General features: G+C 46.8%; 12 protein-coding genes, 2 long non-coding RNA genes and 1 pseudogene across 16 annotated transcripts; 5 read left to right on the top strand and 10 right to left on the bottom strand.

The window, feature by feature from the left end:
• Nucleotides 1-21,879: 21,879 nt before the first annotated feature.
• Nucleotides 21,880-23,110, bottom strand: LOC112271978. The gene is made up of 2 exons (XM_024462297.1): nucleotides 23,029-23,110; nucleotides 21,880-22,928 (listed from the first exon to the last, which is right to left on the bottom strand). Exons 1-2 carry the CDS (start codon nucleotides 23,045-23,047, stop codon nucleotides 22,357-22,359), a joined length of 591 nt encoding a protein of 196 aa, XP_024318065.1. The 5' UTR covers nucleotides 23,048-23,110; the 3' UTR covers nucleotides 21,880-22,356.
• A 7,301-nt stretch (nucleotides 23,111-30,411) lies between these two features.
• LOC100839106 (metacaspase-1) lies at nucleotides 30,412-33,630 on the bottom strand. The gene is made up of 5 exons (XM_010236704.3): nucleotides 33,190-33,630; nucleotides 31,888-32,218; nucleotides 31,313-31,433; nucleotides 30,889-31,110; nucleotides 30,412-30,728 (listed from the first exon to the last, which is right to left on the bottom strand). Exons 1-5 carry the CDS (start codon nucleotides 33,521-33,523, stop codon nucleotides 30,669-30,671), a joined length of 1,068 nt encoding a protein of 355 aa, XP_010235006.2. The 5' UTR covers nucleotides 33,524-33,630; the 3' UTR covers nucleotides 30,412-30,668.
• A 413-nt stretch (nucleotides 33,631-34,043) lies between these two features.
• On the bottom strand, nucleotides 34,044-38,134 carry LOC104583697 (phosphatidylinositol 4-phosphate 5-kinase 4). Its single transcript, XM_010236703.3, has 3 exons — nucleotides 36,977-38,134; nucleotides 34,870-35,128; nucleotides 34,044-34,758 (listed from the first exon to the last, which is right to left on the bottom strand). The coding sequence occupies exons 1-3, from the start codon at nucleotides 37,939-37,941 to the stop codon at nucleotides 34,585-34,587; spliced, it is 1,398 nt and encodes a 465-aa protein (XP_010235005.1). The 5' UTR covers nucleotides 37,942-38,134; the 3' UTR covers nucleotides 34,044-34,584.
• Nucleotides 35,411-36,955, bottom strand: LOC112271630. The gene is made up of 2 exons (XR_002964954.1): nucleotides 36,466-36,955; nucleotides 35,411-36,374 (listed from the first exon to the last, which is right to left on the bottom strand). It is a non-coding gene; the product is annotated as an uncharacterized LOC112271630 (long non-coding RNA).
• A 2,508-nt stretch (nucleotides 38,135-40,642) lies between the features above and the next one.
• On the bottom strand, nucleotides 40,643-46,366 carry LOC100827500 (casein kinase II subunit beta-1). The gene is made up of 5 exons (XM_003574304.4): nucleotides 45,991-46,366; nucleotides 42,588-42,806; nucleotides 42,089-42,198; nucleotides 41,833-41,998; nucleotides 40,643-41,048 (listed from the first exon to the last, which is right to left on the bottom strand). Exons 1-5 carry the CDS (start codon nucleotides 46,178-46,180, stop codon nucleotides 40,915-40,917), a joined length of 819 nt encoding a protein of 272 aa, XP_003574352.1. The 5' UTR covers nucleotides 46,181-46,366; the 3' UTR covers nucleotides 40,643-40,914.
• A 1,446-nt stretch (nucleotides 46,367-47,812) lies between these two features.
• Nucleotides 47,813-51,554, bottom strand: LOC100826886 (calcineurin B-like protein 1). 2 transcript variants are annotated; one of them, XR_002965083.1, is made up of 8 exons: nucleotides 51,170-51,554; nucleotides 50,776-50,858; nucleotides 50,310-50,369; nucleotides 50,093-50,201; nucleotides 49,944-49,996; nucleotides 49,195-49,275; nucleotides 48,984-49,086; nucleotides 47,813-48,172 (listed from the first exon to the last, which is right to left on the bottom strand). XR_002965083.1 is itself a non-coding variant. In XM_003574302.4 (8 exons), exons 1-8 carry the CDS (start codon nucleotides 51,249-51,251, stop codon nucleotides 48,109-48,111), a joined length of 645 nt encoding a protein of 214 aa, XP_003574350.1. In that variant the 5' UTR covers nucleotides 51,252-51,549; the 3' UTR covers nucleotides 47,813-48,108. The 2 variants fall into 2 exon arrangements, 1 of the variants encoding a protein (XP_003574350.1); XM_003574302.4 differs by having other exon boundaries at nucleotides 48,984-49,096; nucleotides 51,170-51,549.
• A 2,739-nt stretch (nucleotides 51,555-54,293) lies between these two features.
• LOC100826573 (serine/threonine-protein kinase SAPK3) lies at nucleotides 54,294-57,439 on the top strand. Of its 2 annotated transcripts, XM_003574301.4 has the most exons (9): nucleotides 54,298-54,636; nucleotides 54,841-54,915; nucleotides 55,325-55,426; nucleotides 55,529-55,582; nucleotides 55,663-55,755; nucleotides 55,834-55,926; nucleotides 56,463-56,567; nucleotides 56,662-56,760; nucleotides 56,945-57,439. In XM_003574301.4, the coding sequence occupies exons 1-9, from the start codon at nucleotides 54,514-54,516 to the stop codon at nucleotides 57,227-57,229; spliced, it is 1,029 nt and encodes a 342-aa protein (XP_003574349.1). In that variant the 5' UTR covers nucleotides 54,298-54,513; the 3' UTR covers nucleotides 57,230-57,439. The 2 variants fall into 2 exon arrangements, with proteins under 2 accessions (XP_024317501.1, XP_003574349.1); XM_024461733.1 differs by having other exon boundaries at nucleotides 54,294-54,636; nucleotides 55,663-55,926.
• A 1,249-nt stretch (nucleotides 57,440-58,688) lies between these two features.
• Nucleotides 58,689-60,014, bottom strand: LOC100838802 (annotated as a pseudogene).
• Nucleotides 60,015-60,938: 924 nt separating this feature from the next.
• On the top strand, nucleotides 60,939-61,739 carry LOC112271683 (NAC domain-containing protein 83-like). Its single transcript, XM_024461432.1, has one exon. The coding sequence runs from the start codon at nucleotides 60,939-60,941 to the stop codon at nucleotides 61,737-61,739; it is 801 nt and encodes a 266-aa protein (XP_024317200.1).
• Nucleotides 61,740-63,406: 1,667 nt separating this feature from the next.
• Nucleotides 63,407-63,775, bottom strand: LOC104584190 (ethylene-responsive transcription factor 9). Its single transcript, XM_010238361.1, has one exon. It carries the CDS (start codon nucleotides 63,773-63,775, stop codon nucleotides 63,407-63,409), a length of 369 nt encoding a protein of 122 aa, XP_010236663.1.
• A 1,366-nt stretch (nucleotides 63,776-65,141) lies between these two features.
• LOC104584189 lies at nucleotides 65,142-68,675 on the bottom strand. The gene is made up of 7 exons (XM_010238360.1): nucleotides 68,421-68,675; nucleotides 67,951-68,334; nucleotides 65,929-66,048; nucleotides 65,723-65,845; nucleotides 65,539-65,659; nucleotides 65,457-65,471; nucleotides 65,142-65,203 (listed from the first exon to the last, which is right to left on the bottom strand). Exons 1-7 carry the CDS (start codon nucleotides 68,673-68,675, stop codon nucleotides 65,142-65,144), a joined length of 1,080 nt encoding a protein of 359 aa, XP_010236662.1.
• Nucleotides 68,676-92,447: 23,772 nt separating this feature from the next.
• LOC112271814 lies at nucleotides 92,448-93,942 on the top strand. Its single transcript, XR_002965272.1, has 2 exons — nucleotides 92,448-92,757; nucleotides 92,906-93,942. It is a non-coding gene; the product is annotated as an uncharacterized LOC112271814 (long non-coding RNA).
• A 3,877-nt stretch (nucleotides 93,943-97,819) lies between these two features.
• Nucleotides 97,820-101,292, top strand: LOC100826259 (phospho-2-dehydro-3-deoxyheptonate aldolase 2, chloroplastic). The gene is made up of 5 exons (XM_003574300.4): nucleotides 97,820-98,444; nucleotides 99,311-99,588; nucleotides 99,905-100,181; nucleotides 100,398-100,643; nucleotides 100,818-101,292. Exons 1-5 carry the CDS (start codon nucleotides 97,980-97,982, stop codon nucleotides 101,085-101,087), a joined length of 1,536 nt encoding a protein of 511 aa, XP_003574348.1. The 5' UTR covers nucleotides 97,820-97,979; the 3' UTR covers nucleotides 101,088-101,292.
• Nucleotides 101,293-103,256: 1,964 nt separating this feature from the next.
• LOC100837892 (citrate-binding protein) lies at nucleotides 103,257-104,347 on the top strand. Its single transcript, XM_003572049.2, has 2 exons — nucleotides 103,257-103,670; nucleotides 103,811-104,347. The coding sequence occupies exons 1-2, from the start codon at nucleotides 103,362-103,364 to the stop codon at nucleotides 104,201-104,203; spliced, it is 702 nt and encodes a 233-aa protein (XP_003572097.2). The 5' UTR covers nucleotides 103,257-103,361; the 3' UTR covers nucleotides 104,204-104,347.
• Nucleotides 104,348-107,618: 3,271 nt separating this feature from the next.
• LOC100825946 (trihelix transcription factor ASIL2) lies at nucleotides 107,619-109,331 on the bottom strand. The gene has a single exon (XM_003574299.4). It carries the CDS (start codon nucleotides 108,916-108,918, stop codon nucleotides 107,944-107,946), a length of 975 nt encoding a protein of 324 aa, XP_003574347.1. The 5' UTR covers nucleotides 108,919-109,331; the 3' UTR covers nucleotides 107,619-107,943.
• Nucleotides 109,332-116,329: the final 6,998 nt, after the last annotated feature.

Here is a 116,329-nt window from a genome sequence, read left to right as displayed (position 1 = left end):
TCTGCATTTTGCATTGGCCGATCTGCTTGGAGATTCGACCCTCGGCTCGGCATACAGGTTCCAGAAGTCAGATACGTACGTACTTTCATGCTAATAATCCCAGGAGTGAAGCGATTGCCACCCCACGGAAGATAAAGATGTGTCTATCGCAACTCCCAACGCTCGTCCCTTGGCTTTGGAACCTAGGAGAAACGCTGATGTGGCACCACAGTTAATGACCAAAAAGTAAGAACCGGCACTCATTCCCTACTTTATTAGGGAAATTCCTTTTAGTCCCGTTCGTTTATGCCCCATCCCCACAAAATCAGATGGATTGGCAGGGATTGTAGTTCATTTTTCCTCTAATCCCTCCCAATCCTCCTCAATCCAAGGGGGAAATCATGCAAATGAACAAGCCTTTAAAAGGTAGAGAATAATAATCGATTACTAAAAAAGGATTCTGTGCAAACGATGACCCTTACCCCGTAATCCAAGGCAAACATTAATTCTACTAGATCATGTGCGGCCATTTTTCTCCTCAGACACAATTTGCCGCGGCTCGCCGCCGTTTCCTCTTGCCCAGCTCACTGCGTCCTGCCAAAGCTCGCCGCCTTCCTCTCGTGCCCCAGCCACTTCCTTGCCGCCCTCCTGCCCAATTCCTCGTGTGTCCCGTCACAGCTTGCCGCCAGTCTCCTTTGCATCCCCTCCCTGCTCACCAGAACCCCGCCCATTGCATCCCTCGACAGCGCCCCTTGCTCAGGTCATGCCGACGAGGAGCAAAGCCACAACTCGACCTGTGGAGTCAGTCGTCAAAATGGCGGGAGCCTAGCCGGGCAGGCCAAGTGGCCAACAAATCTTGAGGCAGGTTTCAGCACGAATACATGGATACAATGGCTGCTCCAATTTCTGCAATTCGTGTTTGGCCTCCTCCAATTTCTTCCTCTTTCAAAATTCGTGGTCTACAGAGTATCATCTTCAAATTGCTCTATTTCTCGTACTCCAAGCATCATCACGAATTCGCTTTTGCCTTTCCCGAGCTCTATAATTCCAATGGATGTTAGATAAGGGAAGAAGTTTTTGTTTCACATGTGAGAGAGGGAGGCACGGGAAGTGGGAGAGGGATATGGGTGGAAGCCCACCGGGAGAGATGCAGAAGATCCTAACAACAATTTATTACTTGGGTAGAGAAAGAAACATGCCTCCCATCCTGCTGACGTGGCGGCGGCGATGGGACAGGTCGCAAGGGAGGAGCGCTGTGAGTGGCCTAATTCGCCATGATCAGTAGAACGCGGCGAGCATATAGGCGTCATTAAGAAGCTTGCGAGATTTAGGTCTTCTTTGAAATGAGTAATATAGATTTTGTGGGTGGCTCGTTTTTTAGTTCATTGTTAAGCTATGGCAGACAATCCATCTTCTTCCCCGAAAGAAAAACAGATAAAAAACACTTCTCCTTTCTGAAAACAAAAAACAGAGAAACACTTTGCTTACCCATGATTTCAGAAAACAAAAGAAAAATGATGCTCTGGTCTCCTCAACCCTCATACACCTCAGAGAAGACTATCCACATGGGCAAATAAGATACATCTCCTAAGGCCGAGGAGTTATTCGGTCTCTCCGCGCTCCACGATAGCGTTTTATGCCTATTCGTTTTTGTTTGCAGCGATTTTGTCTTTTTTTTGTACTTTCTGTGCGTTTGGTGCTGTCCTTGGATGTGGGCCGTTTTTTCTTACGAGGTCCGTTGTCAGTTGGTTGATAGCTTGCGGGTATGGGAGGTTGTTCATCTGTGCTTTGCATGGTTTGCATGTGCTAGGTGTATTTACATGTGTGCTGGCGTGGGTTGCTCATTTTGGTGAGAGTCATCGCAGTTTTTCGTAAACGTATCGTCAAAACGTGATACGTGAGGTGTGTGCTGGCGGTGGAGAGTGTTCTGGAGATGCTTCGTTTGCTAGGTACGTGGTTCTTCTGGTTTATTCGTTCGTGCTCTATAAATAGGCTGCGTGGTCGCTCGTTTTGATTCAGCCGGTTCCGATTGACATGTCCTCTTGTTGGAGCAGGGTTGGTGCGTTCTCCTGCCTCTTAATCGTTGCATGTAGGTATGTGGTGTTGTTGTCGTCCTTGTGTGTGACTTCTTGGGGTTCATTCGTTTCGTAGTTTTTGATTTTGATTTGTGTTGTACTGTCCGTGCGTCGTCTGTGTTTTCTTTTCACGTTGTTGTTGCGTTGTTTTGTTGTCATGGATGGTTCTAGGCTGGGTTTGGCTAGGGCTCGGAAGCTTGCGGCTGTGCCTGCTCGTGGGCGTGGTCGTGGTGGTGGTCGTGGGCGTGGTCGTACATGTTTTGAGGTTCCGAGGCCTGTTGATGCGATTGAGGATGCTGGTGTCCGTGGTCGGGGCCGGGGTAGGGGCCGTGGCCGGGGAGTTGGGCAGGAAGGGCCTGCGGGGCCTGGAGGTTTGTCGACTGATGTTCGTGGAGGGCGTTCTGATGGTGTTCGTGTTCGTGGTCGAGGTTATGGGACTGGGTGGGCTGCGTATGTAGATGATGAGGATTTCACGGATGTTTCGCATGGCCGTGCTTCCGGACGTAGCCGTGGCCGTGGTCGTCGTGGTTCTGGCCATGCTGCTGGCCAGGTTTTGGTTGCGCCTGTTGATGTGTCTGAGGCTTCCGTGACTGTGGTGGCGGAGATTGTTCCTGCCAGAGGGCCTCCTGTTGTCCGTGGGCATTTAATTGGTAGTTGTCCATTTTTTCCTGAATTTTCGCTGCGTGTTGGTATATCTGCATAGTTATGTCTGATGTATGTTGTTTTTTTTAACAGGTAATCATATATTGCCTAACGCCGACGTTTGCTGCTTCGTCCTTATCTTTTTGGTGAGCATGGTGTTTTTTTGTGTGCAGGGATGTGTTTTATTGATAGGTTTTTATGCCTTGTGTTTTTAGGCTGGTCTTGTGATTTCATCTTGTAGATCAGCTGTCCTTTTGTGTGTTTGCTGGTAATCGAGTGGTTCTTTCAAAAGATTATGTTTCTTTTTTGAAAGGTACATCTTTCAGTCCCGTTCTTCGTACTGTCGTTGGGTTTTTAGTCTTGGATATTCTTTTCCTGATTTGTACTGATGGGTTGTCTGTTTTGACGTGCAGTTGGTTACGATGGGAGGTCGTATCATGGTGGACTCGATTATGTGTGTCTTAGTTGCAGGGCTCTTTTCTGGTTTTCTGAGCGAATTGTCACTGGTAGCGTCCACGGGAATGTGCTGTACAATCTTTGTTGCAGGCGTGGACGCGTGCGGTTGCCGGTGTATCGACAGTGGCCTTCTCCATTGCGTGAGCTGGCATCTTTTTCGGGTGGTCGGCAGTCAAGACATTTTATGCATTTGATCAGGTCGTATAATTCTCTGTTTGCATTTACTTCTTTGGGTGTTGACATCGATAAGAGCATCAATACTGGGAACGGGCCGTATGTTTTTCGTGCTTGTGGTAAAGTTCATCACCGTATTGGGTCTTTGGTTCCTGTTGATGGGAAAGCCCCTCAGTTTGCGCAGCTTTATGTGCATGATGTGGCGAATGAATTGTCGAATCGCCTTGGCGTGTTTGGGGGCGATGGTGATCCCAGTGGTTCTCCTGATCCTGATATTGTGGCTTCTCTGATTGCTACGTTGGATGAGCATAATTTGTTGGTTCATACTTTTCGGATGGCATCTAAGCGTTTACACTCCACTCAATGTCCTAATTTGGCAATTAGGATACTTGGGTCTGATTCTTCTGATCCAAGCGTTTATAGTCCTCCCACGGCTCCTGAATTGGCTACTCTGGTGGTTGGTGACTTCACGGCGGATCGATGCAAGTTTGGTATTGTTCTTGAGTGCAAGGATGGGCCTCTCCGGCGTGTTTAGCTTCATCCCGCTTTAATGGCGTTGCAGTATCCACTTTTGTTTCCTTATGGTGAGAAAGGTTTTTATCTTGGTATGAAGCTTGTTCGTTTGGACGAAGATGATGTTGGTGGTCGTCCTGATGTTACTATGCTTGAATATTACTGTTACCGATGTCATTATAGTCAGAATTGGCCAAATCCTTATTTGTGCTTTGGACGTTTGTCCGATCAGTCGAAAGTGGATGCCTTTTCTTGTGTCGAATGTGACAGACTGTCTTTTGTTTTGAGGAATCAGAGGAAGCTGAGAGGTGAGTCTTATCAAGGGCTCATTGACGCCATTGGCCAGGGTGTGTCCTGTGGTAGTAACGTTGGTGTGAAGATTTTGTTGCCTGCTAGCTTTGTCGGGTCACGGAGGTATATGGCACAGAATTACCAGGACGCTATGGCAATTTGTAGGGCTTTTGGGGCTCCCGACTTATTCGTGACATTCACGTGCAATCCTAAATGGGATGAGATATTTGCGTTTGGAGCCTGGACAGTCGTCTGCCGACCGGTCGGATATTGTCTCTCGTGTCTTCAAGATGAAGCTCGATGAGCTTTTTTGGGATATCAGGCATGGAGAAGCGTTCAGTTTAGTTCATGCTGGTAGGTGCCATTGTGTTTTATTTGGTATGGTGTTTTTTTTTTCTTGGGGGTTTCCGTGCTTATTTTTTTTAATTCATTGCAGCTCTTTATACTGTGAATTCCAGAAGAGGGGGTTGCCGCATGCCCATATGTTGGTTTGGCTCCACACGACTGAGCGGACGGCTACAGATGTTGGCACTGATTTGAATGTGTCTTTCGTTGATGGGTTAATATCAGCTGAGTTGCTGGATATTTCTGTTGATCCGTTAGGATATGCCTTGGTGGATGAATTTATGGTTCATGGTCCGTGTGGTAGAATGAATGAGGGTTGCTCTTGTATGAAAAAGGGGTCCTGTAGAGGTTTCCTAAGAAATTCAATGCCCATACATCTATTGACAGGGATGGTTTTGTTTCTTATAGGCGGCGTGATAATGGCATGTTTGTGCAGAAGGGTATACATGCGCTTGATAATCGATGGGTTGTTTCTTATAATCTTGCGTTGTTAAAGAAATTTCAGGGACATATTAATGTGGAGTGGTGCAATAAGACGCATTTGGTGAAATATATTTTCAAGTATCTTCTTAAAGGAAACGATCGTGCCAGGGTTAGGATTCATGATCCTACCATTCGCTTCGGAGATTCTTTGGCTGGTGATGTCGATAACTTGGAGGATGGTGTGGACGAGGTGGAGGAGTATGTCAATTGTCGTTACCTCTCATCTTGTGAGGCTATATGGCGGTTGTTTTCGTTTGATGTGCATGTTAGGAAGCCTTCTGTGGAGAGGCTTGAGATTCATCTTCCTGGGATGAATATGGTTACTTATTCAAAAGATGACAGCCTTGTTGATGTTGTTAGGCGAGAAAAGTCTCGGAAGAGTGCTTTGACGGAGTGGTTTGCTATGAATCAGAGGTATGTGCATTGTCATGATCTTACATATTGTGAGTTCACTTCTAGGTTTACTTGGTATGCCGAGCATAAGAGATGGACTCCGCGTGGCAGCGGGACTAAGATCGGGAGAATTTGGTATGTTCATCCCACAACTGGCGAGCTTTTTTATTTGAGGATGTTGCTTATGTCTGTACGTGGCGCACGTAGTTTTGAGGATCTGCGATTTTACCGTGGTCAACTCTATTCGACGTTTCGTGAGGTGTGTCGAGCACGTGGGTTGCTTGGTGATGACAGAGTGGGCACGTGTGTTTGACGAGACAGTCTTATGGGCTACACCTCGTCAGTTGCGTGATTTGTTTGTTACTATTTTGATGTTCTGCGATGTAGCTGACGCTGGGTCGTTGTTTACTGATTATTGGGAGTATATGTGTGAGGATATCAAGTATACAATGCACCAGGCTCTTCGTAATCAGTCTTATGTGATTCCGGATTCTCTGCTACGTGTGCATTTACTCCGGAAGCTATCTACTTTATTCTCTGACAATGGTGGTTCCATTTCTCATTATAATTTGCCGTCTGCTGTGACTCCGGCTGGTGGTGTGTCTGTTAATCGTTTGGTGCTCGAGGAGACATGCTATGATGCGCATGCTTTGGGATTGGAATGGGGGGTTTTGTATTCTAAGTTAAATGTCGATCAGCTTGCTGTGTATAATGATATTATGGATGCAATTGATCAGCGAAGGCCAGGCGCTTTTTTTGTATCTGGTTACGGTGGGATTGGTAAAACTTTTCTTTGGAGGACGATTTCTGCCAAACTGCGTTCTCAAGGGAAGATTGTATTGGTTGTTGCATCTTCGGGTGTGGCTGCTTTGTTGTTGCCGGGAGGGCGCACTGCTCATTCGCGGTTTCATATCCCTGTCGATGTTGATGACAAGTCATACTGTTCTTTTGGGCGTGGAACAATGTTGGCTGATTTGATCAGACAAGCTTCTCTCATTCTTTGGGATGAAGCTCCAATGTCTCATCGTAGGTGTTTTGAGTGTTTGGACAGGTCTTTAAAAGACATTTTATCCGAAGATCAGTCTGGTAATTCGAGTCTCATATTTGGTGGACTGCCTGTTGTGCTAGGTGGTGATTTTAGGCAGGTTTTGCCTGTGCTTCCTGATGCCTCGAAGCGAGAGGTGTTGGATGCTGCTCTTTGTAGGTCTGTCCTTTGGCGAGATGTTCGTGTGTTTAGTCTCACTGTCAATATGAGGTTGCAATCTGATGAAATGTCGTTGGTTGAGAGGGAGCAATTGTCTTGGTTTGCTAATTGGGTGCTTTCCATGGGAGATGGCGTTCTTCCCTGTGAGATGCGTGGTGACGATCCAGAACGTTGTTGGGTGCGTATTCCTGATAGGTTTTTGGTTGCTGTTGGTGACAATAAGGTTACTTCCATTGTTGCTGAGGTATATGATGGCTTTATGTCTTCTTACCGGAACATAGACTATCTTGCCGCTAGGGCTATTGTTTGTCCGACAAACGTAGTTGTCGATGAAATCAATCAATATATTATTTCTATGGCTCCCGGCGAGTCAAGAGAGTATCTTAGTGCAGATAGGGTGGCGCCGTCGTCTGAGAAGGTTCCAAATGTGGAGTTGTTATACCCTACAGAATTCCTGAATACTGTTGTTGTTCCCAATTATCCTCATCATCGGTTGGTTTTGAAGGTTGGTGTCCCTGTTATATTGTTGAGGAATATAAATCAGTCGCTTGGATTGTGCAACGGCACCAGACTTTTGGTCACTAAATTGTTTGACTTTGTCTTCGAAGGTGTTGTGCTCAGTGGTCTTGCTGTTGGGCAGCGTATATGTATACCAAGGATCGTTCTCAATGCATCTAATCCAAAGTGGCCTTTTATGTTGCAGCGACGGCAGTTTCCTGTTAGGGTTTGTTATGCTATGACCATCAATAAGAGTCAGGGTCAAACTCTTCAAAAAGTTGGGCTGTATCTTCGTAGCCCAGTGTTTACGCATGGGCAGCTATACGTTGCTGTTTCCCGTGTGACTTCCCCGTCTGGGCTTAGGGTTCTCATAGAAGAGGACGATGGTTCTTCCGGCCTCTTTACTAAAAATATTGTGTATACCGAAGTGCTTGATGCCTTGTGTTGTTAGGACAATTGTATTGGTGTGTTCATTGTGTTGTTGCTTTGTATTTGTCTGTCGGCTTTGTCTCCGTTATGAATAAAGTGTGTTTCTGCTGTTTCTTGGTTGTTGTTTATATTTATTTCTTTTCCTCTTCTTCTTCTTCTTCCTGTCGCCGAACTTTGTTTGTTTTCAGATGGTGGGCGGGGGGCGGGTGGGAGGTTGTGATTGTGTTAGGTGTTCGGATGGATTGGGTGTATTTTTGAATTTGATATTTTGTTGACCAGGCTGACATGTCGACGGTTCCTTACTCCTTAATTCGTGAACTCAACGATGATTCGCAAGATTGGCGTGTACGAGTGAGGGTTGCACGTCTCCGGGAACAACGTGATTTCACGAAGGATGATGAATTAATTCGTCTCCATTTCGTGGTGGTCGATGAGAAGGTATGCGTTGGGGTTTTTAGGGGTGTATTTGTAAATACGTGCATGTTTTCTTCCTATGTTTTTTTTTATTTGTCGTGTTAACCTGAGATTCTTTGTCATTTTGTGTAGGCGGGTGGTATGCATGGGTTTGTTCCAAAGGGTCAGATTGCTAAGTTTAAGGATGTTATCAAGGAGGGATCTGTTTATGACTTACAGAATTTCGAGGTGACATTGGCAAGAGATAATTATCGGGCAGTTGATCATAAGTACGAGATGAGATTTACTTATGGACAACTGTCAGTGTGATTGACCCTGTCCCTCCTGAATTTCCTTTGCATGTATACAGGCTACGTACTTTTCAGAATATAATGGAAAGTGTCACGGACAAGACATTTTACATTTTTGGCTGGTACGTTGTTCTCATGTCATTCTTGTTATTTTTCGACATTTAGCGGAATATGTGGTTTTTTATTTAGTTGCATTATTTGTTCCGTTGCTATGTAGATGTGCTGGGTATCGTTACTGGTGTGTCAGAGCTTTTATCTGCGGATGTGAAGGGCCGGGTTATATCCAGGAGAATTATTCGCTTGACGGATACACGGTGTGTTTGAACCTTTTATTGGGATGATTGGTCCTTTTTTTAATTATTGATTGCAGTCACTACATGTTTATGGATATGTGCACGTTATTTGTATTAAAACTGCTTTGTTTTTCTAAGGCATACTGCAATTGTTTCGTTATGGGGAATGAACGCGGAGAGGCTGGACGCTCGTGCATTCGTTCGACTCAGCGAGCGTGAGCCTGTAGTCGCGCTTATTATGGGTTGCACTTTTAGGATGCAGGACGGTGGGTCGTGGGTTTCATTTTGCGTTGTTTCGGGTTTTTATGGGTTCATTGAACACATTTTGTTGCTTCTTTCTTTCAACTCAGCGATGATAAGTTTATCGGCGAGTTTTGGTTCCAAGATATGTATCAATATCGCTAATCGAGACGTTGTAGCTCTGCGCAACAGGTGCGTTGTGGTTTTATGTATTTTTGTTGTGTATTGTTTTTGTGTATTTTTTGATTGTGGTTCTTTCTCTTGTGTTTCTTGCGTAGAGTTGTTGGCGTTCGTTACTCTGTTGAATGGATTGCCGAGCGTGGTCGTCGTTATAGTTCTATGGGTATAGAGAACACGAATGTTGTTGCTTTGGCCGCACTCATACCGCACAATGCTATGGTACATTTTGTTGTACCCCTTTTTTCTCCAATTACTCTTTGTGTAAGAGAGGCTCATTTTATCTGGTTTTCTTTATCGTAGAATAAAATGTTTAGGTGTAAAGTGCGCATTGATTCTGTGGCTGAACGGCAAACGTGGTGGTTTCTTTCATGTAATATTTGTACGTCCAGAGCCGTAGAGGAAGTAGATGGTTTCAGTTGTACAAACAGTAATTGTAGCAACCGTACGGCGAGCCCCAGGTATTATTACCGTATTTTCTTCGTGTTTAATGATGTTTTGTATTTTTCCAGTATAATTACTTACTAATGTTCGTGGTTCATTGCAGGTATAAACTGGCTCTTTGGTGTCGATGCTGGTGTTATAATCGAGATGGTTTTCTTTGGTCAGATTGCTGAGGAGTTACTCGGGAAACCTGCCGATATTTTGGTGGCGGATTCATATGCTCTCGAGTTCGGTGTCCCATCGGAGATTTCTTCGTTGGTAGGGAGGATTTATGTTGTCGATTTGGCTATTTCGCGGTATTCTTTTCGGAGGGACAACATATCATTCCAGGCCCTTAAGTTTTACCCAGAAGGCGGCATGGTGTTCGCTCAGTTCGTGTCGGGTGGGGCAGACATTGGTGAGATATCTGGTTCGGGGAGTGGGGTAATATCTGATACCGTGACCAATGAAGGTCAGTCCTTATTTGATTGTTTGTTATTCACTCATTTTGGCTATTATTGTAGGAGTGACTTGGTAATTGATCGTCGTTATGTATGGAATTTTATTTTGTGTACTCGTTCTGTGTCCTGTTTTTTGGTTCAGGTGTTATCCAGGAGTCGTCGTCTGGTGTTGTGCAGGACGATACGGGTATTGGACATACGGCAAACACGGCTACTGTCGTGTCACCTGTAGACATCAAGGTCCTTTTTGTGACGTTATTTGTTTTTCTGCGATATGCCATGTTTCTGTTCGGTTGTGTTGTCTTGCTTATCTTTCATTTGTTTTACCATGGTCCATCATGGATGCTTCACGTATGTATAGGGTTCTTCGATGGTTGTTCATGGTGATGCTAGCGTATGTGAGGAACCATATCTAGTTGTTACCACGCCTCCTGGGGTTGTTGAGGTATCGGCCATTTGCTGGGTCTTTTTTTCCGGTGTATCATTTGTGTGTGATGTGCTCGTTGTTATTGATATTTTTTTGTTTTTTGTGATTGTAGATTGGTGCTAGTGATGAAGACGATGCCGATAATACAGACGAGTTACACGATTCGAGTATTTCGAAGAACGTTGATAAAAATAAGAATAAGAGGTTTGTTTGTTTTTATTTACTTCTTTTGTGACGTGAAAGCCATCTTTTTTTTGTTTGTTGTTTTGTTGATTTGTTGCTACGAGTTGTTGTATTTAGGGGAAGAACTCGCCCTGTTGCGGGGAAACCAGAAGTCCAAAAGAGGCTTGTTGGCAAGTCTTCTGCTTCTTCGTCGCATAGGTGTTGTTACATTGTGTTCTCAACTTTGCTGTTGGTGTTGTATTTGTCATTATGGACTTCGGTTTAAATTTAATTTTGCCTTTTAGGTCACCAAGCAAATGATGGTTTGCCATGTTGTTCTGATGTCTGTGGTGATCTCTGGGTTCTTCAACTGTGAACGATGTAGATGTTGAAGGCACTCTGGTCATGTATAATCGCGTAGTTATTGTGTTGTGGTTCTTTTTTTTTATGGTACCTCGAGTGCATGTTGTAAGATGGACGTATCAATGTGATTGTGGTATTGTATCTTTGTAATCGTATCCTTGAATCGTGGTTGACTCTCATTGTGAGTTGGGAGATAGTTTTCGTACCTCTGTAACCAATGTATGGCTCCTCCCGGCATGGTGGCCAAGGCGTCGGGGAGGAGCCCACGGGGTGATAAGCCGGGGTGGAGGACAGAGGAGCATGTGCAACTCTCGCTCGGTGGACGTATCTTCGGCAAATGAAGATCATGTGGACTCACGCGAATTTGTCTCAATTGTTCCGTCGCTCCCACTTGTCCCGGTACCCGTGAACGCCCCGGTACCGTTGTCTGGCAAGTTGCGGGGGAGCGATCTGGTAGATTCCCGGGTTCACCCTTCCAGGGAAGCTGGCCTTGCGGGATTTCATTAGTTGCGACCCACGCGTTGCTGGTGCCTGCAGGTTTTATGGTCAGGATGGAATTGTTGTGGAATCACTGCGAGCACTAAAGTTTCTCCAGCAAATGAGGATCACGTGGACTCATGCGAATTTGTCTCCATTGTTCCGTCGCTCTCACCTGTCGGTACCCATGAACGCCATGGTACCGTTGCCCGGCAAGTTGCGAGGGAGCGATCTGGTAGCTTCCCGGGTTCGCCCTTTCCAGGAAGCTGGCCTTGCGGGATTTCATTAGTTGCGACCCACGCATGTTGTGCCAGTGGGGCCCGTTAGCCATTGGTAGGACAGTAGCTTCTGGGTGTGGGCCGGTAACCTTGAGCTACCGGGCAGTATTGTCCTCAGTCGGTTGCCGGGCGACGCCTTTCCGACGCGTGGGTCCCCAGACCAAGCTGGAAACCTGGACACGTAGGCCGTCGTTACGCATCCTCCCGTCGGACCGTGAGGGACAGATGCACGATCACTTGCTCCGGTATTCTTCTGCGAGCAGGGAGGCCGTCCAAATTAATGACGGTGCTAAATGGCAGTTCGGATCTTGTGGATCTGTAACTTATACATGTGTAGCTTGTGTGCGTGGTTGTAGTGGGTTTCCGATCTGTAGCACTAGAGGCGGGGATGATTGTTGGGCTTGTCGTGAGTGAGTTGGACATCATACTGCTCGTGTGGGCTTTCGGTCCATTATGAAAGTGACCTTTTGTTGTTTGATTTGTAGGTCGATTTTTTGCTTTTTTTTTATCGTGATTATTGGACATTTTACTTGCGGTTTATTTTTTCGAAAAGCACACGATGCCCAGGATCCATAATAATTTTCTTCGAGAAACTCATGAATATCAAGATCTTTGACATTTTTTATGTTGTGCGTGGACTGGGTGTCAATTGTTGCATTCATAGATGAAATCGTGTTGTCCCTTACCGATGAGCCTGAGTGCGTTGGTCCTGGAATATCTAATGAATGTTATGGGCTGTGACCCATTACTGGTAATTGGGCCAGTTAGATTGGACCATGGTGGGATCGATGCTATAAGTACTTTGTCGATTGTGCTACGCCTTCCTTCACCCTCTACCTGTTCATTTCAGTCCTCATAGCTTACTTGTTTTACCAAGTTTTTCACCTATGCCTACTGGTTCAGGCCTAGCCCATGTATCTAGGAAAGAGCAAGTGCGGGAGTATACATTGGCTTTGCATCCTATGGCTCCTACCTCTATTCAGGTGCCCTATTCACAGTCGCTGGTCGTAGTGAAGAGAGATGTGATGCCTGCGGTTTCCGGAGTGCATGTTGCCGCAGCTTCGCCGGCTCCGGTGCCTCCGACTCCTGTGGCCTCTGGGGTTTACATTTGCGGAAATGCGCCGGCTCCGGTGCCTTCAATGTTTCCACTGGCACAGCCTACTTCCGGGCCTTCTCAGCATATGGCTACTATGCTAAGGTACTATCGATCTGTGGAGGGAGCTAGGTACGTGGAGTCAATGCTTGAGATAGGAGGCGTGCATGCGAATGCGACGGTATTTTCTTCACGCACAAATTGTTCTTATTGCTTTTTTTCACTGGTTAGAATGTTGGATTTTATCTTTGTCATTGTTCTTTCGATTATAAGCTACATGCATGCTTGATTTGTATAGTACATTTTTTTGAGTTCTGATGGATTTGTGCTGTGACCGTGCGGGTTTTGTGGATATTTTGGTCTTGGTGGAAATGGATCTTGACTGAAGCTATGCATTGCTTGTGGGTCGGTTGTTCCTGCAACATGCATGCCCCGAATGATTTCAGAAATTGATTACTTTTCTGTGTATATATATTGCGAATTAAGGATTTACATTTGAGAACAGCGAGATAGATCTTCTTTGAAAATAACCGGTTAATGGTTGTTTATGTGGCGTGCATGTCTTGCGTATTTACAAGGGTGATATGTACTTTGATTTGGAGGGAGTTACACGTTGTGTTTTTGCGGTTTATCTTTCTTCTTTTAATCTGATTTTGTTGGAAAGTGTGGCTATTCATGTAACTTTCCTCTTTGAGAGTATTATGATTCAATAAAAAAAAACACTGATGAAACGAACATGTGTGACTGCATGGTTGGTGTTCCAGAATTTCTTAACGCCTTATATTACACGTTTTTTAAAAACGAAATATGTTTTTTTATGTATAAGATCATATGTGGACGTCCCCTTTCCACTTGTTTTGTTGTACTGGAAAACCTACGTGCGTGGTGCCTGTTTTTTATTTTTATTTTATTTTATGTGTCCATTAGTAATTGTAGTTTCTCCCGTAGATATATGTCTTGTTTCAGCTTAATAAAATGATCTTTGCACCATGCATTTTTGGTCCATCTAGGTCCTTCGTGTTTCTAAGATCTAGATTGCGAGGCAACTGATAAGTGAACTGAAGTTGTCTATATCGGAGGAAGGATTCAGTCATGAAGGCGAATTGGTAAAGACTTGGATGAAAGTACAAGTCCCACCGGTTGGACCTGGCATTCCTGTTAAGATAGAGGAGATAGTTAGTGATCTCGCCTTAACACGAGAAGCTACAGACGAGAGTCTTGGAGAGAAGATAATCGAGTGCTTTACAAGCAGAACGCATATTATCATTGATGACATAAACCATGGGTTTTTCAAGGCCTTGAGATATTTTCATTCCTCTCTGAACTTCCGTACAGGCCATCTGCTTGCTTAGATGTGGCGTTTGCAGGAAGAAAATGCTTCGCTTTTGGTAGAAAATGCTTTGCTTTCGGCAAATAATACGAGATTTATTGCCCATTCGGCAAAGATTTGCTGCAATTTTGGTGATTTGTTGCCTTTCTCATCAAAATCACCAGCGTTTGGTGGACTTGAAGTGCCTCCTGAGTTATACCTTGCACAGGTAATACTCATCCGTCTACTCGTCAGGAATTGCTAGCTGAGGAGCTACTGCGCCTTTTTTTCGGGTACCAGGACCCGGAGGAGGAACAACAGGCAAGTATATTAACTTAGCACTGTGCAGTTTCGTTTACGTGTCTGTTTCTTGCTGCAGTGTATCTGCTAACTCGATATGTTTCTGTTTTTTTTATATTGTATGGCACAGGTCGGTTGACAGGCGGCCTATGGGAAGCGAACTCGCCTGCGGCGTGCAATCGGCATGTATGTAGCGAGTTCTTGCCTGCAATACAGCCATGGAATAATGGTCTCTGTTGGACTGTAGCTTTTGGTTGCGCCTGTTGATGTCCCATCTAATGCAACACGTGGTGAATCCCAGTGATGGCAAGTATATTTTGAGTGTTTTGCGAGCACGAAGATCTGTCAATACTGACATGTGCAAGGCGATGGATTGGCTGTTCACGCTGTTTGACCGTATGGTCTGTGTGGTCTGGTGTTGTGAAAGTAGAGATTGTATTTCTCTATAACGCCCGCCCATGCGCATAGTATTTAATTGATGTGATAGGATGTATGTTAATTGTTACTTTATGTATTGCTCGCATGAGTAGTAATTTCATGTAGACTACTTGAGTATACGTGGGTTTGTGTGAGTTGGCTGTGTGGCTCGGCTACGGTGTCTAGTGCTAATGACGTTGTTTCTATCTGCGGTATGCTGTAAGATTACTATATGCGAGAAGCATATATGTGGTTAAGCTATCGCTGTGTAATGTAACAAGTGTACTCACGGTGTGTTTATTTACATTACGATAGTGTTAGGTGAGTAAGTTAGATTTTTCGTTCTGAAGTTATGTGTTACTCCTCAGGTCGCGGATTCTATAGTTGCATGTATGGTTTCTTTCCATGCATGGATCCTCGGATGCAGCGAGCGCTTTGGTGAGGTCAAGATGACGTGGTTGTACGCATATCAGCATCACGTGATTAGCGTCTGGCCATGTCATCTGAGATCACTCGTTGAGCAAAGAAAGAGGTCACTACAACAAAAAGGTGAGCAGTGGTAAAAGTTTGTATCCGACCCATTGGGTGCGCAGTAGAAGATTTTCTTTAGTGGAGGAGCCGATGAAACAAAAGAGCCTTTACAAAAAGGAGGATGGACTAAGTGTGGTAATTTACATTGGGTGCATTAAGTGTAGCTATTTGTGACTGTTATCTATTCTACCATGTGTTTCTAGCGTTATCCGCACTGCCACGTACCTTCAATTTCATGACAACACGTGGTGATACACGTAACGGGACACACGGCACGCATACATTTCAGGACATGTGGCAACATACATAGTGGGCCACGTTGCATCCATGCATGGGGGCAGGTTTTAGCAAATATATGGTACTGGTAGTGGATTACACAGGCTTGGGTTCCTATAAAAGCTATCTCCTTGCACTTTCGAATTCTACCTGGTTGGAAATCTCCGTCGGGCATGTAGTGTGTGGTATAAGATACAGTAATGGGGGCTCAATTCGATGAAGTACAACCGCTTGGAGTTAATGAATATGATCTTATTGTACGTGACATCGAAGAAGAAAATGACCATGTTGGGTCAGAAATGACCACGCCTCCAAAATCGAAAGGTACTTTTGTTCGAATTTGATTTTGAGACATATTTTAGTGTATCGTCCAATGCGATAATCCTTCTCAGGTGATATAGAGAAAGTGTGTGTTAGCCGAAAATTGATATTAGGAGATGTACTACGAGTTTTACAAGCGGCGGAAGCATCGTACAGCACAACTTGCACTGAAAAAGGATTCTACACATTCGTCAAGACCACGGTAAGCAGAGGTTCACATGTCATTGACACGTGGATCTACAGTGATGGGCCTATGCGTTCTGCATACGATGCAGAGGAAGAAGCAGCTCAGAGAATGATCTGTTCACTCCAGAGGCGCATTGGATTCGAGGTGGACGATGTAAACTGGGATGAAAAAATTCTTCAACACGCAAGGTACAATTGCGCTCGAGAACTGCGGGATGTGAGGGAAGAGGGCGTTAGACTTAAACAAGTGATCAATCGAATGACACAGGGATGGAAAGGCATGCTTCAAGAGCTAAAGGTTCTACACGAAATGGCATATTCGACATGCTGCTCGCGTTTAACGCGTATACTGATACAACAGCTAATATTGTGAGCGAGGTACTTGGCAAAACGGTTGAGCTCGAAGCTGAGAGAGCAATGACAGAAGCAAATGTTGCCTTTGACGAATATACATAAAGAAGTCGTCTGTCCTATCACAACCTCCAATGCAAGTTTGTAGTTAGCTGTTTGTTAGCTATTGCAATGTTCAAAGTGATTAATAATTGTCGCGATGTATAAAAATAGTATTGTTGTATTTCGTGTGTTATTTGTTTTTATGTATCTGGTGGCTTCGCGGGTTCGCCCTTTCCGGGAAGTTGGACTTGCGGGATTTCATCAGTTACGACCCACGCTCCCATGCCAGTGGGGTCCGTGGGCCACTGGTAGGATAGTAGCTCCCTGGTATTGGCTGGCAACCTTGAGCTACCGGGAAGTATTGTCCTCGGTCGGTTGCCGGGATACGCCTTTTCGATGCGTGGGTCCCCAGGCCAGGCGGTTGCCGGGCTACGCCCTTCCGACACGTGGGTCCCCAGACCAAGCTGGGCACCCGGCCCCGTAGGCCGCCGTTACGCATCCTCCCGTCGAAACGGGAGAGACGGATACACGATCGATGGCCCCACTATGCCTCTGCGAGCAGGGAGTTATGGCCACGTTGCGCATATTGTCTTGATTCCTCCACATTTTTAGGGCACTTAATTACTAATCGTGGGGGGGCGTCTGTTGCAATTCCACTTGCCGGATATAAATATCCAGGAGCGGCGTCACAGGGATTCCCTTCCGCCACTGCCCCTGCCATTGCCTCCACCGAGTCTCCAGCGCTCCAACTTCCGAAAAGTCTCCCACCTTTTTCCTCCCTCCCTCCGTCAGTGGCACCCAAAGGTTCAGCACATCCCAAGGGCGCCAGCAGCAGGGGGGAAGAGCGGCAAGAAGGAAATGTCGGAGCGCGAGCGTAGGGACAAGGAGAAGAGGGCCCAGTTCGCGTTCTTCAAGCCTGGCTACAACGGCGAGGCTGCTGGAGAAGCTGCGCTTGGCCGTGGCCACCAAGCACAACAAGCACGGCCCGACGCGCATCCAGCCCGTCGGGTCAGACTCCGGCGAGAATTACTACCGGGTATTCGTGAGATTTATCCTCTCCGGGTTCGTGCCGCCGCACTCCCTTTTCCTCCATGCTGTCTTCTCTGCGTACCGCTTGCAGCTGGCGCAGATTCACCCTACCTCTTTCTTCAAGCTCGCCGTCTTCCAGTACCTCTATGAAGCGTTTGTGGGGGTGATGCCGTCCGTGGCGTTGTTCCGCCACTACTACTATCCCCGCGTCGAGAAGGGCGAAGCGATGTCTTCCGGGGTCTCGTTCCGGTTCCGGGACGGGCTCAAATCAGAATTCACCATCACGGAGGACCGGAAGATCGAGTCGGAGTGGCGCGCGGACTGGTGCTAGCTCTACATCGAGGAGCACGACGATGCCTACACCATGCCCACCGCGCTGCCGAAGAAGTCCCGCGACTGGCGGGACCGTGACGCCAGGGACGCCGAGCTCGCGCCGATCCGCGACAAGATCGTGGCGCTGCGGCGTGCGGGGCTCACAGATCTAGACGTGGCCCAGAGCTTCATCGCGAGGCGCATCGTGCCGCTGCAGCACCGGACTCACCCAGTCTGGACGTACTCCGGGGAGAACGACCGAATGAGGCTGCAGCGAGGCGGGCTCACCATGGAGCAAATTCGCACGTGGCTCAGGGGGATTACCGGCAACAACTCCCCCTTCGCCGGGCTTCCTCCAGGTGTGACCGCGCTCCACGCGAATGTCGCCAATCCGGGGGCTAGCAACTATCCACCCTGCAACAAGTGGGGCATCATGGCGGGGACTCCGTCGAGCAGCCCTCCCCCGCGACCAAGGGCCCGGACCGGGAAGCAACCCGTCGTCGAGAGCGAGGAGGAGGATGACTCAGACAGTGATTCTGAGGAGCCGGTGGGCGCCTTCGCGGGCCACGACACCCCCAACAAGGTCGCCGACACCTCCGAGGACGAGAGGTCTCGGGGTGCCGACAGCCCCGTGGAAGGGCAGTCCAGCGGCCCGGAGCTTAGCCCCCGGCGCGGTTGGGGGCTCAGGCGGTAGCGGGAGCGCCCCGCTAGTGCCGATGGCGCTTTCCGCGGGGGGAATATTCGCTGACCGCAGGATGGTATTGAACCCAGCGAAGGAAGTTCTTTTCCGTTAATCTGTGCTTTCTATTTCCCTTGGCATTTTTTCGACGAATAATTCATCTTCCTTCAGGCCGGCGGGAAAGAGGGGTCCGGTGAGCTCTCCACCGGCAACCTCGAGCAAGAAGCTGCGCACAGCCCCCGACACGGGTGAGGGAAGCCCCCACGCCGTGACGGGAAGCGTGGCGATGGAGACAGCAGCAGGTGGGGGCGACGCCACCAGAGCCACAAGCCAGCCGGCGGCCCCGGGAGCAGGTGCGCCCGGCAACCTGGTTATGTACATTCCTCTCTTATTCCCTTTTTAGTGACTGACACCATTTTTCTACTTTCTTATCCAGGGCCGGGAAGTGTTGCCGGGGTCGACCCGGCAACGATTGAAGGCGATCGCCAAGAGGTGACACTGCGCAAGGTATGCCACGCTTGCTGCTATATTTCTCCCCGCCGCTTTTTCTTGTATTGCGCTTCATCTCCTTCTAATAATTCTCCTTGCAGCCCCTCCTGCCACTGCAACTGCGGGAACGGGGGCCGCAGAACACAGGTCGGGAGGCACTGCGGTTGACAAGGAAACCACCCTGAGGTGATGGTGGAGCAACCCTCCACTGGAGAGAGCGGGGACAGAGAGGGTTCTCCCGGCGTCCAAGTCACTGACCGGGCGTTAACCGAGGAGGCAGCGGACACTGGGGCTGAGGCCCTCGATCTCGCCGCGTCGGAGGTCCGCCGCGAGCGGCCTCCCAGCCCCCAGGCGGAGGCAATGGACGAGCTCGCGGCCAGGGAAAGCGGAGGGGCGCGTTCGCCTTCGCCTGCGCCCGAGGAGGTGGTGAGGTCACAAACGGTGACCGCCGGTGCCTCCTCGAGCTCCGGGGCGATTACGGGCGCAGGTTGGGGTCCGCTGAACTGGGACCCCAGAATCTTCGACCAGGGACACGAGATCATAGAGGGCATCAAGCGGCAGCAGCTGGGATTCGTCAGCTGCTACAACAGGGTGCGCCAGCAGCTCTCGAATGCTCAGGGTCGTTTGGACGGCGCACGGGAGGAAGTGGAGGAGCGGCGGCAGGAGCTGGCGAGGCTCCAGGAGGATATTCGGGTGGCGCAGCAAACCCGGGCCCAGGCATCCGAGCCATCGGTTCTGGAAGCGCACTTCCAACGCCAGCTACAGGAGCTGCGCGTGGAGCACCAGCAGGTGCTCGAGGAGCTGGAGGCAGCGCGTCTTCGCACCGAGGGGGAGCACCAGGAAGCACTAAGGGGCTTCCAGGAGCGACTCGACGAGAAGAGCCGGCTCATCTCCAGCTACTCCTCCGATATCCAGCAACTGCGGCAGCAACTCGGGGAGCAGGCCACGGCAGCCCAGGCTGCGGCGACGCGAGCCGCGTCCCGGGAGAAGGAGTTGCAGGAGCAGCTCCAAACCCGGGAACTGGGGATACCCTCGGCAGTCATCGACGGCAGCGACGTCAGCACCCTCATCTTGTTCTTCGCGGAGTTCGTGGGGTGGCTGACGGCCGTCAAGGAACACATCCGCAGATTCGGGGACCAGCAAGTGAGTGTCGCCGCATCTCAGGTTGCCGGCGCCATCCCGCCGAGGGTCCACCAGGCCTACCCGGAGTTCCCCTTCGAGACCATCTTCAATGACTGGTCGCTGGATGAGAACAAGGAGGAGCACGCCAACACCGTCAGCCTTTTCGTCGACGAGATGGTCGCGCGGATGACGGGGCAGGCTGGTGCTGGTGACGATGAGGAGGCCGCCGCCACCGAAGAGGCACCCGCCGCTGAGACCACCACCTCAGAGGCACCCCCTGTGTAGCCTTTCCCTGTAGTTTTCTTTTTCTTTTTGTTTTTTTGGTTGTACTCCTGCAACTGGCGCGAGGCGTCTTATATCACTATGACGGAACGATCGATCACATCAGAAGCATGGACCGATTTATCCAACTTCTTTGTTTTGTTTGTCGCTTCAATTGACTATAACATGTTATGTGGCCACAATGGCAATCCAGCATAGCAAGCAAATGTGATAATCAAATAAAAAAAGATACAAACAGAAAAAAAAAATGATTTCAACGAGCTATTTAAATACAAAATAGATTACATGGGCCAACCCGATCATACAACATGTTCTGGCTGAGGCCCATTAAAAAAAAAGAGACCCATTGACGCAACATATGCAAGTGTCTGCCAATTACATTGTAGAGAAATCGATGACAATTTGAAGTTCAATTAGAATCATAAACAACATAGAGATGCGGATCAAAGCATAACCCAGATTCCTGAATTGCACAGAAAATTTGTGTTGAGAAGGCGATGTAATTTATTCTTTACAACTCGTTTACACGCAGAGGTAAGATCACGGGTATAAATACATACACATACAGGATAAAAATGCTCATACAAATGTTGGTTACATAGGATCTGATACTGTTGGTAGCCGGCTACGTGGTGAGTAAACAAAAATATAGCTAACACCTACTAGGGTAATGGCCTGATACACACGTTTTGGGTATTGGTGTGCTACAAACGCAATAGACAACTCAGACCTCATCGTCTGATGACACGATGATGATATCCCGTTGGCATCCGAAATGAAGTCTCTGCCGCAATATTTGCAATGCTTCCTATTGCCACCATGAAAAAATAAACGTTGTTCCTCTTTCACTGTTTCGTTGGTAATCTTTTCCGTGTGCGCAGTGGCTGTTGATATTCTCACAACGGAGTCTTCCACGGTTTCTGCCGCCGCTTGTTCAGCCTCATTGGCCACTGCGTTTGCAACTGCCGTCCGACGAGCAGATTCGGCTTCCACGTCTCTTGCGGCTGTGGCAATTCGCTGGGCACGACGACTGTCTTCTTCTGTTGTATCAGTCTGTCGTTGAGAGCAAGCCATCGCGCTCCCAACAAGATCAACATGCATGCATGAACTATGATTTACAACAGTTGGACGAACAAGCGTTGTTTTTCACGTTTGTTTACTTTCGACGAACGACAATTCAAGTTCAGACAAAGTTGACTCATAGGAAAGAGATGGCGAACTGACCGGGAGAGAGAATCGGGCGAAAGATTCCGAGGGCATATAAGCGCAGTCATATGATGAACTGCTAGATGATGATGAAACACCGGAAGCTTCAGACCGACGAGCTTTCTTAGAAGTCGTCGCCAGTGAACAGCATTGGCTCGATAAACGACGGCTCATGATAGAGCAACGACGAAGTTACTAACAAATGTTGCAATATATTGAACTGGAGCTCGAAATGGAAAAGAGGAGAGATTGCGCTATGTTTGGAGGCCACACGGGATGCATCTGAATTTATACTGAATATCAAGACACGTGTATGTCATTCGATGTGATTAGTCACCAGACTACGTGTCACGTCAAGCGAAAGGAACACGTGCTCCGCTAAGACGTGGAAAGCTATTCCCTTTGTCTCCCTGACCAGCCTCCAGGACTCCATTTTTTTTTTTTTTTTTACACGTGGAAGACAAATTTTTTTTACACAGGTTAGTTACCAGTGAATCTTCCCTTTTACATTGCATCATTCTTGCGTTCCAAGTGAAATAGCATTTAGCAGGATAATAATACATGAAGGACCTGATAACATGGTTAACAGAACAAAATTACATTCAAGATATAAAGGAGAACGCATGTTCGTGTTATTTATGTCACCGTACAAGCTTGCCCGAGATTGACCCAACTAGAAGTGCATATGAAGTGCATAGTAACATCGGCTAGACCGTCGATGCTATGGTAAAACAAGCATAATGTTTCACCGAGGAGCGCATCACAGGATCAAAATTTGACAGCCACATCACCACAACCGTGTGTGCTACTAAAAATAAAAACAACACAGACGCACGCCTACATGAGTAACGATTTCTATATAAGAAGCTTTGTTAAACACAGAGCTCCATATAATCCCTCGATGTGACCAGCCACCATACTGATTCAAGAAGACGTGCTCCCTCTTGCTGCAGTGAGAGCGATCATACCTTCATCGAAACGCTCCTGCGTCCATGCACCAAGAGAGTGGACAGCGAAAAGTGTTTCACCTTGCGGCGTGGGCTCTTCACACACGTCAAGTGTGTCACCACTGCACGACGAGATGTCAGTACATATGTCACGAGCAGCCTTGATGTCGGCTAGGGATTGCTCCCAGCCCTTTTCCATTAGACCAGCCCTCTCTGACAGCTCACTAAGGGAAGTACGCGCCATGGTAAATCTGCGATGGGACCGATTGAGACGTGTCCAGTTCATATCATTGAACTGAACTCCGAATCTCCTAAGTAATGCATTTATCATACACTCAGCCGCCTTTTCTTCGGCCTCAATCACGGAAGTTGCAACGCCACCCACGGCGTGTGCCACCTGTGTGCAATCAGGGTGGCATCTCATCGGCAGGATCAGCTGAACGCTACAAATGTACTCTCCGTTGGCATGATCAGTCAGGTACATCGGTGCAGGAGCGCCAAGTGTCCTCGCAGCTTCGGTCAGGACAGGCCTAAGGGAAACCAACACCACTGGCGCAGCCATTAGAAAGACAAAAATATTATCAAGTTTGTCTTACAAGACGACTGAAGCACCCAGTAATAAACTCGGTATAATTACATTTTGCCTCACCAGATGCAGCAGGATCCATGTGTAGCTAAGAATAGCACACGCGATGAACAACCACGAAACAAGCGCTACAGGCTCTTCTTCTTGCTGACTTAGGAGCAACGTTAAAGAGAATAGCAAAGCATGCATCCGCATTTATACAAGAGCCAGGTGCACGAAGGAGATGACACGTACGTTGGGTCACATGACAACTCATGCATGCAATCGTTCGACACGTATTTTACCATGAGAAGTTCTACCGCGTAATAGTGACAAGATGAAAATTACCATTGCGTATGAGTGAGTGGAAGGAGAGAGAAGAAAAAGCATTTGTGCATAGTTGGAAGCCAACAAGAAGGCAGTGCGAAGTATCTCTCGGATCACAACTGCGGAATAAAATCCATGCACACGAGAAATGTACACAGTTGGATATGCAACTGCATAAACTGAGCACGGTGCAAACAAATAAAACAAACATTCAACATAAATTAAGGCAGCTCGCATGCTCAGGCTGCAGTACACGTGTACGATTCATGCAAAGTGCAAAACGATGAACCAATGTGACATCCAATTGAAAAAAACTTCACGACTCGAAAACCTGTGTTGCGGCGCCAGTGGTACGTGTGCGTCTTTCGGAGTACCGGCGTGAACGCCAGGGATGCACACATACGGCACGACAGCATCTGTGAACGCGTGTACTTATGCGTGCCGAAGTCTGAGCGTTAGGCGTGTTGTCTATCCTTTTTTCACATTTATGGCCAAGCAATGACATCAACGCAGCCACTGCATGAGCCGCTTGCTTGCGAAGCCAACAGGGTGAGTGATGCGGTCCGACTGGCGCGACTGACCACGCAAGCACACCGCCGTGTTAGCAATGCGACGGGTTAGCGATGCCGGTTCACGAGACAGGCGTCAGTCAGCGTCGTGTTACAGCAGGCGCTGGTTTCCACGGCGACGCAGCATGCGTCGTATCAGGCGACGAACCCCGATAGTCTTTGTGGGAATCTGTATCGTCTCCTATCACACGGTTACTATGCGAGCATGAATACTAAAACCGTATGGCTTTTACACCGCCGTAAATGCTACCGGCTGCTCATCCGCTTTTATAAGACTTGTTAGCACAACGCACCAACGCATCCACTTCCACCCACATTCGCTACGCAATCACAAACGCGCGTGCAATCGTCATGGCCGGATGGAGGAGGAGCCGTCGGTTCGGAGGTGCCTTCGACAACGGTTTCGGCCCGCGCAGCCTGATAGCCGGAGAGGCTTGGGCGCTGTACGAAGCGGGGTACCCCACCCCGCCGGACACCAGGCTACCGACTGGCTGGACGCTCAGCTCCGACGGCATCGGGATCCTGCCGGTGCCGCGTCCAAGGACGCTGGAGTTCTTCGCGGAGGTCTATCGCCATCGAGAACATGTGCTGACGGCTGCGCAGCGCGGCCATGAGAGGTGGAATCCTAACAACGCCACGTGGTGGCTTTCTGTCCTCCCACAGTGCCGCGCGGAGCTGTCGGGCCTTCCGTCCCACAACAAGAACGCCGTTGGCCGTGCGGCATTCTGGGGTGTGCCGGGTCGGAGCTTGAGGGCCGTCATGGACCACCTCGAGCGTGGCACCCCTCTACCAGGCGACCCTGCACCCGTCCATGTTGAACCGATTGCGGCAGCGCCGCCCCCCCCCCCCCCCCCCCACTCTCAGCTCTGACATCACGAGGGTGGCGTCGTCATCCGCGAGCCCCACCCGGATGCGCCTGACGGCCAGCATGGTGGCCAAGGCGTCCAGGAGGAGCCCGCGGATGATGAACCGGGGTGGGAGACAGAGGAGCATGTGCAACTCTCGCTCGGTGCGCCCAACGACCCCGAGGACGTCCCAGGCTGGAATGCCGCTATGGCGTTGTCTTTGGACGTCCTGCAGCCGATGCCCGACGCTGCCGCCCGCGAATGGTCACGACGGAATTACCTAGCGATGACGGGTGGTGACGACGGTGCTGGCCCAAGCCGAACCGCCGCTGACGACGACAGTGGGTCTTTCAACTGGGACACCACCGACGACGACGACGACGGCACGGGTGACGGCGACGGCATGGAGGAGTAGGGCGGTAAGGAGGACGGCGTCTACATCTAGGCTTAGCCCATTATTATTTTTATTTATGTTTAATATGTGTTAACTGCGTCCTCTTATATATATGTTATGACAATATGGTATTGTAGAAACTGTCCATCGACTTTTTTGGTGAAATTTATTTTGCTAATACTCAAGTGCCAATGCACTTAGCACACCACGTAGGCTATCGCAGCACAAACGATGTCGCGTCCCGTTTCTTGCCGCGTCGTTGTTTTTAACGTAGTTCATGAGTGTTGGCATATAGTCATGTGTGTGCCCACACCTCGCAGTTGTTAACGGCGCCGCGAAGCTGGTGCATTTCCAGCTAGTCCATTAGATAAGGGATCTCTGCGGCCTGTTGGAACTTCGAAACGGATGATGGGTGGTAGACCACCGGCCTACTAGTACAAACTAGCAAGTGGGAGGGAAGGCCGACGTGTAACTTTTGTTGCGTAGCAGGCCAGGCCTGGTCCGGCGTTGCATTGCGACCGCACCAAGGTTGCGTGTGTGGGTCAGACCCGGTCGTACCGTTGGTTTCGCGAACCCTCTCTTGTCGCCTCGTGCTAGCTGCATGTGTGCGTGGTGGGTGGCGAGGAGGACTCGTGGCAAGGCATGACTTGGTGCCCGGTCACCGGCTGGCAGCACAACACGAAGGTACGTGGAGCCGAGCGCCCCCACGATTCTCCCCCTCTCGTTTCGCCTCGTGCCTAGTCACGCACCAAACGAACCCCAAGCGGATAGCTTGCGGGTGCACTTAATAGTTGCACGGAACGGAATTAACCGTTGCGAGACGAGAACCCCTCGTCCGTTGGAATTTTCACTGCGAAACCGACTAGTTCTACCGTAAAGCAAAATGACGGCACGGTGAATATTTTTTGTAATCGGAAAGCGCGCTAGCAAATGTACAAGACCAGGTACAGTGCCTGGTCGGTTTGGAGGCTTGCGAGTTTGGCCGGGACGAGTGCTGAGTCATCATGGTAGCGGTGGATCGATCGGTTGAATGGTTGATCTCGGCCCGTCCTTAACTCCAGATCGTACGTTGTACGTTCTTTTGGACGGTGGTGCAGGCTGGGATTGTGCTGTCACACCTGTTTTAGTAGTAGTAGTACTGTCGTTAGGTAAGTGGGCACGACGTTTCAGCTAGCCGCGGTACCACCACACTCTCCGCTAATTTAGTTAACCACACCCATCACATTTAAAAATTGTAATTCTGCGGCTTATCGTCTGAGTCGTTCCTAAGATGCATGTACGGTCAACCTGGATGTAGATCGCGGCGGTGACGATGCTGCTTCCCGTTTGCCTGCATAACCATCAACCTGAGATCAGCATATAAAAATTCAAACACTTGATGAAGCCTAGGTGGAGTCGAGTCACAGTACCATGCATGCACACAGGTAACATGTGCATGCGTACTGTCACAGTACCCCTAATCTGATCAGCAGTAACCACAAGTGGCATGGCATGGCATGCAAGGACGAGGGGAACTGCGCGGCCGCGGCCGTGCTATCTGCTGGTACATACTGTGCTGCTGGGTGTGTGGGCCGAGGTGGAACGCGTGGTCGCCGCGTGGGCGATGACGAGGCCGCGTGTGTGGGCCGAGGTGGAACGCGTGGTCGCCATGGCGGCCTTATCCACGCCGCTCGCTCCCACACGATCCATCTGCTTCTAATCCACACCATGTTTCGGGAGCCAGGCGCCTAAAGCCTAGAGTTTTTATTTTTTATTTTTTTTTAAAGGCCTAGAGGGGCCTCTGGCTGCCTGGTCGACCCGTCGACTCTGGTACGAACGTCCTGTTTTTTTCTCTCCAGGGGTATGCAGTTCTGGACCTACCGCCAGCGACCTTTTGTCCTTTTGGCACTTTGTCTCGCTGCGTTCGTGGCTCTAATTTTGCAAGCTGACTGGAAGAGAAATGAATAAAGAAAGAAATAAAAGGAACAAGGCTGAGTCTTTTTTATGTGTGTTCAGCTGTGGGGAGAAAAAGAGGGGAAAAACATGGCCAAGCAGCTTGGTTTCATGGTCTCGCCCGGCTGCTCGCTTGCCATGAGTGCCACGTATGACCTTTGACAAGTAGTATGAAAGCTTCAACAAAAGCACAGCTGCTGCATGCTATATTTTCCTCAAGCAAAAAAAGAGAGGTTTCCAGCTTGCACTTTTACAGGAAGAAAATATCTTGCGATCGACCACGAGCCTGATATTTTTCGTGTACATGCACATGGTCGACTGGCCGTACGTGTCGCCTTCTTGGTCCTTGGATCGCTCCTTGCTTTCCTTGGCGGCTTGGCCGGGAGCCATGCCCATGCGCGGCTCCGGCGAGGCATGTACGTAGCGTTGGTCTGGGAGGTGCACGCGTCCGGAGTGCACGTGATTCCGATCCCAACCCACGAGGGAACGGTAGTGATTACGCTGTCCTACTCCTCGAAAAATATCTGCTTTGTTCTTAACAAAGGGCGCCCGTTAAAAATGTCTTCGCCTACCGCATCGCGTTAGGGATGTCTTGGCCGGCCAGTCGACTGGGCAGCACATCGCGTTAGGGATGTCTTGGCCGGCCAGTCGACTGGGCAGCACATCGCGTTAGGGATGTCTTGGCCGGCCAGTCGACTGGGCAGCACATCGCGTTAGGAATGTCTTGGCCGGCCAGTCGACTGGTCAGCACAACTGGAGTACTGAACAGTGCGTCATGATTTGTGACGTGTAATCCCACTAGTTTTCTCTCTCGTAATGTAAGGAGACTACGGGGATCTCAAAATATTTCTACTAAAACATCGCTTATTTGTAGTTTTTTAGAATACTATTCGACCAGCTTTTTATTGATTCTCAAACACAATTACATTGTTTATTAAAACGACATAATAAAGCTAGATCAATCAATGCGATTAGAGGAACTATTTCAGGCTAGCTCAGAAGCAGCCTCATTGGCATCCCTAGAACAATATTCGAACTTTGATATGCACAAAACCTGTTGATAAAAGATAGCAGCACCTCGATCCAGAATCATGTCGATCACCATCGAGTTCTCCGAGTGAATGATAAACTTGTTAACGATAAGATATTACCTATGCCTTTTCCCCGAGAGCATACGCCTCCTTCATAAGAATATCAGTACAAAATGAACTTCAGGTCCCAAACCTATCAATCCAAAAGGAATGACAGAAAATGAGCAGAATTGTAGCTCATTTTACCCTCAATCCCTCCCAATTCCCGTCATTCCTCACCAATCCAAAAGATATTGGAAGTTGGAACAGAACCGAACCATATGCACACGATTCCACCGTTCATTTGAGAGGGTTTGTCATGATGAGATAGTGAAACAAAACAACACGGAGAGTTTACAAGGTGGGAGCTTAAGCAGGCCGCAAAACATTTGGAACCCACGAAATGTGCGAAGACAGAAGCGGCAGCGTGCAACCAGTAGTACATTGGGCCAATACGGGCTGCTTTGGCTGTCAACGGGCCACGTTGTTACGTTCTCCATGGATTCGCTCAACTAGTTGGCCCGGCCGACACATACCAAATCAAGTAAATATGTTTGTTTGTTTGTTCGCTAAAAAAAAATACTCCCTCCGTCGGACAAAAGATGTCTCAAGTTGGTCAAAATTTAGATGTATCTAGACATGACTAAGTGTAGGAACCCTCACCTATCTCTCGCGTCGCTCCTCTCCAGGGGCGGCACGGGAGGCGATTCCGGGGCCTGCCACCGTCCCCCTCACCACCGTCTCTCCCCTCGTCGCTGCCGGAGAGGACGGACGGGAAAACCCGTGCGGCCCTCGAGGATGGCGGTGGCGAGGTCCTTTGCCGCTGGTCTGCAGCGGCGCGGTGGCTGGGGTGCGCGGGCGTGTTGGTCAGCGTCGGATCCTTGGCCGGTGAGGCTAGATCCGGCTGTGGCATGACTGGATCCCTGGATGGCGTGTCCGGATCCGGCTTGGGGGCGGCAGCCCGTGGGGATGGCGGCGGTTCTGTGGCATGGCCGACGCGTGTGTGCTGGGCCGCCCTGGGCCTGGCTTGGGTCGGGCGGGCTGCGGCCGTCTTCCATGGCCGTTGGGGCGTGCGTCGCTGGTACGAGGTGGCGCGTGAGGCCGCCGTTCGCGGCGGTCATGGGGCTGGCGGCGCCGGTTCCGGGGCTCGCGTGGCCGGATCCAGTGATGGAGGTGCCAGATCTGGGGTTGGTGATGCCGGATCCGGTGGGATCCGAGGAGTTGGCGTGCGGAGGTGTCCTCCGTACTGCGGGCCCGTTCTAGGCCTGGCAGGCCACGGCCATGCCGGCTCCTGCGGTTGGGATGGCCAGATCCGGTGCGCGGGGCGGTTGCGGCGTCCTGGCCGGTGCCCGTGGTGGTTTTGGCACGTGGCGTTCGGCGAGCTTCGCCGGCGCTCGGATTGGCACGGTGGCCCCTGGTTAGGACCTCTGTCCGCTCCTGTCCGCGGTGGGCGTGGCGGCTGCGAGTGAAAGCTCTACATCGACGTTGTCGGTGCCGGCGACGATGGCGTCCATGGACATCGTTTTCCTTCTTGAAGTCGTCGTTGTGCAGCTCCACCACATCCCACCCTTTGCAAGCGAGGCGCTTCCGAGCGAAAGCCCTGACTCAGGGTCCGGGTCGGGTAACGGCGACGTCCGAATCGTATCCTCCTTGGAGGCGTTGCCTTTGGAGCCCTCGTTTGGCGGCAGAGTTTGCTCTCTGCGGTGGGCTTGGTATGAGTCCTGGCCAGGGAGTGCGACTTCGTGCTACACGAGGGCTTGCCGATGCGCGAGCCGCTCCCGTCAGGGCAATCTCTTCTGTCTCCGGTCATCGAAGAAGCCCCGCTCTGCCTACCTTCTTCTAGCGCAAGGAGCCGTTCTCTATTCGGCGTCGTTAGAGCGGAAGAGGTCTTTGTCTTTGCGGTGGCAGCTGGTTTATTCAGTTCCTGTGTATGCTCTTTGTCAGGATTTTTCGCACGGCTTTTCTTGAATAAGCCGTGCATTTGTATCGGTTTTCAGGCCCAGTTTTCCTCATAAACAGGGCCAATTCTATTCTTCTAATCGAATCCCGGGGATCGACCGTTGCATCCTCAAAAAGACATGACTCAGTGTACAGATGCATTCAAATTTAGTCAAAGTTAAGAACTCCTTTGTTGGACGGAGCTAGTAAATATGTTTGCCTCTTATTAAAAAATGGAGTAAATATGTTTGCCCACTTTGCAGGTTCAAACGATGATAGGATGCGGAACTGAAATATTATGATCCAGAGCATAGACACTCCGAATGAAAGATGCTTTGGATAGGATACATGCAATAATTCCAAATTAAAAGAGAGGAGAAAAAGGAAAAGAATAAGAGGAATGAACTGCAAATTAACCTGAAATCTCCTCAAGCCCTGCACTTTATACTATCATTATGTGGTATGGGTGCATTCCCTCAAATCAGAAACAATTCAAAGGGGCCAAACTCTGCAGTTTTAATATGAGCATGAAATGATAGACTAAGTTAGCTCTATATATAGAGGAGCCATTTCGACACTGGACTATACATGATAGTTTAAGCCAGGACTCGTGATAGACTCATAGAACACAGCCGGAGAATGTATCATATCATAGTGAGAAGGGCTTCGCATACACATCAAATGTATCACATGCAGTAAGCTGTGGCTCCTGCAGGAGTTGACAAAACAGTCAGTACCGTCGCCAAACTGGAAATATTATACTAACTTATGATCCCAAGTAATGCCGCCCTTTAGTATGCCAGAACCAACAGCATATACAGATTTATCAGGGATATACAGAGATACACATGCCAACCCTGAGAATTTACCTGTCTCAAGCCGCCCGTACTAGCGCTCCCTCCTGTGAGAAGCATTGAAATGAGCGATGTAACAGCACCACCTCCAGCCAATGAATCGCCTCCACCTCCTGTGTTCCGTATTGTCGCACGCATGGAATTCAGGATACTCCCGTAGGTGGTGCCTTGCCCACGTTCAATAGCTTGGATGAAGCAAAATGTCATTGCACCAGTTGAAGTGATCTTTGACAATGCCTGGTAGGAATAATTCCAATTGAATCAAATGTTAAAGCAGAGTAAAACAAACCTTAGTACAAAAGTATTAAAATAAACTGCATGAAAGCATGATTTGCCAAAAGAATTCTCACTGAAACTATCTTCTAAACAAAGCCATCTGATAATTGCATTACACTATAATTACAACAAATAACACAGATTGAATCAGATCAGAACTTACTGAAGTATCTGCTGATGTCTGATTATCATCACAACCGCTAAATGAAATAGCTTCCCCGCCACTAGTCCCTTTCCAGACACCAGATCGTGGCCTGTGATCTTCCCATATATATTGCCCACTCCTGTATCAAAGTAGATAAGAAAATTTAGTGGAAGACACATTCCATCATACATAGAATGTTATGAAGATGTATGCTAGTCACTTCACTCAAGGAAGCCAAACAAAACTATTGAAAGAAGCATAAGACTACAGTTTAGTCTCCAAAAAGCACATCGCTATAGGCTAGATAAAATTTCAACAAATGACAGACACATAACACTTAATTCTCCATTCTGTTTCGTAGTTTGGGAATGTAAATAACAGGTCAATTACTAACAGTGACATGCTGCATTTCCAGTGAACAAATTAAGCAGAATGCCAATATATATCAAGCTTAAATATAATTATACCAGCATGACATTCATGTTTCTTGCAAGGACAGTCACGTAGTAAGAATTGCGAGATAAGAAGATTCACTTTTAGGTTAGGAAGAAAGTGATTTATCATGCCAAGTGCAAGAGAAGATACACAAGAACCTGTTCATTCTGCAGAGGAAAGGCAAATCAAGTGCAGTCCCACTGTGACAAGCATCAATGAGCGCATGAAGTTTTGCTCCGTGAGGAAGTGGCCTAACAAGCGCTGCATTTATTTCATCATCCACAATCATTCCCTGTGTCTCAAAATCCAATGGGCAGAGAGTTTCATCCATCCCATCAACTTCATCCCCACTGTAGCTTCTTTGCTGTGCCCCATGGCCAGAATAATGGAACACCAATGAATCTCCAGGTTGACTACCTTGTAAAAGCCAGTACATGGCCATCCTTATGTTATGCTTTGTTGGAATTTTGTAAGGGTCTGTTTGTTCTTCTGCAAAGCAAATAAACAAATGTATTGGATTATTGCAGGTTCCAGGAGTTACAACTGCAGTACATATCATCAGAAAACAAACGACGCATATGAGAGACTTTACAAGAGATCAAGAACTTAAAGTTACCAACATTGTATCTCATGTAAAAACATATCATATGGTAATCAAAATAGTATATTGCGAGATATATTAGGTGGGCAACCTAACTCCACTGAGCAGCTTGCTTAATGGTAAAACTAGGAGCATGTAGCATTTATATTTAGAACAAAATTCAGTTCCAAGAATATGCTGGAGATAATAGAATAAAGTGTATCATCAATTAGTGCCCGGTGAATATTCTGTTAGAGGACACAAAAGAGGTAGGAGATCTTTACAAAAATAGCATCAAACCTTGCAGGGTCAATTTGAATAGTTCCCAACTGCAGAATTGCATTTCCTTTTTGTTCAACTAATCAGCATAAATACCAACAAAAAATAGATAAATGGACATTTCACTAGATTAGGTTCCACTAATGACCAACAAAGTGTAAGAATGGAAGCTCATGATTGATGACAATATTTGAGAATTAAATCATTCTTCTGATCTTATGTTGCTCAGCATAACTCAACATAAATGATCCCCTCCCTGCCCTTTAAAACAAGTTAAACTCAATTAAATTGCTTTCCGATAAAATTGGATGAAAAATACTAATTCATGTGAACCCAGTTACAGGTCAGTAGCCTCATACACTCGTGTACCCTTTTAATATCAACAACACAAAATGTCATTTCTCCCCATTCCCCCTGCATTTATTTTTGAGAAACCCCCCTAAATATTAATTCATCACAGAGTTATAACTAGCATGCAGATAATGAACCCAAATGCCCCAATTCCCCTATTCTATCATATCTTGACCCTAGCAATCCAACAATCGCTCATCGCTTCACGTGCAGAACCCTGGAGACGAGGAACAGCAACGATAGTTTTTACCGGTGAGCATGATGATGGAGTCGTCGGGGAAGCTGAACCGCGTGGTGAGGAGGTGGCGCATGCACTTGGCGTCGTTGATGCAGCCCTTGAGCTCGTGCCGCGAGAACCTGTACGAGATCCCGCAGATCACCGCGCGCTTGCGCCCATGCGCTGCCGGGGGTGGCGGGCCCCAGGACGGCGCCACCGCGCCGCGGGCAGGGTCGGGGGACGGCGCGGCCGCGGGGGGCGCTGCGACGTGGGTGACGGCGCCGCAGATGGCGCAGCGGATGCAGGGCGCCCCGTGCGGCAGCTGCAGCGGCGTGCGGCAGCCGGAGCAGTTGACCAGCATCATCATCGCGCCGCCGGCGACGAGCGGGGATTGGTTCGCGGAGGGCTTCGGGGCTCGTTTGTTTGCGCGTGGGTGGGAGGAGTCGTTGGGGTGGGGTGTCGGCTTCCTTCCTTTTCCGCGTTTCCTTTTCCCGACGTATATGCTTGCTCCGGTCGGGTGCATTGACATTCATCCCAAGATCGACTCCTGCCGTTGCTCGGCCGGCCGACGGCTCGGATTAAATATCTGCTTTCCTTTTCCTTTTTCTTTGGTAGTAACCAAAAAGATGTGCTTTACTGATGTATATGCTTACGTGATGTGAGTGCACGCGGTAGCTTGCAACTTCCTTTTTCGATTCGGAGAAGACGGCGTGCGTTCATGGATCGCAGGCGAAGAAATAAATTTGGGAATCTCAGTAAATTCTTTCATAGATGCACCATCTCCCTAAATATTAGCATCGGGATTTAAACTGAACTACGGTGAACTGAATCTCGGTAAAATCCTGCATAAGTGCCATCTCTGTAGATTCTCTGTGGTAACAAACATCGGTTCAACAGGTTTTGTTGGAATTCATAGCAGCACATCCATCAGCCACAAACACAAACAGGAGGCACTCACGAATCAATCATGACCGGTGCATGATATCTTTATGCGTTTATGCTACAAGTGATACAGACAACACGTAGGGTTCTATACTTCTATACATGCTTAAAGCGGAACAGAAGCTTGTATCCTGATATCTGGGGCGTAGTACATCATCATTTCTCTATCGTAGGGATGCGGTATTACACTGAAGGAAAAACAGAGGGAAACCTACTGACCTCGATCCACTGCCTTCGACAGCGGAAATCTCTCAGCTCAGAAGTTCTGCTGCGTCACGAAAAGACACCGCAAAAGATGTGTGGAAGGGACAGCAGGAAACTCTGGTTCCGAAGCTCTGATGCAACGGTCGTCACTCAGGTGTCGCCATGGACCCGGTGGTGGAGCAATTTCCCTCCTATCAGGGAATTGGAAAGTTTGCCGGGCTATACAGGTATTGCGGTGGCATCACGAAGCAGCTTCATGCCAACCTTATGTTGGTTTCATTCTCACACTATTGACAACGGTAGATCATCGTTGTTGTTTGGGATGCGCTTTTGTGCAGCCTTCACAGCAGCCACTCTGGCTGCATTGGCTGCTTTATTAGCTGAAGCGACGGCCCTGTTCACCTTATCATCTACTCTTGGGACATCATACGCCCTCTCTGTAGCTCTTCTCGCCTCCTGAGTGTGACACAATCAGAAATGAGCATGAATCAGTGACTACAGTTGTATCAAACATCATGGGACGGAAGACTCTTTCTGACAACTAAGGATGGTCTGCTGGCACATTACCTGCACCGCATTGAGGACTTTCGAATGGTTCACAGCAATAGGCGACCCGGGGATAAAATTTTGGGTGCTTAAGGTGTCAAGAACTCCATTCTGCCAGTGGCCTGCTTGTGTCTCTCCATTCCTGAATGTATACATGCCTAAACCCTGTCTTCTGCCCTCGTGCCATGCACCCTCGTATCTATGCCCATTGGCAAAACTGTAGACTCCAAAACCGTGCATTCTATCAGCAAAGTACTCACCGGCATAGGTGTCACCATTCCTACCAGAAGTAACACAAGAGTTAGCAACAAGCTCAAGATAAAAGCAATTTTATAACGTATTTTTTTAGTACCAAATACAGCTGGACCAGGCCAGACTATCACAAAAAATCATTATACAGTGTTGCAATGTAAACAAACATGAGTTTAAGTGAACTCTTATTGGAAACAAGAAAGCATGAAAGGACAATAGAAAATGAGAACTGAAGATCAATGGAGATACAAACAGAAGATGGTTGTACGAAAATATCTAGGAGTGGCCAGCAACATCATAACTTTATATGTTTTCTCATGAAATTTGCAGAAGTTGATCATCCTATCAAGTTAGCAATCTGGTAAGCAAAATTGGAAAGAAAATTATAGATATGGTATTTTTCATACGTAGCAATACATAGATGACAAAAGCAGGACCACAAAATACAAAGAGACCATGACACAAACATGGATGGCTCACACAGCCCATAACCAATCAGACAAAAAGATAACACAACAGTGAATTAATATATTTTCGGAATGCACATGCGTATAGCAATTGAGGAAAGTAAAAAAAAATTGCTCCATGATATGGCCGGTCCTGACTACAAGAAATCTAGTGGCTAATAAAATAGAAAATTGGACCAAAATAACCATCCAACCGCGCCCTGAACATAGCTAACTTCAGGCACAGAATAAGTAGATACTGTATAAAAAATAACAGCTTTGCATAGATCAGTTTCAAACAGTATTCTAAGACGCCTCATACACCTGAAACAGGTGAACATCATACCATTGCTAGAATTAGGTAGAAAACATGGCGGGATATTCATACATTAGTTGCCTACCCAGGACCTATTCCTCAGGAAAGGCCACAACCATAACCAGGAATATTATTCGCAGAAGAAAACAAGCACACGATTTATGTGTCTAAAAAGTAAAAATACATATACAGCCTTGCATCCAGATTGATAGCGGTGCCTTTCTTTTCTACCAGTAAATGCATTTCATTTCTCTTTTTTTTCCAGTTGATTATGTGCTCTGTCTGGCCAATAGCTTTCCTACCTAACAGTATGGGACGGCGGGGATAGCATAAAGAAGTACTGTACCTTGTTTTCCAGTTCATGAGCAAGACATGGGTAACAAGTGAGGGTAATTGTTGGGGCACTATCCTAGTGATAATTACACCTTTTCCAGATTCCACCACGAACAGCAAAAAGCAAAATATCCATTGGATCTATCGTGAAGGGAATCAGCCTGCGAACCATCTCATCTCTCCCATGAAAACAACAATCTGACTAAAGTCATTTACTTTGATTGAAAGAAGCATTCTAATAAACAGAAAGCAGCAAGCGAACAATGCTACCTGCATCTCATGTATGGTGAAAAGAACTACTCCCTCCGTTCCATAATTCTTGTCTCAAATTTGCCCCAAAATGGATGTATCTATTCCTAAAAAGCGTCTAGATACATGTAATATTTCAACAAGAATTATGGAACGGAGGTAGTACTACAGTAGAGTTAATATAAAAAAAACTGTGTAGTTATCAACTTGACAACAATTCCTAGGTTATATCATGATATAGACACTTACACATGAGTATTTGTTAGGCTAGATACACGAACTCCACAATAAACATACAAATGTTTTAATAGCATTGAAGCAAAATAAAGTACATGGAAAACAGCCATGCAACCTCTACAGTTTGCTTGGTCATCATATGCCGTAGCTAACAATATCACAAATTTAACATTAACACACTAATATTTCACAGCACTATCTACATGAAAAATGGATCACAGCTAGCATGCAAATAGCACTGGCTTGATTTCACAACAAAGGATAAATCTCTAACAAATACAAGTTCAATTCAAACCTGAAATGGTAGTGGCCGAGTCCGTGCTTGACCCCTCTCTTGAACTCGCCGATGTACCGGCTGCCATCCTCGCAGGTGTGCACCCCATACCCATGGCTCTGCCCGTTGGACCATTCCCCAGCGTACACATCGCCGGTGTAGAACCTGTAAACGCCGTGGCCGTGCCTGAGCCCCTGCCGGTACTGGCCCCTGTAGCGGCTCCCCCTGGCCCAGGTCTCGACCCCGTAGCCGTCGTACTTGCCGTCGATCCAGTCCCCCTCGTACCTGCCGCTCATGTAGTAGTAGTAGACGCCACTGCCCGTACACCGGCCGCGGTTGAACTGGCCCTCGTAGACGTCGCCGTTGCTGTACACCTCGACGAAATGGCCGGTGGTGGGGGCGGACGCGGAGGCGGACGGCGAGGAGCCGATGGACCAGAGGATCGGGGATCGGCGCGGGCGGCGGAGCGGGAGGTGGAAGGGGAGCGGGAATGGGAGGCGGGGCAGGGAGAGGCAGAGGAGGAGGAGGAGCGCGCAGGAGAAGGCGGCGGCGGAGAGGAAGTCGGCAAGGAGGGAGCGCGGGAGGAAGGCGGGCGACGGGGAGAGGAAGTAGAGGGTGGGGAGGGAGAGGAGCAGCAGGATACGGAGGCGGAGGTGGAGGCACCGGAGGAGGTGCCTTGCGGCCGCGGCCGCGGCCGCCGCCGCCGGTGCCGCCGGCGCAGGGGAGGACGCGGCGAGCTTGCGGCGGCGCGGCGGGGTGAAGGGCGACGGGCGGGTCGGGGTGGAGGAGGAGGAGGAGTTCATGGTCACGGGCCGCTTGTGCGGGGTGGAGGGGAGCGCGTGGTGCGGACTCGCCGGGATGTGGATGCGGAGGGAGGGAGGATGCGGAGGCGGGTGGTGGTTGGGATCGCTCCCCGACGCCGGCGGGTCCGGGGCGGCCGCATCCGGCGCGGCGGCGGCGGCGGCGGGGAGGTGGTGGTGGTGCATCTCAGCTAGTCGGAATTGGATTTGGGATTGGAGGAGGAGGCGGTGGCCGGCGACATGAACGGGGCGGGGAGAGGAGGAAGGGGAGGGGAGGCTGCCGCCTTGTGGGTCTACGAACGCTTTTCTCTCCTGGGCCTGGCTTTTCTGCACCGGTTTTTGTGGGTCTTTCCTCTCTCGCCCCCTGTTCGTCCTCTCGCTCCGCTCCAGAGGGTTTTCTCCTCTTCTCTTCCTCCCTCGCTCACGCTGCGCATGGAATGGATGATCACTGTGATTAATGCAACACAGTTAAGTGTGATAAACTCAGAATCTTTATTCATTGCCAATATTGCATAGATAAATGCTCAGCATCTAGTCTGCTTATTTAGGTTTCAGGTGGAGTTCTTAGGGAACAAAAAAGAAGAATGTTTTTGTCGCACAAATTAAAATTTGTCGCATGGAAATAGCTTAGAAACAGTAAAACATTTTATGTCCTGTGAGTGCTTAAACAGTAATGTAATTCTAATAATTTTGAGGATTTTTTATGCACTTTGAACTGGTTACTAAAACAATTGGAATTTGATTCTTCAGACTTAAACAATCACTGATATAAAAGTCTTCCTGATGCACATCTAGGGGTGCAACTTGGTGACCCCCAGGATACCCTTTGATCCTCCTCAGTTCAAACAAATGAACTAGTTTTTCAAAAAGTTGTGTCATTTTAAAACTTTAGTTTATTTGGTGCAACTAAGGAGAGGGTCAATGGGTACCTTGAAGGTCACAAACTTACAGCTCTATGCACATCGCACTCTTTCTTTTCTTATACAAGAGTACGCTTCCCTTTGTTAATGTAACGGCGATTAGAAAAATGTTTACGAACCCATTCCAAATATCCAAATCTGATTTCAGTTGTAGCTCCGCCTCTAATTATTGGCTCTTGCTACTGGTAGTAGCTGATCGTGCTTATAAATGGACAGACCTCCCTTATGAGCCGTTTGATCTTGATCAGAATGAGTTGGGAGCTCAATATGTCTCTGGTTTTGAGTTTGTGCCCTTTTGCTCTAGCGTCCAATATGGATCAAATAAAATACTTGTGAGCCACTGACACTCTTTGTCAGGACGCTTTTTTTGCTCTTTTGCTGATGTGTTTCATACATACAACCGGCCGGCCGCATTCAGTTTGTCCTTTTGCTTATAATCCAATAGAGTTGCAATTATTGAGAATACCAAATAAATCAACTTGGACTGTAGTGCTTTGGAAGCAACGTACTTCAAATTGGTGAGGACAATCCACACGTCATGGGAGTGTGCGTAGTTTCCTATGCACGAACAAGTTTTTAAAAAAAAAATCTGGACGAAACTTGCACTAATTACCAAATAGGAAGCTGTAACTTAGCAAGCACATGAATAGTCTTTACTCCATAACCACTTTACCATCGTAGTACTATTTACAGCCTTGCTATATTAGTACTGTCACTGTGTACTTGGTTAGTTTTTGCAGGGTTGGCATGCACATGGAATGCATGGATAAAAAATGGATAAAAAGTGGTAACCAGCACAATGATATCTCCTTTATATTTCTGTGTACATTTGGCCCTGCCTTTGCCTTGATCGGTTTCTTTTCCTCGTTCCTTCTTTTGAAAAGCCATTTGCCTTGATCTGTCTTGTCGTCTCGTCTATGTGCAAGGAAAGCAAGCAGATGGGAGCCGGAGAGAGATGGGGTCGCCTTCAGTAGGACACAATTAGAATTTCCCCTGCAAATGTGGGGCCTCGGCCATTCTCGGCGGTCAGTTCATTGCTTCGGATCATCATACAAGAACACCTACTGCGTTTGGTTGAAGTTTAAGAGTTCAAAGACAAGATAGTTTCTAAGTTTAGTGATGGTGATTGAAGTAATTAACGAGTTCAAGACAAGACTGTTTCTAAGTTTAGTGGTAGGGAGGAGTGATATGCTTGTGGTGGTCTCGAAGTTACGACCTCAAAGACAAGATAATTTCTTCCAAGTTTAGCAGTACAGTGGATGGTTGTGGTGGTCGTAGACTCGTAGTGGCGAGCTCAAGACAAGATCCTAAAAGAAAAATTGAAAGCAAGACAAGATCATCTCTAAGTTTAGTAAAACAGTAAAGAGTTGCACATGGCCGTGAAGTCACTAAGGATATTCCACTCGATTATCCTCAGTTGAAAATATTACCGAGTCAATAACCATAATAATTAATTTGCTGAAATGTGAGGCGTCATTGGTCAAGGAAGTAGGGACAGATTCGTCGTGGTGCTGTGATGTTGATGAGTCAGCTAGATCGGTATGCTTATCCACACAGAGACCACAACGATGTCAGGATATGATCCTACGTGTGCCAGATGATTATTTTAAGGCCCTTTAACTAATCAGGAGAAAATGGAAGAACATGGCATTCTAAATATGGAAGCACGTTATTGATCCAGTCACATGTCACGGCTCGGCCCTACTTGGAACACGTAAATTCTCATATATATACAGTTTTTTTAAAAAATAAAATATTTTAAATTCTTGCCGAAAACTTTGAAGAGCTTACTAGGCTAAACACAAATTACAAAAACCTCCAATAAGAATTACCCAAAATTATGAAATTTTGATTTGCTAGGGAAGTGATTGAAATGATTCTGAATTGGACATACTGGCATCCCGAATATCCCAAAAACAAACAAATGGCTTGATCAAGAAAGAAAACCTAGGATTGCGCAGGAGTCATACAAGAAGATTTGCTAGGGAGGTGATTGAAATGATTCTGAATTGGACATACTGGCATCCCGAATATCCCCAAAACAAGCAAATGGCTTGATCAAGCAAGAAAACCTAGGATTGCACAGGAGTCATACAAGAAAGCACATACAGTTGATCAGCAGTTTACAACAAGATTCAAGCTCAATGGCACTCGATCAAGAGGCCACAACATTGTTGGGCCGTGGTGTTCCATCCCTAAAACTAGGTAAAAACAAGTGGCACCTGCTGGTAAAAGTTTGTCACGATTGCTTGTGAAGTTTGAAGCCAAAAACCCTTGGAACATATTGTTGCGATGGCTTCTGCGGCTTCAAGTGTGGATATGTCATCAAGAAGAGGTGAGGAAATGTAGTACCAAAGTATGCTCCATCAATGTCTTACAGAAGTTAAGGAGATAAAAAGGGCAGCATAACAGCGAGATAAAATCATGTTTGTATAATTGTAACCACCAAACATGTGTATGAATATTTGACACACCGAAGCTACCAAATTTCCAAAGTGCAGGACGAAATAAAGTTAAATCATGTTTAGATTGGATCACTAACCCTCTATCAAACCTAAAATTCTTTTACAGGGTATCACTACCCTATTGTGACGGAGAAAGCTTAATGACATTTTACTATTAGAGATATGTTTCAGTAGTTCGAAAGGATATATGGGCACAGTTTAAAGAGAACAGCATGGGATGGGCCACATAAGCTAATGGTTTAGTAACAGGTGGATGGAAATATCTTAGCTAAAAAATTCACGAAACAGCATGAAAAGTACATAAGCAACGTTAAATGGGCCACACAAGTTAATACTCTTAAGGCCTTGTTTGGTATTAGTGAATTTTTTAGTCACTAGTGTTTTGGTATTTGAGGGGTTTGGGTGTTCACACAAAACTCTCAAAAACCCAAAATACTAGTGTTTAGAAAAAAAAAAAACTAGTATGAGAAGTGTTTTAGTTTGGTACACAAAATGGAGTGTTTTGTGGGGGAAACTAGGGATAATCCCCTCTAATCCTTTCCTACCAAACAACTATTTGGGGTTTCTAGTGTTTTTTAATTTGGAGTGGATAATACCCTAAAAAACACCACAAAAACACTTGTGCCAAACAAGGCCTAAGGTGGATGAAGATATGCTAAAAATTCTAGCAGAATGAAAAATACAAAGGATACTGCCTTGGTACTTGGACCTTGGATAATGTAAATCTTCGCATTTTGGACAAAACACCTTCACTGTGCTTGACCTAGGAATATCGGATTGCCCTGCTGGAAGACAGGGTTGGCCACAGCAGTATACTCGAGGGCATCTGCCGAAATCATAGTTCTTAAACTTTTCTAACTGGAACAAATGAAAACATCATAATTTAGTACTCTGGTGAGATAAGAAACTATATCTTGATGCATGCCATAGGATCAAAACGTATATTACCATTGCAGCCAGACCCTTGCTGGTTAAGATGTACCGTGCATGAATTAATCCATACAGCATCTCTGCAGATGACTCTATTAATTCATTTTGCTCCTCAGTGAACACGTCACCTGTACAAAAATGGCCCCTTTGAGATGTGTTCAACAGTACACCTAAACAGTACCTATCTGCCATTCTTAGAATACAGAAGAACGCATATACGCAGGTTGCTGAAATTTTGCTTTAGGAATAGAAATTGTTGAACATATACAAAGATGAAAGGTAATTAGGCAGTCTGAAAAAAATATCGACAGTAAAATTTCAAAATAATATGCCAATTGTGTTACTGCTACATCTAGTATTTAGTTAATAAATTAGTACCCCCTCTGATCCTAAATTCTTGACTTAAATTTGCCCAAATATGGATGCATCTATTCTTAAAAAGCATCTAGATACATGTAATATTTCGACAACAATTTAGGATCGGAGGGAGTAGCTTCTTAAGAAAAAACAATCTCACCATTAGAAGACTCGATGTCTAGGATCAGATCAAGTGCATAATCATAATATGGCACCTGATTGCTTAGACCACAGAGATTGAAATCATCCTGTATATAATCATCATCGATCTCACAGAAGAATTCATTGCCTCTCAAGCTACAGAACCATGCAATCCAAGATGTGTCCTCTCCTTCAGAACCACTAACATCAGAATCTTCACTGTCAGTTTCGAATTCCTCTGCGGTGCCACAATACGAAGGTTAGAGGAGTCTACAGGTCAAAATAATAATTTCATTCACAAGGACATCTATTTCAGTAAAGTGACATCCTAAGTACATATCAGTATATCAATAAAGCAAAGAGATAAATAATTATTGCTAAATAATAATAATTTCACAAGGATAACTATTTCAGTAAAGTGACATCCTAAGTACATATCAGTATATCAATAAAGCAAAGAAATAAATAATTATTGCTGAATTACCCTACATAAAATGAATTAATAGTGTTTGATATAACATTCCCTAGAGTCTCAACAGGTTCCAAGCCTATGGTGTTCATCTTCAACTCAGGCTTGATTGAGACCATCATGAACAGAACAGACTGGTTCAAATAGTAAAAACAAGAGCAAATCCTACAGGAAGACACTGATCCTAAAGGAAGTGGACATGGGTTTGATACGCTGCTAGCTCAACTTTTCTTAAGCAACCAAATCTCATTTTTAGATACTATTATGATACGCACCTTTTGTGCTGATACTGCATTCTTTCCCTATCTGTTATAGGAAAGGCCAAGATACTGATCCTACAGCAAGTGGTCCTGGATTCAATCCGCTGCTACCACAACTTTTTAGGCAACTAAATCTCTTTTTTTTCAGATACTTCTATGATATTTATCTTTTTGTGCTGATCTTGCCCTCTTTGTGTTTTTCCCATCCGTGGCTACATATAGGAGTGAGCAAAACTGGAGACGCGGAAAGCTGAATCGAACCAACTCTCGTTGTCAGTGGAAGAAAGGCTAAGAGCCTAAGATGCAGGTTAGAACCTCCTTCCATATGTGCATGTTTCAACTCATGTGGCTACATATAGGAGTGAGCAAAAAATGAAAACCCAAAGAGCTGAATCGAACTAACTGATATCTCCACTGGAACGGCCAAGAGCCTAAGACGCCTGTCCTAAAACAAGTGGTCCTGGGTTAGATTCACAACCACCCAGATAGTCCTTTTTTTGTAGCTAAACCTCTTTTGCCCTGCCTACACTCCATATTGTATTGTTCTCCTCGTGGCTACATATAGGGGGGTAAGAAAAAAAAGAAAGGAAACCAATAACTGAAATAAACCAACCAATAGCTCCTTGTTCGGTCAGTGCCTCGGTGGTCTTAATCTCCTTCATTCAATTCAAAATCAAGAGCAGACGCTGACCCAACAGAAAGTACCAGGGATAGAGGAGGGATTAATGAATGCTACCAACACCCTATAGCATGTAAACAGAAGAAGCCGACATCATGTTCCCGTCGTCCCAGCTCCCATCCTATTTCCTACCAATATACTCTTAATGTTTCTCTTGGAAGCTTGCCATCATTCAGATCTATCACACCCTTCTAAAATTCTTACTATTTTGCTGTTCATCAATAATATATTTTTGTTTTCATCTTGTCGACTTGCATTATCTGTTGCAGCCAGTCCCCAATGCACCAGAGGTTGACAAGACCTGCATTGACAACAAGAAAGCACCCCCCATCACCCAACTCCACGACCAACGATGTTACATCTCTGCATTTACCCAGTGCCTTATGACATCAAGAAATCATACTTGATAGAATTCTTAAGCTTAGGTGAACATGATTGATTAAACAGTTAGTGCATCAATTCTTTCTGTAGTTTCCATGTTTGCAATCTTACCGAATAAACAGTTAGAATTAGTCAACCTTTGTTTGGTTCAGGCTCAGCAATAACACGGCTGGTAAGTTTGGTTGATAATTAATTAGGTTCAGCAATAATAGTTGGTAAGTTTGGTTAAATGTGCGTCCTGGTTGGAGAAACAACAAATAATGTGATTTGCCCAAAGAAAGTTACTAGAACTACTCAGCTGAACACGATTGAATGGTTTAGCAGCTTAGGGCATTCTTTCTGTAGTTTCCGTGTTTGCAATCTTACCAAATAACCAGTTAGAATTAGTCAATCTTTGTGTGGATAATAATTAATCCGGTTCAGCAATAATGGTTGGTAAGTTTGGTTAAATGTGTGTCCTGGTTGGAGAAACAACAAACAATGTGATTTGCCCAAAAGACATTACTAGAACTCACTGATTTTGAAATCTTACCAATCAAAGAGTTAGATCAGGACAATCTTTGTTTGATTAATAATTAATTAGGTTTGACAATAACAGTTGGCAAGTTCCATTAAGCGGGTGCCACGGTTGGAACAACAAACTAACAACGTGATTTGGACAAAAAAATCATTATTGGAACTCAGATATCAAACTGTACAATTAATCACCCTTAGATACATGTGTAAAACTTTAACTGTGCTTTATTTTTCACTTCAGCCGTGGTATATAAGATCTACAGGCGTTAGCACTATTACGCAACATGGGTTGAAGCAACTTCAACAGGTAAGAAATTTTCAATGGTGTCTACAAAATAGAAAATATGCAAAGATAGAACCAAAAGGACAGGAAGTAACCAGAACCTATCATGCAAAAACATGCCAGATGAACTAAACCATATAATGTTCTGCAGAACAAAAACAACAAGATAATGGAGCAAATGCACTGACATTACACTAAGAAATCACTCTACTCTCCAGGGGCCATCTTTCATGCCGAAGGAAAGACTCACAAAGGAGCAAATCCTATCAGCCTGCTATACCCAAAATCATCTTGCACCAAGTGCTTTATTTATCTTCAATATCATATGATCATTCAACAATGAGCCCAGCAGACAAACAAACATGAAGAAAAAGATGACTGAGATTATTTGTAGCAACCAATCCCGGAAAATCCAAACATTATCTGGAAGACAATCGCGTAAGCCAGTAAAACAACTGCCCGTCCGGCAAAATAAAATCAAAGGTTGTATCTCTCAGTACTCTTCGAGCAATCTCTGCAGCCTCTGGCCCTCCATCTTCACCAAAACCTCACTATTCTTACTCATGTGCAGATTTCAAAATATTGAATGCACTTTAATCATAGTTTTCAGACAGAAAGTAACCAGAAAAAGAAAACAGAATAGCTTGTTCAGCTCCAGCCAATGCAGTGAGCTTCCAGTCTGCTGCATCTCAGCGCAAACGGGGAAACGATGCAAGTAATAGCACACCATATAATTTCTACCCCTAAAACAGCAGAAGCCGCGCTATCTAGCCAAAGCAGGTAATGCAGCACACAAAACAAGCAACAGTGATCGGTGAGAGGCTAGATCCTCACCGCCATCGGAGACCTTCCCGGGCTTGCCGATCGTCGGCGTTATCAACTTTCCGGCAGTGAGCCGCTCCTTCTCCTTGGCCACCGCCCCCTTGGAGGTGGACGGAGTCGGCCTCTCCGCTTGCTTCTCGAGCGCCTCCTTGATGCGCTTCCGGTCCATCTCCGCCCGATCCCTGTAAGCCGCGCCGCTCATCCTTCGCCCACGGTATGTCGGTGGAAGCCTCTACTTCCGGCAGCGGCAGCCGCACGTCGCGGCGTGTCGGCGCTAGGGTTTGCGCCGGCTGCGCAGGTGTGGGGGGACGAGAGAGAGATCGGAGTGCTGACGAGGCGGAGAGAGGAGAGAGAGAGAGAGCCGTGGGCGTGAGGTGGGTAGGCGGCTGAGGTAATTACGATAGGCGCCCGGGGGTTTCCCGCAAAAATGACACGCCACTACGCCAGCTCTTCGAGATATTTCTACGTCAGTGTTGGGATCAGAACTCAGAAGTGACCCAATCGCTTCTATAATGATGGACCAAAGCCCACTGGCTCTTGTTCCCTCAGTTACATATTAATCGACACTGATTTGATTTAAAAAAGAAAATGACACGGATTTTGTACAAGTTGTATTAAATTCGTGCCAATTAATATGAAACGGAGGGAGTAGTATTTTGGAGATTCTTTTTTTCTTACTTGTGTACATTGACTAGGCTTTGGCCTAGACGTCGAGTTTCTGCTCGCGTTACCACTATATTGTTTAACTCACTCACTTTAGTCCCTAACCATGTCGGCGAGCATAGTCAACATTTTGTGGTGGGTTAGTGTTGCTAGCATGGCTCCACGACGTCTTTTTTTGCATGTAGCTCTCAACCCGTCCACTGTGATTTATAAAATTAATCTGACAAGTCTCAATCTTTTCTTTTCCCCTTAGGGTGAGATTTAGCGATTTCCGGAGTTTTGGTAGACTAGTCATTGGCGTTGACGTTTCTCTTGACCGGTCACCGATTAGACGTGGGGATGGTGAAATCGGTGGCGGTCCTCAGTACGGTGTGTTGTGGCCTTGACGTCCTCAACACACTTCGAGACGTCCAACTCTTTGTCCACGTCATCGTTATTGCTTTGCACTTTGATAATTTGCTTGTCCTATGCCAATGACACGTGGGATCTAGAGCCATCCGTCACTGAAATACGGAACAAGTTATCAAAGTGTAATGTAAAATGGATATATAATCAAATTCTGCGGAGACCAATGCAAACACCCAACCAGGTGGGGGCACTACCGCCTCCATGTACCCCTCCGCTGGTCTCATCGCATATCCTCCCGTCACCACCCGTGCCTAAAACGTACTTATCCTAAATTCTTGTCGTGATTTTACTTTAAGTTTTAGTTCGAAATTAAACTAAAATCATGACAAGAATTTAGGATAAAAAGAATATATTTGAAAGGAAGACTTCATACTTTTTATTTCGTATATCTTAACTCCAAGTGGACTGTTAAATTGTTTGTGCTAAACTTAAACGACAGCAGAGACGCATGCTACAAATTTATCAGGCTCCAAGTGGTCCCGGAGCACTTGGAACACGGCGCATATCAAATCGGATCCTTGTCCTCTAACATTATTATGCAATGGAACGGCCTAGCATTGCTTGATCTAGACCATTTGTCTTAAAATCAATGGTACTATAAGCCTCACCGATCTAAGCTTTGAAAGGTGTTCGTTGGTTTCCTAACTTTGCGAGCGTCACATTCAGAAGTCTTTCTGGCGGGTTTTTTCCTCTCTCTATATATACATATATCATATCCTGATTGCAGTGTCCGTAAACAAACACCCGAATTAGATTAGCCAGATAGAACAACGAAGTATAACTTTTTTTAGGAGGAAGCAATAGCACCCCTTATTCTAGCGACAATAATAAGTTGTATCAAATACCTTCAAATTGCATCTGACATACATGAAAACTTGGCGCTGGTAAACTCAAGCAAATGTTCCCTGAACCTGTGCGGTCTAACTCTCAGACATAATGAACATCAACAAAACAAACGAAGCAAGTTACATCTTCTGCCAATATTCTGCCTTTTCACTCAAATCATAGGTTCTCTCTATCCGTTAACTGTACAACCATAAGTGAAACTTCGTTATGTGGTCATGTGACGATATCATCGACCTCAGAGTGAAATACAAAGCTGGGAAATGTGGTTGTTATGTCCCTGAAACGTCAAGAGAAATGTTAGCAAACAATCTAATTGCTTCAAATCAAATGGAAATATGGTCATTGACTCGTTATGTCCCTTTTGGTATGTTTGGTTGGTGCCCAACTTTGCTTTGCCAAAATTTTGACTTCACTTGATTGGTTGCTTATGGAATCTTGCCCACCCACCTCAAAATCCCTTCCCAACTTGTGCCAAATATATTGGCCAACAAAGGGCCAATGAATTTCTAGCCAATTAATGGCAGGAATTGGTAGTGCATGAATTGGCATGAACCGAACATAAAGATTGCTAGAATTTTCCTAACTCAGCCTGTGGTCTACTACACAGGACAACTTTCAGTTAAATGCACCACACTGCGCCCGCTTACACTGCGCCCGCTTACAGTAGAGTAGTAGACTACTTTTTGCACGTTTCAGATGACCGAAATAGAACTCAAGGTCAAGTAAACATTTACTCCTACAAGTAACTAATAAGTACTCCCTCCGATCCATATTAATTGTCGAAATATTACATGTATCTAGACACTTTTTAGGCATAGATACATCCATATTTTGGCAAATTTGAGACAATTAATATGGATCGGAGGGAGTAACTAACATGCCGTGTCGTACTTAGAAGTCAATAGTTTATGCATAGCCTACCGCACTTATCCCATCTAATTTCCCAATTTCAATTATCACAGGTTTTCTTATCTGGCACAGGCCTCAATTAAGCTTTCAAGCAAGACATTATTTATTTTTCTGGGCATGTGGAGATAAACTTAGTTGTGCAAAAATGCTTCTCAAACTCTATTATATACCATACTTACTTGAGGTAGGAAAGAGTCATTATCTTCAACAACGAAGGATTCCTAGAGACAAAACTCTCCCACTCTGCTCTGTCTATTTTTCCGTCCTGATTCGTGTCAGCATCTGAAAATGTCTGGCACCATTAACCAGTCATTGTCGGTCTAAACAAACATGAGAATTATCTACAGCTTAAGCACCCACTGCCTACTTTCTAAAAGAAATGTTCAATACCTTGTCCAAGATTGTCTCAATAATCTCGTCTGATAATCTCATTTCTGATTCACCTAGAAGAGCAATCAACATCTGCTTTACCTGCATAAGAGAATTTGTGTCAAAAACTTCCAAGGTTGTATGATCTCTGGTTCAGCAAGAAAACATGTACATTCAAATTTCAAAATATTGCTGCAAAAATCCTGTAAGGTGGGTTCTCTGAAAATTATTTGTACTATGCCGTAACTTTGAGCAACAAGTCCTATGGCTCAGTTTATATGGAATTCATTACCCACATTTTTGGCTATTGCTTGGCTTCCTAACAACATAGAGCGTCTGTGGCGGGTTTGGCCGTCTTATTAGTTTTATCCTCACAAGTAGTAACTGTGATGTGTGCTGTATGGTAGTAAATTTAGAAGCTCTGAGAGGCTAGGTAGCTACACTTTCGGTGTTAGCTCAGTCCTTAAGGAAAAAGACAATCACAGTCATTGTCGTACTATCAGTGTTTCTTTGTGAAGCATGTGCCGCAGTAGTGGGTACATGTTGCTTTGCCGATTTTGTTTCTGTAATGGAAGCATATCAGGGTATGCCTCCTTTTCTCTTTCAAAGAAGTTACTTCAGCAGAGTGCACACTCTACTCAAACTTTAGACACACATCAACAAAATTTCTTCTGTATCCCACAAGAAACAACTACTGTATGACCATTTCAGAAAACCTCAACAAGAAAACAAAGGTTAGAGAACATTCAGAGAGGCAATCCAGAAATTACCTCATTCCGTTCTATAAACCCTGTACCATCCATATCATATAGTTTGAAGGAAACTGTCAAGTATCAATCAAGCTGTTCAAACTTCTAGAAAGTGGGTATGATTAATGATTTCTGTGAAGTGACGACAAAACAGAAAGGCTACAACTTACAATCGATTTTCTCTTCCATCGGGAAGTTCGGATGAAACACATTTAAAGCTCGAACAAAGTCACCAAAATCGATAACACCCCTTTTCTTGGCATCGAAAAGGTCAAATATCTACAAGGTCAATTTACGTAAATCAATTCATACTGCTAACAGTGCGCCCGGAAGCACAACATAATGTGTAATATAGCAAATGAGAATGGTTGCCAAGAGGATGGATACCCGATTAGCGAAAAGATTTTCCCTCCTCGCGTTTTTGAATAATGCAAGCTGGAACTCTTCCTGCATGATATAGAGATAGAAATTACTCATAGTTTCAGTGTTTAGTATACAGACAGTTTCAACAACATATCAAACAGGCTCATCGAGCTGTACTGCAAGAATAAAATTTCAGTCACGAACCACATGTACAACAAGGATCCATGTATTCATATGATGTTAAAGAATGTAGAACTGTTAATGGCTATATGTAGTCACTAAAAGGGACAATGCTGCATAAGTTGCTCAGCTGTAAGGCTTTAAGAGAGTCATCACATGCCTAATACAATTCTGGCATGGCAAGGTTCAATTTCATCTTCCAGAGTGAAAGACAAAGAGTAAGCAGCAACATGTCTCAGGTGCTTATTTGGCACTTGTATCTGTCTTGACAAGGCGAGGAAACACAATTGAGTTCCTAAGAGAGTGTTACCTTGTTGATCAACCCGTCATCGATCACCGAGCCACTGATGCTCTTGAACAGCTCGAACAGCGCCTCGACCTCACTAACGCTGACTGCACGAACAAAACAGCAAGCACACCAAGTCAGGCAACGTCCAATCATAATTCGCAAGCCAGGAGGAGGTGGAGCATTAGCGCATGGCAGATGAATACCGCATCAAACTCACGGAACTAGTGCTGGTATCTACTAATAGGAAAGCATATGGTAGTCAAGCATATATCTACTACTCTGATTATTTGATTTGTTTCGACTATCCACGGCAGGATCCCCAGCATCGCACACGGCCTGGGAAGCTATTAGAAGCTGGATTACACGGATTGCGTAGAAAGGGGGGAAAGGGGCGGGATCGGTGGGTGGAGCTCACAGGCGGTCTGGGCGGCGAGGCCGACGGGGTCCTCATAGCCCGGATGCTGCCTCCGCTTCGCCTTCGACTGGATGCACCCCATCGCCCCGGCTTGCTGCCGCGGGGAAGAGCGCAAACACCTCTCCTAACGCCGCCGCGACCAGTCGCGCATCACCGCCGCCAACGCCGCCCGCCGCATAGAAGGTATAGGGCTGCTGGGTGCGTGGATCCGGCCCGTGCGTGCTTTGCGGTGCGAGATTCCGATCGATCTCTCCCGGTGGTCAGATGGAAGCAGGCAGACGGGCGGCGGTGCGGTGAGGTTCTGGCTTGTGGAATGGAGTCGTGGAATCTTTGTAGGTGGCGGAAGCAGCAGGAGGGCTGGTGGAATGGAGTCGCGATCGGTTTTGGCCGGCTCTTGACCCACGTGACGCTTCCACGAAATCCACCGGAACGGAAGGCTGGGTCGGTCGGCTTCGAATCGGAAACCGACTCGTTTCCTCTTTCGCACTTCCGGTCCGGAGCCCGACCGAGCACGAGACGAGTGGCTAGGTCGGTTTGATTTTTACTGTCTCATGCGATTTTTCAAAATCTCCACCGATGGAGACGATGCTCGGAACGAGGGGCGCAGGCAGAAGACCAACCGTAGACGAGCCAGCGCACGAGGAGGAGCGCCAAAGCATATACGCACGGCATCTATCTCGATCGAGACCGAGCGCCGCTCGTCCGGCTTTAGAGAACCCGTCCCACGCAGACATCTGGTCGTCGATCGACTCGCCGTAGTTGGAAACTTCGGCTACCTGACTACGTCGTGCTCTCCTCCCATCGGTGTTCGGGCGCGTCGAGAATAGCTAACGCGCACGTTTAGGAGTAGCCCCGCAAAAGACAGAATTTCTACGATCTCATTGAACACTCGTTGGCTCGGTTCCTAGATGTATATTCAATAACTAAAATACTAAACCAAACTTCTTTTTCAGATATTCAGATAGTTAAGCTTAACGATCTCAACAAGAGAACTCGGCGAGTGCTCATTGACGAGCGCTCGTTAGCGAGCTCGCCTCTTACACCACTTGTGAGTGGCTACCAAGGCCGTCTCTAGAATTTGGAGGTTCCTGTGCCAAACATAAATTGAGGCCTCATATTTGGACAATCCTAATGATTTAAAGTGGAATTAGGAAAAAACGCCGGTGAAACTAGAGTAGAGATTGGTGTCCGCTAGATTGATTTTCAGGTTGGGAGGAGTTGCATAGGCCAATGTGCCTGAAGAAATCAGGTTAGATATTTAGTAGGCGATTCAGGGGAGGGAAAGGAAGAGTGATTAGCAAGCATATGCATTAGTTTCCTTTAGTCGTGAGCTTGAAAGGGTTGCATGAGCTTGGTGGGCTATATTGATTCTATCTTCATCTAACTAATAAATATTCTTAACTAAATTTTGGGGGGCCCAAAAAATTAGGGGCCATATTCCGTCGTCCACTCTGCCCATGCTAATATATAGGCCTGGTGGCTATTGGAACTTATTCTGCTGTTGTAATTGTGATGTCATTTCTCTTTTGTTGTGTTATTTCCAATCTATATAGCCAACCCTATTTAGGAGGAGATCGAGCTCGCTCGTTAGCTTAACGATCCAGCCCTATTTAGCAGGGGAAGGGTGTCGCTGACTCGCCATGTCGTGTGATCTTGTCCATGGAGATCGTGGAAGGGTTGGCCAGCCGTCGTGTGTGTTCCCATTCCACATGACAGTTTTTACCATGTTTCCATGTTCTTCAAGAAGGTGATCGATGAGGTCGCGGACGAATGGAACTCTTGGAGTTGGCGTGGCACGAAGAAAGTTTTCGGCACATGCGGCAAGCTAGTAACCTGCATGGAGACATCTCGGAGAACTTTACCTCTTTTTGTATAGAGTTTGGGCTAGATCGTGGGTTTGTCCAAAAAGATCGATGACGGAAAGAGGTTCTACGGCATGGGTTTAGATGAATTGCTTGCCACTACAGGGTGCTTGCATTCTCATTTCCCAACGACGGTCGTGTGCCCTCAGAAGGGCACACCCATGAGTGGATTAAGTAAATGTGTGTTGCCAGCGTCATGATTGACCGAGAAGTTCGAACCCTTCGATTAGAGAAAGAAACTTAATTAGATGTAATTAATAAAACATGAAGCTAAAGATAAATGACAGAATTATGTTTTCTCACATCGTTTTAGACCACCGAGATACACTTCATCGGAGTGTTTTTATGATCTACTTTGAGCTAGGATTTGGCTATGAGAGAGACAAAAAAAAGAGAACCTAGGATTCAAGGTAGTGATGTAGAAAGATACTTTGTGGGTACTGTGGGATTCTACTTGGTTCAACTTCAACCAGATAATTTTAGAATCACACCATTTTTAAAAAAAATTAGCTCATTTATTTGATCTAAAGGGAGTTGGGGTATCTCAAGTTCATCCTTTTGCACTTGTTATTGGAGAAAACAATAAGAACAAAACACTGGAGTTCATAATTCAGAAAAACAGAGAGGTGTCGAACAGGTTCGTACTACCCCTGCGCCCCCGAAACAATCGCATCAAAAGTGTCACTTGGAAGAATTCTAGGTAGCTTGCGCAAACACATACTCTTTCCGTCCGTGAAAAAATGTACGTTTGGGTTTTTTAAGAAAATTAACCATTAAGTTAGAAAATGCATTGGAAAAGTACGAACCAACATCTTTCTTCTCTTTAATTTTCCCACCTTCAATGAGCTAAGTGCATGAAGATATGTTATTGGGTTTGATTTCTGTGCAATGAGAGAAGCATTTTTTGTAGTCTGAATTACTTTGGAAAGAAAAAAAACACTATTTTGTGTACAATTTTTAAACCAAATGTGGACGGAGGGAATATCGTTATTTTCTCAACAATTAACAGCACCATTGGAAAAATTCACATGCAAAGCTTTTCTACCTATAATCCACGTGGCAGGGCGTCTCCCACCCGAGCTACACCACCTTAGGTGGTTCATCCGTCATCGGACGCGCCCTCCGACCCACGACCCCACCTGCCGGCCCCTGTTCGCCGATCACGTCACCTCACTGGGGCCCATCCCAATCGCGACGTCTCTTCGGGCCCACCCGCAACAATTCAAAAACCGGCCACTGTCTCGCCCCACACGCGTCGACCATCGCGCCCACCTGCTGCCGTCGCTTCCGCTCCAACCCCGAGTCCTCGCTTCGCTTTCCGGTGACGACGGCGACCAAAAGCCCGCGCAGTTCTGTACCTATATCTTCCTCCGCCTCTTGGTCCCCGGTTCGGCCACTAGCAGCAGGTTTGGTCTCGGAGACTATTCGTTCGAGAATTTTGGAGCTGCTCCGCTGATCGGAAGGGTTCCTGGGGGTGGGGCGATGGAGGAGAGATACGAGGCGTTGAAGGAGCTGGGCGCCGGCAACTTCGGGGTGGCGAGGCTGGTCAGGGATAAGCGCACCAAGGAGCTATCAGCCGTCAAGTACATCCAGAGGGGCAACAAGGTGCCTTTTCTCCCCCGCCCCCCTCCCTTTTAATTCAGTTTTGGGGTTTGGTTCTTGTCATCTTGTGGGTTCAGAAATCTGAATCAGATTGGTAGCTATGCGATTGTTGATGATGGAATCGAAACGGTCCTCTGAATCATCTGTAGAACCGTGGTGAATCTGATTATCTGACTGTTGTAATATTTGAGCCCTGTGTACGTGCAGATTGATGAGAATGTGCAGAGGGAGATCATCAACCACCGGGCGCTACGCCACCCCAACATCATACGATTCAAGGAGGTATTTAGGAGATCCTTGATCCTTACTTTAGTAAAGCCGCTGATTATTACTCCGTACGAATGAAATTTGATGGTTCTCAAGTCTGAATTGCTCGTCAGTTCAGAAAGCAGAAATGCATGCTATTTTCGTTTGGGAAACAGATGCTGATTAGCTTTAAAAATGTTTGCATCATGACGATATCTGCCACTTGGTGCTAATGCTGACAGCACTACAGTATGTTCACCACATGTCATTGTCATTATGGATTATGTATTGAGTTAGTTAACAGAGTGATTTCAGAAAGCATCGAAGTTTATCCTAGACTATGGCTCAGGCCAGTCTCCAGTCCAGCTTAGCAATTTACTATCTTCATATAAAATTGAATCGACTTTATATAAAGTGGAACCATTCCTGAATCAATCGAAAACAGGTATGTTTAACTCCGACACACCTGGCCATCGTCATGGAATATGCAGCCGGTGGAGAGCTCTTCCAAAGAATATGCACCGCAGGGAGATTCAGTGAAGATGAGGTTGCTTTACTAGTTGTTCTGCCATCAGAACTATCGATCTTCCTTATTCTGAACCATCTCTGCTACCAGTAGATGTAATTTATTTGCTATTCATGTTGATAGGCAAGGTACTTCTTTCAGCAGCTACTTTCAGGAGTCAGCTACTGCCACTCCATGGTACGCTTTGCTTGTCGAAAATCTTCAAAGGAAACGAATAGAAAAACTCAAGTGTCCATGAACTGATATCGCCAATGCAGGAAATCTGTCACCGTGATCTTAAACTGGAAAACACCCTCCTGGATGGGAGCCCAACACCTCGAGTGAAGATTTGCGACTTCGGTTACTCTAAGGTGCTAATAGTTAATGTTCTCAACCTTTTATTTCTTTGTGCTAAAATTACTTATCAACTTGGCCTTTGTGGTTTTCAGTCTGCTTTGCTGCACTCTAAACCAAAATCAACAGTTGGCACTCCAGCATACATAGCGCCCGAAGTTCTTTCGAGAAAAGAATATGATGGCAAGGCAAGTTATTCCTCATTCTAAGTTTGGCAATATTCAGTTATCCACTGTATTTTGCATCCACGTCTTTCTTTTTTTCGGTAGGGACGAGATAAAAGTAGATAGACATAGCAATTAGTAAATGGAGGAAAACTAACTAAATGTTGTTAGCTTGCCTCCCTTCAATTCAGATAGAGGTATGTAACTTGGTTACCAACTTATCATAGACTCCTTTAACCAAATCTCATCGCATAATTCTGTCTCTTAAAGATAGCTCTGTCCATTAAAGCTAATGCAGCTATGAAAAAAAAAGTGAAGATGCTGACACCAAGAGCTCGATTTTTGCCATTGGCACCAGGCTTTGTTTCCACATATGGTCGTGGAACCGTGATAATTGAACCCTATGGCAATGATCTGTTGACCGTTGCCACTGAAAATGATGCCTTGAGCAAAAACAATCAGCGCTGCATATTTTTACATATCTTCACTCATATATGGTGTTTACATAGTTTGGCTTACAAACCCTTTCATGTTGTCATGAAATGCTTCTCCCTGTGCAGGTAGCAGACGTCTGGTCCTGTGGCGTGACACTCTACGTGATGCTCATTGGTTCGTACCCTTTCGAGGACCCCGAGGATCCGAGAAACTTCCGCAAAACTATCAGCGTAAGCGCTTCATCACCTCCTCCAACTTATCATGCTTCCCTTGTTTTTAGCAAGTCATGAACCCTGAACACGACAGTAATGTGACACTTGACAGAGAATTCTTGGCGTGCAATACTCCATCCCGGACTACATCAGGGTGTCCTCCGACTGCAGACGCCTCCTGTCCCAAATATTCACCGCCGATCCTTCAAAGGTACTACCACTTATCCCTTTTTGTTCAGTAAACCCCAAGTAACTTCAGATTGCTCCAAAAGGCAAAATCATTCGATGTCCATATTCTACCTGCATTTTCTGCGTCTCATTATCTCACCTTTTATTTTTCAAAAAGGAGGAAACGCCCTAACAAAATGATTCTTCTTATGTCTGAAACTCTTAAGAGGATCACAATCCCCGAGATCAAGAAGCTGCCTTGGTACCTGAAGAGCCTGCCGAAGGAGATCGCGGAGAGGGACAGACCCAACTTCACGGAGCCGGAGCCAGAGACGAAGGCAGGGAATGCGTCTGCTCAGGCCGTGGAAGAGATCATGAGGATCATCCACGAAGCCAAGGCCCCCGGCGACTTGTCCAAGTCGTCTGCCGATGCCGCGCTGCTTGCCGAGTTGGCCGAGCTGGAGAGCGATGACGAGGTCGAGGACGAGCTGGGAACGGAAGAGACCTACTGAATTCCTGCAGATGGACCCGTGCAGCTGTTCGCACATACTATACGATCTGAAAAATGGTCGCCGAACGGCCCGAACAGAACAATAATGAGGGGACGTGTAATTCTGTATCATTGTACCTTTTGTACATGCACCTCGCCGAATTTATTGTGACAGAATAAAAGAAGATGTTACGAGAGTAAATAAGCAATCCAAATTTTAGATGATCGACAAGGAGAAAAGCCGACTACTCCTGCCTCCGCAAGTAGGTGCCCGTGCGTTGCAACGGAGAGATAACCATCCTATCACTATTTATAACACTCTTACGTGTGTGTGTAAGTATTCCAAGTCCTTGTGACAATGTGGGAATAAAACAAATACTGTAACACAATCGACACGAAGAAAAACATGGCATGCATGAACTCTCATGTCTGAATTGCAAATATCTCTCTATACTGAGGCTGACAGAAACATTCACACGAAGATCTTATCGCAGAAGAAGGTAAAGAGGATGGAGCTATGATGGCGGTGCACTGGCAAAATGCCGACCCGTTCAACACCTGACCTAAGCTTATACCCTCGGCCTGACATCTAATATAACTAAGTAACTAACTGGTGCCACCATAGAGAATGGCTTCACAACCTGAGAGATAGTTTCATGGTAAATTCTAATCATTTTTTACAACACACCATCCAATGCCTTATTAACATACACTTTCACTTCTTACAGGTGCAAGTAGTACAACCCACGCACATTGCGCAGCAAAATAAAAAATTATGACAAAGCCAACATCTGGCTTGATTAATTTAAGAGGCATCTAGAAATTGATGATATATACAAATTCTAGGTAATTGTCCTTAGAGATAATGACATAATGTCGAAGAGGAACAACAAGATAAAACTGTTCCTCGAAAGTTTACATTGTCATATTGACAAAATTCCATGGAAAAATAAAAGTCAACCGAGCTTATGCATGTAAATTCTTGACTTGCGGATCCAAAAGTGAAAAAACCTCCAACTCTTCAATTTTTAGCCCTAAATATTCCTTTTTTTTTACTCCCTTCCCATATTAAGTGACTCAAATTTACTCAAATATGGATGTATATATACTCAAAAGACGTCTAAATACATGTAATATTCCGTCACTTAATATGGGACATAGGGAGTACCATCTTTGCCAGAACTTCTTTTATTTATTTATTTTGAGGGAAAAGAGGATTATATTAGACAGAGGTAACAAAGTCATTACAATCTCTCTGCGCTGTATTGACTCTTCATCATCGTGCCGCACCATGATTCGGCAACTCATAATACTCTTCAATATTCCGATACAAATATGTTTTCACCATGATTCATACAATGGATCTTGGAATAATTATATGATTCTTGACATCGAATGTCACATGAAAACTTGTCAAAATAAGGTTCATGGCACATATTGGTAGGTCCATCCGTCTATATCCAAATGAGATAACATCAAGTTCACACTTTAAACTAAGAATACATTGTGATTGCAATAAATTACAAATTCTAAGTGGTGGGACGTACTCTTTAAACAAAATTATTCAACAAAGAAATTAATACGATCTCCACATATAATACACATAAAGCTAATGAGACGATAGAGCTAGCCAGCCAGGTGTAATATAAATACACAATATTGGTTAATAAGATGGTTCCGTACTAACTTTCACAATTTTTCTTACTGATTTTACTATGGATCTTTAAGACATGGAGGAACAAAAGAAGACATGAATTCTAGCAGTTAGTTAAAGGAAAAGTACATCAATGAATCATGTAATTAATCTGATACATGACACCATTTTTTAACAATATGCTAATGCAGGGCATGTGTTCAAGAAAAATAGGCTAGACAAACCTCAGGTTCATCAGTTGTCCAGGGAAGTCCTTGAGCAATATGTATGCGCTTCTTTTCATCCTCAATAAGCATTTCCTGTACTTTTTTAATAAACTGCTGTTCTTTGGCCCTTCCTATTTGCTGTTAAAACAGGATTCACACATCATAATGTATATATCAATATAGGTCATTTTAACTACTGAATCTACTACTACCGACTTGCCCATTAACAAGCAGAACATTAGCCAAAGATTTTGCTGTTCACCTCTGGTCTCAGCTTGAAAGGATGCTGTCTAGTAACCTTGAGCTTTCTATTTCAGCTGCTCCTTAGCGATTTAGATGACTGCAAGACAGCATTCATTTCAGAGAATAGAAGTTAATGTATCCTCCTGTTCCGCTAGCTCCTGCGCTCTCCAGCCGACATCGTGCTGTCCCAGCTCGATCCAAAAATTCCATCAATTGATCGATACAATGTGTCGACAACAAATAAACACAACCATCTAAAAACAAATAAATACAACCCCTTCTCCTGACTTCTTGTCTGAACAAACTAACCTGTTGCTGTTGCCATCGGGTGAAGTACAACGCCTGCTCGGCTCTATGTCCGAGAAATCAGACGGAACCCCAAAGTCGCTCTCGTCCTTCCAAGGCTGCAACCCTGGCAGCGCCCAGGTCTCCTCTCCGGCCCGATTGGCGTCAGAGGTAGCGCTGGAGATGGAGAGCAGGCTCTCGAAGGCATGGACCAGGTGCTTGATGTGGCCAGCCCCAAAATCTGGCACACTATTCAATGCCTTTGCCATCACTCTGCTCCTAATCGCCCTCACCTTGCTACTACCCTCCAATTCTGCCACATCCGCCTCGCTTCTTCCGGGCGGAGTTGGTGGTCGGAGTCTTCGACTTCGAGGTCGGCAGGGGAGGGGATACAAGGATGTTCGGGTCAGAGTTCTCATAGGCTTGCGAGACGCACGCGCGCGAGGCAGACTTGGACGGGATCTTCACCGCCGTCGTGGTCGACGACTTGGGCGGGGTCTCCGGCGGCGCCGGGGCCGGGAGCTTGGCCGGAGTCTTCGCCGTCACCCCGAGGACCGGTGAGGAGGAGGGCTGGGACGGCGGCGGCGGCTCGGTGAGGAGGAGGAGGTCGGTGGCATATCGGTGCGAGTAAAATCCGAGGAGGAAAGCGCGAGCGCGAAGGAGACAGCGGGGGCGGCCGTTTATGCTCCATGGCGGCGGGGGCGGATCCAGTCTCCGGGGCGACGGCACGTGCAAGCGAGGAGCGCAGCGGTGACGGGTCGTCCATAGATCTTGGCCGACGGAGGCTAAGGCGGCTTGGGCGAGCGGAGTTGGATGCAGCGCGCGCAGGAGAAGGAGAGAGAGGGCGGGGGCGGCAGCGAGGTGAGGAGGTGTGGGGGACATCGAGCCCTTTTTCCTCGCGGAAGGAAGGGTTAGCGATTCTGTCTTTCTTTTCGCATGCGTCGTGGTGGGAGAAGACGACGCACGAGCCTACGGCTTAACACGGACGCAACTGCAAATCAAGGAAGAGTAAAGAAATTCTGAAAACCACACATGGTTAATTAACCGACCAAGGACGATACCGTGGGACCGGGAAAAGCGTCTCCTGTTAGCCAGTCCGTATTTTAGCAGGCCCGTAGGACAAGTCAACGCGCAGGGCAAATTAGTGGTCAGCTCAGCGATAACACTATGGAATTAAACACGCACACTATGGAACGCTAACTGCCGCACGCGCCATGCAGCTCATAGATATGTACGTAGGCTCTCTCTGGTTCTATTCACTCTCCACAATTCGACCATCACGCCGTCGCTCCCGTCTGAGAAATCCTCCAGCAAGAAACCCAATCAAACCCTAGAGACGCGCCATGGAAGCGGCGGACGAGCTCGGCCTGGGCCTCTCGCCGGGCTTCAAGTTCAACCCTGAAGACGAGGAGCTGGTGGAGTACTTCCTGCTCCCACGGCTCCTGGGCCAGAAGCTCCCGCTAGAAGGCATGATCTACGAGGACGATCCGTTGCGCGCGCCGCCGTGGAAGCTCCTGAGCGATCACGGGCGCAAGGGCGAGGCCTTCTTCTTCGCGGCCGGGCACGCGATCCACGGCGGCAGCAGCCGGCGGCAGAAGCGCACCTGCGAGGGCGGCGGGTGCTGGGAGGGCCAGGGCCAGAAAGGCCGCAAGGACGGCAACGGCGACACCAACAACAAGCTACGCGTCGTCGACTCCGAGAGCTGCGGCGCCATGGAGGTCGAGTGGAAGAAGTACATGCTCAACTTCCACATCGACGGCGAGGAGGGCAGCACGGGGTGGGTCATGCACGAGTACGTGGTCACCGCGCCCGCCTGCCTGGTCTCGCCGACGTCCATCAGGGCGTACCGGATTCGGCTCAGCGGACACGGCAAGAAGCGCAAGAGGGAGGCTGAAGATTATTGCGGCGGCGCCGACGAAGACGGTGGACTGGCGCGCGCCGCGGCCCGGCAAGCCCGAACAGAGGAGCCCGATCTTGCTGTCCAGGATCACATTTCGGGGGCTTCGAGCTTTGTTTTCCCCGATCAAGATTCGTCCCAGGTGGTGACCGACGACCAGCCGCTGCAGGTGGATTCTTTTTTCGAAGGCCTCTTCGTGCCCGACGTGTCGTGGTTCGAGCCAGGCGCAGACCTCGGATCGTTATAGAGTGCGCCGCCGTCAGATCAAGAAGCCCGGCCGGACGTGGTGAACGGTGCTGCGGCGCCGGCGGCTGGGACGACGCTGCCGTTGGGTCAAGGATCCTCCTCCTTCGGCTTTCATGGACGAACCACTCTTGGACCTCGTGAACATGGATCTCTCGGACTTGCACGAATTCTTAGACTTTACACAGTGCGGTTTGCAGCAGGCCGATCTGGATGCTGCCGGAGATCAACGCTGATCCACAAGGAGATTGGCGTGTACGCTGTAGGCCTGTAGCTAGCAGTTTTGCCGATGTTTCTTTGTGATGTAGAGGCCTCATCTGATGAAATTGTGATGGCTTGTAATTACGGATAATGTGTTGTATACACAGGTCATTGATTAGTCGATTCTTGACTGTATGAATTCAAGAATTCTGTATCTGTTTGGATTGAGTTATATATGCTGTTGATCAGTTGAAGTTTATTTCTCCTGTTCTGAGTCACACGTGAGAATTGTGAATCCCCAATCATTTCCAGGCGCGACAACCCAAACTCGATCCTTCCTATCCCGCGCTGTTTCTTTGCCGTGTGTTGCCGAGAGCATTTCTTCGAGCACACCGCAAAACACAGGGATACGCCGTGGCCCGGAAGAAAATCGCAAAGACGAGCCAAGGCTTTCGGCAAAGAATCGGCAAAAACTAGAAATGGCTGTGCCACGAGGACTAGCCCGCCGCAGCTAATGGCGCGAAAACGGAGGAATCTTTTGCTGGAGGCCAGCCTTCGGCAAATATACCTCCTTTTTGTTCACGCGCCAACCAAATCTTCGTTGCGCACTAAATTCTTTTTTCCCGTTTTTCCCCCAAATCTTTGCTAAAGGCCAGGCTTTCCCCGTTTATTCCCCACCTGTCATAGCCCTCCAGTGGGTCTGGGCCAACCTGACAACGCGGCCCCACCAGTCAGTAGGTAACGGTCAAAGAGGTTGATCTGACGGCAAAGCTTCGTTTGGGCACATGTGAGGTTGGGGCAGAAGGAAGAGAACAAAAGTGAGCAGAGTTTGAGGCATGTGACCAAACTGAGCAAGACTAAGCAAGGAGAGATATGAAAATAGAAATCCCTTTACATAAAGCCATGGCTCATTGTGAAGATTCGAAATACAACTCACCTGGCCATCTCCTTCAACCGCTCCCGATCCAACGTTGAACGCAAGTTTGATCCCCATGGCCGCAAATAAATCCCCATTTTCCCATGGGCCAAAATCCAAATCATTTGTTGGTTTAAAAGGCAATATGTTCCGGATCTTCCGTTAAGATCCGAAGCACATCTCACCTGCAGCCATTTTCTTTCTCCGTCCACTCCGGTCCAACGTAGTTACATCGGTCTCGAGTTTGATCCCCTCAGGCGCAAATAAACGCACCATTCATTCCGTGGTCCGTGGGCCGAAATTCAAAATCTCAACGGAAAAACATATCAAATGGTTGAAATCAACTTATCTCTAACTAAAAATTAGGTAACTTAGATAAACCCATTTTTTTTAATTGAGCACAGAGCTAGAAAATGAAGGGAGTAGAGTTTAGCGAGGCTAATGCATATTGCATCCGCTACGAAACCATGTCATTCAGCAGCTCGTCCACCTGCTGCAGCTCTGGCGCTGGCGGCAAGTCGTTCGAGAAATCGATCGTCGAGGGCTCGAGGCGCTCACGGCAGCTGCAGGATGCCGTACGGGAGGAGTCGGAGCTCCACCGGCACCTCCGGGAAGCCGCTGAAGTCCATGGCCTCGCCGTCATTGTGAGCAGCGGCTGCCGTGGGTGCAGGCGATTGCCGCCGCTTGAAGTTAGTGATGGCCTTGGCGCCGTGAAGCTGGGCGGCGGCGGCGTCGTAGCCTCTGGCGGCCTCGTGGGCGGTGTCGAAGATGCCGAGATGCAGCGTGGTGCCCGAGCGTTTGATCTGCCCCCTGTACCTGCCGCTTGGTTGTCGGCACACGCCGCGGAACTCGGTCCGGGCCTCCGGTGCCGGTCTAGTCTTCTTCTTTCTCCTACCCGCCGCAGCTTCGTCAGTGACCACCATCTCTCCCGCACTCAGCTCAACTGGACTACTGAAGAAGAAGAAAAAGAAGATGAAGAGATTCGTGGTACAGTGATCCCTGGCTATAGTAATTGTGCATCTGTCCCCGTACTGCTCGCCTCGTCTATATATGGTCAGTCAGTTCCCCAGGAAACATACAGGCCCGGCAGGCCGGCACTGCTAGCTAGGTGTAGCTTCAAGCTAGCAAAACTAGAGTACAGTACTAGCAATACCGCCCGGCCGGATGCTGCACCACGTACGCATATGCGAGATGGTTCGTGCGGCCGTGGGATCGACCTTCAGACAAGCTGTATCCACAGGCCGGCCGGGTAATTCATTATTCATGTAACCACAAAAGCATACAGATCGAAGAGTGTTTTGATCGTCTACGCAGGATAGTGTCAACAGTACAACTGGGGACTGGATGTGCTTGCAGTGTGGAAGGTTTCCTGTTGCAGTAACTCTGCGCATTATGCACTCGACAGTACAGCTTGTCAGGCTACTTTTTGACTCGTCGATCGAGCCTCGCCCTAGTTTTACCTTTTTTATTCGGCCCTGATACATTATTGTAAATTTTAAAGAATCAAGTTTTTTTTAGTTGTCTCACAAAACCAGGATTGTTTTAAATAGTCTCACAAAATCACAATTTTTGGACAGATGGTCTTAGAAAACCCTAATTTCGATAATTAAGCTGGTTGATTGTGTTTCCGACAAACTGGGACTACCAGTCAGATGCCACGTCATCTTTCCCGACCCATTTTCGACACCCGTTTTCGATGCCATGTTAGTTTCTACCCGACTGCATCTCTCCAGTACTCATCTAAGGGTCGCTCCCTAATCCACATTCATTACGTGAAGATAAGACCCAGAGGCTTTCTATAGGGCCTGGAAATGTAACATCTACGTCTTTCCAGTACATACAATGACAACAATCTTGACCATCGAGTCAAGCACTTAAACCTGGGATTCGGCTCTGTAAATCCCCACGGGTCAAGTCAAATTTCGCCAGTTGTCAGGTTCGAGCCTGGGGACTCAAGTACTGATGAAAACTAATGTTGTATTTGCCCTAGAGCAATTAATTGGACTCGACTTCTCGAGTATCCAGGCACATTGAGCATATATCCCTACGATCCCTAATTTAAAAAACAATGGGCTCCTCCCATCGATTTCCATTAGAGAAACCGCCCTAGTTTAACAGAGTATTACAACACAGCAACCAAAATAAGGGTACTGCAGAATGGAAAACAAGTCTCTGAAAAACATGAAGTATAGCACCCATCTACAAGCACATGCTCCAGCAACGACAGAACTCCTTCAACTTGCAAGTCTTCTCCCCATCGGCACCCATCCTTGTCGACGTGAGAACGCTTCAGTCATGACCAGTCTGATCATCGCGCTCCCTGCCTCCAGCTTTCTTCTGTTTGTTTCGATCTGCAGGATAGCCCAAGAGTTCAGATGACTGCAAAGACTGAAGATTATCGTCGCCGGATCTTCCGGGAATTGTTGCCTGAAACAAGCATTGTTTCTTGTCTTCCAGATTGTCCAAATCACTGCAGCCGCACCACTAAGTGCAAGCTTAGGATGGACAGTAGAGAAAGAGGATCCCCAGGCTCCCAGTATATCACTAATGGAGTTAGGGACCCTGCTAAGTCCTAAGGCACACCCAACCACCTGCCACACAAACCTGGCAACAGGGCACCTGCACAGAAGGTGATCCACAGTCTCAGCAGCAGTGCAAAAATAGCATTGAGCATTCCCAGACCAACCTCTTCTGAGCAAGTTATCTTTAGTAAGAATACTATTCCTAACAGCCAGCCAGGTGAAGATTTTTATCTTGAGAGGGATCTTCAGGTTCCATACACCTCTGTAATCAACCAGAGCTCCAGCCTTCAAATGTAAATAAAGAGATCTAACCGAGAATTGTCCAGACTTGCATATCTTCCATCTTACAGTATCAGGTTCAGAGGACAGAGTAGTCTTATCCACAAGCTCAACAATCTCCTGCCAGCAGTCCTCAGTTTCTCCATACATAGTTCTTCTGAACTTGATAAAATCAGTTCCTTTGTCTTTCACCTCTTTGATAGTCACATGTTTTGTAAAAGTCAGGTTATACAGCCTGGAATATTTCTAGCCAGTGACTGTTGTCCATTCCATACATCTTCCCAGAATTGAGTTTTGGCCCCATCTCCAACTATCCTCTGAGTGCAGTTTTGAAAGATCTGATTAACACCCATCACACTCTGCCAGAAGTGTGACTCCCCACTGCCTCTTTTATCCTGTGACAACACATGTTTCTGCAAATAATTTATACTCAAAGGCTCTGCCAGGTCCTAGTAGTGTTCTCTAACTTTCACAGCCACTTACACAACAAGCTTTGATTCATAACATCCAAATCTAGAATCCCTAAAACTCCACATTCTCTAGGAGAGCAAACAGCAGGCCAGTTCACCAAGTAATATTTCTTTTTGCCAAGATGTTCTTGCCATAATAACCTGGCCCTGTAATAATTCATTCTTTTCAGCACTCCTTTTGGAGCAGCCAGGAAGGAGAGCATGTATAAAGGAACACTGCTTAAGCAAGCATTTGTCAACACTGCTCTTCCTCCTATAGACAGAATGTTCCCTTTCTTCCCAGCTAGTTTCTTCTCCATCTTTTCCTCGATGGGTTTCCATTTTGAATTGCTAAGTCTCTTCACATCCACAGGGATGCCTAAATAGTTAATAGGGAGTTGTCCCACTTTACAAGTGAAAATTTCACTGTATTGGGTTTGTCTGTTCACAGCATCTCCTAGGCAATAAATTTCACTTTTATGGAAATTGATTTTCAACACAGATACTTGCTCAAACAAGCAGAGTATGAATTTTAAATTTCTTTCATTTACCAAATCATCTTCGAGCAAGAAAATTGTATCATCTGCTAATCCCCCATCAACCAGCTCAGGCACTAAACCATTCACAATTTTCTCTCTCTCTGTGCTTGTTTGATCATCATAGCTAATCCATCAACTATAATATCAAACAACATGGGAGAGAGTGGGTCACCTTGCCTTACACCTTTGAAAGTGGGGAAATATGGTCCAATGACATCATTAACTTTGATAGCCACTCTTCCACCTTTAACCACTTTCATAATCCAGTCACACCACAAGTCACCAAAGCCTTTAGCTTGCAACATTTGATAAAGGAAAGTCCACTTAACCTTATGATAAGCTTTCTCAAAATCAATTTTGAGCAGCAAGCCAGCTTTCTTTTTGTGATGAATCTCATGTATAGTTTCATGAAGGAGAATAGTCCCCTCCATGATATGTCTGTCCTTGATAAAAGCAGTCTGAGTATCAGCCACCATAGTCTTAATAATTCTGCCCAATCTGTTAGCTAGAACTTTTGTCAGTATTTTGTAACTCACATTTAGCAGACAAATTGGCCAGAATTTCTGAATCATAGTAGCATCTGGAATTTATTTTCTACATTTGATCAAATTTATTTGATTTGACGTATTGTCAAAATCTGGTTGTGAAACTGTTGCTTAACAGTCGAACACTTAAACATTGGCTCAGACCATCTCTGAGTCGAAACACTTCTCATTCAAAGTTTAACTCGATGAACTCCTGAGTCAACAGCATTATGCAACTGGCTCAACAGCTACTTGAAGCTTGTTCTTTGCGGGGAAGTCCCTACTCAAGTCTTCGACTCAACTAGGCACTTGGGGCTAATAACCACGTACTCGACTCGAGTATACCAGTTACGGCCCAGTTGGGGGCCCACAAAGAATTCTACTACGACTCCAGAAGTTCATATGCCAAATCTTGCGACTCAAGACAAAAAAGCTTAATTAGAGTATGTCTCCTATTGTAACCGACTTGTACTCTACCTGAGACCTGGCCTCCTGCATATATAAAGAACCAGGAGGGGGATCCAAGAAGGCCCAATATAGATAGAAGCCGCCTAGACGCACTCGCCAGATCGAATCTGTGCCTCTAGCCTCCGCGACACCCTTTGTAATCGACTCATCAATACCAGATTAGACAAGCAGGACGTAGGGGTATTACCTTCTGAGGGCTCCGAACCTGGGTAAATCATGTCCCCTGTGTCCTTGTTAGCCGACAAGATCGCCAACACATACACTCGAAGCTTTCCTAGATATAAGTCCACCAATATGTACATTGTCAAAGTCCCAACTTCGTCACTGGGCTTGCCGCAGTACCAACAGCTCCCCTTCTTCTTCTCGCCGGATCCACCGGCCCCGCCACCCCCAGATTTCTCTGTGGCGACGGGAGAGTTCGCCTTCACAGGGGACCTGCCATTCTTGTCACTTGAGCCACCGGAGTTAGACCCGTGGCTGCGTTGGCGCCACTCCTCCTCTACGAGCAGCAGCTTGCTGCCCACCTCAGGCTTTGGATCGAGCCCGTCCTCGGCGGCGGAGAGCCGGCCTGAGAGCTCCTCTATGGACATGTTGGAGAAGTCGAGGCATGATTCCATCGCCAAGGCAACTGGCTTGATTCTCGCCGGCACCAAACGCAACAGCTTCTTCACCGTCTTCTCCTCCGTGATGTCATCGCCAACCTGCTACAGGTCAGTCACAATTCCAATCAGCCGGAGCGCGAAGTCTTCGATCGACTCGCCACTCTTGAAGCGCTAGGTTCTCGTACTCCTTTGCGCAGCTTCTGGGCCTTCACCTCGCGGACGTGCTCGACGCCGGCGCGTCTCAGCTTGACGGCTTCCCAGGCCTTGGCCGCGATCACGCGCATCATGTCGAGCGGCACCGAGCGCAGGATGGCGCTGCACGCCTCCCGCTCCTGCCGCCTCGAAGTCTCCAGGCCTTCGACCGCCTCCCAGAGCCCAGCGCCCTGGAGTTGGACGCGCACCAAGATGGCCCAGTCCGCGTAGTTGGTGCGCGTCAACATGGGGAACGTCACGGCGCTGCCGCGCTCACCTCACGCACCACCTCCTGCTGCTGTACGACGACTTGTGTGTCGTGGCGTCTTCTGCGGCTCCAGCCACGGTTCAACATGCGTGAGCGCGGCGGAGTTGCAGCTCGGTCACCTCCAGCATTCGACATGGCCGACGATCACCAGAACTAGATCAGGCTCTGATACCAAGTGTAGTTGCACGGTGAAATATCGAGTACGTCAAAGGGGGGGGGGTGAATGTGACCAGTTTTAATTCTTTCTTCGAAATATGAAGACTGAAGACCAAAAACAGTCACAGTACTTCAACAACAGTGATTACACTTAGCAATTTTAGAGTAGCAGCGGAAAGAAGAAAGATGAACAAGTTTATAGCAGTAGCAATGAAGATAAAACACAATGAATCAGTTATACTTCAACAGAGAGTAAAAGTTGAGGAACGAAATCACCAGAACTGAAGACACATGGATTTGTTTTCCGAAGTTCAAATTGTTGGCACAATCCTACGTCTCGTTGAGGGGGCTGAGTCACACAAGATTCGCGGACACACAAGTCCACCCAATCCTCCTGAGTTAAGACCTAAGTCTCGCCCAGTTACTCATGGTAGATCTTGAGGTGATCTCCGGACCTTCACAGACTGGTTTATGGCAAATCACAATCTTCGATTGCTCTTCAACGCTGACTCCTAGCCGTCTAGGTGATGCCAATCACCAAGAGTAACAAGCTTCAAGTGCTCGGCTAGAGAGGGGATCCTATTCTTCACGCTCAGTTCAGCTCTAAGGGTTTTATCAGGTGTTCTTCAAAACAACTCACTAGGGATCACCACCGAACTCCTTCGGGGTGGGTCCTCTTATATATCCTTGGCCACGGCTGATCTAGCCGTTGTGACCCGTTGGATAAACTAATCCTTGAGACTCCAGCTCACACTTTATCACTTTGTCTCACAACGGTTACATTAGGTGGTCAAGCATGAAATCGACAGATTTTCAAACACATTTGAAATCAGAGTGAAGACTTCACGCGGAAGTTCCTGTGAAGCTTGAAATGCTTCATTCTTCACTCCGACGAAAAACACACACATAGAAAATGGTTTTCGCCTAAGCTAAACATGAAGAATATGTTTCACCTGAACCAGCTCCACACTTCAAACCCCCCTTAGTAGTACGGCGTTCCTATACTCAAGTGAAGAAAAAGCTACGGAAAGACCTATGAAGAATGCTACGCTTCATGTTCTTCACCGTTCTTCACTGAGCTCTTCATACTTCAAGCCAGTACCTGTACTTCAATTTTTAGGGGTCATCGATGCTGGTTAGACCAACTCTTCTGAGGAACTAAAACTTGAAACACTCCGTGTAACTCATTAGTTCCTCAACCATGTTGTCATCATTCATCAAAACCCATACAGAGGCAATGTTTACTTTTCAATCTCCCCCTTTTTGGTGTTTGATGACAACACTGGTTAAAGCTTCAAAGATAGAAAAAATAAGTGTGAAGGTTTTAGCTTCTGAGTTATATGAAGATTTCTCCTGAAGATATGAACTATTTAAGATTGCGTTTGAATGCAAGTGCAAAGAGCTTTAGGAGTGAGGAAATCTTCATATTGTTCAGAAGCAAGGGTGTGCATCATGTACAAGATTAGAGCAAAAATAATAAGAATTCATACATGCTCATAAATTTAAGTAAACATATGCAGCACCAGCAAGTATTGAAGTAAACATGCATGCATGAGGAACGAAAATGTATGAAGATTAAATTTATTACAGGCATTGCAGAATCCTCATGCAAGAGGCAATATTAATTGTACTTCAACATGACCAAAAGTTTTAACCACGAACAGATAGGACTAAAGTTTAAAAACGATGAAGAACCAGATAAAAGCAAACTCCTCCTGCGTCAATAAAAGAAAAACCTCCCCCTGACTCCTTCTCCCCCTTTGGCATCAAGACGCCAAAAAGGTTGAAGACTACTGGCTTGGAGTAGCTTCGCTGTCTTCAGGCTTTAGAATGTCGGGGTAGTGCTTGGCGAGGAAGTCTTGAATTATGCCACTGGTCTTCTCTTCGCGGGACATCAGCTTCTTGAGCAGTACTTGCTGATTCTTCAAAAGAGCGGCTTGCTTCTCAAGGAGATCCTGCTGATCGTCAATCTTGCGAAAGAGCTTCACAACGAGATTCTTCAAAGAACCATCCGGCCGGAGCTGGTCTCGTACTGAGAATCAGATGGACGAAGTGCTTGCTTCAGCTGCGGTTGCGACGGAATGGGCTGTGAAGACTCCTTTGACGGGCGATCATACACAGAAGTAGGAGGAAGCACAAACGGCTCAGGGTCTTGAGGCTTCAGCGAGAAGTACTTATGCTGATGCTCCAACTCAAAACGCTTCTCTGACAACTGTAAGATTATCTTCATGATCTGACGTGCATAGGGCAGGGCACGCACACGATCGGCTGAGGCATGGGTTATGGTTTGAAGAATATAATCTCCAAAATCTTTCTTCTCACCCTTGTAGAGAGTGAAACGAAGAATATCGTTGAGGATCTTCACTTCAGGCTTTAACCCAGACAATCCTCCAAAGGCGCCAGAGAATCCTTCTTCATAAAGAATAGTGATTTCTTCATCTGAGGCAGCCTGTTCTTCATGGATCTTGGGTTGGCCATTGAACTCAGCGAGACCAAGAAACTCCTTGAAGTGCCTGGAGGTGCAACTGTGCCTGTCACCATCAGTCATCCAACAGATGTTGTAGCCCTTTGAGTTGTCTTCAAATTTGCAGACTTTTCTGCCGAATGTAGCATAGAACTGAAGAATAAGTTCATCATTCCAGTTCTGGCAGGTCTCTACAAACTTCAGTAGATGCAGATCATTGAGCGCATTGGCTGCAGGCATGACACCACTTTGACGATTGTAGGCGAACCAATCATTGAGATACTTCATCTTCGCAAAGTGGGTCCTTGGCAGAAGAATCTGCGCATAGTAATCCTGCTGCTCAAAAGACCAAAACCTCCGGTTTTTAGCTGATCTTTCCTCCTTGTACTTCAGCCCGTTGTTCAGCCTCACAAGGCGAAGCTCAGCGTTCTTCAGGGCTTTGAAGTAAACCTTCTCACGGTCAGAGGATATAGGCATCATGGGCTTCGGAGATAGCAACTCACGGTTGTCCTCAGACAAGGCTTGAGACCTCACAAGCATCCGCGAGAGTCTCCTGTCTTCACGATCCTTAGCAATTCCGGATCGTTTCTTCTTCGGCGCAGTCTTTAGCAGATCTTCTGGTGGACGATCAATCTCCATCTGATCATCAGACTCTTGCGCGGGTTCTTTCTCTTTCTCTTCTTCCTTCTTCTCTTCTTCTTTCTCCTCCTCGCTCGAGGAACTTGGGTTGGACGGTTCGGAAGGGTCGGACGGTGCAACACTCTTCTTCTTAACAGCTTTCTTCATACGGACTTCCGGCATGGGCACTGGGGCATCTGCGTCAGTCTCTGCGTCATTGACATTCAAGTCACGTGTGGCTTCAGCTTCGAAGTCACAAGTCCTTCCTTCTTCAGCAGAGGCATCACTTGATTCAATGCGAGGCAACGAGCTGCTGGTGGGGGGTTCTTCAGGACGGGTGAGGTCTTCTTGGTTCTTCCCTGGCACCTCATCTCCTTCTTCCTGCTGAGCGGTGTGCTCAGACAGTACTGTGGGAGATGAAGCAGCTTGTTCCTGTTCCTCAAGAAGAGGGTGTCAATAGCTTTCTTCTTCTGAGGAACTGCCACAGATGATGAAGTGGAGGTACTTCTTCCAGCAGGAAGTTTGATCCTCAGACCAAACTTCTTGGCAGTCTTCTTCACTTCAGCAATTTCAGACACCTGGCGAGTCATTGTGATCTTTGATGGAACAATCTGAGGTAAATCCTAACTTTCTTCATTGTCAGAGGGGGCAGCTGGATCATTTCTGGCCTTGAGACAATCTCACGACGGATCTCATGAGCTGCATCCCTCGTCTTCTCATATTCAGTCTTTTCACGATCAACCTCTTCATTTCTGCCCTGTACTTCAGGAGATTTCTCGGCGACTTTCTTCCTGGCATCACTCTTCGCCTTATCAGCCTTCAAACTTTCGGCTGTTTGTTTCATCTACTCAGCGAGCAGAGCCTTCTTCTTCTTTTTTCTCAAGCTCAGCTTGAGTCTTCAAGGCAATTTCCTTTTCTTTCTTCAGGGCGATGAGGTCAGCCCTTTTCTTCTCCTCTACTTCCTTCTCAACCTTCTTCTTCTGCAGTTCAGCAGCTTTCTTCTCTTCCTTTCTTTTCAAGGCAGCTTCGGCCTTCTCCTTCTCAACACGTTCCTTTTCTGCACGTTCTTCTGCCTCCAATCTTCTGGCAACACGCAAACTGCGGTTCTGCTCCCATTCTTCAGCTTGAGTCTTGGCAACGATGAGAGCTTAAACATGGCTCATGAGAGTCTCTGGGAGCGTTCCTTCATTGAATGCAGCAAGAAGAACTGGATCAATATGAACGACTTGAGGAGGATATGGAATTTCTCCAGAAGCCATTGCGGCAGCATCCGCAGCATCTTTCGATGAAGAACCAGGTCCAACAGCAGAGGCTCTCTTAGCTTTCTTTAGATCTTTCTTGAACTGTTTCTCTGCGTCTTCAGAGCTTTTCTGTTTCTCAGGCATCTTTGCCTTGCCCTTAGTGTCTTCACTGGGCTGGGCTTGTTGCGAGGCACAGGAGGAGGCAGTGAAGAACCTCTGAGCCTGGATGCTCTTGCAGGACCATGCAGTTCAACCACTGGTTCAGACAGCTGTATTCAGCATCTGAAGCTTTCTTGGACTTAGGCTTCTTGGAGATGTCAACATAGTTAATGTCTCTGATGATCTTCAGAACTCTTCTGTTGAATTCCTCACGATGAGGTCCGCCTTCCTTGCGGGCAAACTTGAAATTTCCCAGCTTGGGAGCCGGGAAATACATGTTGGCATTCTCTGCTTCCTTGGTTCTTCTCCGAATCTCAGCTGCTAGCACATGGGAGTGCTTGCGGATGGTATGCTGGAGACGGTGTTTCCTCTTCATCTCTTCCACATCGTCTTCTAAAGAATAGAAAACGAAGATCTCTTCAGCAGTGGGAGCAGGTACATCCTTAAACTTCTTGACCTTCTCTTTCTTCTCTACCTTGGGCTTCGACGCCATTTTCTTTCCACGACTGGGCAAAACTTCACCAGGCCATGGGGAGTTGATAGCATACTTCAGGCGCACTCCGGGAGAGGGTGTCACTTTCAGAGGCACAAGTTCTTCAACCTCTTCATCTGAGTCCTCAATGTTAATGTTGGGGGAAGTAGGAGGTGAGGGCTCAGGCGTTGAGTCAAACAGACGCTGTCCTTCTCTCTCTGAGTCACTGCTAGAGCGGGTTGAGTCAGACATGGTGACACCTGTGAAATAGAGGGTACGAAGAATAGGTAAGAAGTACACAAATTCTCAGCAACAAAACGATTTTGACAAGATTTTTTAGCTGAAGCAAATTGACTACGTTTGTGAAGAATGACAACTCAGTTTTTCAACAAAGACAGCTACACAGATTAAACTGAAATTCCATGAGAGCGCTTCAACCTAGATCTGATTTAGTTAGAGCTTCGGAAATTCAAAGTAAATCAATCTACGCAAACATAGCAATCTACAGAACAATGAGTATTCATATAATGAAGATTTGAAGTGTACCTAGGATGAGCTCGGTGAAGAACAAAGGAATCACCAAAACCCTAACCGCAAAGCCCTAACTCGGCGAAAGCAGTCAATCTACTGCAGCAAACTGGGATATTTAGATGAGTTCGCTATGTGGAATCGATCTAAGAAGGGAAAAACGATGCTTGCCTGCAATTCCCGACTTGAATCAACGTAGATCAACGGTGGCGTTGAAGATCCGGGCTTGAGGAATGCGTCCGAGCGTTCGCGGTGAAGAGGAGAAGTCGCGAGAGCTTCCGGGCGCGAGAGCGGTGTATTTTGGGTGGAAGTAATTTTTTGCGAGGAGGGGGTAGCTATCCTTATATAGGGAGGTGAAAAAGGTGGATCTTACCGGTATCTTTTTATCCCAGAATTTCCGTTAGGATTTCCCTGTACCGTTTAAATTTCCTTAGGGATAAGATTTTACAGTTCGGAAAGATTCGTGAAGACTACAGCTAAAACGGAGATTCCGTTAAAGTTGTATTCTTCAGAACTTTGAAGACTGACGGTTTTACCGAAAACAAAACTCATGTTTGAAGAATGAAAATTCTTGCATCACCGACAAAGATTTCGATGATATCCGAATTATGATGAACAGACTTTGTGTACATACAAGAAATATATAAGATAGATGGGTTCTAAGGTGTCCTTAAGTTTCATTTTCATCTGGCAGTAAGAGGCAAAAGCAGTGAAGAACAGCTGCGCAGATGAATTTGAAGAAAGAAGCAAACAACAGCTTCTAAACCTACTGAAGACAAACGAAAACAAAGAACAGATAACACAAACTGAGGAATAAAAAAACTGAAGACAATGCAGGTGAAGTAAACATGGATGCAAGAGTATTCACAAGTATGCAAGTCTTCAAGAGACATTCTGGGAATCCAAGATGTTTAGTTCACTCCTCAGCTCACAGAATTTGATTTTGTCGAAGTGTTTGGTGAAGATATCTGCGAGTTGTTTGTCTGTCCTCACATGGTTTAGGCAAATTTCTCATTTGGACACATGATCTCTGAGGAAATAGTGTCGAATATCAATGTGCTTCGTGCGAGAATGTTGGACGGGATTGTTGGCAATCTTTATGGCGCTCTCATTGTCACACAGAAGAGGAACGGCATCCACTGAGATACCGAAGTCTTTGAGAGTTTGTCTCATCCAAAGAAGTTGGGCACAACAGTTGCCTACTGAAACATATTCTACTTCAGCTGTCGACAAAGCAACAGAATTCTTCTTCTTTGAAGACCAACTTACTAAGGACCTTCTGAGGAATTGGCAAGTGCCGGAAGTGGATTTTCTGTCAACCTTGCAACCGGTATAATCTGAGTCAGAATAGCCAACAAGATCAATAGAAACTCCTTTGGGATACCAGAGACCGAAGAATGGGGTGTGAACTAAATATCTGAGGATTCTTTTGACAGCCATGAGATAACAGTCTCAGGGATCTGCTTGAAACCTTGCACACATGCAAACACTCAACATGATATCTGGCCTACATGCACAAAGATAAAGTAAAAAGCCAATCATGGAACGAAAAACCTTTTGATCTACAGGTTTACCGGTTGAGTTGAGGTCTAGATGACCATTTGTGGGCATTGGAGTTTCAATTTCCTTAGGAGATTCCATCCCAAATTTTTCAGCATGATCCTGATGTACTTCATTTGAGAGATGAAGATTCCGTTCTTCATTTGCTTGCTTTGAAGACCGAGGAAAAACTTCAATTCTCCCATCATAGACATCTCAAACTTCTCTGTCATCATTTTTCCAAATTCTTCGCTGAAATCAGAGTTAGTGGAACCAAACACAATATCGTCCACATATATTTGACACACAAAGAGATCATCATTCATTTTCTTTGTAAAAGTGTTGGATCAATTTTACCAACTTTGAAACTCTTTTTTACTAAGAACTTTCTAAGGCATTCATATCAGACTCGAAGTGCTTGCTTCAAGACATAGAATGCCTTATCAAGTTTATAGACATGATTAGGATGTTTTGGATTTTCAAAACCAGGAGGTTGTTCAACATAAACAACTTCTTCAATTTCACCATTTAAGAATGCACTTTTCACATCCATTTGATATAAAGTTATGTCATGATGATTAGCATATGCAAGAAGAATTCTAATAGATTCAAGACGTGCAACCGGAGCATAGGTTTCACCGAAATCCAAACCTTCAACCTGAGTGAAGCCTTGTGCAACCAGTCGTGCTTTGTTCCTCACGACGATTCCGTCTTCATCTTGCTCATTTCTGAAGACCCACTTGGTGCCGATGACATTTTGCCTTGGCCTTTCCACAAGGGTCCAGACTTGATTTCTCTTGAAATTGTTCAGTTCTTCATGCATAGCCATTACCCAATCCGGATCCGATAATGCTTCATCCGCCGTCTTCGGCTCAACTGAAGACACAAAAGAGAAGTGCTCACAAAAATTCGAAACACGTGAGCGAGTTTGAGTACCTCTTCTGATGTCTCCAAGAATTTGATCGACAGGATGATCCTTCTGGATTCTTTTGCAGATCTTCGGATGATGTACTTCATCACCAGCAGTGCTAGGTTGTGCTTTATTTGAACTAGCAGTTTGTTCTTCAGCCGGGCTGGAAGTTCCGGTTTGGTTAGGTTCTTCAACTTGCGAAGCTCCTTCTTCATTATTGATTCCAGATTCACTTTGCTTGACTTCTTCTGGACGAATATCACCAATTGCCATTTTTTGGATATTTCCTGAAATTTCTTTAATATCTACAGACAATTGCAATTGCTCTTCCTGGGAGCCGTTTGCTTCATCGAACTGCACATCCTTAGAAATTTCAACAACTTTTGTGGTGTTGTTGAAGACTCAATAAGCATGTGCATTCGAGGGATAACCCAAGAAGAAACCTTCGTCATATTTATAATCAAACTTAGCTCGTCTATTCTTTTTGTTGAGGATGTAGCATTTGCTTCCGCCAGAGTCCAAATCAAGCAAACAAGTACTTGTTGGAAAGGTAATTACAAGACCTTTCTAACGGATCTGGCCCCATCAAGAGATTCGACTTGTGCTGACCGTGGCAGACAAAACAAGCTAAAGGATTTGTTTTTCTGTTTCCTAAAGAGTTGTAGTTTGTTAGGAAAGATAGAGATAGAGTTGGATTTCGGCCTCCTTACTCAAGGTGGACGAAAATATCTCTTCCTCCTCCTTTATATACCCCATGAGCCCCCCTAAGGAGCCTTGGGTTTTGTTTAGTTAAAAGTTAGCCATCGCTACTACTTCATGTAATCGCGTGTGTCGGTTAGACCACCTGTTTACCGCTTTCGGAACCCCAACTTATCGTCTCGTTGAGACATTGGTTTGATATAGTATACTCGCAATGTTTGATTGCATATGCTATTTATCTTCTTCTTGCTTGTTTTTCGATTGCTTGCAGGAACGAAGACCTTCGTGGTCAGGTTGATCGTGCCCCCGCGTGATCAATAACCCTCTGGAGTTGGTGTATCGATTGCTAAGGCGCTGCCTTCTAGGCCGTAGTTGGATCGTCAACGTCACCTCCTACCCAAATCGAGAGTTATCAATCTCATCGAAAGATCGGGCCACCCCGACCCAAGACCCTGAAGTATGACACATCAGGCTTGCGGTTGGAGATGAGCTCGTATGGAGTTTTGTTCAAAAGTCGATGAAGATACAAGCGATTTGAAGCATGGCAAGCGGTGTTTATGGCTTCAGCCGAAAAACGGTCAGGATTCTTGTACTCGTTCAGCATAGTCCGGGCCATTTCAATCAATGTGCGGTTCTTCCTCTCCACCACCCGATTTTGTTGAGGAACATGAGGTGCAGAGAACTCATGCTTCACGTCAAACTCATCGAGGAATTCTTCCATCATCAGGTTCTTGAATTCTGTTCCATTGTCACTTTGCACGCCCTTGATGGATACTTCAAACTCATTTTGGGCTCTTTGTGCAAACTTCTTGAAGATCTCAACTACTGTACTCTTATCATCCAAAAAGAACACCCATGTGAAACTTGAATAATAATCAACAATCAAAAATCCATATGAGTTACCTCCTATACTCATGTAAGTTGTAGGACCAAAAAGATCCATGTGAAGCAGCTCGAGAGGTCTTGAAGTAGACATGACGTTCTTCACAGGATGAGATGCTCCGATTTGCTTCCCAGCTTGGCACGTACTGCATAAACGATCCTTTTCAAAAGAAACATTCTTCAAACCTCGAATGTGGTCGCCTTTGACAAGTTTGCTCAAATTCTTCATGCCCACATGACCGAGTCTTCTATGCCAGAGCCACCCTAGTGATGATTTTGCAACTAGACACGTAGGGGGTGAGTATGAGGAGTCTTCAAAATTTACAAGATAGAGATTACCCTTTCTTCGCCGTCTGAAGACAAAAGAGTTATCCTTTTCTGAAATAACATACACATATGGTCTTGTGAAGCAAACGATTGGTCCATGATCACATAGTTGAGCAACAAATAGAAGATTATATCCAAGTGATTCAACAAGAAGTTCATTAATAGACAAGTCATTTTCCTTATGTTGTAGTAAAATAAAACCCCTATATGGGCCGGGCCGTAAATTCTACGTGGCGACGACTAGGTCAACATTTCCCAAGCACGAGTCAAGACGACCACATGGCACGGTCAATCCTACATGACAAAGGAAGAAAAGTCAACAAATCAAGCCTCTCATGCCATGTCAAAGGGTCAAATGAGCTAGAATAGGGGCAAAAAAGGTGTGAGGAGGGGGCCCTTAGTTCATGATGGACAATGGACCAAGCCCCACTTTTCTCACATGGTGCACACAAAAGCTATGCACCAAGAAGCTATTTTTACCATTTTGCCCCCACTTTTCTCTCTTCCCCAAAGGTAGTCATGGCCTTTTGTCACGGACCCCTAGGCTATAAATATTCCCCCCTGGGGGCATGTACCATTCACTCTCACTTGAATAAATTCAAGGGGAGAGGGCTAGAGAGCCTCTTTGAGAGGAGCTCTAGTTTCGGGATCTCTGGAAGCCTCGTTCGGCCCGAGCCCCAAGGAGAGGGAATCGGGTTAGAGTCTTAAGGGTATCTTGATCTCGCTACTTGGGAAGCCTTGTTCGGCCCAAATACGAGGCAACCGCTTTCGACCTCTCGCTAAGTGATTCGGGGAGTCTCGATCGACCCGAACGCTTTGGCTAACGACCCCCTCGAAGCCTCTCCTAACATAGGACTAAGTCGCACCCGCAGGGTTGACCGAACCTTTTCAAAAAATATTGACGTGTCAACTTGTCCAAGTGTACGGCGACCTTCGCTATAAGGCCGGCGTACACGCCCTACTTTTATACTCGTACTTGTGCCACCGAGCTTTGGCACACCTTACTCTAATTGTTGTTGAGAACAACAACAGCGGCGCCGACCGTGGGGAACCCTCACCGCAATTGAAGATTTAATGGCCCTGACGAAGCCTACTTCATCGGGTCCCCAACTTGCCGTGAAGTCTACACGGCTGCAAACGAAGAAAGCAAGTGCCTCGGAGGCTCCCGAGGAAGAAGGAACCCTCACCACTCAGGACGTCGCCGCAAGCATGGTCGCCACAACAGAAGTCACGGTCGCCCCTCCGCTACCGGCCGTCCCGGAAGGAACCGAGGTGCTCGAAACCGTCGTAGGCGGTCCCTCGACACTCACCAACGTAGTGGCAAGGATCGGCGAGCTGTCTACGGTTGCCGCCCCCGCAAGGGAGACGGAACTCGGCATGTCTCGCTCGATGGGCTTCGCGCCACCTTCCCTACAACCGATGGTGACCCTGCCCTCGGAACCTACAAGAGGAAACAATGTGGCATCGGGAGGATCCGCGCCTGAAAACCAAGGAGTCCCGGCCTACGACCCTTCCAACCCGGGATTACCTCCATTGGTGCTCGCCGCGATCGCCCAAGGAGCTACTTGGTATCATCCTTATTGGGGGCTTCCGCCGCAAGGCGCTCTCCAAGTCGCACACACTCAACATCAACCTCGCTTTGCGAGTGCCCCACAAGCGTCTCTTGCTCTCCCCGTCGGGGTCGAACAAGGCGGCCACCAGGTACCACCTCAAGCTGCGCCTCGCGGGGAACGAGACCCCAGCGTGCATGGAAACGAGCAAGTGGCAGAAACCGGAGCCCGTGCCGGCGGCGAAAGTAATTCCCGTCGACGCTCCAACCCTCCAAGAAAACGCTGAGATCATTCTCCAAGCGACCCCTCTAGCGACGAAAGCGACGAGGGAGGACCTCGCCACCGAAGGAATCAAAAGAATCGGCCGACCTGCGACCCACTCATGCGGGAGATCCAAGACGCGCCTTTTCCGCCAAGGTTCAAGCCACCCACAATACGGCCGTACGACGGGGAGTCGAATCCTTTTCAATTTTTGGATGTCTACTCCACCGCCATACGGGCCACCAGGGGAGGTCCCGTCGAGATGTGCAACCTCTTTCCGCTCGCGCTCACTGGAATGGCGCAAACTTGGTTTTATAACCTGCGGAAGAACTCCGTGCCCTCGTGGGAATGCCTCCAAGAGGTCTTCATGGCCAACTTTCATGGAAACCTCAAAGAACCCGTACAGGCTCACAAGCTATATGCCGTGAAACAAAAGCCGAGGGAATCCCTCCGAGGCTTGTTCCATCGCTTCGCGAAGGTACGAAGCCAAATCGCCAACCCGCCGTCGACCACCGTGATCGACACATGCATGCAAGGCCTTCTTGAAGGAGAAGTAAATCGGGCCCTAAATCGCAATCCTCCAACGATGACCGAGGAGCTTTATCGGATCTTGCAGGAATACGTCCGAGGCGAAGACGGGGACATTGCTAAGAAGGACGCGCCACGCGCCGCTCCCGAAGGAACTCCCTCGTCCGACAAACCCCCTGCGCCTGCTTCATCTTCCAAGAAGAAGAGGAGGTAGGTGAAAAAGGACGCCGGCGACCAAGCCCGGAAAAAATCTTCACCGTCGAAGGACAAGCATCATCCCAAAAGACCTGGCAACCCAAGAAGCCACCTCGTCCGACCGAGGGAGGAACTGGGAGATGCCTCATCCACAACTCGGCAAGCCATAGCACCGAGGAGTGCAACACTCTCATTGCGTCTCGCGAAGAATTCCAGGCACGAATGGAGGCCCGACGCAAGGATGAAAAAACTGCCGAGGCTCCACGCCCCGCCAACGTCCTCGTGGCTAACCCAGCACCTAAGGAAGACAACCTCCCGTTTCAAGAACCTGCGCATCACGTCGGAGTGATACTCGGGGGCTCCGCCACAGGCCGGGGATCGAAGCGACAGCGTAAGGAGTATGCTCGCGAAGTCAATGTCGTGGGAACCTTCACCCCGACACGACCATCAAAATGGGCAAGCGTGCCAATCACCTTCACCGAGGAAGACGCCAAGGGGATACGCTTCCCGCACGACGACGCCCTCTTCGTGACGGCAATCGTCGCCAATTGTGAGCTCAAAAAAATTCTGGTGGATTGCGGAAGCTCCGCCGACATCCTATATCTGAGCACTTTGAAGAAGCTGATGGAACCACGAGGGGGATACAAGGACGGCTCGTTGCAGCCATCCCTTTATCCTCTCACCGGCTTCGTACCGGGGAAGTCCATTCAGCCGCTCGGACAAATTGAGCTCCTCATGACCTTGGGGGACGCCACAAATCATCGAACCGAGCTCGTGCGCTTCGACGTAGTGGACATGGAGGCCTCCTTTAACGCCATCCTCGGGAGGACTACGCTAAACCGTCTCTGCGCCACCGTCCACCACAACTTGTGTATGAAGATCCCGGGCCCAAAAGGCGTGATAGCGGTCCGCGGCGAGAAATCTTCTGACAGGAAGACTCTCTACCGCCATGAGACCAAGTGCGCCAAAAAGGGAGAATCATCCAAGAGTATCAACATGCTTTCGAATGGAGGAGCATCCGGAAACGCTACATCCCTAAGCCCCTCCCCGAAGGAGAATTCAAGCCCCTAAGCCCCTCCCCGAAGGAGAACTCAAGGAAGTACGCGCCTCCCAAGAAGACGCCACGCGCACGGTGAAGATCGGGGCCGACCTCCCGAGTAAACTTGAGGAAGAACTCGTCTACCTACTTCGCAAGAATTTCGATCTCTTCTCTTGGTCGCCTTCTGACATGGGAGGAGTCCCGCGCGACGTCATGGAGCATCGCCTCGCCGTAAGGCCCGACAAAGCTCCCGTAAAGCAAAAACTTCGGAAACTCTCCACCGAGCGATGCGAGGTCATCAAGCGAGAATTGCCAAACTTTCCGACGCCGGGCTAATCCGAGAAGTTTGGCACACCGAATGGTTAGCCAATCCTGTCTTGGTGAAGAATGCCAATGGCAAGTGGCGAATGTGTGTCGACTTTACCGATCTGAACAAGGCGTTCCCCAAGGACGACTACCCGCTCCCTCGGATCGACCAACTGGTCGACTCCACGACGGGATGCGAGAGGTTGAGTTTCTTGGATCCTATTCAGGATATCACCAAGTCCACATGGCCAAGGAAGACGAGGAGAAAACCAGCTTCATCACTCCCATCAGCACCTTCTGCTATCGCAGGATGCCTTTTGGTTTGAGAAACGCCGGCGCAACTTTCCAACGCCTCGTCAGCCTTATCCTCAAGGAACAATTGGGGAGGAACGCCGAAGTATATGTTGATGACGCCGTCATCAAAAGTCAAATTGCGGGAACTCATCCCAAGGACCTTCGTGAAACCTTCGACAATCTCCGCAAGTACGGCGTGAAGCTCAATCTGGAAAAGTGCAAATTTGGAGTTCGAGGAGGGAAACTCTTAGGCTTCCTTGTCTCCCAACAGGGGATCGAGGCCAATCCGGAAAAAATTCGGGCCATCCTGGAGATGGAACCTCCTCGCTCCGTCAAAGACGTGCAACACCTAGCGGGAAGAATGGCTGCCCTAGGACGATTCGTCGCCCGATCAGCCGAAAAAGGTCTCCCTTTCTTCAAAGCCCTAAGGAGCCTCAACAACTTTGAGTGGACCGACGAAGCACAAAGGGCCTTCGAAGAGCTCAAGACCTATTTGTCGACCCCTCCACTTCTCATGAGCCCAAAACAGGGGGAGCCTTTGCTCGTATACCTCACCGCGACCCCGGTCGCCGTAAGCGCCGCACTCGTGAAAGAAGAAGATGGGTCACAACGCCCGGTGTACTACGTAAGCGAAGCTTTAGGAGGAGCAAACGGTCGGTACACCCAGATCGAGAAGATTGCATATACCCTCCTCATGGCCTCTCGAAAGCTCCGTGATTACTTCATGGGCCACACCATCATGGTGCCAACTACATTCCCACTCAAGGAAGTCTTCGGCAACAAAGAGGCCACCGGAGGAATCGCAAAATGGGCAACAGAATTGGCGCCTTTATCGTTGGAACTCACGGCGAGAACGGCCATAAAATCCCAAGTCCTGGCTGACTTCGTGGCCGAGTGGCATGCTCCACCAGCCTCGCCCGAAGAAATCACATCCAAGACCGAGCCCCCCGAACCACATTGGATAATGAGGTTCGACGGCTCTAAGCGCCTCGACGGTGCGGGGGCTGGAGTTATACTCATCAGCCCCGAAGGAAAGATCTTGAAATACGCCGCCCATCTTGACTTCAATGCCACCAACAATATGGCAGAATACGAGGCGCTACTTCTCGGACTTTGACTGGCCAAGGCCATGGGAGTCCGACACCTTCTCATCCAGGGAGACTCCCAACTGGTGATAAACCAAATGGACAAGTCATATCAATGCCTTGATGAAAGAATGAAGAAATACATCGAAGAAGTTCGCAAGATGGAACGGTATTTCTTGGGCATAGAGGAGCGGCGCATTCCACGAGGAGAAAATCACCTGGCTGACAGGTTAGCCCGAACGGCCGGTTCCAAAGAACCGCTGCCTCCCGGTGCATTCTTCGAAGTAATTCGCGTCCCATCCATAAAGGAAGAAGCCGACGCCCTTGACGAAGCTTCAAAGACCAGCATGGTCATCGACACTCCACCCTCTTGGAAGACACCCATTATCCGCGTCTTGAAAGACGAGGTAGACAAAGAAGCGGAAGGCCCAAGCGCTAAAACTCTGCTGTCAAAAGCCAAGATGTACGTCCTCCTCGACGGCATCCTATACAAGAAAGGAGCGGCCGCGTTGCTTAAGTGCATAACTCTTGACCGAGGAGCCGAGCTCCTCCTGGAAATTCATTCAGGGATATGCGGCCACCATCTTGCGCCAAGGGCCACCGCGGCAAAAGCCTTACGTCAGGGCTATTGGCCCACCATGGTGCAAGACGCAATCTCCATATTGCAGAAGTGTGAAGCTTGCCAGAAAATGGCTAAGTCAATTCATGCGCCCGTGACTTCCCTGAAGAATATCCCGATACCATTGCCATTTGACCGCTAGGGAATGGACCTCCTCGGGCCTTTCCCTGCATGCAACGGGGGCTGCAAGTACCTCGTGGTGACGATTGATTACTTCTCCAAATGGATAGAAGTAACGCCGCTTGGCAAGATCACGTCACAGGCCGTTCAAACTTTTTTCTGGGAAATAATCATATGCTGATATGGTGTCCCGCGAGAGCTAACCGTGGACAGCGGCAAAAAAAATTCTAGGAAAACATCATATGCTGATCTCGGGAAGCCTCGTTCGGACCGAGCCCGAAGGAGAGGGAATCGGGTTAGAGTTTTAAGGGTATCTTGACCTCGCTACTTGGGAGGCCTCGTTCGGCCCAAGTACGAGGCAGCCCCTTTCGACCTCTCGCTAAGTGATTCGGGTAGCCTCGTTCGGCCCACGTACGAGGCGGCCCCTTTCGACCTCTCGCTAAGTGATTCGGGGAGCCTCGATCGACCCGAACGCTTTGGCTAACGACCCCCTCGAAGCCTCTCTAACATAGGACCAAGTCGCACCCGCAGGGTCGACCGAACCTATTAAAAAAATATCGACATGTCAACTTGTCCAAGTGTACGGCGACCTTCGCTATAAGGCCGGCGTACACGTCCTACTTTTATACTCGTACTTGTGCCACCGAGCTTTGGCACCCCTTACTCTAATTGTTGTCGAGAACAACAACACCTTAGGTATAGCAACTTTGACAAGACCAATTACCTTTCCCTTACCATTGTACCAAAAGTGATGTTCTCATGATGTTGAGGACCAAGTTCTAAAGAGCTAAACATTTTCTTCTCACCGATCATGTGATTCGTACATCCGAAGTCCATGACCCACTCTCTTCCTCCGGATGCATATGCCTACGAAGAAAGTTAGGCTCGTTTAGGCACCCATGTCTTCATGGGTTCCTGCACGTTAGTAGAACTTGAAGAACACAAGGCATCACGGAAAAATGCAATGACAGATTTTGGCACCCAAATTTGAGGTTTTGCATGTTCTCCATGCATTATTGTTCCAGTGAAATTAGCTCTCACTTTATTATCCTTACCCATCTTCAGAATGTAAGAATCATTAATGTGGAATATCGGGTAAGCGCGTGAAGTATTAGGACGCGTTGAAGCATCCTTGCGAGGATTCAGATTTCCCATGAATGGAGGAACCTCAGTATACTTCCCTCTTCCCTGGACAAACTTTGTAGGGGGATCTTGCTCAGGGAGCCAAGCATCACCCTTAACATTGTACTTCCTCTCAAAACCGATACCATCCTTGCGTCAGCGAGTAATTAGAAGACTAAGAATCTGGTTCAAGGTTTCAGTCCCTTGGTGACACTTGAGGATACCAGCCTCAATCTGCTTCTTCAACTTAGCATTTTCTTCATCCAGTGAGAGATCACTAGGTGAAGGGTTAGTGACAGCAGTGCAAGATTCATCAATAATAGTAAAGCTAGAAGTAATATCAGGTGAATCAGGAAAATCAGTTTGAGTCACAGCATGTGAAGTAGTGATTTGAGGAATGTTGTTCAATGAAGAATTGCATTTAGAACATACTTCAGAGGAATCACCGTTTTGAGGTAAGTCGACTAGCTTAGCGTTGAGATCAAGATTCTTAGTTTTGAGGTCCTCATGAGAAATCTTAAGATTATCATGCTCGAGTTTGATCGAAACATAGTTAAGACTAATCTCAGCATGAGTTTTCTTCAGATCCTTATGAGCCTCTTCCATGGCCCGAAACTTAGACTTGAGTCTTTTGAGTTCATTAGCCATGTTAGTGTTCTTCTTGATCTAAGTGATAAGCAGGTCTTCTTGCTTCTCAACGATGAACTGAAGTCTTTCATATGTCATGGGTTCAGATTCTTCATTATCAGTTTAATCATTATCACTAGAATTTACTTCTTCACTAGGAGATGATACCTTAGAGGATTTTGCCATGAAGCATGATGGTGAGGTGCGATCGTCTCCGGAGGCATCTTCAGATGAATCTGCAGAGTCAAACAGTGAAGTCTTCTCTCTAGCAGATGTAATACCTATGGCCAATCCGGCGACGCCGTCTTCAGACTCAGAGTCAGATGATTCTTCACATGATGAAGAATCTGAGTTCCATTCACCAACGTGTGCTTTAGAGTAATACTTCCCCTTATTCTTGTCAACAGAGTCCTTTTTCCGATCCTTCTTCTTGTGACGGTCATGGCTCTTCTTGTGAGAGTGTTTCTTGAATCCTTTCTTCTCCTTGTCTTCATCAGCTTTCTCGGGGCATTCATGAATGAAGTGACCTTTCTTGCCACACTTGAAGCAAGCTCTCTTGGCCATATCAGATTTCTTCCGATGAGCAGATTTCCGGAACTTGGAGGAGCTTGATTCACCTTACTTCCAAACTTCTTATTGAACCTCTTTACAAATAGAGCAAGCTCGTCATTGGAGTTGGATTCTTCATCAGACGAAGATGAGTTTTCAGATTCTTCACTGGAGCTGACAATCTTCTTGGATGATTTCTTGGCCTTGAGTGCAATGTTGTTCTTCTTCGAACTGGATCCCAAACCATGGATCAACCTCTTTTCTTCATGGTCAAACTCATAGGACACAATTCTTCCAAGCACCCAGGTGAGAGTTAACTCCTTGAAGTCTGGCCTATGCTTGATCAACTCACAGACAGTGGTGTACTCCATGGGGAGAGCTCGAAGAAACCTTCTGTTTTGCATCAAGTCAGTGATATTGTGATCATCAAGAGTATTCAGTTCATTCACAATGGTGCTCATGCGGTTGTAGAGTGAAGAAACAGTCTCATTGGGCTCAAGCACAAGTCTGTCAAACGAACTGATGAGGCGAGTAACTCTAGAATCATTGACAGTGGTTGTCCCTTCATGGACTTCAGCAAGAAGATCCCAAATCTTCTTTGCATCAACAAGGTTACTGATTTTGTTGAACTCAGCATCACTGACAGTTGAGAAGATGATATCACAAGTTTTGGCATTTGCTTGATACTTCTTCAGAGAAATAGGATCATATCCAGAGATGGGTCCCTGAGGAACAACAAAGCCGTTTGTGACTGCTTCCCAAGCACAAGGGTCAGTAGATATGATGTGAGTCTTAATGCGATTTTTCCAAAAAGCATAATTGGTACTACTAAGAACAGGTAACTTCCCTTCCTTAGAAATACTTCTTTCTCAGGTAGTTAAACCAAAACAAGGAAGCCTTGCTCTGATACCAAGTGAAAGATCGAGTACGTCACAGAGAGGGGGTGAATGTGACCAGTTTTAATTCTTTCTTCGAAATATGAAGACTGAAGACAGACACAGTACTTCAACAACAGTGATTACACTTACAATTTTAGAGTAGCAGCGGAAAGAAGAAAGATGAACAACTTTATAGCAGCAGCAATGAAGACAAAACACAATGAATCAGTTATACTTCAACATAGAGTAAAAGTTGAGGAACGAAATCACCGGGACTGAAGACACAAGAATTTGTTTTCCGAAGTTCAGATTGTTGGCACAATCCGACGTCTCCGTTGAGGGGGCTGAGTCACACAAAACTCACGGACACACAAGTCCACCCAATCCTCCTGAGCTAAGACCTAAGTCTCGCCCAGTTACTCGTGGTAGATCTTGAGATCTCCAGACCTTCACAGACTGGTTTATGGCAAATCACAATCTTCGATTGTTCTTCAACGCTGACTCCTAGCCGTCTAGGTGATGCCAATAACTAAGAGTAACAAGCTTCAATTGCTCGGCTAGAGAGGGGATCCCATTCTTCACGCTTAGTTCAGCTCTAAGGGTTTTATCAGGTGTTCTTCAAAACAACTCACTAGGGATCACCACCGAACTCCTTCGGGGTGGGTCGTCTTATATAGCCTTGGCCACGGCTGATCTAGCCGTTGTGACCCGTTGGATAAAGTGATCCCTGAGACTCCAGCTCACATTTTATCACTTTGTCTCACAACGGTTAGATTAGGTGGTCAAGCACGAAAGCGACAGATTTTGAAACACATTTGAAATCAGAGTGAAGACTTCACGCGGAAGTTCCTGTGAAGCCTGAAGTGCTTCATTCTTCACTCCGACGAAAAACACACACACAGAAAATGGTTTTTGCCTAAGCTGAACATGAAGAATAGGTTTCACCTTGAAAGATCGAGTATGTCTTCAAAAGGGGGGGGGGGGGTGAATGGAAGATTATCAAATTTTACTTCAAGTTAAAACAGATTCTTCAAACATGATGAAACAGTGAAGACAAAAAGCAGTTCTTAGACTTAGCAAAGTTACAGCAGCGGAATATAGTGAAGAAAAACAGTAACTGAAGACAGTTCAGAACAGTTCAAACTGAAGCAAATAGTTAATGAAGACTGAAGATAAAGAGGTGAGGAAAGGTATCACGCGGACACAAAGACATGATGATTTGTTTCTCGAAGTTCAGATTGTTGGCACAATCCTACGTCTCCGTTGAGGGGGTTGAATCACACAAGATTCGCGGGCACACAAGTCCACCCAATCCTCCAGAGCTAAGACCAAAGTTTCGCCCAGTTACTCGTGATAGATCTTTCTTCACAGAGGCGATCTTCAGGCCTTCACAGACTGTTTGAGGCAAATCACACTTTGATTACTCTTCAACAACGCCTAACCGTCTAGGTGCTGCCAATCACCAAGAGTAATAAGTTCTTCAACGTTCGGCTAGGAGGGAGAAATCATTTTCTTTAGCTCAGCTTAGCTCTAAGATTTTTCTTCACAAAATCGTTTTCGAGATCTCCACCGAATGGTAGAGGGGGTCGGCCGCTTATATAGCCGGGCCGGAAAAACTAGCCGTTACCAACAGTTGGACCCACTGAAGAATTGAGACACCATCGGTCCCGAGACACCTACGGTCTCTGTCTTCCACCGAAGACATTTTTCTTCAAGTGCCAACGGTCATTGTAACGAATAGTTTGACTGGTCAGACCAAAAAGCAAACACCACATTTTTCAAACACTTTTGAATTCAAACTCATTTTGAAAACAAAGCAAGTCTTCAGTCTGAAGAAACTGATCCAGGAACATTCGAGCTCTTCTTCACACATGAAGACAGCGAATCTTGAAGCATCCTAGACTCAACTTTCTTCAGAACGAAGACACACCATTTTTATCCTAAGTTGAGCATGAGGAAAATTTATTCTTCACAACCAGCTTACTGCTTGGAACCCCTCTTAATAGTACGGCTTGTCCTATACTCAAAGTGAAGACAATTCTTCACAGAAATTCTACAAAACATCCTTAGCCTACCTGTAAGCATTGATGCGTCAAGCCTTCTTCCTATCTTCAATTTTGAGGGATCACCAACGCCAGTTGGAACTCTTCATTCATGGGACTAAGCATCTGAAATACTCAATTTGCACATTAGTCCCTTAACCAATTTGTCATGAATCATCAAAACCCATACGGGGGCATATGATTCGCTTTCACACCTGAACCAGCTCCCCAGTTCAAACCCCCCTTAATACTACGGCGTTTCTATACTCAAGTGAAGAAAAAGCTACAGAAAGACCTATGAAAAATGCTACGCTTCATGTTCTTCACTAAGCTCTCCATACTTCAAGCCAGTACCTGTACTTCAATTTTTAGGGGTCATCGATGCTGGTTAAACCAACTCTTCTGAGGAACTAAAACCTGAAACACTTCATGTAACTCATTAGTTCCTCAACCATGTTGTCATCATTCATCAAAATCCATACAGGGGCAAGGTTTCCCTTTCACACGGGCAGGATCTCTTACTCTCTCTCACTCGCCAGTAGACGCACACACGAAGAGGACACATGAGTTTTGCGCAACGTACAACCTGTGCTGCTTTTCAGTTTCTCTTCCTTTTATTCCTGCGAAGTACATGCGAAATTGACGCTAACAGACTAGGCCACTTCGATCCACTACTGGCGTGCCATCCCACGACCGGATCTCTGCGACCCCCAACTAACAAACGGAAAGGAGATAAAAGTGGATCACACCATTACATGGCATGTCCAGATGGTCCACATACGGACTGGTTATTCTCTACGCAAAACAGTAAAAGTAACAGCTAGAAACCGGGTAACAAACTCAACGAGATTGACTTCTACAAATTGCATCAGTGCTATTTCCTTTAATGACGAATTATAAAGTTGTTCTTAATTATCATTAAGAGTATTATTTTAGCATGATTACGGTTCTACACTAACACGAAGGTCATCTCAAATTTTTTTTCAAGTTCATGGAGAACAATGAGCTGGACGAACTAGGCCACTCGCCACATGACTGGCTATTCATCACCGTAGTCGTCTTTTGTGTGGCGGTCGTGGTCATAGTGATCTTATGCATGCTCGCACGACATTGCTGGTGGAAGAAGGTGGCCGGCGCGACAGTTCACCCCAACGGCGACGACGGATAGTAGGGTTTCACCTATTTTAAAGTGATTTTTAATGAGCTAATTAGTAACTATTAACTAAAATGAAATTTCTTAGGGGGGGGAGCCCCCCGGCGCCCCCCTTGGATCCGTCCCTGGTTGGACAAATTTTGTAGCCTAAAATTCCGTTTAGATCCCGGGCGACAGCTGATTAGTAACGACGGCGACGCGTGAAGCCGACGGAGACATGTTTAGTTCTAACACCTTTAATGACACATTTAATTTATGAAGGTTAATCACGAGATGACCCATAGGAGTTAAATGAAGATTTGAATGTTTGCATAGTTAATTGGAGTACTCCCTCCGTGTATAGATGCATTCAAATTTAGTCAAAGTTGAGACATATCCTTTGTTGGACAGGGACGGAGCCAGAGATTTGACATGAGGGGGGCGAGTTGGGATTGCGTAACTATTAACTAAAATGAAATTTCTTAGGGGGGGGGGGTGGCGGAGCCCCCCGGCGCCCCCCTTGGATCTGTCCCTGGTTGGACAGATTTTGGAGCCTAAAATTCCGTTTAGATCCCGGGCAACAGCGATCCCGTTATCTTTGCCGCGAATCGAAGCTCTCGATCCCCGCCGCGGGCCCCATCTGCGTGTATTTTCCATCCCTCCCAGTATTCATGACTGTATATCTGCCTTCATAGTTCCGACGGCCCATGGTTGCAGAGCTGGTCCAACCGGGGCCGATGTGTGCGCAGGAATCTGTCAGAAACGGTGCAAGTTGATGAGCGCCCCGTGTTTACTTTAGCCCATTTTTTATTGATTTATTTAACAAGCTTGACAAGACAAATACGTCAATCAAACAACCCACAGCCACCCAGCTAAACCTACTAACGTGATGAAAGGTGTGGCGATTATCGGGCCGTATGCCCTGACCGTGCACCACCGCCCAACATGAATATTCAGAGGCCACAAAGGCAGAACCGATCAAGCTAATCCCAGTGTGTGCCGCATGCGCACACTTTGGAGTCAGCTGCCACCGTCTTTCACCAACCCATCTTTAGGACAAAGAAAAACACATTGTGTTTGTTAGGCCTGACAACGACGACACAAACCAGTGTCAGACCAGCAAAAGCCCCGTCGCTGACCAAGATGTCCTCACCCGCAGATCAAGAGTTCCCCCAACGGCGCCCCCGAGGGGGGAAACGTCGCCGCTAGCGCTCCCGCCACCGAGTCCGAGGGCTTTGAGTTTTCACCCGGGAACAAAGGCGGGGTGATGCGGGAGTATCTCGACAACGCCTCTTAACACCCTCAATCCGAGCAGTGAACATGTTTCCCTCAGACTGGTGGCCACTGATCTTGGACTTAAGGTGCTTGCAAGATTCTTTCAGTGCAATCTTGTCATGTTCCAATCCTGCAACCTCTATAGTAGCAGCTGACAAAGGTCTCCCCAAATGAGCATTTTTCTCCAACGTTCCCTCTAGCTGCATCAGATTCTCAACATGCAACGCTTGCACACCATCATGGTTCTTGATGGTCTCCTTTAGCTGAGCATTTATGTCCCTCATCTCTTGAGCATGTGCAAGTGCTTGGACCTTGGAGCAACTCCACATTGAAATTAAGCACTTAGAGAAATGCCACAGCCACACGGCTTCTTGTCGCAGGGTGCGAGGACGAGCGCGCAGTCAGCTGTGTCACCTTGCCCCACACTCGAGCCATGGCCGAACCAGTAAAAAAATATCCTCTTCCTTTCCCCACGCAGCCACGCATTTCCCCACGGCCTATTCTCTCTGATAGCGCCGCCGGCCGTAGGGCTCGGCCCGCCTCTCCCTCTCCTGCTCCTACCCAACCTGATGCGTCCCCCAATTTTTGTCCAGGCGCCTAAGCGGACGGGTTCCCCCAACGTGTGGTTGGCGTCGGTGGATCCTGGAGGTGCGGAAAGGCCACGCGAGGCGCTTCCTGGACGGCGTACTCCACCACGTGGATGTTGCCGGCGGCTCCTGGAAGCGCGGAGAGGCCGAGCGAGGTGCTTCATTGACGGCTTCCTCCACCACTTGGGTGGAGCCGGTGATCCCGGAGGCGCTTCCTCGGCGGCTTCTTCTACCACGTGGGCAGCAACGGTGGATCTCGGAGGCGCGCAGAGGCCCCGTGAGACAATTCCTCGAGAGCAAAATGCACCCGAGGTCCCTATTTTTTCGCGAAGGTGTCAAGTAGGTACCTAATCTTTGAAAATGCATGTTTAGGTACTCATTATTTGTTAAGTGGTTCATCACAGGTCTCTCACCTGTATGCACAGCTGCGGCTGCATGACGTGGCTGCCACATAGCCTTTGGGCCCACACGTCAGGCGACGACGTGCCGTTGCAATCTTACAGCCCCCCCCCCCACCACCACCACCACCACCTATTCTCCTCTGATTTCATGGCCCTCTCTCCTTCTCCTCACCTAACTGGCGTTCGATGAGGCGGCGCGCTAGCGGCGGAGGGGGCTGTAAGATTGCAACGCCACGTCGTCGCTTGGCGTGTGGGCCCAAAACCTAGGTAGCAGCCACGTCATGCGGCCGGAGCTGTACATACATGCGAGGGACCTGAGATGAATCACTTAACAAACAATGAGGACCTAAACGTGCATTTTCAAAAATTAGGAACCTACTTGACACCTTTGCGAAAGAATAGGAACCTTGGGTGCATTTTACTTCCTCGACGGCTTGGGGACTGGGGAGAAACGCTGTGCAGGGTTGTAGACTGCGGGTTGATTATGTATAAACGGAAGGGATAAAATGCAAACTTAGACTGACGAACGACGAAGAAGAAAACACTCCTCCTTTTATTACTACTAGACATAGACATGATGGTGCGTTCCGCCGCGCCGTTGAATGAAGTCGTATTATTATTTGGTTGTCAAAAAAGAAAAGTTGTACCATTATTTCATCCAAATAGTAACAAAATAAATTACTAAGAGATAACTACATCTACCATCATCTTGTATAACTAAGACTTTTTTTTCTTTTCTTCTAGAATACACAGAAGCTAGTGTATCATCTATTAGAAAAAAAGACTGAGACTGATATTCTAAAAAAAACACTAAGAATGACTAAAGAAAAATGTACTTTCTCAAAATGGGCCTAAAAATAAAAGAACTCGTCATTAGGCACTGAGATAATTTGAACCAGATATAACAAATCAGAGGGGGAAATGGAAATCTAGTGTGTTTCGTGAATCTTAAAAACTTGCTAGTCAGAAGATGACAAGCAGACAGTCTCCCCTGCTCTCTCTTTACACCCATTTATTCTTCCAGCTTTAACTATGCCATGCATTAGCTTCACTTGGCTATCACTTGGGCCTCAATATTTGCTTTCTCTGCAACACAATATCGACGGCAATAACAAACTCAAAGTCGATGCATCACAAAAGATACAGCCGAACAATAAGCTATGCAAAACTTCACCCTAAAGTCATCATACTCAATCGTACAGAATGGATTCATGTCGGTCAAAATCCAAATATAGTACCCCTAGTACTCACAACCACATGAAATTATTTTATCAACTGAGTTTACCATATGGACATAGTGAATAGTTAAAAAAAACTATTTTCTTGAGCGGAAGCTCCCATAAAAGTATTTTTGGCGAATGCTTCCACTAAACAAAGGTTCCCACGACAATAAAAGTAGTTCATACATTTTATTCATCTAAGATGCGACAGAGATAACTTCAAGAGAATTTATGTAACAACAAAGTTGATGAAGATGCAACCAATACAAATTCTGGAATGGGAAACGGATGCTCATTTTGAATTTAGGATCTCAACCTTGACATGTGGACAAAGTACGTACCAGAGCAAGCATATTGACAAAGAAACCTAGAAGTACCCACAACGGACACATTAACCTGATTTCACGAAAGAGTTAACAGTAAATATTGATCTCATTTCATTAAAGTGTAGCTAAATAAGAGTTTCTTAGCACACGATAGCTAGAACTAAAAATGATTAGCACGTTGTAATGTGCGAGCTTGTATAGACTGCAGTTTACACGGGCTGTTTACTTGCCTTAAATCAAGTAGGTTATATTGAAAAAAGCTAACCGATCTTCAATCATACATAAAGATCAAATGCTACTGCCACATCAGTAGATTATTACGTGATGCACACATCCATAACAACCGAATAAACTTGCATGCATAACATCTTTACCTTACAACTATTAGGAGGAATATCAAAAGAATGACTGACCGTGTCGTCCTCCTTCCTAGCTTGCCCTTCCTGGCGGCGGCGGCCGGCATATACAGAGAAACCGCATAGGAGAAGAACACGTGGCTGAAGCCCCAGCAATCGTAGGTAAAGATGACCACTGTTGCTGCAATGATTTACCTAGGCCCCACCTCGACGCCTCCCCATTTTGTTCACAGTCCTCCGGCTCCTAGACAATCTGGACCTCTTGTACTCGATAGGTCTCAGGTTAGGAATCTACAGTTTAGCACATGAAACTTCGATGAGAATGTGATATGCCTAGGGAAAAAAGCATAAACTTCTTATTAACATGAACATATTTAATTCTACACAGCTGCATATCAAGTTTCACTATAATGAATTTTCATAAGAATGAAATACACCAGGAAACAAGGCTTAAACTTCTGATCCACATGAACTTTTCATCTAGCAAGCTGTACATCATGCTTCTACTAATTGGTAGGGTAAATCGTGTCCCTGTGTCCTTGTTAGCCGATTATAACGTCAACACATACACTTGAAATCTTTCCTAGATATAAGTCCACCAATATGGATATTGTCGAAATCCCAATTTAGGGTTTTCTGAGATCAGTTGTCCCAAAAGTTGTGTTTTTGTGAAACTATTACAAACAATCGTGGTTCTGTGAGACGACTGCCCTTTGAAATTTAATCATAATGAAATCTTGCGCACCCGCGGGCTGCGGCCACCGGGCGCGTGCGGCTGGCCGGGCGGGAGTCGGACATCAAAGCTCGGGAAGCTGGAGGCCGGCCGGTGTAGCGCAGATGCTTCCACGGTCTGCGGCTCGGAGGTAATTCGCCTGATTTATTTCTTTGTTGAACTTGAAGGTACAGTTCGAAATTTGGGGTGCAGGCAAGCGCGTCCTTTTTATGTCGCACTTCTTTATTTCCTCATTTATGGGTTTCCCCCATAATGTAGCCCTAATTTAGAGTAGTGTTTATTTTACAAATTTGATTAAAGTTGACAAATTTTAACTTAAAAGATAAAACAATAACAATGTACTGTCTGTATAACATTTCAATTAGAAACGGGAGAGTAAAATGAGATCTTTTCTTTTGACGAAACAGTCGCATCGGACTATTTAATTGACAATAGGGGATTGAGAGAATCAACCCAACAGTTTACACAAAAATACAGAAAAAGGAACAAGAATAGCGAGAAATTTAGATTACAAGCAGCGTATGATTAAGAGATGCGATCGCGTCACTCTGTACAGTTCCCTCTTTCTTCTACTCTCTCCGTTCCTAAATACTTGTCATGGTTTTAGTGAGAGAGTACAATTCAGTAATGATACTCCGTATTTGTGAAGTGCATTTCTAAACAAAGAAAACGACAGGTCGGAATGAACTGAAGTCGCTGCCAATCCGAGGTGCGGCCCGGTTCGTGACTCTTGATTTCTTTGTCTATCCTTCGTCCCGCCGGACCTCCCACTAGACCGCGCCGCTGCGACTACCATGAGAAATTTGACAAATGCCACGCCTTTCTTTGTACCTTGCTTCAAACACATTCCTTTCTTTTTGTTAGACAAAATGGCACGCATTTCCTTCACAAAATAGCATTTTTTTTTTTGCCCATTTTCCCTGACATGGTCTCCCATGTCATTTTTTTTCTGGACCACATTGTCCCTGCCTCTTCATGTTGATCGATGGATTCAGAAGCTGGTGCGGCTTGAGACTCCTACGGCTTAACGGGAAACGAACGAGACAAAGGAGGAAGAAGAAAGATCGCCGCTGAACGTGGTTGCCGCCGCCGCTTCTGCAGGAGTAATGATCTCCGCCGTCGCCGCACTGATCACCGCAGCCTCCACAGGAGATCGCACTGGTGCCGTCGCGGCCGCACGCGCCAGACGAGGCCGCCGCGAGGCCGCCTCCGGAGCGAGTTTTGACCGAGCCTATGCATAATCTCTTCCTCTCTGACTTGATTCTATGTTGCCTCGCTGCGCTCTTCCTCTCTGAAACGTGATCCGTTCTTTTTTCCGGTAGCTTGATTACACAGTTGGCCTGCAGCCAGCGGCAGATGGATCTAAATAATTAGCTCTGTGATCCGAAGTTCAAGCTCCTGATGGATTAGAAGTTCTGTCTGCTCCTGATGGGTTCATATTTTCATGTACGTATACGTGCGTGATTTTTATTATTTTCTCTGTTTCATAAAGATTGGCACGAATTTAAAATAAAACTAATTCGAAACCATGACAATTTTTATAGATCAGAGAAAGTAACTTTAAAGTGGCTCCGACGGCGGGGCGCGGAGGGGATCGGGTGCACGCTCGGAGGGCTCAGGCTGGCACCCGATGGCCGGCACGGTCCGACAAGCGGCGGTCCCTCTTCTTCTTCCTCCTCTGTCTCGTTCGTTTCTAGTTAAGCCGGACGAGTCCGCAGCCAGACTGTGAAATCCAGCCGATCAACAGTAAGATGCAGGTGCTGTGTGATAAAAAAAAGACATGTGGGTCCATGTTGAGAAAATGGGCTAAAAAGTAAAAATACTATTTTGTCAAGAAGGAAAAGTGTGCTATTTTTTGTCTAACAAGAAGAAAGACGTGCGTCTGAGAAGAAAGGCATGCCCATTTTGTCAAATTTTTCGACTGCGATGCATATATGGCTTTCGCGTTACAGCTTCCCGCGGCAATGTCTAGCCGCCTCTAGAATCTAGATCACCTCCGCGCCGTTCACTCCCGAACGCGCAGCGGGCCAGCGGCAATCAGGCAATGGCGGCTCCCGCTCTCCCCGTCGCGCCGCCCGTTCCCGCGCACGCGCCGCTCGTCCTCGCCACCCGCCGGAGGTCGCCGCCGTCGGCCTCCGATCCGCCGCGGCGCCCTAGGGCAGGCCCGCTGGTACGCGCGACGTCGGTCGCGGCGGCGGAGAGTGGGTGGGCGCCGGGCAGCTGGAGGTCGCGGCCGGTACGGCAGATCCCGGAGTACCCGGACGCGGCGGCGCTGGAGGAGGCGGAGCGCGTGCTGGCGTCGTTCCCGCCGCTGGTGTTCGCGGGGGAGGCACGGATGCTGGAGGAGCGGCTCGGGGATGCCGCCGTGGGTCGCGCCTTCCTCCTGCAGGGCGGCGACTGCGCCGAGAGCTTCAAGGAGTTCGGCGCCAACAACATCCGCGACACCTTCCGCCTCATGCTCCAGATGGCCGTCGTCCTCACCTTCGGTGGCCAGATGCCCACCATCAAGGTCCGACTCCCTGATCGCTGATTGATCATTCGTTTCTTCTTCTCTATGAGGAAATAACGACCCAATTAACGAGGGTTATTGGTATATGCCAAATGTACCATGCCTAGATCTTTTTGGCCATGACCAAAATAAAAAATTTGTTTAGATGGTAGCTAATATTTTGGTTGGTCTATTTCCTTTCGCTAACTGTAATTCATTTTCTTTTCAAAGTTGGCCAACTCGTTGGCAAGCAAGGGCTTGTCCAATATTTTGGCTATACATTTTTTTGGGGTAGGGACGTAGGGCAAGCTTGGGCTCAAAGCAAACATTCTGACCAGTGAATTGTACTGATGTATTACTGTAATGGAGATTTGGTTACTGTACCCCCAATGCATAGTTTGGACATTGCGGCATCAGAATTTTCAGATGGCTAAGTCTTCTGCTGTATCTAAAGCACTTGTTCTCAATATGATCATGGCATGCTCAACTGGGGTTCAGGTTTTCATCATCCCAAACTCAATTGTGGTTAAGGATTCAATAAATAGACATTGCAGAGGCAACATTGTCAAGCACTAAGATTGCCATGTTGTGGATAATTGTTTCATGAATTGGTTTAACTCACCTGTAAATCAGGATTGACAATTTTTCATATGTATGCTATTTAATCATGTTTATCTATAGATTAAGAAAACTAGGATCAGCATCACTAGTCTTCCTATTGAAACATTCTTGAAACAAGATTCAGCCTCTTAACCCATTCTCCTTTCACGATTGGCAGAGAAAGCATCAACATAGCATCCTTTTTTTTTAAACGAGATCAACATGCCATCTTTGCATATCACATCCCTCCTGTTTTACGAAACCATTTCTGGCTTTATATATTTCAGGTTGGGAGGATGGCTGGCCAATTTGCAAAGCCAAGATCAAACCCAGTTGAGACTATAGATGGAGTGACACTTCCTTCCTATCAAGGGGATATCATCAATAACGATGCTTTTGACGAGAAATCGCGCGCACCAGATCCTCAAAGGTTGATCAGAGCCTACAGCCAGTCTGCGAGCACCCTGAATCTTTTGAGAGGATTTGCCCATGGAGGATATGCCGATCTTCAGAGAGTCACCCAGTGGAACCTTGACTTCTTGAGGCACAGCTTGCAGGGAGAAAGGTGCTCAATTTGCTACCCAATCTTATCAATTGACTATACCCTTCCCAAATAGTTATGCAAAACTCTTTGAAACACTGCAAAGATCAGTTGAATTGTAAAATGCCATCAAATGTATCATCGGCACATGGCTCATGTGGTCATGCTCCCATTTTTCATCCTCATGTTAGATATTTCTCCTATTCACATATATTTTCAATGGTGCTGAGTTATTTTCCCCTGTCACTTGATATATTCATGATGCCACTGTAAATCATACCTAGTGGTATCCATTCTCTAGTAAGCTGGATAATACCTCATTGTGTTTTTCACTGAGCAGGTATGTGGAGCTTGCCCAGAGGGTTCAAGACGCCATTGGGTTCATGTTTGCTGCTGGTCTGCCTCGTCAGCACCCCATGATGACCACAGCTGAATTCTGGACATCTCATGAGTGTCTTCACTTGCCATACGAGCAGGCACTGACCAGGGAGGACTCCATTTCTGGCCTCTACTATGACTGCTCTGCCCACATGCTCTGGGTTGGAGAGAGGACTAGGCAGCTGGATGGTGCTCATGTTGAATTCCTCCGTGGCATTTCCAATCCTCTTGGTGTAAAGGTAAAAAAAAAGAGAACATCATTGCTTAATAGTCATAGCTCCTGCAATCCTGTGGCCTTCACCCCTCAGGCTTAAACAGAACACTTCTTTGTTTAAAATTAGAGTTTGATTATATTTATGGCTGATGGAATGAAAACATCGTTTTTCTACACTATGAAGTACATATATTAGTTTAAAAAATTCTCTAGTCATAATAACTTTGTCTATGTTATATAGGTGAGTGATAAGCTTGAGCCATCAGAGCTTGTGGAACTGTGTGAAATTTTGAATCCTCACAACAAGCCTGGTAGGCTGACACTTATCACAAGAATGGGGGCTGAGAACATGCGTGTCAAGCTCCCCCATATGATCAGAGCAGTGCGCCAAGCTGGGATAATTGTCACCTGGGTCAGCGATCCCATGCACGGGAACACCATCAGTGCACCGTGCGGGCTCAAGACAAGATCATTTGACGCAATCAGGGTAAGTGTTGTAACTTTTTGCATGATTTGGCACTAAACTACCGACTTAATATCATTGTTTGGTACCATTTGTTTCAATGACAATGTCATTGAGACATTCAATGGCAATTTTCAAACTTGGCAACTTTGGGGTGGCATGGTTCAGAATTTTCACTGTTTCTTTATGGCTATGCAGGCTGAGCTTAGGGCTTTCTTTGATGTTCATGAGCAAGAGGGGAGCTACCCCGGAGGAGTTCACCTGGAGATGACAGGGCAGAACGTTACAGAGTGCATTGGTGGATCAAATACGGTGACCTTCGATGATCTCAGCTCCCGATATCGCACGCACTGCGACCCTAGGCTGAATGCGTCACAGTCGCTCGAGCTGGCCTTCGCCATTGCTGAGAGGCTAAGGAATAAGAGAGACAGGACATGGAATAGCTTGATATCTAGAGTAGAAGCTTAAGATATCAAGCTTATGTTTCGTCCCTGCAAAAATTATCTGCAGCCGATAGAGTAATAGATTTTCCAACCTATAACCTTATTCGGGTAATATAGGCACCATCTGATTTTGGAAATACCGAGGAAGATTTCTCAAAATAATTAAATACCATGTACTACTATTCTTTATTTCTTGAAATACCCACTGTGCTTGGTTAAATTTCTTTTTCCACCATCTTCCTTTGGTGGGAATAGTGTGAAAGAAGAGGCTACTAAATCCCTGGAAATCTATAATACATCCGCCCCTGGTATTTGGTTATGGAAAAAGAAATATGTGTGCTGCAACCGCGTCAAAAAGAAAAATACTGACCCGTTCCAAAATGCAGGATGTATAACTTTTGCCGACCGTCAATTTTCTAAAGGTTGAGCGATCGTATAACAAAAAATATATATGCTAGATCAAACTTCGGAAAGTTCGATAGCAAACAAAATTTATGTCCTATATTTTGAAATGGATAAACCATGTCTGATTCCTCGAGAATCGGTTATGGCTACATAGATAGGTTAATGGTCCGGCAGGGCAACATGCTTTTGATGCTACCAGGTATTAGCTTCAAACAGACAAAAAGCAAGAATATGGATAACCAAATTTCCACGTGAAAAGACAATGGATGCACGGCAACGAACTTAGTCCATACTGAGCAGAAGAAGAATTCCGTATGTACAAAGGTATAGAAACCCATCCATCTATAATTTTTTGCATCTGATTTTACAGATAGTGTTGCCGATGGTACATACAATTGTCTATCTGTAAGCTGTCAAAAAATTTATACTAAAAAATATAGACAGCAGGCTATATGTTGTCTTAAATTTTTTAGACAGCTGTCTAAAAAATTTATACTAAAAAATATAGACAATGGTAAATAATCTGTCTATATGTTGTCTATTAGATTATCTGTCACTCTTTTTTCAATCTCTTTCCTCCACCTCAGCGAAAGTGTCACTTATAGACACCTAAATCAGCGCCATTGTACATGCTGCATGTACGCTAGTCTAGACAGCACTTGTCTGCACTACACAGCCACATCGTTTATAGATAGCATTACCGACTCATGCTACAATGGCCTGTTGTTTTCAGTTGTCTGCATATATCACGCTGTGCTGAAAGAGTGCTCTCTTGCGTTACCAGACACCATCCGTACAATGGGTGAAAAGCCATCGTTAGGCAGCGAATTTCAAGGGAATCGTCTGTCTGCTGAATTAAGGACGACATGTTTATCTCTCCTCCTTCCCGGTCATCCAACTCACTAAATATCCTAAGTGCCATCTCTTCCAGACAGCTTACGTAGGACTACTATACATGCCCTTACACACACAAAATACAAATTCCTAGACTTGAGGAGTTGAATTACATATCAATCCCTTGCACACACACAAATGCAACAGCCTAAACGGGGCCTGAGTAGAAGAACCCATACCGAGGAAACCTGGTCTCACACAAAAATTTCAGATCAAATTAAGACAAGCTCATTGTCAGGGTTTTTCGCACAGCTTTTCTTAAATAAACCGTGTATTGTATCCGTTTTCCGGCCCGGTTTTCCTTATAAACGGGGTCAATTCTTTCTTCTAATCGAATCGCAGGGATCGACCGTTTTATCTTAAAAAATCAAATTAAGACAAACAAAAAGAGTCCCCAAAAAACTGAGAAGAGTGAAAGACATAATTACAATTTTTCCTTCCATTGGGAAAAAAAACCCGAGATACACGTCGATGGAGACTGAGAATTGAAAGAAAATGTTGCATACACGTGACGGTAATGTCATGTTGACATGTTGCATCACAACATTACCGTTACGTCTAGGATTTTGTATTTTGTGTGTGTAAGGGATTGATATGTTGCATCACGACTGGGCCGATGCAAAACTAGCTCCATCAAGTTAGTGATCCACCGCGCACGGCGTAAGTACGTGACGTGTAAGCTGATGAAAATTGCTTCCACCATTCCTCTTCTAAATGTATAATCTAGCTAGTCGGCGTACGTACGTATTGTTTCGAACGCCACCCCCTATATGAATTATTTCTGGCTCGACGGGCAGTACTACTCGTATTTTTATTTTTTTTAGGAATCAACGGGGGGAAGTCTTACTACTCGTACTATTTATACATGCCAATCAGTTCCTCACTTTACACTCCCATCATAAACTCGATCGATCAGCTAGCTATCGTTCGGACGATCTGTCTTCGGCGTTCCCAAACCTTCAGCCGATTAGTTCAGGCAGCTATCATACACGACAAAGATATGGCTTCTCTTCTGTCAAGCCCGCCGTTGCTAATTTGTCTCCTACTGGCGGCCACCGTGGCAACGGCCATGACCACGACCCCGCAGCTGGATGCCACTGTCGGCGGCGGCGGAGGAGAGAACCCGACGGCGGGGTTCGTGAAGGTGGACCTCACCGCCGGCAGCTTTAAGGTGCAGAGCCCCTACAATGTGCCGGAGAGCCAGCGGTATAGCTACCGTAACGACGTCCGACAGTTCTGGGTGCTCGACACCGACAAGCCCTTCAACACTGTCACCCACACCAACCCACGCACCGAAATCATGATCGAGGTAATAATACCAATTATTTTACGCCTAGTTTGAATTGTGCATTTCTATATGATCCGATTCGAGATTTTACAACAAGTTTCCATCAATTACCAAAGCAAAAAAAAGTGAATGTATATATAACATGGATATTATGTTTGAAGGGCCACGACTACTCAAAAGGGGTGTGGCAATTCGAGGGCTATGGTTACGTCCCTTCCGGCACGTCGGGTGCGTCGGTGATGCAAATACACTGCGAGGAAGGCGCGGCGCACGCGACGGTCCTGATGTTGCACGTCTACGATGGCGTGCTCCGGTTCTACGACGGGCAGGTTGTGGAGAAGGACATCTACGACCGGTGGTTCCGGCTCAACGTCGTGCATGACACCGACAGGTCTACCGTCACCGTCTACGTTGACGGGCAGCGAAGATACGCCACCGGTGTGATACCCAGCCGCTCGTACTACTTCAAGTTCGGGGTCTACATGCAGCACCATGATTGGTCACCGTGCATGGAGTCGCGCTGGACTAACGTTACCATCTACACGAAGCCTTAGTTGCCTTAATGTTTGTGTACATATATACATCCATGGGCGCATATCGTATACATATTCTTCTTCTTTTTTTGCTATGACACCACATACATATTTGTACGGCCACATTGTAAATTTATTTATGTAATGTAATTATACCGAGAGCCATGTAGAAATTGTTATGCCACGATTATTATTTTATTATAGAACTATCTATACACAAGTTGCCTCCCATTGACTTCTGCAAGCCTTTGAATCAACAACAAACCATCATCATTTCGACTACCTTATGCGGAGGATGACTTATTGCATATTAAAATCTTTGTTTTTGTAAAAACTAAACACTTCAAAGACTTCAATTCTAGGCTTAATAGTGTGCACTCCATGTATATTATTTCCAATTTGTGCTTTAACATTGAAAGGGGATGGGAAATTTTCTAGATGTTAGCTTAATATGTGTTCGATGGGCTCATGTTATGTCGAATTTACAAATATAGGGTTCTCGGAGTACACTGTTATTTTTACTAAACAACACAACGTGCTATTTGTTGCAAAGATGGTCGAAGCAAATTCGGCTAGAGAAAAAAAACCGAAGTCACTAAATCATGGAACAATATCAGAATCCGAGACTAGCGCGCCCAGGCCCGAAGAGTCAACCCTACCCCACAACAGAGATTCGGCTTTGATTACTGAAGATCAGCTGGGGAGAATGATCTTCATATTTTGAAAAGGAAAATGTTGGGGAATTTTCTATTTACCAGATACACTTTTGCTGAAGTTTGGATGCACAAAAGAAAATTTGTGCAACTTATCTTTATAATACATTTGCCAGTGGTATTTGGTTATGAAAAAGGAATATGTGCGCGGCAAGTGTGGCAAAAATATGTCCATTTGATTCAGTTGATTTTTTCTAAATAGAAAAAGAAACACATCTGAAACACTTATATGACGATTTCTGTGTAGTTGAGTTTTTTTCCTTAAAAGACACACATCTGAAACTACAACGCTTAGAGCATTTTCAACGGATTCCTAAAATTTGGCTCCTTGAAATTAGTTTTAGAGACAGGAGAGATATTTTTTTTCAAAAAAATGTGCTTTCTCTAGCAGATTCTCCAAAACTGGTTTCCTACATTTGTTTCTACATCACACTGACACAGAGGTCCCAAGATGTCAGGAACTTGAGGTAGTTTCCTCGTGAAGATATATTGCACTTGGAAATTTGTTGAGGTGACTTAAGATTTTTTTTTTCTTGAATCTAGTAAAATAGGGCCCAAGATGCAGGTGCTGAAAAACACGAGTATTTTTCTCTGCGGGAAGTTTCCATGGTTCAGGAGGCCACTGATTCTGCCAGGTTTACCGTGACGCTTCAGTCCTTTGGCAACAAATCTCCGGTGCGCCATGATACAGGAGATGACTTTCTATAGATCCACCGTTGTGCATCCGATATAGGCAAGACCCCAAATGACTGGGGCTCTTACCAGTTACTTAGTCTTGTTGTTGTTCGAACTAACTACGACAACTTCCTTCTTCCCCAGGAATCAGGATTGACCCTCTGTTCTGAATTATCCTGCGTTCAGTTGGCCTAGTGGAATTTATACCATTGCTTTAGTTGTCACTGTGTTTTAAGACAGGATTGTTGGTGAAGTCATGTACTCGTACTCTGCTTGCTCATCAGAGTTCTAAGCCATTCGAAGCAAAAACTTGTAGTGAAGTATTCGGTTTAGAAGACAGGGATCTCGCAGGAAGCAGTTCAGAGCCTCTCTGATTTGCAGAAATTCCACGGGAAACAGTTCAACGCCTCTCTGATTTGCAGAAATTTCACCGGAGACAGTTCAATCCTGTCAGGAAACAGTTCCTGACTTGCTTTCCAAGCACGGTTCGTGAGACACACCAGTGCCTATTTCACTTGGCCTTGCACTGTTAACCCTCTGCTGCATTATGTGTTTCTTCTCTTGTGGCCCATTTTTGGCAACAAGTTTCCATCATATGCTTTATGCCGTAAATAAGTACAAGCCTCGCCTTCATTCTGATCATAGGCATCCTCCTGAGCCAAATCTGCATCTGAATCACACACAGATGCCTCATAGTCATACTTGAGAACATTGCCAAAAAATTTATGATACATGAAGAGACTTCCTTGTGAAAGTTGATCGGGCACTTTCAAGATGCCAAAGTCACTCCAGCCTCTCAGGAGTAGGTGGTGCTTCAGACTTCAGTAAATACAGAAGAATCAGACGCCTGACTGTTATATTCAAGAAATCGAACTGCGTAATCTTGAATTTGCCCTATATTGTTAGATTGTTCCCTTTCCATGGATTCATTGCCCTGTTACTTATCAGCTTTGGACCTTTGGTTCCGGTAGGCGCTGTCTCTCTCGGCATATCTGAAGTCATATTTCTGAACCGCTGTCCCGGTTGTGGTTAGTACTTAGTAGAGCCTCATGACACCCTTTGCAAGACTTCTAATGACAGTTTTCTGCTTTCTATAAATGCTTTCTTGGTCAAACTTGGGCAGACCATCAGAAGCTTCATGCTTTACTGTGCAGCGACCTTCATGAATGGTTTGAATATCGTTCAACTCCATTTCCATATATGTTCATCAGAAGCTGCATTAGGCTCATTCTCACCCTTTGGTCCTTCGCGGTTTAAACTTGGACCGTATAACAACACCAAGATCATCTTGTTTTTCCTTGATTGCAGCTTTTGCATCTTAGGTTTCGTTCAGAAGCTATAGCAGAAATCACAGTAGATGCAACAGAAGTAACATTAGCACTGTCCTTACATGGCTTTGAGCTGTTGCGTCCAACATATGCCTGACTCTTCACTCCAAGGCGTGACAGACCAGAATCTTCAGCTCTTTTCTGCATTGTCATGGCCATCAGAGGACTGCCTGAGTTCAGCTGCATTGGTTCCTGGATCCTCTCTTTACAAATTTTCTCCTTTATAACTCCGTTGGTATCTCCACCAAAAAGCATAAAGTTGTCCGCTGTGTTGGTCTGCCGCTACTCTCGACTGAATCTCCATGAGTTGATGTAGCAAACGCAAAAGGCTTCACTTATCCAATTTTGTTCAGCTATTTGATCCGCGAGAGAAGTGCCTGATTCTACGATCTACATTTCCAAAATTAAAATCCAACGGGTTGCCTCCTTTCTCTAGAAATTCCAACTGTCATCCGTTCTTCACGAACATCATGCTCCTGCCTGAGCTTCTTCAGTGACCACAGTGCATGGTGAAGATTTGGTACTGACACTAACAGCATCTTACAAAAGTCGAAGAAATTTCACTTGAAACATACCCGTGAATCAAAGAGACCATCAGGATTGAAGGGGCAATTCGAAGGCTAGTTCATGGACAATGAGCAATGGTTGCATCATTCTTCATTGACACAGACACAGAGTACACCATCCACCATCAAACAACTCATATAAGAACAACAGCAGTAGAAGAAACCATGACTAGATGATGGTATTTTGAACAAGCTAAGCTGCATTTCTTTTCCCACCATAAACATCAACTCAAACACAACAGGAACACTCACTGATTACAACTTAACACTCCTAATCCTCCCACAGCCATATCCTACACACCTACATTCTTTGTCCTTAAATTAATGATCCAAACCACAAGAAGAGTAAAAACATCACAAGTCATCAACTGACTAACAGGAGTTGCAGTTAATTAATAAACATACAAGCCAGCAGTAGACAACTAAACATCAACAGTTCAACACATAGTTGAGATGAGCACCGGAGCTCTAGGCACACATCAATCTTCCTCCATGGCAGCAGCCGTAGCAAAGGCGGCCAGCTTGGACTTCTTGTGGTGCGGCTGCTGCTGCTTGCCGAGGAAGGCCTCGACGAAGAGCTGCTGTGCGTCGAGCAGCGTCTGGGTGCGCTTCATCTCTGAATCCATCCTCTCCTTCTCCATCTGTAGCGACATCTCCAGCCTGCGTTCCTCCATCCTCAGAAATCCTTCCCCAACGGCCCTCAGTGCCGACGCCACCTCCGCCATGGCCTCCGCCTCAGGGTCCTCATCGCCCCTGTCTGCCCTGGCCTCACGTGGCGCACCCACCGGCTTCGTGCGCGACCCCTTGGGGATCGTAAACCGCAGGCCGCTCCCGCCTCCGCCGTTGGAGATGAGGCCGTGCAGGCTCCTGCTCCGGCCAGCCTCCTCGGACGAGGGCGAGGACATGGGTGAAGAAGGAGACGCGGGGGTGCCGCCGCCGGCCCTGGGCTTGATCTTGATGATGGGGTTGGGGCTGGGATCGGGCGCGCCCCCGCCAGCGAGGTCGTGGAGGAGCGGGAAGAAGGGCCACTTGGGCCCCTTGGACCTCCCCGCGGAACGGGACCGCTCGGCGCGGTACCGCTTGCGGAGCTTCTCGATCTTGTGGCGGCACTGCACGCCGGACTTGTATGTGGCCGTGGGGAAGTGGCCGCAGCGGGCGGTCACGGCGCCGGCGACCTCGTCCCAGTCGGCGGCCCGCAGGTTCCCCTTCCGCAGCGCCTCCCACTTGTCGCGGTAGGCCTCGATGAGCGCCAGGGTCTCCTCGTGCGTCCAGCAGGGAGGGGGCAGGCGGCGGCCGGACCCGACCCCGACGGCGGACCCGGAGAGCCCCATGCCGCCGGACGAGGAGGCCGCCGCCGCGGCGGCGGCCGCCGCCGCCGCGATGTTGGGCGCGGCCAGCGGGGGCAGCTCCGGGGAGGAGACGGCGTCAGGCTTGGGCGACGAGGACGACGACATGAGGGTGGTCTACGGCGGCGGCGGCTAGGGTTTGGTTGTGGGTGAAGAAAGGGGAACGGAGGAGGAGGAGGTGGTGGTGGTGGGGGAAGCGGTCATATATGGAGGCGCGGTGCGGTGCGGTGGAGGTGGGCCGCTGGCGTTGGCGTGGGGTGGGCCGCGCGGTGAAAGGAACGACCGGCTGCCGCGGCAGCCGCGTGTGGGCGTGGCGGTGGTTTTGCCTTGTCCCGTCTCGTCGCGTGGCGGGGTTAATGGCACGGGCACGGGCAAGGAAGGGCACCGCACCGTGCGGCGCCGCGTCGTGCGGCCCGTGGTGGGCACTGGGCACCGCCCACCGCTTCCCCATCCGCGCCGTGGCCGCGCGCCGTGTTGTTGTAACCTCCCCTCTGTCCGGACTTTCTCAGAGTCGTCCCCGACTCCCCGCTCAATTTTCTTTTCTTTCACTTTTTTTTTCCTTCGCTTTCCTTTGCCCTCGGCGGAGGCTGCGCCGGTTTCCATCTTTTTTATTAATCGGGGGAGCGCCGTACCGATCCCATCGTGGTTTGTGGGTGGTTTGTTGTTGGTGCGGGCTGCCACGCCTACCCACGAGCGTGCGCGTGCCGTGCCGTGCGCGGTGGTTGGCCCGCCCCGCGCGGCGATGACAGTGAGAGCGCCGGAGCCCGGAACACAATTTGATTCACGTCAAAATTAACGAGAGGAAAAAGATCTAGAAACATTTTTTATACTATTTTCTCCGTTCCTAAATACTTGTCGCTGGTATTTCATATGCTATCCGTCTCATTTTGATTCAAACGAGTGAAGGAAAGGAATAGCAAAGATATTTTTTCCATTCATCCCACTTTTATAAGGAAATCGTAGGAGCTATCAATCCAGTTTGTTTGTACGAGAGAATTTTTAGCAGCATAACAAAGTTATACTTCTACTTATGATTTTGGTTTGATCTTCTTATTAGGATCTTTGTGTTTTTCCTATTAGAGAGATTCAAACAAAGTCTTGAGAATTTCTATGATTACCAATCATCTCAATTGCACGCGTGTTTGTACTATATTTCTCTGTTTTGTCCTTTTCTGTTCATATATTTTCAAAATCTTTGTTTCATGATCGGCGGTACTCAAATCTCCAGAGATGTGCAGAGTGCGCTTTGGGGAGAGGGTGGGAAGGGGGAGGCAACAAGAGGGGCATGCACTGTGCAGTCACAACGTTGGAGGAGGGATTTTCCTGTCGAACATGTGACACGCGATTTTCTCATATCGAAAAGTATTGAAAGAGTGAAAGAGTATCCCACGCGCATTGGAATTAATTTACCTTTTTAATAAATAAAAATCAAGTGATACAGACAAAATACGTTTATCTGGTCGTATCCGAGCAATATCATGCATCACCAATTAATATATACTTTTCGGTTTACATAAGGATTAATACTGCGCTATCAATAACTCAAATATTGAACTAGCTACAATAGTAGTGAATCAAACTCTAGAAGCACCGAATTCTTTAGACATGTCTGCCAACCGTTACATGTTGTTTTGAACGAAGACAAACTCACGGAGCAACATAAATTTGGCGAATCATGCACGATTCGCCACTTGCACAAAAACCGTCATCTATCGTCCGGAAGAAGCTAGCAACTGAACTCACGCACAGATGTGCACAATTGTTAAATTAACACAAAAAAAAAATAGCAGAGCTACAACAAAACAAACCTATAGAAATATTTTGACAATAACATGACATAATAAAATTAAAATATGTATTTTTTGACGAATTTATAGACCGCACCAGCCCGTTTCCGAGTCCGGACAAATATATCTCTTACTCCTTTTCTTTTTTTCCCTTCGTTGAGCCACACCCCTCCGGCAAACTAAGTAAAGATACTAATATATTGGAGGGGGCAAACTAAGTAAAGATACAATATTTTTTATTTTTCTTCATAAATAATGCTTCTTTTTCATCTGAAATTTTGTGTGGGTGGGTGGGTTGGGGGGGGGGGGGCGGGAGCCCCCCCTGTCTCCGTCCTTGTCGACGATGAGCGGCGGCTGGTGGGTGGAGGCTTTCTGCAAACATGGCCCTGGGCAGAGAAAGGGAGAGGGGGTCGATGGGAACTCGCGGTGGAATTTCGTCGTAATTAGGAGTCATAAGAACAAAAGAATCTGGGCCGTTCGATCAGCACCTATGGACGGTTTGGATTTTATTTTCCCGCCAAGTAGTGGAGATATAAAATGAACTAAGTTAATATGTCGTGGTTCTAACTCGGACTTCACGGGGCATCAGCGCGGTCCTGCTCTTCATAATCGCCGCGGTGACCGCGCCAGTCCTCTCCCACCTCCAACTCCGCGTGAGTACGTAGAAGAACCCGAAGATGACCGCCCCCACGCAGAAGACAACGATCCCTATGGCAATGGCAAGCGCTGTGTGTGGCGAGACAAGTTGAGCGGCTTGCCTAAGTCGCCCACCTCATCTTTCTCACTTGTGTCACCGCCGCCGCCCTCCCTGCTCATAGTAAAAATCTCCAAAAATATGTGCAAAGTGGAGTGGTGAAAGTTAAAAAATTATATTATAATCAAAGGTGAAGAGGTGAAGTTAGAAAACAATAATCACAATAAAATAGACTAACGACGGTGTACTACTATTTAGAAACTCTTTTTTCTTAACCACACTATTTAGCAACTCTTTTATAGTTATATCAAATATGAGTCAACCGATATAACAGAATGTGGCATGTAAACCTCTGTCTTATATGGGGCTTGCCTCCTCGGCGAACCGGTAAAAAGGGTGGGGTCGTGCCCCTCCCCCCCCCCCCAATCCCAGGGGCATTTACCCTTTTTCCCCTTAACGATAGTTGCCGGTTCTTATCCCCTACCTATTGGATCTATATAAAGAAGATGAGGCACACTAAAGATTAATAAAGAGCTCATGTTTCAGTTAGTCATGTTCCTCTCTACTTCTGTGTGTCCCTTTACTTACTCTCTGTGATTGTGCGTGACATACTCCTTCGACCACGATCTTGGTGCTCAACTCCGGAACCGGCCATCCGGCAGAGGTTGCACAACAGAAGCAACGTTCCTTTCTCCTGCAAACAACTCAGGACATTCTTTTGGTACAAGCATCGCTGACAATGATTTATATTTTAGGGAATATTAGAAGAAGTGACTCAAGCATTTTCAACTATGTATAATCATAACAAAAGTTTTATGGCTGCATGGAACTGGCAACCATAGATGTCATGTCCCGTTGTTCTTTACTTTCAATTGTAAGCTCACCATCTCAGATCTCTTTATAACAGAGAAAGATCAGGGGAGGAAAATTTGGGTTACCATTTAGGTAATAAACAATTTACAAACAGTAGCCTAGAGCAAGTCTTTGTGAGCACCCTACAAATAGCACATAATCCAACATTCGGTGAACGTTGAATTAGCAGATATCAGTTCATTCCATCAGTCGGCTGAGTTTCTTAAGAGTTAATAGACCACCTGCCGGCTGGACATCCCTGTGCTGTGATGGCTCGTTTGTCCAGGAGACACAGTCGGCCGGGGCTGGCATGATCCTACGAGATGAAGATGGCCGGATCGTGTTCTCAGCTTGTAGAAAACTTTGGACATGCAGCGACCCACTTGAGGCGGAGCTGGCAGCTTGTATGGCATTGCTCTTGCCTAGCAATGGAAAGTAAAACCAATCCTGATCCAGCTAGTCTGTGCGATGGTGCTGGCGTTGGCAAGCTCTAATAAGGAGGATCGTTCCCCTCTCATGTTCTTAGTGGAAGAGATCAGGAAGTTGGTGCAAGAAGGAAGGGCGTTCAAGTTCGAAAAGATAACTAGGCCTTAGAAGATTGCTAGTCATACTCTCGCCAATGTTGCTAGGAGTGACGCGAGGACAACTGTTTGGCTGGGCTCGGGTCCCGTCGAATTGTTGGCCGTGTTAAATACGGAGTGTAACCAAACTATTCTGTGATTCAACGGAACGTCCTTTCCCCCGCAAAAAAAATAAAAATAGCCCAGCAGTTGAGAGCAAATTCAGATCAATAGCTGAAACCTACTTGTGTACTTTACTGTAACTCTGTTTTCCTTTGAAACCATTTGAAGGGGGAAAACCGTGTTTTTAGTTCCTGATCAAGACAACCACTACTATGACAACTATAGTACTGTTATTTGCTAACCTGGAAAGTTTATTTGCCCTGCAAAATTTAAGTGATGGCCGACCTTTTAGCTAACCCTGTAATGTTTATCTGTCGTACAAAACTTAAGCGATGTCCGTTCAGAATATTAGCATACTTTGTTGGTGTGTATTTCAGCAAAAGTTCTGTTTGTTTACTATTTGGGGTTAAAATTATGTTAGGTTCAACTGAATCGATAGGAAACTATAGAATCTGGTGAGAATCATGCGTTTATAACCATCGCAGCCTTATTTGTTCATCTGCTACACGAAAAACGAAGTTCACATGCAGAAGAATGTTAGTTGTGACACATCCTTGTCTCTCAAAAACAAATAATTGTCGCCAGGGAAATAGCTCATGACAAAATATATTAGAGTACCTAGACATCCTCGACCCGAGAAAGCTCCATTGCATGAATCAGGAACATACACTTTATCATGAAATACAAGCAATCATAAGCTCACCAAATCGGTTGAAATACAAACAATCATACAAATAATCGACTCAGAATGGAGTTCGTACCTAGGGACGGTCAGATGGCGTCAAGGTGAGTAGGCGACGGTGAGGCCCGTACCTAGCGCCGGCGGCAGGGGACGAGGGAGCGTCGGGGCAGGCAGGCGCGGAGGCTAGAAGAACGCCGGGCGATGACCAGCTGCTGCATCTCTCCTCCCCGATCGCCCCTGAGTCCCCTCGACTGCTGCGTGCGTGCGTTCTATCACGAAGAAGCTCTTTCCTGTGAAGAATTATCGTGTAATCTAAGTGGGGCACGTGCCCCACTTAGTCTTACGGGGCGGCGCCCGGGACATGAAGAATTGAAGCCCCTTCCCCATCCCCCGACGGCCCGACCCCCTGATCTCCCTCCCCCTCACCTGATTTTCTCCCGATCCGTCCCGATCTCCAACACCCGACCGTCGACCCTCCGTCCCTCCCTCCCCCGAATTGATTTCTACCGATTCCATCCCCTCCCGGGATCCCCATACCCCGATTTTCTCTCGTACCCTGTCCCTCTCTGGCGTGGAGCCAGATGCGCGGAGCGCTGTCACGGGCGCAGGCGACGGCGTGGTGGTGCGGCGGATCAGGTGCGTGGCGTCGACGGCTTGGGGTGGCGGCGGGAGTCGTGGGGCGGCAGCGATGGGCGGCACGGGGAGGCGCCTGGAGGCGCTTGCCGACGATGGCGGCGGGAGGCTGCGCGGGGCGGCTCGATCTGCTGCTGTGTCCTTGTGGCCTCGGCAGCAGCCTCGGGGCAGCAACATCGAGGAAAAAGCAGGGAGAGGAGGGGTTGGCCTCGGCAGCAGCCTCCGGCTCTTGCTCCCGCCACTTGCAGCCACGCCGAGGGTCACGGGATGATGGGAAGCCGGACCCGGGCGTCCGGTCGATGTGGTTGGCGCTGGCAAGCTGCCCGAGAAAGCCACGGCCGTCGACAAGGTCACCTCCGGGCAACAACACCGACGGCAGGAGATTAGATTGGTCATCCATTTTTCTTGTATGGACGTAGGAGTACATCAGTAGGAGCTTGCAGGTGAAAGCAGCTAATCAGCTTTGTTTCCAAGCATATCGATTTGTATTCATGTTGGTCCTGCCCTCTTCACACTGTTTTGTTGCATGTTGTATATGTTGTATTGTGTCTCGTTAATTTACCACCTTGTCAAAAATCCATTGCTATTGTGAAAGGAATGAAATAACGTAGGCAATTAACGACTTATAAGCGAATCAAGTACCTACGAATAATTAGCAATATCTTGAATGCATGGCTAACCTGGCAAGTAGCCACATGTAACCTGTCAAGTATGCTTGGCTAACCTGGCAAATAGGCACGGTTTAACCTGATAATATGCACGTCTAATCTGGCAGGTAGCACGGTTAACCTGAAAAGTATGCATGATTAACTTGGCAATTAGGCACTGGTAACCTGGCAAGTATGTATGGATAATCTGGCAATTAGGCACATATAACCTGGCAATTATGAAGTATGAACGGGTAAATTGGCAATTAGGCACCGGTAACTTGGCAAGTATGGACGGGTAACCTGGCAAGTACGCATGTGTAACATGGCAAGTACGCATGGCAAACCCGGCAATTAGGCATGGTTAACTTGGTAAGTATGCATCCCAATCTGACAAGTAGGCACGGTTAACCTGGCCAGTAGGCATGATTAACCTGGGTAGCTGGCAAGTATAAACGCGTAACCTGGCAAGTATGAAGTATGAACGGCTAACCTGAGAAGTAGTCACAAATAATCTGGCAATTAGGCACGGGTAAGCTGGCAAGTATGGACGACTAAATTGACAATTAGGCACGAATAACCTGGCAATTAGGCACGGGTAATCTGGCAAGTATGGACAGCTAACCTGCCAATTAGCCACGAATAACCTGGCAATTAGGCTCGGTAACCTGGCAAGTATGGACTGCTAACCTGGCAATTAGGCACGGATAACCTGGCAAGCATGAAGCTAGTATAAACCTAGCAAATATGAACGTGGTAACCTGACAAGTAGGCATGGCTAACCTGGCAAGTATCTATATCTAACATGGCAAATAAATATGGCTAACCTAAGTAGGATCGATAAGTAGACATCGATAAAATTGCAAATATGTGTCCATAGGTCAACAAGTAGGCACGTACATGTGAACCATCAAGTAGACTGGATAAGCTTATAGGTTGTGAACTCACAAGTAGGCACGGTTGAATTGGCAAGTGGACACGGTAAAATCGGCTAGTAGGTGCGGATAAACCAATAAGTATCGGCGGGTAAACTGGGCAAATAGGCGTTGATTAATTATGAGCATACCTGTTTATCAATTTCTTTGTCGAATTCCATTCATGGATTTGTGAACATCGTGGTCTTCCATGGAGGTTTTCTTGTTGGGAAAAAAGAACATGCAGGAGAGATGGAGAATTGACTGGATCATGCACGTGCATACAGTTGGTCCGTACGTTTTTTTTCTTGAGAACACGCATCATTTCTGCTGGTCCATACGTGATATGCTGCTGTGTGTTGGTGGGCTGGCGCAGCTTGGCTGGGCGGGTGGGCTGGTGTTTGGAATCAAAAAATTAACCTAGCTAGTATTCAACACTGTTGCTCCAACAATCAGTAGTTGGCTTTGATAAAAAAAAAACAGAAAAACAAAAACAATCAGTAGTTGGCTTAGATGCTTTAGCCAGGGGATGCTCACTCATAGCAAAAGAGAACCACCGTCGCGTTCACGCGCTGGTAGCCCAGCGTCGGCCATGCCAGTATCGGCACGCCGTATGCGGCGGAGGTT

The sequence above is a fragment of the Brachypodium distachyon genome, chromosome 3 (assembly GCF_000005505.3).
Source record: "Brachypodium distachyon strain Bd21 chromosome 3, Brachypodium_distachyon_v3.0, whole genome shotgun sequence".
Taxonomy (NCBI): Eukaryota; Viridiplantae; Streptophyta; class Magnoliopsida; order Poales; family Poaceae; genus Brachypodium; species Brachypodium distachyon.
This window is presented reverse-complemented; position numbering and strand designations above follow the sequence as displayed.

What these genes read in the sequence shown, in the direction of transcription:
- LOC100839106 (XM_010236704.3), bottom strand. Translation starts at nt 33,523, where the DNA reads ATGATGATGCTGGTCAACTGCTCCGGCTGCCGCACGCCGCTGCAGCTG. An exon ending in CTCCATCATCATGCTCACCG is followed by an intron (nt 32,219 to 33,189) that starts GTAAAAACTATC and finishes TTTGCTTTGCAG; the next exon opens with AAGAACAAACAGACCCTTAC. An exon ending in AGACATCAGCAGATACTTCA is followed by an intron (nt 31,111 to 31,312) that starts GTAAGTTCTGAT and finishes TATTCCTACCAG; the next exon opens with GCATTGTCAAAGATCACTTC.
- LOC104583697 (XM_010236703.3), bottom strand. Translation starts at nt 37,941, where the DNA reads ATGCACCACCACCACCTCCCCGCCGCCGCCGCCGCCGCGCCGGATGCG. An exon ending in CTCGGCCACTACCATTTCAG is followed by an intron (nt 35,129 to 36,976) that starts GTTTGAATTGAA and finishes TACTTCTGGTAG; the next exon opens with GAATGGTGACACCTATGCCG. An exon ending in AAGTCCTCAATGCGGTGCAG is followed by an intron (nt 34,759 to 34,869) that starts GTAATGTGCCAG and finishes TGTCACACTCAG; the next exon opens with GAGGCGAGAAGAGCTACAGA.
- LOC100827500 (XM_003574304.4), bottom strand. Translation starts at nt 46,180, where the DNA reads ATGAGCGGCGCGGCTTACAGGGATCGGGCGGAGATGGACCGGAAGCGC. An exon ending in GCAAGGGTCTGGCTGCAATG is followed by an intron (nt 41,999 to 42,088) that starts GTAATATACGTT and finishes CATTTGTTCCAG; the next exon opens with TTAGAAAAGTTTAAGAACTA. An exon ending in AAGGTCCAAGTACCAAGGCA is followed by an intron (nt 41,049 to 41,832) that starts GTATCCTTTGTA and finishes AACTTCTGTAAG; the next exon opens with ACATTGATGGAGCATACTTT.
- LOC100826886 (XM_003574302.4), bottom strand. Translation starts at nt 51,251, where the DNA reads ATGGGGTGCATCCAGTCGAAGGCGAAGCGGAGGCAGCATCCGGGCTAT. An exon ending in AAAATCTTTTCGCTAATCGG is followed by an intron (nt 50,202 to 50,309) that starts GTATCCATCCTC and finishes TTGACCTTGTAG; the next exon opens with ATATTTGACCTTTTCGATGC. An exon ending in GGTTTATAGAACGGAATGAG is followed by an intron (nt 49,276 to 49,943) that starts GTAATTTCTGGA and finishes TCTCTTATGCAG; the next exon opens with GTAAAGCAGATGTTGATTGC.
- LOC100826573 (XM_024461733.1), top strand. Translation starts at nt 54,514, where the DNA reads ATGGAGGAGAGATACGAGGCGTTGAAGGAGCTGGGCGCCGGCAACTTC. An exon ending in ACATCATACGATTCAAGGAG is followed by an intron (nt 54,916 to 55,324) that starts GTATTTAGGAGA and finishes AATCGAAAACAG; the next exon opens with GTATGTTTAACTCCGACACA. An exon ending in TCAGCTACTGCCACTCCATG is followed by an intron (nt 55,583 to 55,662) that starts GTACGCTTTGCT and finishes TCGCCAATGCAG; the next exon opens with GAAATCTGTCACCGTGATCT.
- LOC112271683 (XM_024461432.1), top strand. Translation starts at nt 60,939, where the DNA reads ATGGAAGCGGCGGACGAGCTCGGCCTGGGCCTCTCGCCGGGCTTCAAG.
- LOC104584190 (XM_010238361.1), bottom strand. Translation starts at nt 63,775, where the DNA reads ATGGTGGTCACTGACGAAGCTGCGGCGGGTAGGAGAAAGAAGAAGACT.
- LOC104584189 (XM_010238360.1), bottom strand. Translation starts at nt 68,675, where the DNA reads ATGTTGACGCGCACCAACTACGCGGACTGGGCCATCTTGGTGCGCGTC. An exon ending in GCGGCAAGCCCAGTGACGAA is followed by an intron (nt 66,049 to 67,950) that starts GTTGGGACTTTG and finishes GTGTTGTCACAG; the next exon opens with GATAAAAGAGGCAGTGGGGA. An exon ending in TGTCCTCTGAACCTGATACT is followed by an intron (nt 65,660 to 65,722) that starts GTAAGATGGAAG and finishes TTACATTTGAAG; the next exon opens with GCTGGAGCTCTGGTTGATTA.
- LOC100826259 (XM_003574300.4), top strand. Translation starts at nt 97,980, where the DNA reads ATGGCGGCTCCCGCTCTCCCCGTCGCGCCGCCCGTTCCCGCGCACGCG. An exon ending in CACAGCTTGCAGGGAGAAAG is followed by an intron (nt 99,589 to 99,904) that starts GTGCTCAATTTG and finishes TTCACTGAGCAG; the next exon opens with GTATGTGGAGCTTGCCCAGA. An exon ending in GATCATTTGACGCAATCAGG is followed by an intron (nt 100,644 to 100,817) that starts GTAAGTGTTGTA and finishes ATGGCTATGCAG; the next exon opens with GCTGAGCTTAGGGCTTTCTT.
- LOC100837892 (XM_003572049.2), top strand. Translation starts at nt 103,362, where the DNA reads ATGGCTTCTCTTCTGTCAAGCCCGCCGTTGCTAATTTGTCTCCTACTG. An exon ending in GCACCGAAATCATGATCGAG is followed by an intron (nt 103,671 to 103,810) that starts GTAATAATACCA and finishes TTATGTTTGAAG; the next exon opens with GGCCACGACTACTCAAAAGG.
- LOC100825946 (XM_003574299.4), bottom strand. Translation starts at nt 108,918, where the DNA reads ATGTCGTCGTCCTCGTCGCCCAAGCCTGACGCCGTCTCCTCCCCGGAG.